We start from the raw sequence: 114,597 nt of genomic DNA on the forward strand, positions 1-114,597 counted from the left end.
TTAGCTAGGGGTGGTGGTGGGGGCCTGTAGTCCCAGCTACTCAGGCGGCTGAGGTAGAAGAATCGCTTGAACCCAGGAGGCGGAGATTGCAGTGAGCCGAGATTGCACCACTCCACTCCAGCCCAGGCGATAGAGCGAGACTCTGTCTCAAAAAAAAAAAAAAAAAAAAAAAAATGGCCGGGCATGGTGGCTCACGCCTGTAATCCCAGCACTTTGGGAGGCCGAGGCAAGCGGATCATGAGGTCAAGAGATGGAGATAATCCTGGCCAACCAACATGGTAAAACCCCATCTCTACTAAAAATACAAAAATTAGCTGGGCGTAGTGGTGCACACCTGTAGTCCAGCTACTCGGGAGGCTGAGTCAGGAGAGTCGCTTGAACCCGGGAGGCTGAGGTTGCAGTGAGCTGAGATCATGCCACTGCACTCCAGCCCAGGTGACAGAGTGAGACTCTATCTCAAAAAAGAAAATAAAATTGTAAAAAGCACTGAGATGTGCCACTAGATAATAAAAACACATTCACACCAAGACTCGTATGCAAATTTTTTAGTACCAAAACTGGAGCTTATCCAACATCCATCAGCTGGTCAGTAAATAAATAAAATATGGTACATTCATACAATAAAATACTACTCAGCAATAAAAAGTAATCAACTACTGATGTTTGCACTAACATGAAAGATGACATATTCATTTGCTTGGGCTGCCATAACAAAGTTCCACAGACTAGATGACGTAATACAAATTTTGGCCAGGTGCGGTGGCTCACGTCTGTAATCCCAGCACTTTCGGAGGCTGAGGCGGGCAGATCACTTGAGGTCAGGAGTTTGAGAGCAGCCTGGCTAACATTAGCAAAACCCTGTCTCTATGAAAATACAAAAATTAGCCGGGTGTAATGGTGGGCGCCTATAGTCCCAGCTACTGGGGAGGCTGAGGCAGGAGAATCGCTTGAACTTGAGAGGCAGAGGTTGCAGTGAGCTGAGATTGCACCACTGCACTCCAGCCTGGGCAACAGAGTGAGACTCCGTCTCAAAAAACAAACAAACAAACAAAATAAATTTATTTTCTCACATTTCTGAAGGCTAGAAATCAAGGTGTTGTCAGAGTTTATATCTTCTGAAGCCTCTCTTTTTGGCTTGCAGAAGGCCATCTTCTCCCCATGTCTTCACATGGTCTTCCCTCTGTACACGTACAAGTCCTCATCTCTTCTTATAAGGACACCTGTCATTAGATTAAGACCCACTCTAATGCCCTAATTTTAACTTAAGTACCATTTTAAAGACTGTCTCCAAATACAGTCACATTCTGAGGTCCTGGAGGTTAGGACTTTGACATATGAATTCGGAAGGGACAAAATTCAGCCCAAAACAGAAGTCATACACAAAAACTACATGTTGTATGGTTCCATCTGCATGAAGTTTCTGTTTTTAATTTTTAATTTTGTTGTTGTTGCTGTTGTTACAGGATCTTGCGATGTTGCCCAGGATTGAATGCAGTGGCACAGTCATGGCTCACTGCAGCCTCGACCGCCCAGGCTCAAGTGATCCTCCCACCTCAGCCTCCTGGGTATATCAGACTACAGGTATGCACCACCATGCCCAGCTAATTTTTTTTTTTAGAGATGGGGTCTTGCCATGCTGTCCAGGCTGGTCTTGAACTTCTGAGCTCAGGCTATCTATCCTCCTGCCTCAGCCTCCCAGAAGTGCTAGGATTACAGGAATGAGCCATCATGCCCGGCTTAATTTTTAAAATTTTTTGTATAGAGAGGGTCTCACTATGTTACCCAAACTGGTCTTGAATTCCAGGAGTTCATAGCTATCCTCCCACTTTGGCCTCCCAAAGCACAGGGATTACAGGTATGAGCCACCATGCCCAGCATGTTGCATGAAATTTTTAGAACAGACAAAATTATAGAGACAGTAGGTCAGTGGTTACTTAGGGATAAGGGGTGAGAGTAGGACTGACTGCATAAGTGGAGAATACAAGGCACAAGGAAACTTTGGGAATGATGGAAGTGTTCTAAGACTGGATTTGGGTGATGGTTACACAACTATAAACTTACTAAAATTCACCTGACCATATACTTAAAATGGGTAAATTTTATGGTATCTAAATTGCTTATCAATAAAGTTATAAAATAAAGCAGTAGGGGGCCCATGGAAGGAGTTTTACCTGGGGTTTGGGGGGGTGGTCAAGGTCAAGGTCAGTTTAGTATTTAGAACCATCTTTTTTTTTTTGAGATGGAATCTTGCTGTGTTGCCCAGGCTGGAGTGTAGTGGCGTGATCTCGGCTCACTGCAATGTATGCCTCCCAGGCTCAAGCCATTCTCCTGCCTCAGCCTCCCAAGTAGCTGGGATTACAGGCACATGCCACCACACCTGACTAATTTTTGTATTTTTAGTAGAGGTGGAGTTTCGCCATGTTGGCCAGGCTGGTCTTAAACTCTTGACCTCAAGTGATCCACCCACCTTGGCCTCCCAAAGTGCTAGAATTACAGGCGTGAGCCGCCGCACCCAGCCTAGAACCATATTTCTAGTGGTGAGTGTGGAGGACAGACTGGAAGAGGTGGAAATGGAGACAGGAAGACCAATGGGGAGGCTGAAAGATGGCCGGGCCTGTGCTCAACAAGGGGCAGTAAGGGTGGGAGTATACTTGGCACCTGCTGTTGGACAGGTGATGTGTGGGAAATACAGTTCCCAGGGATGGCCAGAGGGACACCAGCTTCCTGGAGGAGGGAATGCCTCGTGAAAGTGCCCAGCAGGCTGGGCGCAGTGGCTCACACCTGTAATCCTAGCATTTTGGGAGGCCGAGGCAGGTGGATCACCTGAGGTCAGGAGTTTGAGCCCAGCCTGGCCAACATGGCGAAACCCTGTCTCTACTGAAAATACAAAAAATTAGCTGGGTGTGGTGGTGCACGCCTATAATCCCAGTTACTCGGGAGGCTGAGGCAGGAGAATTGCTTGAACCCAGGGGGCGGAGATTGCAGTGAGCTGAGATTGCACCACTTCACTCCAGCCTGGGCTAAAGGCGAGACTCCGTCAAAGAAAGAAAAGAAAGAAAGAAAGAAAGAACCCAGCAGATGGATCCTTTGTCTGGCCTAATGGGGTTCTGAAAGGCCGAGATGTATCGACAAAGGCAGAGGACATATTTCTGGGTATGAATCAGCTCTGGGTGGGGGCAGCTCATCAGAAACCCAACCCTCCAGGATGAAAAATGAAGGCATTCCTTACTGACCTGCTATCCCCACACTTCCTAGCCTCTTCTAGCCACACCACAGTCCAGTGGCTCATTTGTGGCCTGGCCATGTCTGTGCCAGGCTCCAGCTGGAACAGGATGAGTGATGGATTAGACATGGGCCTGGCCTTCAGGAGCTCACAGCAAACTGAGTGAGAGAGCTGTGTAAGGTATGGATGCCTCTTTAATTTTTTTAGCAACTGGTGCCAAAGTATCCTGAGAAGAAATTAGGATAATCTATGAAAAACTACCCTATGGCTGCCTGGTACTTGGGTAGAGAAAGGGTGGGATTGTGTTGCATTAGACGAGGGAGGTTTACACACACACATACACACGCAAGCACACACACATATACGCTCGCACACACACATACGCACGCACACACACAACACACGCATACACACATGCATGCACACACACGCACACACACACATGTGCATGCACGCATGTGTTCCAACAAAGAGAAGGGGGAAGACTAAAATACCCTGGGCTGGGAAGCTGGCTGAAACAAAGGAATTTTGGAGAGGAAAGACCTCATATGGGAAATCTTAGGTGTAAATTGTGTGAACTGTGCAGTATACCCCTTCCCCCCACACTCCTCACATCCTTAGTACACTACCCAAATCCCCAAATGCCTGATAGGATTGGATATTTCGTGGAAATCAGAAGCTGAAACAGAATCTCGCCCAGCCAGATGAGAAGCAGCAGCACCATCTGGACTGTGTTTAATCAGCAGGAGGCTGTGAGACAAATGCCAGGAGGCTCTCAAGCTTCCATACACAAAGGAATGGAGCAGAGTCAAGGGCAATATTTCAGGCTGCAGCAGAAGCCGGAAGCGAAGGCGTGTGGCTCTAAGAGCAGGTGCGTGCTGTTGGATGATGCTGGCGCTACTGCAGTTTGACATTGCTGAAGAGGAAGGTGGAAGAAGGACCAGACCCTGAAGAGCCTTGAATGCTCCTGTCTTCTCTACTAAGAAACTGAGACTTGCCGGACATGGTGGCTCACACCTGTAATCCCAGCACTTTGGGAGGCTGAAGTGGGCAGATCATTTGAGGTCAGGAGTTCAAGACCAGCCTGACCTACACAGTGAAACCCTATCTCTACCAAAAATACAAAAAAAAAAAAAAAATTAGCCGGGCGTGGTGGCATGCACCTATAGTCCCAGCTACTCAGGAGGCTGAGGCAGGAGACTCCTTTGAACTCAGGAGGTGGAGGTTGCAGTAAGTTGAGATCGTGCCATTGTAGTCCAGTCTGGGTGACAGAGTGAGACTCCATGAAGGAAGGAGGGAAAGAGGAAGGAAGGAAGGAAGGAAGGAAGGAAGGGAGGGAGGGAGGGAGGAAGGAGAGAGACTTTATTCTAAAATCAACAGAAAACCACCAAAGGGTTTTAAGCAGGGAGTAACATCATAAGATCTGTGTTTCAGAAACATCATCCTGGCCGGGTGCAGTGGCTCACACCTGTAATCCCAGCACTTTGGGAGGCCGAGGCAGGCGGATCGTGAGATCAAGAGATTGAAACCATCTTGGCCCACATGATGAAACTCCGTCTCTACTGAAAATATAAAAATTAGCCGGGCGTGGTGATGGCCACCTGTAGTCCCAGCTACTCCGGAGGCTGAGGCAGGAGAATCGTTTGAACCCAGGAGACAGAGGTTGCAGTGAGCTGAGATCACTCCACTGCACTCCAGCCTGGCGACAGAGACTCTGTCAAGAAGGAAGGAAGGAAGGAAGGAGTAGGGAAGGAGGAAGGGAGGGAGAAAGGAAGGAAGGAAGGAAGGAAGGAGTAGGGAGGGAGGAAGGGAGGGAGAAAGGAAGGGAGGGAGGAAGGAAGGTCATCCTAGAACTTGTGTTAAAGATGAACCAGGGCCAGGGAGGGCGGATTGGAGGAGAGATGAGGCTAGAAAAGATGAGGACGAGCAGGCATTTCCTTTATTAGCAGAAAAACAACTTAAAAGAAAAGACTGATGATAGGAGGGCCTGAAATAGGGCAGGTATGAGAGCAGAGGAGTGGTGGAGGCATCACAGAGCAAGGGGAAATGAGAGAAGTTAGTTGGGTAAGTCCACTATCTGATTTTGCCTTAGGAAGAAAATACTGAAAGGTAAGATACTTCAAATTAGTCAACCCCAAACATATGGAGTGTTTACTAAAGTACTATGTGTCAAGGTTGTATGTAGGAACGTGTGAAGCCTCTTTCTGGGGTCTCTAGCAGCAGGGCTATTTGCAGCCCTCAAGCCTGCTTAGGACCTGGGCTCATTGCCTCTCTGTCCTCATTTCTAATCACTGGGTCTTTCAAGGAAGCTGGATTTCCCCATTAGCTTATCTATAATGTTCACCTGATAACAGACAATAGTCATTGCAGTGGTGCAAGGAAAAGTAGACAACACCTTCCACAAACAATATTCTGTAACTGAACAAAAGGGACTATAGAGCAGAACAATATTTAATTCACTTTCATCCACCCATCCATCTATTCACCAGGCATTCAGTTTCCGCCAATAAATATTTGCTAAGGGCCTGTCCATTCCAGTTTTAGCCAAGTAGGGTGCTGGGAACCAGGGATGAAAAGGCCTTTGAAGAATTCCCTTTCCATGTCCCCTCCTGCAGATTCCAGCCTTCAGTTCCTCCAGTCCTGCCTCCCTGACTGACAACACTCTAGATGGAGCAGACCCCACAATGCCTGGCGTGCCTTTTCCTAAGACAAATGTCCACCACGACCTCCTAGCCCTGTGGCTTAGACAGACATGCTATGAAGCACATGATCATCCTCAACCCCTTCCACCTCTCCATTTCCACGTAGTTAATTGGCCAGAGTTGTCTTCACCTTCTATCTTCAGTTCTTCTCACTCTTCATTCCTTAAATTACTGAACTCTGGCTTCTGTGCCTGTCACTCCTCTAGCCGATGGAGACCAAATTCAATGCATTCCTTTTTTTTTTTTTTTCTGTGATGGAGTCTCACTCTGTAGCCCAGGCTGGAGTGAAGTGGCATGATCTCAGCTCACTGCAGCCTCCGCCTCCTGGGTTCAAGCAATTCTCCTGCCTCAGCCTCCCAAGTAGTTAGGATTATAGGCGCCCACCACCACACTCAGCTAATATTTGTTTTTTCATTTTGTTTTGTTTAGTTGAGATGGAGTCTCGCCCTGTCACCCAGGCTAGAGTGCAATGGCACAATCTCGGCTCACTGCAACCTCCACCTCCCAGTTCAAGCAATTCTCTTGCCTCAGCCTCCCGAGTAGCTGGGATTACAGGCGCCTACCACCACGCCCAGCTAATTTTTGTATTTTTAGTAGAGACGGGGTTTCACCATGTTGGCCAGGCTGGTCTTGAACTCCTGACTTCGTGATCCACCTGCCTCGGCCTCCCAAAGTGCTGAGATTACAGGCGTGAGCCACCGCTCCCAGCCTAAGTTTTGTATTTTTAGTAGAGATGGGGTTTAACCATGTTGCCCAGGCTGATCTTGAACTCCTGACCTCAGGTGATCCAACTGCCTCGGCTTCCCAAAGTGCTGGGATTAGAGGCGTGAGCCACTGCATCCGGCCAACATGGTCTTTTAACTGTCTGTTAACTTATCTGTCTCCAACCTGGGTCATATGTCTCTTGTATACTGTTGTATCTCATATATATATAGTGAACTCTAAGAAGAAACTCAGTGAACAAGTGAGGAATGAATGAATGAGCACTTGTCTAAGAGGAACCTGTCCATGGGCTGCTTAGTATCCTGAAAAAAATTTTGATAATCTGAGATTTAAAGAAAAACAAAACAAAAACTGAAATAAGTTGAGCAAATTGGACTGGGCCATTTAGGAATTACAAAATGGGGAACTGTTGAGAAAATCTGTAGTTAGTCATGGGCCAAAACCTGGAAATGGTGGTTGAGATGAACCATAGCAACGATGGCTCTGTTGATACTAAAATTATGAGGAAACAAAAACTGTGGTTAAGCAGAGAAGAAAACAGAGCAGTCATACAGAAAGAAGCAATGAGGTCAAAAGACAATGAGGCAAAGAGAGCAGCTCACTCCCTCAAGACTGTGTCTGCAACAGCCCTTGCCCTTCTTTACCTGACATGAAAGCTAAGCCCACATGACAGCTCCTCGGCAAGTCTCCCTGACCAGCAGTGTTTGGGGGCAGAAAGCAATGTTCTATGAAAAAAAGGATCATATGCTTCTTTCTAGCCCTGAATGCCAACCCCACCTGACACACATTGTAAGAAGTCAGAGGCCGGGTGCAGTGGTTCATGCTTATAATCCCAGCACTTAGGGAGGCTGAGGTTGGCGATCACCAGGTCAGGAGTTTGAGACCAGCCTGGCCAATATGGTGAAACCCCATCTCTCCTAAAAATACAAAAATTAGCCCAGCGGGTGCCTATAATCCCAGCTACTCAGGAGGCTGAGGCAGGAGAATTGCTTGAACCTGGGAGGCGGAGGTTGCAGTGAGCCAAGATCATACCACTGCACTCCAGCCTGGGTGACAGAGGGAGACTCTGTCTCAAAAAAAAAAAAAAATTCAGAAATGATGTGCTTAAGACAAAACTGCCCATAGCCAGTTTCCAGTTATCTTCACTTTTAGCATCGCTACTCCAAGCACTCTCCCCACCCCCAAGGGAAGGGAGAAAGGAAAAAAATTATACAAAGCGTATGCAAGGTGGGGATGGGAGGTCCTTATGCTCTTTTTCTGAATGTCTGAGGCAGCAAAGGTAGAGACATGAACATCTGCTGAGCAAGCTGAGGAATAAACAGGCTAGGCTGTGAGTGTGGCTGGGAGCATGATGGGGTGGTATACATATGGAGCAGGAAAACCAGTATCACAGTGTCCTCTTGGCTCACCCACTTAGTTTTGGTAACTGAGGGATTTTGCATTGATTTTTATAGTACTGATAAGGTGTTTTAGAGCAAGTACCTGGAGGCTTATCTCACTGTCCTTGAGCTCCTACGTCACCAGCTGTCAAGAGGGTGATGTGTCCTGGCCTGGCCTGGGTAGCTATACATTCCACAAGACAGTCTATGCAAGATACACATGTTCTCATAAAACTTTACGAGAACTTTAAAAAATGCGTTTATTTTTGAGATAGGGTCTTGCTTTGTCACCCAAGCTGGAGTGCAGTGGCATGAACATAGCTCACTGCAGCCTTGACCTCCTGGGCTCAAGTGATCCTCCTGCCTCAGCCTCCTGAGTAGCTAGGACTACAGGCACAAGCCACCACACCTGGCTATTTTTTTCTTTTTCTTTTTTTGTAGAGATGGGATTGCCCTATGTTGCCTAGGCTGATCTCAAACTCCTAGACTCAAGCGATCCTCCCACCTCAGCCTCCCAAAGTGTTGGGATTATAGGCATGAGCCACCGTGCCTGGCCTAAACAACTTTTTGAAAAAGAAGAAATACAGGCTTGTGATATTTTATTAAAAGTTGTAACAAAGACAGCACTCTGGCCGGGTATGGTGGTTTACGCCTGTAATCCCAGAACTCTGGGAGGACAAGGTGGGCGGATCATTTAAGGCCAGGAGTTTGAGACAAACCTGGCCAACATGGTGAAACCCTGTCTCTACCAAAAATACAAAACTTATCCAGGCGTGGTGGTGCTCACTTGTAGTTCCAGCTACTCAGGAGGTTGAGTTATGAGAATCGCTTGAACCCAGGAGGTAGAGGTTGCAGTGACCCGAGATTGCACCACTGTACTCCAGCCTGGGCAATAGAGCAAGACTCTGTCTCAAAAAAAAAAAAAAAAAAAGACAGCACTCTGATTTCATTTTTATATATTTTGCCAAATGAAAGGAAGGATTACATGGTATATATTCCTGGTATCCAGGCCCAAAGTTTTTCCTGATTTCCTCTGATCTTTGGGCTAGGTGAGCTGCCTCCTCTGAGTTTTTCTGGCACACTGTGATTCCCTCACACTGTATTGCTGTTTGCCCTATACAGACTGTAAACTCCCAGAGATGAAGACCATGCTGTGTCCCCATTAATCACATAGAGCCTGGTATACAAGAGGCCTTTAGCAATGTTCATCAAATGAATGAATGAATGAATGAATGAATGAGTGATCTAATTACTAAATACATCTGTGTCAACAAGAAATATATTGGTGTTAAGATTACTTCTTTTTTTGTTTTGTTTTATTTTGTTTTGTGTTTGATACAGGGTCTCACTCTGTTGCCCAGGCTAGAGTGCAATAGCAGGATCTCGGCTCACAGCAACCTCCACCTGCCAGGTTCAAGTGATCCTCCCACCTCAGCCTCCCAAGTAGCTGGGATTACAAGCATGAGCCACCACACCTGGCTAATGTTTGTATTTTTTAGTAGAGACAGTGTTTCCCCATGTTGGCCAGGCTGGTCTCAAACTTCTGGCCTCAAGCGATCCTCCTGCCTTGGCTTCCCAAAGTGCTGGGATTATAGGCATAAACCACAGAGCCCGGTCTTAAGATTACTTTAATCTTCTACATCTTAATTGACCTGTTACCCCGCTTGGAATGTTACCACCAATAAACCTGTAGTATCCCTGAAGGCCAGCCAACTGGTAGGGTTCCTAAGTGGCCCCCAAGGGCTTCCTTTCCTGTGCAGAGGCCTGGCTTCCTTCCCTCCTCTGAGTCTGGGAATCCTGCCTGCACAAAGGTTGATTGCTCATCACCCTGCCCCAATATTGAGCCCTGTCTAGATTTCCCACTCCATGCCCTATCAGAATCATTAGACTCTCTGATGCGATTATTTCTGGGATGAGGCGGGGATGAAGAAGAAGACAGAGGAGGGTCAGTCTTCTACTTCTGACACTTATCTTAGGTTCTTTTTTGAGGCATGGAGGCTGAGGTCCTATGGTTCCCACTGCTGGTGGCACCTGACGCCAACATCCCCGACAGTTTTGTCTGGCCTCTCCTTTGGTTAGAAAATGCTTTGGCTGATTGATTATTCTGGCTTCTGGAGAACTGCTTTTGTTCTCAACATGAGGCACCATCCTTAAGGAATAAGGAGTGAGTGTTTTTTTTTTTTTTTTTTTTTTAAGTGATATTTAAGATGTTGTAGGTAGGAATGGTGGTTCTAGTCCTTTTTGGAGATTGCCTTTTACATTTTTTTTTTTTTTTGAAATGGAGTCTCACTCTGTTTCCCAGGGTGGAGTGCAATGGCACGATCTAGGCTCACTGCAACCTCCGTCTCCCAGGTTCAAGCGATTCTCCTGCCTCAGCTTCCCGAGTAGCTGGGATTACAGGTGCCCGCCACCACACCCAGCTAATTTTTGTATTTTTAGTAAAGATGGGGTTTCCGCATGCTGGCCAGGCTGGTCTCAAACTCCCAACCTCAGGCGATCTGCCCCGCCTCGACCTCCCAAAGTGCTGGGATTATAGGCATGAGCCACCTCACCCGGCCACCTTTTACATTTTAAATAGGGAAACATTACAGATGACTGGAATAAAAAGAGTTAATTTAACATTGCTAAATGCTCCATTTTTTTCAAAATGAAAATATGTTCATTCTTTTCTGATTATAAAAATGATACGGACTCTTGGCCGGGTGCAGTGGCTCATACCTATAATCTCAGCACTTTGGGAGGCTGAGGCGGGCAGATCACCTGAGGTGGGGAGTTCGAGACCAGCCTGACCAACATGGAGAAACCCCATCTCTACTAAAAATACAAAATTAGCTGGGTGTGGTGGCGCATGCCTGTAATCCCAGCTATTCGGGAGGCTGAAGCAGGAGAATCACCTGAACCCGGGAGGCGGAGGTGGCAGTGAGCTGAGATCGTACCATTGCACTCCAGCCTAGGCAACAAGAGTGAAACTCCATCTCAAAAAAATAAATAAATAAAAATGATACAGACTCTTGTTAAAACTTCCAAACACATATAAGAAAAAATAGATACAAAGAAGAAAACAAAAATCAGCCAAATGCTATCGTGTAAAGACAACCACAGTGTCGAGAACATGGGGTTTGGGCACACCTGGGCCGGAAACACATCTTTACCACTTACTTAATTTCTCTGAGCTCCAGTTTCTTCATCTGTACAGTAGGGATAATAATTTAAGCTAAATGACATCTATAAAATAGAGATACTAGTAGGTAAGTAATAATACTTTATCAATCGTTTCAAAGATTAAATGAAAATATTCAAGTAAAAGGCCTAGCATAGTGCCTACACATGCAGTGAATGGTAATTCATAGTGGACACTCTCTGAGGTCTCCTTGTTTCTCAATCCTATATTTTTCCCCTTAAATCTCACTGCTTTTAGTGTAATTACACCTAAGTTAGGACAGGTGCAGTGGCTAATGCCTGTAATCCCAGCACTTTGGAGACCAAGGCGGATGGATCACCTGAGGTTGGGCGTTCAAGACCAGCCTGGCCAATATGGTGAAACCCCATCTCTACTAAAAATATAAAAATTAGCCAGGTGTGGTGGCAGGTGCCTGTAATCCCAGCTACTCAGGAGGCTGAGGCAGGAGGATTGCTTGAGCCTAGGAGGCAGAGGTTGCAGCAAGCCAAGATCGTGCCACTGCACTCCAGCCTGGGTGAGAGAGCGAGACTGTCTCAAAACACCAAACAACCAAACAAACAAAAAAACTAAATCAGTAAACATTTAAGAAGCTATTAGATGCTGGTGGTGGTGATGTCATTATTATTGTTACATTAGGATGAGGCTAGTTTTAAAGTTCTACTTACTACCTACTACTTAATTATTTGTTTAAGCAAACCTTGTCTTAGAACTTACATGGAATTGTTTTCTACTCACTCGTCCCATTGACAACACAAAATCAATCTCAAATTTGGGCCCGTTTTTGGTGAAGGGATAATTGAATCTAACAGGATTGGCTGAGGATTAAATGAGCCACTCTAGGCAAAGTACTCAAAACACGGTATGTGCCCAATAAATGATAGTTATTATCATCCAAGCAATGTATACAACCTACAACACTCTTCATTTAGGATTTATGGGAGTAAAAGTACAGAGGAGTTCTCTTTTCTGGACTTTTTTCTGGTTTACTTTTGACCCTAAAATGAAGCCTTCAGGCATTATCTAGATAAAATACTAATCTCCTGGACACAGTCCTAGGCTTCTTCACTGGCATTTGCTAGCTGTAGTTCCCTTCCAAATCTAATCAAAGGTCTATACTCCCCACAACCTTCCCTTACGTCCAACACCTGACCCAAAACTTTCAATATTAACTTTTGCCTGGACTCTATGTTGTCATATCATGTGATACTCAACATATCCAATTTGTTACTTGGTTTCTACTGAAAGCAATTCTCACTTGACTGATGTGCACAGGAATCCCAAAATTCTGCAATAAAACGTGTTAGAGTTTACTGTACTTATTATTAGTTTTATACGTACAGTTGTAAACTAATAATGAGATGGCAAAACACAGTGTTTAAGATCATGGATGCTGTGGCCAGATTGCCTGGGTGATAATTCTAGCTCTGTTGCTTTGTGACCTTGGGCAAGTTATTTAACCTCTCTGTGACAGAGTCTACTTTTCTGAATAAAGGGAATAACAACATGCTTTACTTTCCAGGGTTGTTATGGAGATTAGATGGGTTAATGTTTGTAAAGCACTTGGAATGGAGCCTGTCATATAGTCAGTGGTATGTAAGTGTTTGTTATACAATAACAGTTGCCATTTATGGAGGCTTAGTTATCTCCCAGGCACAGAGCATGTTACTTTCAACCCTCTCAATCATGCAAGGTAGATAAATTATTTACAGTGATGCAGGAGGGCTGGCCGGTACTTGCTTATGAGAGCTGAATGTTAAATTTTCAGAAAGTTTGCAAGTCAGTTAAACAGAGACATTACTAAAAATTAAATTATATAAATGTACAATCAAATTATATTAAACACAAGGCAATAAATATTCAAATTTCATCACTTCCTAAGTATTTTACTACTGTCTATGCTCTTTTCATTTGTTTGTTTTTTTTTAGAGAGACAGGTCTCACTATGTTTCCCAAGCTGGACTCAAACTCCTGGGATCAAGGGATGCTCCTGTCTTTGCCTCCCAAAGTACTGAGATTACAGATGTGAGTCACTGTGCCTGGCCTATCTATGCTCTTGAGGTCATTTATGTTTATTGTGTCTGTATGGTGGAAATAATGGTGTGATACTGTGCAACTCTTCCTAACTCTGCATTCTATGGCATCAATATCTGTAGCTTGAATTTTGCCATGTGGAGCATTTATACCACAGAAGTGCAACCACTTCAGATCAGGGCTTTTTTTATTTAGCAAGTTGGTTATTACACATTTATCTGTACATTGCTGGATATTATTATCTCTTCTTTTAAGATGATAAAAGAGGTTAAATGATTTGCCTAAAGCCACACAGCTAGTAAGTGGTAAAGCTGGGATTCAGGCCCAGATTTTTGTTTGTTTGCTTTCTAGCTTTTTACAAGAAAAATTGTTTCCAAAGCCCATATGCTTTTCATTCAGTTACCCTCCAAATTGGAAAAGGAATAGTCAAACTGGGTAGACCTTAGACACAGAAACAGAAAAGCTATCTCTTTTCTTCCCCCTCCAGCTCTCCTGCCCTTAATGTACACACTCAACCCCTAGTCTACCCAATCCTGTGCACAGCTGTAGTCATTCCTTTCTAGTCCCATTATCCCAACCCAGACTTAGAGATACCTTTCATTATTTATCTTGATTTGATAATTACTGCCTTGCTTTGCACCACTTTTGCCCATTATCCCTTCTTCCCAGAATTTCCTTTCTATTGTCTAAGGTTAAGATTAAACCCAGTCTTTCTAATACCTCTACCTATTTTCTATTTTCCTAGTTTGAGAAGGCTTGCCACTGTAGTTAAGATTCCGCAAATACCTTTTCCTGTGGCAGCAGCCAGGGTGAGAGGAGCGTGGCTGTCTCCTCTCTCTGCCATGGCATGTGCTCTCCCACTGATATCTGTGTACTCTGAAAAGGGGGAGGTATCGGGAAAAAATGTCACCTTGCCTGCTGTGTTCAAGGCTCCTATTCGCCCAGACATTGTGAACTTTGTTCACACTAACTTACGGAAGAACAACAGACAACCCTATGCTGTCAGTGAATTAGCAGGGCATCAAACTAGTGCTGAATCATGGGGTACTGGCAGAGCTGTGGCTCGAATTCCCAGAGTTCCAGGTGGTGGGACTCACCGCTCTGGCAGGGTGCTTTTGGAGACATGTGTTGTGGAGGCCGAATGTCTGCACCAACCAAAACCTGGCACTGTTGGCATTGTAGAGTGAACACAACCCAAAAATGATATGCCATCTGTTCTGCCCTGGCTGCCTCAGCCCTACCAGCACTGGTCATGTCTAAAGGTCATCGTATTGAGGAAGTTCCTGAACTTCCTTTGGTAGTCAAAGATAAAGTGGAAGGTTACAAGAAGACCAAGGAAGCTGTTTTGCTCCTTAAGAAACTTAAAGCCTGGAATGATATCAAAAAGGTCTGTGCCTCTCAGTGAATGAGAGCTGGCAAAGGCAAAATGAGAAACCACCGCCGTATCCAGCGCAGGGGGCCGTGCATCATCTATAATGAGGATAATGGCATCATCAAGGCCTTCAGAAACATCCCTGGAATTACTCTGCTTAATGTAAGCAAACTGAACATTTTGAAGCTTGCTCCTGGTGGGCATGTGGGACGTTTCTGCATCTGGACTGAGAGTGCTTTCCGGAAGTTAGATGAATTGTATGGCACTTGGTGTAAAGCCGCTTCCCTCAAGAGTAATTACAATCTTCCCATGCACAAGATGATTAATACAGATCTTAGCAGAATCTGGAAAAGCCCAGAGATCCAAAGAGCCCTTCGAGCACCACGCAAGATTCATCGCAGAGTCCTAAAGAAGAACCCACTGAAAAATCTGAGAATCATGTTGAAGCTAAACCCATATGCAAAGACCATGCACCGGAATACCATTCTTCGCCAGGCCAGGAATCACAAGCTCCGGGTGGATAAGGCAGCTGCTGCAGCAGCAGCGCTAGAAGCCAAATCAGATGAGAAGGCGGTGGTTGCAGGCAAGAAGCCTGTGGTAGGTAAGAAAGGAAAGAAGGCTGCTGTTGGTGTTAAGAAGCAGAAGAAGCCTCTAGTGGGAAAAAAGGCAGCAGCTACCAAGAAACCAGCTCCTGAAAAGAAGCCTGCAGAAAAGAAACCTACTACAGAGGAAAGAAGCCTGCTGCATAAACTCTTAAATTTGATTATTTCATAAGGGTCACATCATTTTGGACAGCTTCTTTTGAAAAAATACCTGATCATACAGGCAGTGAGGAAAAAAAAAAAGATTCCTCAAATAATCAATTTCCTTAAACTTTTGATTAATGCAAACATCCATGTAGAAAACTATATATACATATCAAAAGTATATACCTCGGAAACGCCCGAAATACCAGACAACGTGGGAGATTGGCTTCGGGGCGTCTACCGCTTTGCCACAGATAGGAATGACTTCCGGAGGAACTTGATACTAAATTTGGGACTCTTTGCTGCGGGAGTTTGGCTGGCCAGGAACTTGAGTGACATTGACCTCATGGCACCTCAGCCAGGGGTGTAGCCAAGTAGACAAATGGAATCCTGTGCTGAACCGGAATCTTCCAAAAAACAGCCTACAATCTGTGACCACCACAAGATGTGCCCTGATGGCAGCTGAAGTTTGATTCAGATGGGCACTTTTCTTCCCTCTCCCTGCCTAGTTTCCTTTTGTTCCTTGAGTCCACGCAGAATTCCATTCTCTGGTCAGCCGACAGGCTTAAACTAAAGTATGGCCTCTGTTCTATAAAGTTCTGTACATAGTTCCCAAGCTTCTGCAGGGGGTGATCTTTGCTCTTGTCCTGAGAAATAACAGTGTTGTTTTAACAAACATTTGAAATAAATACCGCACACACACACACACAAAAAAGTATATACCTCAAATCATTTTCCAAACTCAACACACCATGTAACCAGCACCAAGACCAAGAACATTACCTTCATCTCAGAAGCCTCCTCATACTCCCTTCCAGTTTCTACCCTACCAAGGGTAACCACTAATCCAGCTAAGTCATTCAACCCTAATATTGGCATGTCCATTGGGTTGGGCTGGGTACTCTAAACAGTGTGGTTGATATAGGAGTTAAGAAGAAATCACTTAGGCAGATAGTAAGAGGATAGGAGTCCACGGTAAGGCTTTTCTTTTTAATGAAAAGCAGCCCCAAATCATTTTATAACAAAGACCAGCCTGTAAAGTCGAGCTGCAGATGTAGACAAGCAAGTTGGGAGCTTGCACGGGTGAATGTGGGCAGGAACTAGGGACTAGACATGTTCAAGATGGCGGCTTCATCATCCCTTCTCTGCTAGCCACGTGTACAGTAAGGAGCAGACAAGATGGTGCCAGCCAAGGGCAGTTCATTTGCATCATAAGATTAGGGTGGGGATACCAGCCTTCTCCCTGGGCTATGTAAATGTCACACCTGACCGAAACAATCTGTGAGCCCTACATAAATCAGACACCGCCTCCTCAAGCTGGACTACAAAGTCCAGCGCATCTGCCACCATGATCACTAGGAGACCCCTCTCTCTCTCTATAAAGAGAACTGTTTCTCTTTCTCTTCTGCCTATTAAACCTCTGCTCCTAAACTCTTTGTGTTAGTGTCCTAAATTTTCTTGGCGCCAGACTACCAACCCCAGGGTATATAGCCCACACAGTGTAGCCACTTCACTGTCATCTGCTCCATTTGGCATAGGGATAGTATCAAGACTCTTCCCTGGCCAATTATCTTGACTTACTTCCCACTCCTGTGGAGCACTGACAAGAGGCCTGAGTTCTGATCGCACAGCAACCACCTAATAATCCTAGAAAAATCTACTTCTCTCTAAGCCTCAACAGTCTAGTCTCTAAAATATGGACAATGGCCAGGTGCAGTGGCTCACACTTGTAATCCCAGCACTTTGGGAGGCAGAGGCAGGCAGATCACTTGAGGTCAGAAATTCAAGACCAGCCTGACCAACAAGGCAAAACCCCCTCTCTACTAAAAATACAGTTTGGTGTGGTGGTGCATGCCTGCAATCCCAGCTACTCAGGAGGTGGAGGCATGAGAATCGCATGAACCTGTGAGGCAGAGAGATTGCAGTGAGTGAAGATCGTGCCACTGTACTCCAGTCTGGGCGACAGAGCGAGACGCCATCTCAAAAAATAAAACAAAATAAATTAATAGGCCGGCCATGGTGGCATGAGCCTGTAATCCCAGCACTTTGGGAGGCGGAGGCGGGCGGACTGCCTGAGGTTGGGAGTTCAAGACCAGCCTGACCAACATGGAGAAACCTGTCTCTACTAAAAATACAAAATAAGGCACATGTATACATATGTAACAAACCTGCAGGTTGTGCACATGTACCCTAGAACTTAAAGTATAAAAAAAAAGTTACAATTTTTAGGTACAAGAATATTTGTATTTTAGATGTTGAAACATACACAAAATAAAATAAAATAAAAATAAAAATACAAAATTAGCTGGGCATGGTGGTGCAGGCCTGTAATCCCAGCTACTCGGGAAGCTGAGGCAGGAGAATCGCTTGAACCCGGGAGGCGGAGGTTGCGGTGAGCCGAGATTGCGCCATTGCACTCCAGCCTGGGCAACAGGAGCAAAATTCCATCTCAAAATAAATAAATAAATAAATAAATAAAACATGGACAATATAATGCATTTGCAGCATTGCTATGAGGACTAAATGAAATATTGCTCTCAAAGTACCTGGTACAGTGTGTCTGGTATATAATAATGTAATAGTCAATGATTATAGATTTTATTGTGTGCAGGTACTGCGTGAGGGTTTTAGGTATATTACCTCATTTATAATTGGCCAAATAGAATTATTTGATTTTCTCATCTGCTTCCAGTTTTTCATGTCTCAGTCAAGGGCATCACCACTTACCTAAAGATTTATGTTCCATATCTAGGTATTTTCCTTGATTCCTGTTTTTTCCACACTCCGCTCATCTAATTCATCAGCAGGTTTTGCCGACTAGCAGAAAACTCAAGTCACTCAGTTCTCTCAATTTCCACTACCACTACTCTATTTTTAAAAATGTATTGGCTGGGCACGGTGGCTTACTCCTGTAATCCCAGCACTTTGGGAGGCCGACGCGGGTGGATCACCTGAGGTTAGGAGTTCAATACCAGCCTGGCCAACATGGCGAAACCCTGTCTCTACTAAAAATCCAAAAAATTAGCTGGGCATGGTGGTGGGCACCAGTAATCCCAGCAACTTGGGAGGCAGAGGCCGGAGAATCACTTGAACCCAGGAGGCAGAGGTTGCAGTGAGCCGAGATTGCGCCATTGCACTCCAACCTGGGGAACAGGAGCAAAACTCCATCTCAAAAAAAAAAAAAATTACTATTTTTTGAGACAGGGTCTCACCCTGTCACCCAGGCTGTATGCAGTGGCGTTATCAAGTGCTCACTGCAGCCTGTACCTCCTGGGCTCAATCCATGCTCCCACTTCAGAGCTGGGACCACAGACCACAGGCTTGCACCACCACCATGGCTTTTTTTTTTTTTTTTTAAGTAGAGAAGGAGTTTCACTATGTTGTTGAGGCTGGTCTCGAAATCTTGGGGCTCAAGTGATCCCCTTGCCTCGGCCTCCCAAAGCGCTGGGAGGTGTGACCTACTGTGTCCGGTACTGCTACCCTACTTTATTTATTTATTTTGAGAGGGGGTCTCACTCTGTTTCCCAGGCTAGAGTGCAGTGGCATGATCTCAGCTCACTGCAACCTCTGTCTCCCAGGTTCAAGTGATTCTCCTGCCTCAGCCTCCCAAGTAGCTGGGATTATAGGCGTGTGCCACCACACCTGGCTAATTTTTGTATTTTTAGTAGAGACAGGGTTTCGCCATGTTGGCCAGGCTGGTCTCAAACTCCTGACCTCAGGTGATCTGCCTGCCTCGGCCTCCCAAAGTGCTGGGATTACAGGTGTGAGCCACTGCGCAGAGCCATTCTATTTTATTTTTAGACTGAGTCTCCCTCTGTTTCCCAAGCTGAAGTGCAGTGGCATGATCTTGGCTCACTGCAACCTCCACCTCCTGGATTCAAGACATTCTCCTGCCTCAGCCCCGCGAGTAGCTGGGACTATAGGCACGTGGCACCATGCCCAGCTAATTTTTTTTTTTTTTTTTTTTTTTTTTGAGGCGGAGTCTCGCTCTGTCGCCCGGGCTGGAGTGCAGTGGCCGGATCTCAGCTCACTGCAAGCTCCGCCTCCCGGGTTCACGCCATTCTCCTGCCTCAGCCTCCGGAGTAGCTGGACTACAGGCGCCCGCCACCTCGCCCGGCTAGTTTTTTGTATTTTTAGTAGAGACGGGGTTCACCGTGTCGCCAGGATGGTCTCGATCTCCTGACCTCGTGATCCGCCCGTCTCGGCCTCCCAAAGTGCTGGGATTACAGGCTTGAGCACCGCGGCCGGCCAATGCCCAGCTAATTTTTATATTTTTAGTAGAGACAGGAGTTCACTATGTTGGCCAGGCAGGTCTCGAACTCCTGACCTCAGGTGATTCATTCCCCTCGGCCTCCCAAAGTGCTGGGATTACAGGCGTTAGTCACCGCACCCGGTCTGCTGCCCTATTTTAAACCACCACTATCCTTCACTTAAATATCTCAGAATGTAAGCTACATGTGAACAGGATCGGTTTATTATTGTTCATAGCTGCAGCCCCAGCAGTTCAGCACTCAGAATAGTATCTGGCCTTTCTCAGGATTTTGCTGTGCTTTGAATGAATGCATGTTGCAACAAGCCTTTGAAATAGGTACTGTTATTATTCCCATTTTATAGATAAGGAAATAGGCTCCTAGTAGCTAAAGAATTACCTAAGTTTATACAACAAACTGCAAAACGAGGATTCAAACCCAGTAAGTCTGATTCACTTATGCACTACAGCTGTGGTACTGAACTGCAGCCGCTTATGCTGAAGTCAATTATTAAAGATTTTTGGGGGGTGATACTAGGAGAAATTTGAGTTGAAATTCCACAACCTGATAACTTTTCTCCAAGTTTTCCTGAGAACACAGCTCATGCACCTCTTCACATTCTCCTAGGCACAACTATTTGGTTTCTCCCAAGTATCTCTCACCCGCCTCTTCTCCTAACAATCCAGAGATAATGAACTCTTTTCCAGCAAATTCTCCTGCCTCTATCCGAAACACTCAGCCTCTCCTCATCCCCTCTGGAAAAACCTTCCCTAATTTCTCAACTCTGAGGGATTATAACAGGCAGTACTTTTCCCCAGTTGGCAGCACTACTAAAATTACTTGTTTTCAATAGTTCCCTTTTATCCAGGCTTTCCCGGGTTTCATCACCCGCAGCCAACCTCGGTAGGGAAATATTATATCCAATGACATCTGTTGAGAGACCATATTCACTAATGTTTATTACAGTATAATAATAATTGTTCTATTTTATCGTTAGTTATTTTTGTTAATCTCTTACTGTGCCTACTTTATAAATTAAACTTTAACACAAGCACGTAGGTATAGGGAAAAACTAGCCAGGAGGCCCCGCGCTTCGCTGTTTCATACTAGCTCTGCCTACTTCAGTCTGCGCCGTCTCCATAACTAGTTTGACTCGCAGAGGGCCGCCGTAGTGCGTCGCTTCCGTTGCCGGGGAAACGACCCGGGACCTGGGAGGGAGCAAAGACGTTTCCCGCCGGCGGGAGCTGTGTCTGTGGTTGAGAAAGGGGCTAGAGGCGGGTCCCAGCGCTGCCGCACCATGGCGGACCAGCTTTATCTGGAAAATATAGACGAGTTCGTCACGGACCAAAACAAGATCGTGAGCAGCTACTACTGGGGAACGCGGGCGTGCGACCGGGGTCCTGGGCCCTGCTGGGGCGGCGGGAGCCTTGACCCTCTCTCTGCGGTGGCTTCGTGGGGAGCAGGGGGAGACAGGTCCCCACGAGGGGACCTGGGCGAGCTCTGTGCCCCAGGGCGAGCGAGGACTCGTCGGGAAGGTCCTCCGGCACACACGGAAGTCCGCGTCCCTTGGGTGGGCGTGCTCTGAACAGAGCCTGGGGCTGGAGCCGCGGAGACCGGGCGCGGAGGGAGGGCCGTTGGCTGAGTATTTCTAAGGCGTCCCTACATCTATCTTTTAAGGTGGTTGGCGTTTAAAGTTTTACGTTTATAGTTGAGGAAATCGTGTCTTAACTGTGTTAAGTTACAAGTTGTGTAACCTCCAGATACTGTTTCCTCTTCCTGGAAATTTAAGCATTGATAGAGGTTTGACCCGCCTCACAGGGGTGCCGTAAAGATCAAGCGAGATGATGGATGTGAGTGCACTTTTCAAACCTTGATGATCGAGTGCATGCTGTGTGCCAAGGCACTTTAATCTTTACAGTGACCTCCCCGCAACCTACCCCAGGTCGGTGGTGGTATCCTTAGATGAGGAAATTGAATCTGAGGGGCCAAATAACTTGTTTATTTCCGGTTGGTAAAGGATAGGCAATTTTTCAACCTACGTCTGTCCTCTTACTAATGCTTTCTTCTACATCACACTGCCTTTGCCTAACCTGTACAAGTCTTCTAACTATTGGAAGCTTGACATTTGGAATTGGAAGAGACTTTGAGAGAAGAGAGTGCAGGCATCCTGGGTCTAGGAGGGATGAAGGCTTGATGCTGGTAGTTCCCAATCTGATCTCTTATAAAAATATTTACCCACTTTGTTCATTTCCTGACCCCTGCACCACCTGCGCCCTTTAATGTTTGCATGGGTGCAACTTTCTTTAGAAGTTTCTGAGACATCACACTTTAAAGTCATCTAGCTTCTGCATGAGTTTTAGGATGGCTTTGGCTGGTGGTCCCAAAAAAAAGACATCATGAGGAAAGGGCCTAAGTAAAACAAGGAATGTGAGGAAAATTAGAGCTTTTTCTGTTAGGTATGTTCAACCTGTCTTTTTAGATTATTTTTCATTAGTTCATGAAACAAACTTACTAGCATTTTTAAGATAAATAACTTGGTCCTGCTTACCCAGATAGATAGTTCTTGGCAAAGCTGCAGTGGCATTTGTTGTAATTTATAAGGCATAACCATCTAAGAATAGGAATCTTTAGGAACAGACCCTCGGGACTGATCCGCACTCTGGAGTCATCTAATAAAACATTTGAAAATTTTTTTCTTCTTACAGGTGACATACAAATGGCTGAGCTATACCCTAGGGGTTCATGTTAACCAGGCCAAACAGTAAGTCCAATTTACTACCAATTTTAATCACATTGGAGTGTTTTGTTTTGTTTTTTGTTGTGCTTTGCTTTTAACTCTACAGATAGCCTATAGATTAGAGCTAATTTTCTGGGTAAATGAAAATAATACTCTTTTTACTACCTTTTGTCTTGTTTAAAATATTGGTGGACTTGTATTAGGTTGGTGCAAAAATAATCGTGGTTCTTGCCATTACTTTTGCAGCAACCTAAATATATAAAGGTATGATGGTAAATTTATTGGATTTATTTGCAGCCTTGGGCTCTGGTTAACATCACTTTGTTAATTCAAATTTATTAAATGGCCTGCCCAGTTCTGTTTACATCTCGGATTTGTATGTTTGTTTCTTACATCTTCACTATGTTTTCACATGTTCTTCTTAGGCTCATTTCTGGATGTTATTGAAATGCTTCCATAATGAGGTCAACAGGTGTTTGACACAAGCTGTATGACAGTATAAGAGATGGGAGAACTATTTAAGTGAAACTGAAAAGAATATGTTTAGGCTGGTGCAGAACATTATTATTCTTGAATTTTGCCATATCACCTTTTCTTACTGAAACCTTGATCCAGTTTGAAACCAGAGGGGAAAAGGCAAGCTTTTGAAATAACTTTAGAATGTTTTGACCTGCATAGGTGCCAGTATCATCTATGTCCCAAAAGGGGGAATTAGTGAACAGGTTGAGGACACAAATATTGGATTAATTGCTCATTTAGTTTGTTTTATTCCTAAGGATGGTCTGAGTTTTCTCTGTTCTTTGAGTGGTACGAACTTTTTTTTTTCCGTTTTCTTTGTTTTGAGACATAGCCTTGCTCTGTCACCCAGGCTGGAGTGCAGAGGCGTGCTCTCAGCTCACTGCAACCTCTGCCTCCCAGGTTCAAGCAATTCTCCTGCCTCAGTCTCCCTGGGATTACAGGCGCCCACCACCACACCCAGATAATTTTTATATTTTTAGTAGAGATGGGATTTCACTAATGATCCGCCTGCCAAAGCCTCCCAAATTGCTGGGATTACAGGTGTGAGCCACCATGCCTGAAGGAGCCATAGGAACTTTCTTTGAGCCTTAAGAACATTCCACAAGTCTTAGAAAGTTCCTAGTCTCTAGAATGGGTTGCTTTGACTCTATCTGGGTTAGTGTTAGGCAGGTTTAGGAGTCTGATTTTGGTGGTGATGGTTAGGCTTTCAAACCTGAAAGTCTTAGCCTAGGGATAGATTGGGACTAGTTTTGACTGAGATTGCCCAAGAGCAGCTTGCCCAAACCCAAGAGGTTCAGTTAACTTTGGGAATGGATACCTATGGGTTATTGTTCGTTGTGGTTATGGATGTTTAAAGTGAAATTAGGCAACTATTACTAAGCCTACTGGGATATAAAGATGTATACTGTGAACTAGAGTTCCCTAAAGGTGAAATGAAGATGCCTGCAATTTTACTGTAGCTACCTGATTACCTCGAATTTTTGCAGCATTAATGCACTGTCTAGCTCCTGCCTATCTACCCAACTTCATCTCATACCACTTTCTACCTCACTTACTATATTCTAGCCATATTTGCCTTTCTGTTCTCCAAATATGCCAAGCTTATTCTCACTTTAGGATTCCTCTGCCTGGAATGCTCTTTCAGCTGTCCTCATCCTTCAGATTTCAGCTCAGATTTTACATGTTACCACTTGTAAGGAATCTTACTAATCCTCTATTTCAAGTATCCCCACCCCTCCCCAACTCTGTCATATCATTCTGTTAATTTCTTTAGTAATTCTCACTTTAAAAAGTTTATTGAGATAAAATTCACCAATTTAAGGTGTATAATTCAGTAGTTTTTAGTATATTCACAGAGTTGTGTAACCATCACCACAGTTTTATAACATATTCGTCACTCTAAAAAGAAACTACCCACTATCACTCACTCACCATTTCTCCCCTACCTCTACGCCCTCAGCCCTAGACAACCACTAATCTTTCTGCCTATAGATTTGCCTGTTCTGAATATGTCATATAAATGCAATCATATATAGTCTTATAATGTCTGTTTTTTTTTTCACTTAGCATGCATCACTACTTAATTTGTTCTTATGGCTAAATAATATCCCATTATATAATTTATTAGTTTCCAAGGGCTGCCGTAACAATATACTACAAATTGGGTGGCTTAAGACAACAGATATTTAATATCTTATAGTACTGGAGGCTAGAAGTAAAAATCAAGGTGTTGGCAGGGCTGTGTGCTCTCTCTGAAATCTATAGGAAAGAATCTCATTCTTTACTTTTTCTCACCTTTGGTGGTTTGCTGGCAATCATTGGCATTTCTTGGCTTGTAGCTGTGTAATTCCAATCTCTGCCTTCATTGTCATGGCATTCTCCCTGTGTATCTGTATCTTTGCATGTGTATCTTATATGAACACCAGTCATATTGAATAACGAATCCACCCTACTCCAATATGACCTCGTCTTAACTAATTACATGTGCAATAACTCTATTTCTAAATAAGGTCACATTTTAAGGTATTGGGGGTCAGGGCTTCACCATATCTTTTTGGAGATGTGATTCAGTCTCCAAATATATATGGATACAACAAATTTTGTTTATTCATCATTAATAGACATTTGGGTTATTTCCATATTTTGACTGCTATGAATGATGCTGTTATGAACATTCATGTATAAAACATTCATGTATAAGTGTTTATATGAACATATATTTTCAGTTATCTTGGGTATATGTATTAGTCCCTTCTCATGCTGCTATGAAGACATATGTGAGATTGAATTTATAAAGACGAGGTTTAATTGACGCACAGTTCTGCATGGCTGGGGAGGCCTCAGGAGACTTGGCGGAAGGCATCTTTTCACAGGTTGGCAGGAGAGAGAATGAGTGTCCAGCGAAGTGGGAAGCCCCTTGTAAAACCATCAGATCTCATGAGAAGTCACTATCATGATAAGAGCTTGGGGGAACTGCCCCCATAATTCAGTTACCTCCACCTGGTCCTGTCTTTGACACGTGGGGATTATTACAATTCAAGTTGAGATCTGGGTGGAGACACAGCCAAACCATATCAGTATCTATACCTAGGATTGGAATTGCTGGGTTATGAGATAATTCTGTGTTTAACATTTTGAGGAACTGACAAACTATTTTTCAAAATGGCTGCACTGTCTTACCGTCCTAACAGTAGATGAGTATTTCGGTTTCTCCACATTCTGGTCAACACTAACGCTTTTTTTTCCCCTTAGACTTCTCGTGGAGGAACTCTTTTTTTTTTTTTTTTGAGATGGGGTTTCACTATGTTGCCCAGGCTGGATTTGAACTCAAGGATCCTCCCGCCTCAGCCTCCCAAGTAGCTCTATGGGTGTACGTCACCACACCTGGCTAAAACTTTTTGTTATGTCTTATTTTAACCACCCTAGTGGATGTGAAGTGGTATCTCATAAATGATGTTGATTTGCATTTTCCTAATGACTAATGATGCTGAATATCTTTTCATATGCGTCTTGGCCATTTGTGTGTCTTTGGAGAAATGATATTCAAAATTTTGCCCATTTCTGTCATTGGGTATTTTTGGTTGTTTTTGAGTTTTAAGAGTTCTTTATATGTTCTGAATATAAGACCCCGATTGAAAAATGATTTGCAAAAATTTTCTACCATTCTGTGGATTGTCTTTGTACTTTCTAGATGGTGTGCTTTGAAGTGCAGACATTTTTTGTTGTTGTTGTTTGAGACAGAATGTCACTCTGTTGCCCAAGCTGGAGTGCAGTGGTGTGATCTCAGCCCACTTCTGCCTTGACTTCCCTGGGCTCAGGTGATTTTCCCACCTCAGCCTCCCAAGTAGCCAGGACTACAGGTGCATGCCACCACACTCAGCTAATTTTTTTATTTTTTGTAGAGATGGAGTCTCGCCATGTTTCACAGGCTGGTCCCAGGCTGGTCTTGAACTCCTAGGCTCAAGCCCCTGCCTTGGCCTCCCAAAGTGCTGGGATTACAGACATGAGCCACCATGCCTGGCCAATGGAAGTTTTTATTGCTGATGAAGTCCAATTTATTTATTTTTCCTTTTGTTGCTTATGCTTTTTTAAGTTTAAATTTTAAAAGGATTAATTTTTTTTTAAATCTTATTTTTTTTTTTTTAGTAGAAACGAGATCTCGCTATGTTGCCCAGGCTGGTCTCAAACTCCTGACCTCAAGTGATCCTCCCACCTTGGCCTCCCAAAATGCTGGAATTACAGATATGAGCCACTGTGCCTGGCCTAAGAAGTTGTTTTTTTTTTTTTTTTTTTTTTTTTGAGACAGAAGCCTTGCTCTGTCCCCTAGGGCTGGAGTCCAATGGTGTGATCTTGGCTCACTGCAACCTCCGCCTCCCTGGTTCAAGTTATTCTCCTGCCTCAGCCTCCCAGGTAGCTGGGACTACAGGCATGTGCCACTACGCCTGGCCAATTTTATTGTATTTTTAGTAGAGATGGGGTTTCACCATGCTGGCCAGGCTGGTCTCGAACTCCTGACCTCAAGTGATCTGCTCGCCTTGGCCTCCTAAAGTGCTGGGATTACAGACGTGAGCTATCGTGCCCAGCCAAGATTTTTTAAATTGACAAGTTAAGTTGTATGTATTTATTGTGTACAACATTATATTTTGAAGTATATGTACATTGTGGAATAGTTAAATCTAGCTAATAAATGTATTACATCACACAGTTATTTTGGTGGTAAAAACATTTAATGTCTACCATCTTTGCATTTTTCAAGAATATAATATATCATCATTAACTATAGTCACCATGCTATACAGTAGAGCTCTTGAACTTATTCCTGTCTAACTGTAATTATGTATCCTTTGAACGACATCTCCCTATTCCCTCTTCGTTAACCACCTCAACCTATGGAAAGAAAATTCTGCTTTCTACTTCTGTGAGATCAACTTTTACAGATTCCACAAATGAGTGAGATCATGTGGTATTTGTCTGTGTCTGGCTTATTTCAGTTAACATAGTCTCTTCCAGGTTCATCCATTTTGTTGCAAATGATAGGATTTTATTCATTTTTATGGCTGAATAGTATTCCATTGTGTATATACACTCTATTTCCTTTATGCATTTATCCGTTAATGGACATAGGTTGATTCCATATCTTGGCTATTGTAAATAGTGCTGCAATAAGCATGTGAGTGCAAATATCTCTGACATACTGATTTCATTTCCTTTGGATGTATATCCATAGTGGGACTGCTGGATCATACAGTAGCTCTATTTTTGATATTTTGAGGAACCTCCATACCGTTTTACACAATAGCTATATTAATTTACATTCCCACCAACAGTGTATAAACATTCTCTTTTCTCCATACCCTTGCTGTGTTTTCTTTTTGATGTGTTGCATATGCTTCTGACATAGTATCTAAGAAGGCTTTGCCTAACCCAGGGTTGTGAAGATTTACTCCTGTGCTTTTTTTCTAAGATTTTTTTCTAAGATTTCTTAGTTTTTGCACTTACATTTAATTCTGTAATCCACTTAGAGTTTTAAAAAAATCATTGTTATCGGCCGGGCGCGGTGGCTCAAGCCTGTAATCCCAGCACTTTGGGAGGCCCAGACGGGCGGATCACGAGGTCAGGAGATCGAGACCATCCTGGCTAACACGGTGAAACCCCGTCTCTACTAAAAAAAAAAATACAAAAAACTAGCCGGGCGCGGTGGTGGGCGCCTGTAGTCCCAGCCACTTGGGAGGCTGAGGCAGGAGAATGGCGTAAACCCGGGAGGCGGAGCTTGTAGTGAGCTGAGATCCAGCCACTGCACTCCAGCCCGGGCAATAGAGCGAGACTCCGTCTCAAAAAAAAAAAAAAAAAAATCATTGTTATCACTATATTTAAGTTTTCTACAGATCATGTGCTTGTTAACATCATTATTATTATTGTTTTGAGACAGCGTTTCACTCTGTTGCCCAGATGGAAATGCAGTGGCGCAATTTTGGCTCACTGCAACTTTGGCCTCCCAGGCTCAAGTGATTCTCCCTCCTCAGCCTCCCGACTAGCTGGACCTACAGGCACACGCCACCACACCTGGCTACTTTTTGTATTTTTTGTAGAGATGGGGTTTCACTGTGTTGCACAGGCTGGTCTCGAATTCCCGGGCTGAAGCCATCCTCCTGCCTTGTCCTCCAAAGTGCTGGGATTGCAGGTATGAGCCACTGCACCTGGCCATGTACTTGTTAACATTAGAAATGCTTCAGTCAGGTGGGTGTGGTGACTCAGTTGTGTTAGTCCCAACACTTGAGGAGGCTGAGGTGGGAGAATTGCTTGAGCCCAGGAGTTCAAGGCGAGCCTGGGCAACATAGTGAGACCCCCATCTTTATAAAAAGGTTTTCTAAAACATAAGTTGGGTGTGGTGGCATGCACCTGTAGTCTTAGCTACTTGGAAGGCTGAGGCAGGAGAATTGTCTGAGCCCAGGAGTTTAAGGCTGCAGTGAGCTATGATCCCACCTGGGTGACAGAGCAAGACCCTGTCTCTAAAACAGAAAGGGAGAGAGAAAAAAGGAAGGAAAGATAGAAAAAGAAATGCTTTAGTCATTATAGTAAGACTATACTAAAGCTTTCAGATTAGGTGTTAGTTCAAGCTAATTTTTAAATGAATCACTGAAATGTATAAATATTGACTATATCTTCTAGGAATCACTTGGAGTTAATTTTTTGTGTATGGTGTAAGGAAAGGTCTTGAATGTCTGGACTCAAGCAGTCCTCCTGCCTCAGCCTTCCAAAGCACTTTAATTATAAGCATGAGCCACCAAGCTCGGCCTCACTATTTTCGCAAACATTTCTCTCACATAATTTTTTTTTTTTTTTGACGGAGCCTTGCTCTGTCACCCAGGCCAGAGTGCAATGGTGGAACTTGGCCCACTGCAACCTCTGCCTTCCAGGTTCAAGCGATTCTCCTGCTTCAGCCTCCCGAATAGTGGGGAATTACAGGTACCCGCCACCATGCCTGGCTAATTTTTGTATTTTTAGTAGAGACAGGGTTTCACGATCTTGGCCAGGCTGGTCTTGAACTCCTGACCTCGTGATCCGCCCGCCTCGGCCTCCCAAAGTGCTGAGATTACAGGCTTGAGCCAGTGTGCCCGGCCTCATACTGTTTTCTTTAGCATTATTTCAGGCTATGTCATACAACAGTAAACCTGACAGACAAGCCCACCCCTGCACCCACCAATTGATTTAAACAAGATAATTTCAGTTTGTGAAAATGCTGTGAAAGAATTAAGTTAGGTTAGAGAAAGCAGTATGGGCAATACATTGTACTCATCCTGGGGAACATTATGGGTGGAACTGATCAGGAGGGAAGATTAATGAATTAAAATGGGAAGCTATAATTAATCTTATGTGTAGGAAGTGTATCTTGTAAGAAGTCATATATGTTGTTATTTTATTTATTTTTTTTTTTTGAGATGGAGTCTTGCTCTATTGCCCAGGCTGGAGTGCAATGGCACAATCTCGACTCACTGCAGCCTCCGCCTGCCGGATTCAAGCAGTTCTCCTGCCTCAGCCTCCCAAGTAGCTGGGGCTACAGGCACGTGCCACCATGCCTGGCTAACTTTTTGTATTTTTAGTAGAGATGGGGTTTCACCTTGCTGGCCAGGCTGGTCTCGAACTCCTGACCTCGTGATCTGCCTGCCTCAGCCTCCTAACATGTTGGGATTACAGGAGTGAGCCACTGTGCCCAGCCTGTTGTCATTCTTATTTAAGAATATTTTACATTTTGTTTATTAAAAAATGTTTGGCTTAGGCTGGGTGCGGTGGCTAATGCCTGTAATCCTAGCACTTTGGGAGGCTGAGGCGGGTGGATTGCCTGAGCTCAGGAGTTTGAGACCAGCCCGGGCAACATGATGAAACCCTGTCTCTACTAAAATACAAAAAAGGATCCAGCGTGTGCCTGTAGTCCCAGCTACTTAGGAGGCTGAGGCAGGAAAATCGCTTCAACCTGGAGGCGGAGATTGCAGTGAGCTGAGATCGCACCACTGCACTCCAGCCTGGTGACAGAGCGAGACTCTTATCTCCAAAAAAAAAAAAAAAGTTTGGCTTAGATCAGATAAAATATGTTTTAAAGACTCAAAAAAATAGGCAGGAATTCTTTCCTTTTTTTTTTTTTTTGAAATAGAGTTTTGCTCTTGTTGCCCAGGCTGGAGTGCAATGGCACAAGCCTGGCTCACTGCAGCCTCTGCCTCCCAGGTTCAAGCAATTCTCCTGCTTCAGCCTCCTGAGTAGCTGGGATTACAGGCATGCACCACCATGCCTGGCTAATTTTATATTTTTAATAGAGATAACGTTTCTCTGTGTTGGTTAGGCTGGTCTCGAACTCTCGACCTCAGATGATCCGCCTGCCTTGGCCTCCCAAAGTGCTGGGATTACAGGTGTGAGCCACCGTGTCCGGCCACAGGAATTCTTTTTTAAAATAAGAGTTTGCTTTGAATTTTCTGTTAATAATATAAGAGAGAAGAACTGGGGTCAATTTGGGGAGACGGGTACGTAGAGGACAATGACTGATGATATGGGCAGGACTATTAGTTGTGGATAAAAAATACTGCATTTGGCCCGCAAGCTTGAGAGCATCTTGGGCATGGTACCTACCTATCACGTCTTCCTTTAGCATGGTCCAAACTAGCATCAACAAACCAAAATGTTCATGGATCTTGTTAGCTCATTTATTCTTCTAACACAATTGTTGTAATGGAAAGAAACATTGAAGGGCAAAGAGGAGGAATCAGCAAAAATCCTGACTAGGGCACGTTTTTATACTCAAGGAGTTAACAGTCCAGAGCGGATGCCTCATATGTAAAATAAGTAGTTAGAATGCGGGGTGATACGTACTGTAATAATGGATATGGGATAAGATTTGTTAGAGCTTAGAAGGCAGAGGCTCATTGTCTAGGCATGATGGCTCACTCCTGTAATCCCAGCATTTTGGGAGGCCAAGGCAGGAGGATCGCTTGAGCCCAGGGGTTCGAGGCCAGGCTGGCAGAAGGAGGGGCATATACAAAGGAATAAAGGGAACTGTAGAATGTTTCATAAGGATGAAGATAGTGTAGGTATGATGGGGAATGGTCAGAGATACAGGGCCCAGAACAAGAAGGGTTTTACCTGTCATTGCTAGAGATTTGAAGTTGATCCTTAGGGGATGAGAAGCTACTGAAAGCTTTGTTACACTTATTATTATTATTATTATTTTGTCTTTTTTACCCTCCCTTTTTGTGGAGAACGGGGTCTCACTATATTGCCCAGGCAGGTCTCAAACTCCTGAGCTCAAGCTATCCTCCCGCCTCTGCCTCCCTGAGAGCTGGGATTACAAACGTGAGCCACCGTGCCTGGCGCTACTGAAAGATTTATAACAAGGAATTATATTTCAAGCAAGACTCTCTAGCAACTTTTTCAACATCAACAGTGACTAATAGGCATTGCAAATTTAATATGCCCCAAAACCTAACTCCTGACTTCTCCCCTCAACACCTGCTTTTCCTGCTTTTCCCCCATCTCAGTAAATTGCAGCTTGCTTCTTTGGGTTGCCTAGTGCAGTCATTTTTGACTCTTCTTTCTCTTACACCTCACCACGGTATATCAGCAAATCTTCTTGTTTCTCACTTTAAAATATACCCAGAATTCATCCACTAATTACTACCTGCACTGCTACTGCCCCAAACTGAGCCACCAATCATCTCTAGGCTGGGTTATTGCAATAGCCTCCTAACTGGTCTCCTTGCTTCCTCCCTTGCTCCCCTACAGTATATCGTCCACATAACCTTCTCAGATCCTTCCAAAAGGTGAGATCATGTTACCTCTGCTCTCAACTTTCTAATGGCTTCTTAAAATCCTGTGGTAGCCACAAAGCCCTATGTGCCTGGCACTCTGCCCTCTCTCGCCTACTACTGTCCTTATTTCACTGCAGCACACTGGCCTCCTTTCTGTTCCTTGGATCTTGCCGACTTTCCTGCGTCAGAACCTTGGCATTTGTTGGACTGTCTGCCTAGAACATTGTTTCCCAAGATATCCACCTTGCTGTCTCCCTCCCTCTGTGCAGGGCTCTGCTAATGAGGCCTTCCCTAATCACCTTATATAAAATAGCAAAGCTTCTCAGGCACCCTCTGTCCTCCTTACCTTACTTAATTTTGTTTCCATAAACTTACTGTCATCTGAGATTATATATGTTTATTGTGTGTCTCATTTCTAGAATGTAAGCTCTAAGAGCAGACTTGCTTTATTCACTATTCTGTCTCTAAGGCATAGAACATAATCACTCGGTAAAGTTTTGTTTGCTGAATGACTTGATTTGCATTTTTTAAATTTCACTTCGGCAGCATCATGGATAATGAAGGTGAAGTGGGGAGGAGAAGAGGAATTGATACTTGGAATTGAAATAGTCTAGTCAAGAGATTTGAAGGGCATGGAGTCAAGAATTACTTGGGAAGGAGAGCTGATGAGACTTGGCAACTCACTGGATAGGAAGAAGTGAAGGATAATGACTCCCAGATTTCTGGCTTGGGTGGTTTGAGCAGATGATGTTATAGTCAGGGATGGATGAAATAAACCGAGGAAAATATGTAGTAGGGTGACCAGCCATCCTGGGTTTGTCCGGGATGGTTGGTTTTGTCACTGCAAGTTCCACATCCCAAGAAACCCCTCAGACCCAGGCAGACAGCAATGGTCAGTCACTCTAATACATAGAGTGAAAAGATAGCTGAAGGCAGAACACCAACATTTAAGGAAAGGGAGGAGGTAGAGAAGTCTCTTCAGAAAGTGAAGCAGAAGCAGTGAGAGGGGTAGCAGGAGACTCAGTGGGTCGTGGTTTTATGGAAGCTGAGAGAGCAGGCTCTTCAAGAAGAGAGTGAACAGCAATGTAGGTTGAGTTTCTCTGGGGATTTTTAAATTTCTAGCTGTGCTTGGCAGAAGTATATTACAGAGAGACTGTAAATGTTTCTCAAAATAAAAGACATGTTATGTCTCTTTTTGTTGTTTTTAAACTAGATTATTGAAGAGAGCCAACTTCTGATACTTGCTGGATCATAGGGTAAAAATGAATTTAGAGATTTTACTAAAAGCATTATTTCTGCATTTAGTATTTGGCTATCTCAGGTTAATGAATTATTCTGAATACTGGGCAATGTGAGTAAGCTGTTACATTCTGCAATTCTGAATCGGCATTAAATCTGAGTAATCTTAAAATTGGAATTTCAGAGCTGGACATTTGTGATCATATACTTAGTAGTTCTTAATGTTTTGGAGTAATTCACTCTTCAGAATCCATTGAAAACCCTCACACATCTCCTCCCAAAAAAGCACATAAACATTTGCTGAAACTTTAGGGTTGGAGGGTTATAGATGGCCACCTGAATCCCAGGTTAAAAGAATCACTAATCTAATATAACCCTCCTGTTTACACCTTGGGATATTAAGAGGCCTAGACAAATTATCTTAGCCAGAGCTTAGACAGTTACCAAACTACTTCTTCATTGAGTGTTCTACTTATTATGTATCATTGCCACTGTTTTAATGCAGGTTCAGTCCCTCTTGGTCTATTATTAATCTTATTTCAGTTAATATACTGATCACTGTGCCAGCTCCATACAAGTGGACTCTACTCCCCATGTCCTGTCTAAAGTCCATCCTTTTTTTTAACTGACCATAGGCCAAGCAAAAATGCTACTGTTCAGAAAATTTGATGGACTACCAGATTTCATATATCTTTTAAGTCATTAAGAGTTGATCATGTAAGAACTCTTACTGATGACTTATTTGTGGCTTCTTTTCTTTGGAATAGGATGCTGTATGATTATGTTGAAAGGAAACGAAAAGAAAATTCAGGAGCCCAACTGCATGTTACCTATTTGGTGTCTGGCAGTCTCATTCAGAATGGACATTCCGTAAGTTCTCAGAGCCTTGTAATGAGCTTAAATGTGTTTGTGTTATGAAGAGTGCTATAACCTAGTTTAGGGGAGAGAAAATAAACAAGATTCTGTGTTATAGTAGTTTTAAAGAGCTGTTTGATGGTGATGATTATTTTGCGTTTTTAGACTAAATCTAAAACTGAGAAGTTTGGGTAATATCTTGGCTGTGATGCAGAGACTGTATCATTATTATGCAATAAGATGTTAGGAGACTGCTTCTGTTATTCCCTATATCTCTTTTTCCCTCTTGAAGGTATATGGGGAACAATGGTGCTTAATTTTCCACCTGTTCAAATTTCGAATCACAAATACAAGTGTTCAAAAATTGTAATTTCTTTAACTGAACTTCATTTTAATTTTGAACATTCATTTGGGTAGGCTTACGTCTAAGTGCCTGAAGGGTAAGGGTTTTTGGCAGGAGCATGGCTAATGCAGTGCATAGGCTGGGAACATTTTATTCTCCTTCCTCTTCTTTTTGTAGTCCCACCTGGTATCTGGTCATCTGGCAACGCAGGTGACTGCTGGATTTCATCATCCTAACTGTAAAGCTTTCTCAGATCTGCTTGATTTTTTTCTTAGCTATTTTCATGTCCCTCTCAGGGGCACAGGGATCATTCTGTTACTCCCATGCCTTGCTGGGTACCAGAAGCTCTGCTAAGATGTCTTGTTCCCTCTCCTGCACCAAACTGGGCCTTGGGAACTTTAATAATTCCCCCTCTCTGGCGTCCTCCCAAAAGTAAGACATACCTCCTCTGTTCTCACTTCCTCAGACTTCCTGTCTGAAGGTTCTTTTGGGCATAAAAAGCCCCATGGGACTTTGCCCAAAGGTCAGGTGGCCCCTTCTCAAAGATCCACACCGTTTTCCTCTTTCCTTTGATTTTCCCTCAGAATCATAAGTTCAGAGCCCTGATGTGTCAAAATATTGACTGGATTTGTTTTTTAGCAATTGAGTCTCAAGCATGTGAGATTTAAAACTGAAATGTCAGGCTGGGTACAGTGCCTCGCTCCTGTAATCCCAGCCCTTTGGGAAGCTGGGTTGGGAGAATCACTTGAGCCCAGGAGTTCGAGACCAGCCTGGGCAACCTAGTGAAACCCCATCTCTACAAAAAATACAAAAACTAGCCAGGCATGGTGGCATGCGCCTGTAGTCCCGGCTGCTCAGGAGGCTGAAGTGGGAAGGATCACTTGAGCCCATAAGGTCAAGGCTGCAGTGAGCTGTGATTGTACCACTGCACTCCAGCTTGGGTGATATAAAATAAAACTGGAATGTCAGTTTAGTAATTTACAAGGAGCAACAAAACTGCTAGAAGGATCAGATACTCTCTAGCCAACATATTCTTTTCTTGTTTGCAAGCTATTTGGCAAGCCAAATGATAACCAAGATATTTGCAAGTGTAAAATAAGATGTCATTTATATCTCTGAAGCAAAGTTAAACAGGCGTGACTCATTTACTTTCAGAGATAAACCTGCCTCCAGAGTTTTGCCACTCTAGAGCTCTTGAATGGATACTGTCAAAGATTATAGCTGATTGTCATATTTTCTTCTGTTTACAGGGTCAACTAACCTTCTGTCTCTTTCTTTAGTTATGTCAGTACCCTCAATCTAGTCATATTCAAGCCTTTACTTGGGAATCTTTATATTTCTTTAAAGCAGTGATTTTTATTCTTTTTTTGGTCACTGAGAATCTGAAAGAAAAATGCATATGTTGACATTCATAAAATTTTGAGTTCATGGATCTTCTGGAATAGGATCCATGTTTTAAGTTAATAATTTATGTTTTAAGATAATATAGATTTTTACTCAAACTGACCCATTATAACAGGGGCTCTTAATTTAGGATTCTTGGACAGTCTTCATGGTTGGTCTTCAGAGTCCAGAGTTTTCTTGGATGACACTGGAAGTGTTCAAATTGTGTTCCTCAGTGCATATTTCTGAGACCATTTTTCAAAATGATGTATAACCTATAATCAGTTAAAAACTTCTAAGCCTCGAACCCCAGCACAGAGATGGACAGATAGAAAGTCCGGCATGAGGAAGTAACCACTTGAGCTAACTCCGAACCCATACAGCCAACAGACACATGAAAAAATGCTCATCATCACTGGCCATCAGAGAAATGCAAATCAAAACCACAATGAGATACCATCTCACACCAGTTAGAATGGCAATCATTCAAAAGTCAGGAAACAACAGGTGCTGGAGAGGATGTGGAGAAATAGGAACACTTTTACACTGTTGGTGGGATTGTAAACTAGTTCAACCATTACGGAAAACAGTATGGCGATTCCTCAAGGATCTAGAACTAGATGTACCATATGACCCAGCCATCCCACTACTGGGTATATACCCAAAGGATTATAAATCATACTGCTATAAAGACACACGCACACGTATGTTTATTGTGGCACTATTCACAATAGCAAAGACTTGGAATCAACCCAAATGTCCATCTGTGACAGACTGGATTAAGAAAATGTGGCACATATACACCGTGGAATACTATGCAGCCATAAAAAAGGATGAGTTTGCATCCTTTGTAGGGACATGGATGCAGCTGGAAACCATCATTCTTAGCAAACTATCACAAGAACAGAAAACCAAACAGCGCATGTTCTCACTCATAGGTGGGAACTGAACAATGAGATCACTTGGACTCGGGAAGGGGAACATCACACATGGGGGCCTATCATGGGGAGAGGGGAGGGGGGAGGGATTGCATTGGGAGTTATACCTGATATAAATGACCAATTGATGGGTGCTGACGAGTTGATGGGTGCAGCACACCAACATGGCACAAGTATACATATGTAACAAACCTGCACGTTATGCACATGTACCCTAGAACTTAAAGTATAATTAAAAAAAAAAAAAAACAAAACACAAACTTCTAAGCCATGGCTTGCTTATAAAAAGGTTTTCTGTTTCTAAGTATAAGATGGCATTTAAATTCTGCCTATCTTTTTTTAGCGGGAGAATCCTTTTTCAAACAAAATCTTAATCAGAGTTCTATATGTAAAATTTATGAAGAGTGTGGTTGAAGTGGTTGTGAGGATTTTGGAGCCCTGGACTTGCCCTCCCAATAGCCTCACTGGGAAACTCTGTGGAGCCCTGTGGAATTAACTGACCAAATGTGGATGCTTACCTATGCTTTTTTTCCCTTAAAGGGAATCCTAAGGAAAGGCAAATTCTTAAGCATTATGTCAGGTTTTGTTCTTTTAATTCTTCTATTAATAATTTCCTTTTTAATTTTTTTTTTTTTTTTTTTTTTTTTGAGACGGAGTCTCGCTGTGTCACCCAGGCTGGAGTGCAGTGGCACCATCTCGGCTCACTGCAAGCTCCGCCTCTTGGATTCCCGCCATTCTCCTGCCTCAGCCTCCGAGTAGCTGGGACTACAGGCGCCCGCCACCACGCCCGGCTAGTTTTTTGTGTTTTTAGTAGAGACGGGGTTTCACCGTGTTAGCCAGGAGGGTCTCGATCTCCTGACCTCGTGATCCGCCCGCCTTGGCCTCCCAAAGTGCTGGGATTACAGGCTTGAGCCACCGCGCCCGGCTCCTTTTTAAGTTTTTAGTGCTTCTAGAAAGAAAAAAAGACATTACATGGCTTTGTATGGAATTTTTAATCATTTTTATTTTTATTTATTTATTTTTTGAGACAGGGTCTCACTTTGTCACCCAGGCTATAGTGCAGTGGCAGAATCTCGGTTCACTGTAGCCTCAATCTCCTGGGTTTAAGCCATCTTCCTGCCTCAACCCCCCAAGTAGCTGGGATTACAGGTGCTCGCCACCATGCCCAGCTAATTTTTGTATTTTTTGTAGGGATGGGGTTTTGTCATGTTGCCCAGGCTGGTCTCGAACTTCTAAGCTCAAGTCATCTGCCCTTCTCAGCCTTTCAGAGTGCTAGGATTACAGAAGTGAGCCACTGTGCCTGACCTGGATTTTTTTTAAATATAAATATTTTTATTTTTCCAATGATTATTATAAAAAATATAGGCCGGGCGCAGTGGCTCAAGCCTGTAATCCCAGCACTTTGGGAGGCCGAGACGGGCGGATCACAAGGTCAGGAGATCGAGACCATCCTGGCTAATAACGGTGAAACCCTGTCTCTACTTAAAAATACAAAAAACTAGCCGGGCGACGAGGCGGGCGCCTGTAGTCCCAGCTACTCGGGAGGCTGAGGCAGGAGAATGGCATAAACCCGGGAGGCGGAGCTTGCAGTGAGCTGAGATCCGGCCACTGCACTCCAGCCTGGGTGGGAGAGCAAGACTCCGTCTCAAAAAAAAAAAAAAAAAAAATGTTTAAAAATATATAGAACGTGAAAGCTTCCTTCAAATCTCATTCCAGAGATTCTTCCAGAGGATTATTTGAAAACTTCAAGGAAATGTTTGGCTGGTTCTTTTTGTAATGTGAAGAACTGTCAACCTTATCTATGCTTTATGGGTTCCCTATTAGCTTTTCATCTAATGATTTTAGCTGAGATTAGTTTTAATCATTGCCTAAATCATTAATTCACTAAAGGTTACAAAATGGTGATGTTTTGCCTTGAACTCCTGGGCCCAAGCGATCCCCTTGCCTCAGCCTCCTGAGTAGCTAGGACTGCAGACATGTACCACCATGCCTGGCTAATTTTTTATTTTTATTTTTGTTAGAGGCGAGGTCTCACTATGTTGCCCAGGCTGGGTTTTGTTGTTGTTGTTGTTGTTTTTGAGATGGAGTCTTGCTCTGTCGCCCAGACTGGAGTGCAGTGGCATGATCTCGGCTCACTGCAAGCTCTGCCTCCCGGGTTCACGCCATTCTCCTGCCTCAGCCTCCTGAGTAGCTGGGACTACAGGTGCCCGCCACCACGCCCGGCTAATTTTTTTGTATTTTAATAGAAATGAGGTTTCACTGTGTTAGCCAGGATGGTCTCGATCCCTGACCTCATGATCCACCCGCCTCGGCCTCCCAAAGTGTTGCGATTACAGGTGTGAGCCACCGCACCTGGCCGACTGGTCTTAAACTTCTGGGCTCAAATGATCCTCATGCTGCCTCCCTAACTGCTGGGATTACAGCCATGAACCACGACACCTGGCCTTTCTGTTGTTTTAGCCGTAATTTTTCTATGAAGAATTTTCTCTCATCAGCTAGCCTGTTTTCCCTGTTCTGCTAAGAACAGGGGGTTTACCCCCTCCTAGGCTCTGGGTTTGTGGATGCTCCCTAACTCCCATGTCCACTTTAATAGGAACCCATTGAATCAGAGCTCTACTCTGGTCTGCATTGTTTTAGCACCAGCTGGCATTTCCATCTTTGTTTTTAGGTACTTTCAGTATCCCCCGAGGCAGTATATAGCCACACTGACCTGTCTGGTCTATTCAGATCTTCTCATGAGGTGCGAATTACTGTTTTTAGGGCTCTTTACTGCAAAATTGCATAGGTTTTGAGTGATTCATTCCTAATGGTCTGTACTTTTTATAATCTCTGTAATTTTTAGTGTGCAGTTTTATAGAACATGACTTTTTTGTTCCCTTGAATAAACCAGTGAAAATGACATTTTTAGGACTGCCTGTTTGAAGAGAAAACACATTATGAGAACATTAATAATCCCAGCTCAAACTTACGGTTACACTTTTTAAAATACTTATTTGATGTTTAGATCGCTCTTTTTTTTATGTTGTGAATTTTGGTGGTTCTGAACATTAACAAAAATATCTATTTGCTTTACACAAATATACAAGGTTTCAAAAAGCAAAACCAGTATTATTACCAACAATTTGATTACTGAAAATAAGATTTCTTTGCAGTTCTTTGTCTGTAGGACATGTCCTGCTAAGGATGCACAGTCATCCTGTATTTTAGAATCACTTGAAATAATTCCTCACTCTACTGAAGCCACCAGTTCAATATCTAGTTAAATTCAATTTTTTTTTTTTTCCATTTTGCTTTCAATTCATAGGTTCCCTCCTTTCCCTTACAGGTAACTGTTACGTTGGGTTTGCCCTCTCCTTCTTTTTTTTTTTGTCAGATGGAATTTTGCTCTGTCGCCCAGGCGTTGGAGTGCAGGGGCGCGATCTCGGCTCACTGCACCCTCCGCCTCCCGGGTTTAAGCAATTCTCCTCCTCAGTCTTCCAAGTAGCTGGGGATTACAGGCACCCACCACCGTGCTCAGCTAATATTTTTTTGTATTTTAGTAGAGACGGGGCTTCGCCATCTTGGCCAGGCTGATCTTGAACTCCTGACCTTGAGATCCACCCACCTCGAACTCCCAAAGTGCTGGGATTACAGGCGTGAGCCATTGCGCCTGGCCTGTTGCATGTATTTTTAATATAAGAAAATATATATTAATTTTGCCTCTCTTTCTTAGATAAACGTTTTCATACGTGCAACCTATTTTGCACTCTGGTTTTTTTTACATAACAGTAGATTCAGAGCATCACTCCACAGCAGTTATAGAAATATTCCTCATTATTATAGCCACATAGTGCCACATTGATAGATATACCTTAGCTTATTCAGCAATCCTTTATTGGTAGTTGTTATTTACGATCTTTGGCTATTACGGATATTAATAGTGCTGTAGTGAATAGCTTAGTGTCTATGTGTTTTGTATATTTTTGCTAGTGTGTTTGAGGGTTACATTCCTAGAGTAGGATTGCTCGGTCAAAGGGTGAGTGCATGTGTACTTTTGTTGGATATTGCCAAATATCAGTCTGTTTCTTGTTCCCACCAACAATGTATGAAAGTGCCTGTTTCCGTACAGCATATGTTATCATATGTTTTAGGGATATTTATATTTCTTTTTCTGTGGACTGTCTGTTCCTACCACTGGCCAATTTTTTTTTTTCCTTTTTTGAGACGGAGTCTTACTCTGTCACCAGGCTGGAGTGCAGTGGCACAATCTCAGCTCACTGAAACCTCCACCTCCCGGATTCAAGCGACTTTCCTGCCTCAGCCTCCCGAGTAGCTGGGACTACAGGCACGCACCACCATGCCTAGCTAATTTTTGTATTTTTAGTAGAAACGGGGTTTCACCATGTTGGCCAGGAAGATCTCCATCTCTTGACCTCATGATCTGCCTGCCTCAGCCTCCCAAAGTACTGGGATTACAAGCATGAGCCACTGCGTCTGGCCTCTCTTGCCCATTTTCTAAAGGGCTGTTAGTCTTTGTTTTCTTTTTTTTTTAGAAGTTGTGTATTAACCCTTTGTGATGTAAGTTGCAGATTTTTTTTCCACTTTGTTTGTTTTTGTACTTAAAGTTTTTTTTTTCATTTAAAAGTTTTGTTTTTTTTTAAAATAGATTATTTCAGTTATTTCTGGATTTCAAATTATACTTAGGAAATGTTCCCTCTTTCTTAGGGTATAGCCGGTTATAGAATTCACACATGTTTTCATGTGTATGTATGTGTTCTTTTTTTTTGAGACCAAGTGTCACTCTTGTCACTGAGGCTGGAGTGCAGTGGCACAATCTCAGCTCACTGCAACCTCCGCCTCCCAGGTTCAAGTGATTCTCCTGCCTCACCCTCCTGAGTAGCTGGGATTACAGGCGCCTGCCACCACACCCAGCTAATTTTTGTATTTTTAGTAGAGACAGGGTCTCATTATGTTGGCCAGGGTAGTCTTAAACTCCTGACCTCAGGTGATCCACCCACTTCAGCCTCCCAAAGTGCTGGGATTACAGGCATGAGCCACCGCACCTGGCCTCATTTTTTACATTTAAATCTCTGATCCATTTAGAATTTATTTAGGTATATGGTATGAGGAACAGATCCATTTTTATGTGGCTTCATGTGATTATACAGTAATTCTTTTTTTTTTTTTTTTTTTTTGAGACGGAGTCTCGGTCTGTCGCCCAGGCTGGAGTGCAGTGGCCGAATCTCAGCTCACTGCAAGCTCCGCCTCCTGGGTTTACGCCATTCTCCTGGCTCAGCCTCCCGAGTAGCTGGGACTACAGGTGCCCACCAACTCGCCCGGCTAGTTTTTTGTATTTTGTAGTAGAGATGGGGTTTCACCGTATTAGCCACGATGGTCTCGATCTCCTGACCTCATGATCTGCCCGTCTCAGCCTCCCAAAGTGCTGGGATTACAGGCTTGAGGCACCGCGCCCGGCCAATTATACAGTAATTCTTTTTAAATCACTCACTAAAAAGCCTTTGCTCACAGTGATTTGAGATGCTTTATTTTTTTAATTGTAGTACTGAAATCTGTACTAGATCACTTTTCTTAACTTTATTGAGAAGTTTTAAGATAAGCAAATTATTTTTTTCCTGAAAGTAAGCAAATTAAAAGTGAGTCTGACTTTATTAAATTATAACATGTATTTTAAGGAGTGCCTGGTGTTTTCCTAATTTCACATCCAAGCACAATTGAATTATTGGGGCAAGGAAACTAAAATTGGGGATTCTTACATTAAGCACTAATAAAGTGTTGTTTTCTTACAGTGCCACAAGGTTGCAGTAGTGAGAGAAGATAAATTGGAAGGTAAGTGTTTTAGTGACTTAGCAAGTTTTCCTCTTATGGCATCAATGTAGGTGCAATAAAAAATCTGCCTCTAACATCTGCATATATTTAGCTATTTAACCGAATAGCCCAATAGTCATTTTATTAGTAGTTTTTGAAGCATGTTAAAATATGATACTACATCTGCCTAACTTCCCATTTTTAGGGCCAATAGCTGCTGACATTTATAAAGCACTTTTATCACAGAATTTCAAAACTCGTGACACATGCAGAAACTGTTATGAATACCATATGAGCTACCTCATCAACTGTAAAAAGACAGTGGCAATTTTTTTAGGAAGCAAGTTAAAGAATGCTTTTCTGGAAGTCAGAAAGACTTCTAAATTAAATTTGTCTCACTCTTTCAAGACTATTAGTGCTACCATTCGATTGTTTAAAAACCCAATTCAAAGGAATTTAATAACAGTCAGGGTCCTCCTGATCTTGGACCTATATCTCAAGACAAAACCTGTACTGTTGTACTTTGTATATAAAGGCTTCTTGGCCTGCAGGCCCCATTTCACAGATTGGGACTGAGGAGGGTGGAGGGCAGCCATGTCAGGGACACAAAAAATGTGTGTATTTTAAAAAGAAAGAGCGCCTGCCTGTGAGGGTAGGATGGGGGTATTTTACCAAATTTAACTCTGAAGTATTCAGAGTGGTGGATTTGTCTACTTTTTACTTTCTGAATTCCCACAGTGGTAAGCAAAGCAAAATTTCTTTATTGTATAGATAGGTAATGATTATCTACTATGTACCAAGCTCTATACTAGGAACTGGGGACATGGAACAAGTTAGCTGCAATCCTTTCCTTCACGGAACCTAACATTTGTTCTTGTGGTGTTCTTTTGTGTTTCTCCTCCGTAGGCTTATCTAGTTTGTAGTGTTTTTATTATAGAGTTGCTTTCTCTAAACTAAAATTGAAATATATAAATGATATTCTCAGATAGAAATTACTTAGTCCTCTTTAATTATATGCTATAGTGTAAGGCTCTTTTCTGACCGAAAGAAAAAGATCATCATAGTCATCATCAATCATTAATATTTACTGAGTGTCCACTGCATGACTGATACCCTCACAGGTGCTCTACTTAGAAATGACTCACCACCACCTACCTTGTCATAATGTCCCCACTGCAGACAGAAGGGTTGATGTTTTACTGTATATGTGGCCTCTTAGAGTTTTTTGGACCACCGCAGATTACAAATGCTTTAATGCAGAAGGGTTTCTTGTTAAAGTCCCCTGTGCTATGAAGTTTGTGTATTAACAGACTGCTTTTCCTGTTGACTTGTAGCAGTGAAATCCAAGCTAGCTGTGACTGCCAGCATCCATGTGTACAGCATCCAGAAAGCCATGCTAAAGGACAGTGGGCCTCTGTTCAATACTGACTATGACATCCTTAAAAGCAACTTGCAGAACTGCAGCAAGTAAGCTTCTTGATGTTCCTTGTGGGCTTCTTTACGAATTGATTTTGTAAGATGTTTACACAGTGGCTGCCTCTTGAGAGTGAATGCCAAGTCTAGTAAAACCCCATTTATCTTGCAATAAGACACATGCCTGGTTTTATTAGTACATCATAAGATGAAAAATAGCAGCCACAACCCATATTGAAAACCCCAGTGGACTCCCCATAAATCTATTTCTCATGTATTTATCCTGTCACTGCCACCAGAAATGTTTGTCGTGCCCTTTCTAACTCCCTTACCCAGTCTCTGCTTGTCTAAATCCTACCCATCCTTCAACTAGTTCAAATGTTGTCCTTAAAAAAATAATTCCTAATATGATACCCCTCTACTTTTCATCCAAAAGCAACTTTTTCTTGAGCTTCCATACCAGGAGCAGGTTTTTAAAATCTTTTGTATCCTTAACAGCACAAGGAGATAATGGGCTATAATGCATGTACATTTTGGAAATTGGTGGTCACAGGCTTGAGTTGTGGCTTTGCTGCTTAGTAGCCCGGTGGCATTGGACAAATTACTTAAACTCTTTGAGCTTTGGTTTCTTTGCCTTTAAATTCGATGTAATAATGTCTACCTCGTGGGGTTGTATTGAGAATTCAAATCAGTTCCCCAGATATATATTGAACACCTACTGCTGTGACAGGTACTGAACAAAATCATTAGAATTCATTCAGCAAATATCTCATGATACCTATGACATACCATACAGTATAGAGTGAATGTGCCCACGTACCTTTTCATGTAACTGATGGGAGACAGGAGTTATGATACAGTGTAAGAGTGCTGTAATAGGAGGGATATTGGGGGAAGATGTTGGCAGGGGCACTTATCTCCCACTTTTGGGTGGATAGAGTCAGGGGACAAGACAGTTATGACTTATGACACTGAAGGTTATGACATCTCACTTGAGGCCTGAAGGCCCAGTAGAAATAGGCAAGCAAAGGAGAAATGAGAGACTAAGGACAGAGCTAAGAGAGAAAACATGCTTGTGCAGAACCACGATCGTTTTCTGTGGCTGCAACTTAGAGTGAAAGGTAGGAAATGATTAGATAGAAGACTAAAGAGGCCAAGCAGGAATTACATTATGCTTTGACTAGTAGGATAAAAATTTAGACTCTATTCTGAGAGCACTGGGGAGCCACTGAAAATATTTAAGTAGATAGTGTGAAATTATCAAAATTGCATTTTAGAAAGATTGCTCTGGCTGCAGTATTGAAGATAGATCAGAAGAGAATAATCTGGAGTCAAGGCCATCAGGGAGGAGAAATGTGGCAGTGATCCAGGTGGATGTGACAGTTTTCTGATATAAAGTTGTGCTGTTGGGGATGGAGAGGTGTGAAGGTTAATGAGTCATGACCATCAAAAAACCTTGACGTGGCTGGGCGCGGTGGCTAATGCCTGTAATCCCAGCACTTTGGGAGGCCGAGGCTGGTGGATCACAAGGTCAGATCGAGACCATCCTGGCTAACACGGTGAACCCTATCTCTTCTAAAAATACAAAAAATTAGCCGGGCGTGGTGGCAGGCACCTGTAGTCCCAGCTACCCGGGAGGCTGAGGCAGGAGAGTGGCATGAACCTGGGAGGCGGAGCTTGCAGTGAGCCGAGATCGCTCCACTGCACTCCAGCCTGGGCGACAGAGCAAGACTCCGTCTCAAAAAAAATAAAAATGAAAAACAACCTCAATGTATGGTAGTGGTCAGGGACAAGGTGTGTGGGGGTAGGGGATGGGGGAAGACAGCCTTTCTTGGTATTAAAAGTTTGATACCCATGCTTCTGGCTGGGGCAGCTGAGTACTGAGAAGGGGAATATAACAGGAGGAGCAGGCTTTAGGAGAGATAGAAAAATGACAAATTGGGTTTTAGAGATGTTGAGTTTGAGAAGCCTGTGAGAAATCCAAGTGAGGATGTCCATCGCAAAAGATAGGTGAATCTAGAGCTAAGGAGAGAAATCTGGGTTAAAGAGAGATTTTGGAATCAGAAAGAATAGTAACTGGGCCATAGTAGTAGATAGTTATGCAGAGAGAATGTATAGAATGAAAGAAGGGCAGAAAGTAAAACTCTAGGCCAAATTACTAGCTGTGTGACCTTGGGCAAATTTTTTAACTTCTCGGTGCCTCAATTTTCTTGTCAGTAAAGCTGATAATAGTACTGGCCAAATAGGGCTGTAGAGGATTAAATGGACTATTACGTGTTAAGCACTTAGAATAGCACTTGGCACATAGTAAGCACTATTTAATGATAGCTGCTTTTCAAGGGAAGAACTGAAAAAGGGAGGCTCAAGAGGGAGCTATCAGAGATAGGAGTATATGGGGTTTCAGCCCCTAAGGAAAGAGATTCAAGTAGGAGGAACCAGTCAACAATGTTAAACGTTGCTGAGAAGCCAAGTAAGTTAGAAAGTGAAAATTATCCACGGAATTTAGTGATAGCCTTGGTAAGAGCATTTTCAGTGGAGTGACCAGATTCTGGTGAGCTAAGTAAATGGGAACACAGGAAGTGAGACAGCAAATATAGACAGCTCTTTCCAGGAGATTTGACTGCAAAGCAGAAAAGAGGGTGGTAGCTAAGGAGGGATTGAGACGGGAAGGATATATACATTTCTAAAGTTGAGAATGACTTGAACTTGGATTGTTAGGAGGGTGCTATAGAGAAGAAAAGGCTGAAAATCCTGGGGAGGTGGGATGACTGATAAAGATGGGTCCTCAAGGAGAGAGAGAGACAGAATTGCCATAGTTTCTGTAAGTTCCATGAGAATAGGGATCGTGTCTCAGTTGTTAACTATATACCCAAAATAGTGCCTGGCACACTAGTAAGTAGTTATTGAGTGAATTAGTGATAGACATTAGTTCTTTTTTTTCTTTAGCTCAAAACCTTGAGCATAATAGGCATACAAATATTTATTAAATAAACAAATATATAGCCAAAGAGTAATAATTTACAAGTCTCTTGTCTTTTAGGGAAGGATTTCAAGAAAATATTAACACCCTGATAAGTTTATTTGAAATATATTACTAGATTTCAAAAAATTTTTAAATCTAGTTGGGTATTCCAGGCTCTAAACATCAGTTCCTTTGTTGTATCTAGCAAGTAAGCAAACAAGAATAAAAGTGACGCAAAAATTCAAAATGAAATCTGCCAAGGCCCACTAAAATAAACATGGCAAGTAGAAATGTGGTAATAGGAAGCACTTCAGTGAAACTTTACTTAATTACTTAAAGTATCCTCAGTAGAAAAGTGAATTTATCTCCAACAAATGAGTTTGTATTTGGTCCTGAGAATTATAGGCCAACTGAGATCTGACTCATGATTTCGTGTGTTTTAAGTGCTGTGACATGAAGAAAGTTGAAATTTTAGGATTGACCAGAGAGATCTCTTGTCATCAGACATACTCCCAGCCTAACTTGGTCTCTTTCTCATTGCCAGTTCCTGGTCCTGACCCTAAGGTGTGGAATTCAGACCAGAAGGAGAAAGAGTTGTTTCAACGCCAACTTCAGACGTTGACAGTGAAATAAAACATTACCCTTTTCCTTGTATATGGAAGTACTGCAAGGCCAGAGAGGAAGAGCAGTGGGTGAAAGCAAATGATTTCCATCTGTTCTTAACTCTGATGCACAAAAGATGTGTGTAAATACAGAGTTTTCTGATGAAGACCATAATAAATCAGTGGAAGATTTTTGGAGCTTTTGACTCTAGCTTTGGGGCTGCCCAGTTTAAAGTTACTTCTGAGATGAAATGATGTATCAGGGATTTTCTTTTTTTTTTTCATTAGACCAGGTATTCTAGCAGTTAATCTTGAAGTTGTACCTGGTTGATCTTTAAGATAATTGCTATCACCACATAGTTTAGAAATCTCCCACCCCAAGTTGAAGGTAATACACTAAAGAAGGGAGAGAAACCAGAAGGCTCACTTTCATTCACTTAGTCATTCTTTCAACATGTTGTTTCTAGCACTTTTCTGAGCCAGGTCTTGAGCTGGGTGCCTGAAATAAAAAATAAGACTTCAAGGAGGTCTTACGTATGCTCAATAAGCAAGACTGCGAAAAATAAAATATTTTTCTTTGTTAGAAAAAGCTGGGGAACTTTGCTTTTTCTAACAAAGAAAATAATCCTGTGAGAAGGCTAAATCAATTACCCATTCACAATGTGGAATGTTATGTTATGGATTTGTGTGAAACAGCACTTCTATAATGATTAGAGAAGAGATGTATGTTCCCTTTAATATGCCATGCAAGCTGTTCCACCAATTTTCTTCTCTTGGCCTTGGGCGTACTTACTTGTCTGGTGCTGTTAGTATTATTAGAAATTATTAACAAATGGCTGTAAAGGACTATAGGTTATAGGAGCCAGTGGCTCTGCTCCCAGCTTCTCCTATTTTTCTTTTTTTTGTTTTTTGTTTTGAGACAGAGTCTCACTCTGTCACCCAGGCTGGAGTGCAGTGGTGTGATCTTGGCTCACTGTAACCTCTGCCTCCCGGGTTCAAGCAATTCTCCTGCCTCAGCCTCCTGAGTAGCTGGGATTACAGACATGTGCCACCATGCCCAGCTAACTTTTGTATTTTCGGTAGAGACAAGGTTTCACCGTGTGCCAGGCTGGTCTTGAACTCCTGACCTCATGATCCACCTGCCTCGGCCTCCCAAAATGTTGGGATTACAGGCGTGAGCCACCACACCCAGCCTTTTCCTTGTTTTAAAGCATGATTTGTTTATTTATTTTGAGACAGCGTCTCACTCTGTTCCCTAGGCTGGAGTTGAGTGATGAACTTATAGCTCAGTGCAACCTGGACCTCCTGAATTCAGGTGATCCTCCTACCTTGGCCTCCCGAGTAATCAGGGCTATAGGCATGTGCCACCACACCCAGCTAATTTTTGTGTTTTTTGTAGAGACAAAGTTTCACCATGTTGCCCAGGCTGGTCTTAAATTCCTAGACTTAAGCGATGCGCCCACCTCAGGTTCCCAAACCGCTGGGATTACAAGCGTGAGCCAGCGCACCCAACCCTACAGCATGATTTACTCTGGCCAAGAGAGTTGCCAGGAAATTTGTTAATATTTAAAGCTTAGTTTTGATTCAGTTAATATTTATTGCAAATCTAGCCCTATCAGAGGAAGGTCTTTAAAAACAAGGGCTATTTCATTTCCCAAGGATAATGAAATTACTGCGTCTTTTATTATTGTTGGTTGCATTCTTACTCTTTTGAATTAGAATACTTTTTTCAAAAAAAGCAAGAATATTCAATTAGTGGTGGTAGAAGGCACCTAATTCCAACCCTGTCTATTACTAACTAGATGTATGACCTAGTACAAGTGACTCACTTCTCTCTAATATTTGTTTCTTTATGTAATAGAGTTTCATACAACATTTTTCTAAAGTCGATTTTAAACAATATTAGAGTTAAGTATTGTGTGGAAGAAGCAAGAATTTGAAAATAAGGTTTTATATTGACATTAGTTTTTTTTTCTTTCTCTTTTTTTTGTTGAACCACCCAAGAATGCATATGCTGACATTAACTGAATATAACATTTCTGTCCCCAGATTTAGTGCTATACAATGTGCAGCTGCAGTCCCTAGATCTCCTGCTGAATCCTCTTCATCTTCCAAAAAGTTTGAGCAGTCACATCTTCACATGTCAAGTGAGACACAAGCCAACAATGAGCTGACCACCAATGGTCATGGCCCACCTGCATCCAAGCAGGTTTCCCAGCAGCCCAAAGGAATTATGGGAATGTTTGCCTCCAAAGCTGCTGCTAAAACCCAAGAAACCAGCAAGGAAGCTAAAATAGAGGCTAAGGAAGTAACAAATGTAAGTCTTCTTTGAAGATACCCTTCATTGCAGCTCAGAGTGGGTAACTAGAAAAGCATTAATGGTCCCAGTGGTAGTAGTTTATTTATATAAGGTTCTGATATTCAGTTCTGATTTTTCTACTTTAGTTTGAACCCTTTAATACTTGATACTGTTATCTGAAAGAGTTCTTTTGCTTTTGATAATGATTCTCACCAAGCCTTGGATTTCCTTTGCGAACGAGATTGTTGTGAGACCCAGATGAAAACATGTGAAAACACTTCTAGAATTGTTAACATTCAAAAAAATGTTTATTTGCAATATGTCATTCTGAGGAACATCTTATGTTCTGGGCTTTGAAATATATACCTTCCTTCCTAGTGTATTTCCCATTCTTATTATACTTTATGTGAGTATTTTTGTTTTGTTTTTGCTTTATTTGCTTCCCTTAGATTTTTATTGTTCAGTCATCTGAACTAACTTAAGGGCATTGACTTAAGAAAAGTATCATTCCGATACTATTTTAAAAATCCAGAAAAGTATAATTATTGTTCTTACTATTATTATTATCACTGTCATTTTCAAGTGTCAAGTGTATTTAATTTAGATCACTGTCATTTTCAAGTGTCTGTCTTGGGAAAGAAGGATGGAGGAAAACAATAATGTTTATTGAATTTCAGCTGTGTACCAATAGGTTGGTCTTTGTTCAGATCCTCTTATCAGTTCTGTGAGGGAGGTATTAACTATTTCCCTTTCGCATATGGTAAAACTGAAACCTAGACTTAAGTAATTTGCCTGGAGCTCATATTGCTACTAAATAGTGGGAGCCAGGAATTCAGATCTACTTCTGATGATTAAAAATGTAATGTTTTAGGTTTTCCCGCTTTGTGTACATACTGCCTCTGATCTTTTTTAATTCTGTCAAATTAAATAGTTTTTAAATGTGCTCAAGAAAAGTTTAGACATATCCATGGGTAATTAATTTTATAAGATCTATAAGAAACTAAGCTTTAGAGATTAACACCAGTTACTATCTGGTGTGGATTATTGTTCTAGATTTGTTCTTATATCTAACGCCTCCGCATTTTGGCACCATTATATAGAGACTATACTATCGCAACAGTGTGCTATCGAAGAGATTGTTTGAGACTGCTACTTCATGAACAGCCTAAATGCTAGCAAAAAATCATATGTGTTTTCTGTGCTTGTAGGCATCTTCAGCAGGCAACAAGGCACCAGGGAAAGGGAATATGTTGAGCAACTTTTTTGGAAAAGCTGCTATGAGTAAGCATGTTCTTACCTTACTTTGACTAATGAATGAATGTTAATGTAATGACATATTATACTGGAAGTGAAAGTTACTTTGTTTAGTTTTTGCCTATCCAGCAGACTACCTGCATCTTAACATAAATTTACAGTGTACTGCCCAATATATTGATGAAAGTAACTCAGCTGGAACTTTACGGGTGAGTTAGGCTCAGTTGAGATCTCTTCGAGAGCAATTTATTATTCCTGGTTTAACTTCCCGCCTTGAAAAGATAATGAACTATTTCCTTCATAGGGCCCTTGAAAATGGGTGATTAAAATAAAAGGGAGGCTACCTGGCTACGCAGTATAGTGTTCAGGTTAATAACATGGATGCTAGAGTCAGTTTGCCTGGTGTGACCTTTATTTCTTCTATCTCTCAAGGGTCCACAAAAGCAAATATTTTGCCTTTCTTAGGTTATTTTTTGCAGATTACTTACAGTAATGAATTAGACTTCCAGTGTGAATTAGAAGGGCCTGAGTTGTAATGGACATTTAAAAATCTTTTTTTGAGAAAGCAAAAATCTTCTTTATTTTTAAAAAGATACTTAAGTAAGAATTCTTCCGTATGGAAAGAACCAGTAGTCACATATTTTCATACTTCTCATATCAAGTGTACATCCCCTGAGAGTATGTGGTAGAATACCAGGAAAAATGCAGGAGCCACAGGATAATTATGGCACACTTTCTTGGAGCATCAGTTTTACAAAGATTTTTCAAGGAGGCATTTTGTTACATGCCTGTGCAAGCAAAATTAGTCAGAATTCTGCCTTTCCATGATGGCTAAATTTTTTTTTCATATTCTGCTTATGTAAGCGTGACAGTTTTTGTGTTTGCTATAAAAGCTGTCAGAGAACATTTTTGTGTTCTTGCAGCTCAGAATGGGTAACTAGAAAAGTGAATGGAAAATGTGATACTTAAAGGTTTCTGGGAAGCATTGTTGTATTACTGCAGGCACAGTTGGTGCACAGGAAATGCTTCCTACTTCTATTAAAACAGGTCCCCGAACCACAGGCCACTGATGGGTAGCAGTCCGGGGCCTGTTGGGGACCAGTTTGCACAGGAGGTGAGCAGCAAATGAGCAAGCATTATTATGCCTGAACTCCACCTCCTGTCAGATCAGTGCTGGCATTAGATTCTTATAGGATTGCGAACCCTTTTGTGAACTGCACATGTGAGGGATCTAGGTTGCGGGCTCCTTGTGAGAATCTAATGCCTGATGATCTGAGGTGAAACAGTTTCATCCTGAAACCACCCCTACCCTGCTGCCCACCACCACCCCTGCCTGTGGAAAAATTGTCTACCATGAAACTGGTCCCTGGTGCCAAAAAGGTTGAGGACTGCTGTGTTAAAGCATCATGCTGTCACTGACCTGCCTAGCTGGTATGGGCCACTGTACCCAATCAGATCATGGTTTCTTGGCAACTTTGATGAGACCCATCTTTTTGTTGGTTGCTTTTTTTTTTTAATGCATTTGTAACCGTAAAAACCCAGTGAATTTTAAAATTCTTATTTTTAAAATACATAAAATATGTGATTGTGAATTGTTTAAAAAAGTCAAACTATACAGAAGTGTGCTTATTTAAGTCATGTGTTTAGTTAGCAAATAGATCAAGCACCTGCTATATGCTTGGCATTGTTATACACTGGTGATACAATAGAGAAAAAGACAAGGTCCCTGCCTCAAGTCCTTATACTCTACTGAGAGAGATGAACAAATAAATATGGAAAAAAAGCCAGGCATGGTGGTACATGCCTATAATCCCAGCTACTCGGGAGACCGAGGCAGGAGATTTGCTTGAGCCCATGAATTCAAATCCAGTCCAGCCAAAAATATAGCAAGACCCCATTCCTTAAAAAAAAAAAAAAAAGGAAAGAAAACATTCAAATAGTGGATGATTGTAATTGCTAGGTAGGAGTAATAAGGTGTTATAATGGCACATAATTCAGTGAGGGGGAAAACCTGGATAAAATAAAATACTATTAAATATTAATGTAAAAAAAAGAATTGCTTACAAAGTTAATTTATTTAACAGACATTTCTTCAAGGCTGAATGTTCAGAGTAAAATTAGGATTTTTTTATTGTATTTGACACATGACAAGATCATTACAATGAAAATGAAGCTTGAGAATTGGATGAAGAGAGTTCATTGTGGGGACTTGAACCGTGTAAACTTAATACTGGACAGTAACAAGTTGTTGGCAAGGATATGGAGAAATTGAACCCTCGTGCTCTGCTGTGGGGAATGTAAAATGATGTGTACTCACTTTGGAAAATGATGTGGCAGTACTTCTAAAAGTTAAACATAGAGCAGCAGTTCCTCTCCTAGATATCTACTCAAGGGAATTAAAACTGTATGTCCACACAAAAACTTGGACATAGATGTTCATAGCAGCATTCTTCATAATAGCCAAAAATTGAAACAGTCCAAAAGTCTGTCATCTGATGAATAGATAAACAAAGGTGGTATATCCAGACAATGAAATGTTATTCAGCTATAAAAAGTAATGAAGTATAATTAATAGCCTACCAACCAAAAAAAGTCCAGGACCAGATGGATTCACAGCTGAATTCTACCAGAGGTACAAGGAGGAGCTGGTACCATTCCTTCTGAAACTATTCCAATCAATAGAAAAAGAGGGAATCCTCCCTAACTCATTTTATGAGGCCAACATCATCTTGATACCAAGGCCTAGCAGAGACACAACAAAAAAAGAAAATTTTAGACCAATATCCCTGATGAACATCGATGCAAAAATCCTCAATAAAATACTGGCAAACCGGATTCAGCAGCACATCAAAAAGCTTATCCACCATGATCAAGTGGGCTTCATCCCTGGGATGCAAGGCTGGTTCAACATTCGCAAATCAATAAACGTAATCCAGCATATAAACAGAACCAAAGACAAGAACCACATGATTATCTCAATAGATGCAGAAAAGGCTTTTGACAAAATCAACAGCCCTTCATGCTAAAAATGCTCAATAAATTTGGTATTGATGGAACGTACCTCAAAATAATAAGAGCTATTTATGACATACCCACAGCTAATATCATACTGAATGGGCAAAAACTGGAAAAATTTCCTTTGAAAACTGGCACAAGACAGGGATGCCCTCTCTCACCACTCCTATTCAACGTAGTGTTGGAAGTTCTGGCTAGGGCAATCAGGCAAGAGAAAGAAATCAAGGGTATTCAGTTAGGAAAAGAAGAAGTCAAATTGTCCCTGTTTGCAGATGACATGATTGTATATTTAGAAAACCCCATTGTCTCAGCCCAAAATCTCCTTAAGTTGATAAGCAACTTCAGCAAAGTCTCAGGATACAAAATTAATGTGCAAAAATCACAAGCATTCTTATACACCAGTAACAGACAAACAGAGAGCCAAATCATGAATGAACTTCCATTCACAATTGCTTCAAAGAGAATCAAATACCTAGGAATCCAACTTACAAGGGATGGAAAGGACCTCTTCAAGGAGAACTACAAACCACTGCTCAGTGAAATCAAAGAGGACACAAACAAATGGAAGAACATACCATGCTCATGGATAGGAAGAATCAATATCCTGACAATGGCCATACTGCCCAGGGTTATTTATAGATTCAATGCCATCCCCGTCAAGCTACCAATGAGTTTCTTCACAGAATTGGAAAAAACTGCTTTAAAGTTCATATGGAACCAAAAAAGAGCCCGCATTGCCAAGACAATCCTAAGTCAAAAGGACAAAGCTGGAGGCGTCACGCTACCTGACTTCAAACTATACTACAAGGCTACAGTAACCAAAACAGCATGATACTGGTACCAAAACAGAGATATAGACCAATGGAACAGAACAGAGTCCTCAGAAATAATACCACACATCTACAGCCATCTGATCTTTGACAAACCTGAGAGAAACAAGAAATGGGGGAAGGATTCCCTATTTAATAAATGGTGCTGGGAAAATTGGCTAGCCATAAGTAGAAAGCTGAAACTGGATCCTTTCCTTACTCCTTATACGCAGATTAATTCAAGATGGATTAGAGACTTAAATGTTAGACCTAATACCATAAAAACCCTAGAAGAAAACCTAGGTAGTACCATTCAGGACATAGGCATGAGCAAGGACTTCATGTCTAAAACACCAAAAGCAACGGCAGCAAAAGCCAAAATTGACAAATGGGATCTAATTAAACTAAAGAGCTTCTGCACAGCAAAAGAAACTACCATCAGAGTGAACAGGCAACCTACAGAATGGGAGAAAATTTTTGCAATCTACTCATCTGACAAAGGGCTAATATCCAGAACCTACAAAGAACTCAAACAAATTTACAAGAAAAAATAACCCCATCAAAAAGTGGGCAAAGGATATGAACAGACATTTCTCAAAAGAAGACATTCATACAGCCAACAGACACATGAAAAAATGCTCATCATCACTGGCCATCAGAGAAATGCAAATCAAAACCACAATGAGATACCATCTCACACCAGTTAGAATGGCAATCATTCAAAAGTCAGGAAACAACAGGTGCTGGAGAGGATGTGGAGAATAGGAACACTTTAACACTGTTGGTGGGATTGTAAACTAGTTCAACCATTATGGAAAACAGTATGGCAATTCCTCAAGGATCTAGAACTAGATGTACCATATGACCCAGCCATCCCACTACTGGGTATATACCAAAGGATTATAAATCATGCTGCTATAAAGACACATGCACACGTATGTTTATTGCGGCACCATTCACAATAGCAAAGACTTGGAATCAACCCAAATGTCCATCTGTGACAGACTGGATTAAGAAAATGTGGCACATATACACCATGGAATACTATGCAGCCATAAAAAGGATGAGTTTGTGTCCTTTGTAGGGACATGGATGCAGCTGGAAACCATTATTCTTAGCAAACTATCACAAGAACAGAAAACCAAACAGCGCATGTTCTCACTCATAGGTGGGAACTGAACAATGAGATCACTTGGACTCGGGAAGGGAAACATCACACATGGGGGCCTATCATGGGGAGAGGGGAGGGGGGAGGGATTGCATTGGGAGTTATACCTGATGTAAATGACGAATTGATGGGTGCTGATGAGTTGATGGGTGCAGCACACCAACATGGCACAAGTATACATATGTAACAAACCTGCACGTTATGCACATGTACCCTAGAACTTAAAGTATAAAAAAAAAAAAAAGTAATGAAGTACAGATTGATATGTGATATACATGGATGAACCTTGAAATATTAAGTGAAATAAGCCAGATAGAAAAGATCATATATGATTTCATTTGTATGAAACATCCAGAATAGGCAAGTCTATAGAGACAGAAAGTAGGGGCCGGGCGTGGTGGCTCATGCCTGTAATCCCAGCACTTTGGGAGGCTGAGGCGGGCAGATCATGAGGTCAGGAGATCGAGACCATCCTGGTTAACACGGTGAAAATCCATCTCTACTAAAAAAATACAAAAAATTAGCCAGGCGTGGTGGCAGGCACCTGTAGTCTCAGCTACTCGGGAGGCTAAGGCAGGAGGATGGCGTGAACCCGGGAGACGGAGCTTGCAGTGAGCCAAGATCGCTGCACTGCACTCCAGCCTGGGCGACAGAGTGAGACTCTGTCTTAAAAAAAAAAAAAGGGAAAAGAAAGAGAAAGAGGAAGGAGAGGAGAGGAGAGGAAGTTTGGTTGTCAGGGACTGCACTGGGGTCGAGGAGGAATGCTAATGGGTTCAGGGTTTCTTTTTGGGGTGATGAAAATACTCTAAAATTGGACAGTTATGGTGGATATACAACTAAAACCCACTGCATGTAAAATGATGAGTTTTATGGTATGTGAATTATATCTCAATTTTTAAAAGTAATGCTTTGTATGTAATAAAATTCAGCATTGGTTACAAAATTTAAAGGTCATAATTGGTTATCTTTATTTGCTTGAAAAGGTTTCATGTTTTCTTGAGTATAAGAAGGAAATGCTTTTAATCAGCTAGAAAATAGGTGACTTGATCGTTCAGGTAACAAAATGTCATTAAATTTTCCTTAATAATCGCCTTAAATTGTTGCATTGAACTACCTCTTTACCAGTTAATTGGCTATTGGTAGCTGCATATATGTTTAAGTTGGAGTTCTCAAAATTCTGTGAAACCAAGACAGAGAGAAGAAACTCTGGATGCTGAATCTAATGTTTGATCAGTGGCATTTTAATTGAGATCAGTTTTCTGTAATTGGTAAACTCAATGCAATAGCCTCTCTTTCCTTAATCCATAAGGTAGGTAGGAAGTATTCGGAGGTTTTTTCTCCTAATGATGCCATTTTTAAAACAATTGCTATTAAAACAATATAATTTATGTGATAGATTGCAAAATTTGCATAAATTTTAAAGCTACACATGTGACTCCAGTGAACTGTATTTTTTGGATTGGCTGTTGACCCCTAGAGCCCTGGAGATGCATGTTTACTCTCTTACACAATTTGGGATATTTGAGAGGCACTGATACTTGAGAATAACAGTTGAAAATGCAAGAGTATGCCATCATTGGAAAGGTGGATTCCACCATTCGCATTTTCCATTCAAGTCTTCAGGAAAAAGAAAAGTGTAAATAGATTGCATTTTACACTTTGGTCCATCACCTACACCTTCAAATAATACACATTATTTATAAATTATTATACTAAGCTATGCATAATAGCCAAGACTATGATACCAGTTTTTTTCTACACTGTAGAAGGTTTAAGCTATTATAACAACATATAACCAAAACTACTTATTGAAGTGCCTCCAGCTATTGACAGCTTTCTAATAGTATTTTGTGACTTTACTTGTGAAAAGCTATCACTAAGTACAGTGTGAAGGCTAGATGACATGCTTCTATAGTTCCTCAGATGGCTAGGCCTTTTTGCATTTCTTAGTTCTCCCTGTTGCACAGTAGTCGTTCTTCAGCTCGGTGTAGGGAAAGGGTTAAGGACTTTGAGGAGTTAAACTGACTTCCGTTCAAATCCCAACGCTTACCTTTTCTGTCAGTGTTACCTTGGATAAATCATTTAACCAATACTGATCTCTTTTAATCCTTATAATAATCTTGTAAATATTATCTCAGGTGTAGAAAAGACTGACTTTTAGATAAAATAACTTGCCCAGAGTGAAGCGGGATTTGAATCAAACTTCCTTGAATCCAAAATGTCTTTAAATTTTATCATTAAGGTAGTAGTGAGATATTAAGGGTATCCAGGCATTAAAAGATAGAATATATAGAAAGTAAAGGTCTTGGCTACAAATCGTTGTCACCATTTGTAAACTGTGTATTGTTGGGAAACATCTTGTAATCCTTCTGATTATTGATTTTCCTCATCTGAAAATGAAAAGGATGATACCTCATAAAGTTGTATGTGTTTTTTCTAAGCCTTGCTTTTACTATCATTTAGCCTGGGGGCTGTGATACAATGAGGGATTAGCAGGAGGCAGAAATGAAAAGTTACAGTTAGAGTGGTAGTTGGAAAGGAGGAATGTTTTCTAAATAGTCCATGAGCTCCTTTTTGACCCTGCTCCTAACATATTACCTGGCACATGGTAGACTGTCAAAAGAATGATGTATTAATATTGCATGATGGGGTCATATGTCGTCTGCTATACTCTATTTATAGATAAACTTAAAGTCAATTTGGACTCAGAACAAGCAGTGAAAGAAGAAAAAATAGTGGAGCAGCCTACAGTATCTGTCACTGAACCAAAGCTGGCAACTCCTGCAGGCCTGAAAAAATCCAGCAAAAAAGCAGAGCCTGTTAAGGTGCTGCAGAAGGAAAAAAAAAGGTAGGAAAATGTTGTTGCTTGTTGGGGAAGAGTCTCTACTAGGGGTGAAAAGGTCTCTTTGGGCTTGACAGCAGGCAGTTTTCAGTTAAGTACTAAATCCCACTTAATGCCTTAGGGATACAACTATACAACCGAAATGGAAAGAGAAGCCCACTAGCTTATCTAGTGGAGTAGAACTGTGGAATCAGCCAGTTTGGATGATTTAAGGACTAAAGTCATTTTTTTGGCCTTATTGATCTAAATTGATTGTTAGTTTTTGTTTCAAATTTGTGGACATGGCATAAGTGTGTCTAATTGTGTGTGTGTGTGTGTTTCACTTCAATTTGCCAAATGAAGGGTTACTGTTTCCAGTCAAATTTAAGAGAAAAAGTTCTTTGTTTTCTTTTTGTATCAATGAGTTTATTTTTCAAGTGGTAAAATGTAATTAGAAAAGAAAATAAAAAGCACATAAGCTATTAAAACTAGATCCAGGAATTGGAGACACTACCTCATAGTTGGTAGAATTAATCTGTTGAAAGAAATTCTAAAGGACACTGTCAACCCTGATAGGCCTAGAAAGACAACTTTTGTGGCAAGGTTGGGATTACTCTCGTTGAAAACATCAACAAAATGGTGAAATTTTAGAGGGTTAAAGCTCTGTCCAGTGGGCCTCACCTCCTAGGAACATATGACCTGAATGGATAAAAATGTCCCCAGCCATGGGTACATCACTCACTGTTGATGCTTATTGCCAGGAATGCATTCAATATTTCACTACTAAATGTGATGTTAAATGTAGATTTTTAATAGATTCCCTTAACCAGATTGAGGAAGTTGTTTTCTGTTCCAAGGTTGCTAAGAGGTTTTATTATGAGTGGTTATTGAATTTTGACAGATGCTTTTTTGAATGTATTGGATGCTCAGATGGTGTTTTTATTAATGTGGTGGAATTAGGCCAACCTTGTGTTCTTGGGATAGACTCCACTTAGTTATGATGTATTATCCCTTTTTATATATTGCTGGATTAAATTTGTTAATATTACACTAAGCATTTGTTGCCTGTGTTTATGAGGGCTGTGGTCAGTTACTTTCTTTTCTGGTAATGTCTTTATCAAGTTGCTGTGTCAAGATTGTGCTGACTTCATAAGATTAGTCATGCACTGCATAACAATGTTTGGGTCAACAATGGGCCACATATATGACAGTGGTCCCATAAGATTATAATGGAGCTGAAAAATTCCTATCGCCTAATGACATCATAGCTGTCATGACATGGTAGTACAATACTTTCCTCACGTGTTTGTGATGATGCTGGTATAAACATACCTACTGTGCTGCCAGTCATGTGAAAGTATAGCATATATATTAATAGTTATGTATACATAATACTTGATAATAAAAATGACTGGGCTACTATAATTACTGCACTATACTTTTTATCATTTTAGAGGACAGTAGTCTTTCTACTTATAAAAAAAGTTGACTGTAAAATAGCCTCAGGCAGTTGTTAGGAGATATTCCAAAGGAAGGCATTGTTATCATTAGAGATGACAGCTTCATATGTGTTACTGCCCCTGAAGAAGACCTTCCAGTGGGACAAGATGTGGAGGTGGAAGACAATGATTCTGACCCTGTGTAGGCTGAGGCTAACGTGTGTTTGGGTCTTAGCTTTCAACAAAAAAAGTTTAAAAAGTAAATACAAAATTTTTAAAACAGAGAAAAGCCTATAGAATAGGGATATAAAGAAAATATTTTTGTACAGCTGTACAATTTTTTGTGTTTTAAGCTGTTATTACAAAAGAGCCAAAACGTTATAAAATTGAAAATAAAGTTACAGTAAGCTGTTTATTATTGAAGAAAGAAAAACATTTTAAAATAAATGTAGTATTCCCTGAGTATCTAGTGTTGATAAAGTCTACAGTAGTGTATAGTAACATCCTGTGACCTTCACATTCACTCACTACTCACTCACTGACTCAGCCAGAGCAACTTTCAGTGCTGAAAGCCCCATTCATGGCAAGTGCCCTATGCATGTGTACCATTTTAAATCTTTTTTATACAGTATTTTTACTATCTTTTCTCTTTTTAGATGTTTAAATACACAAATACCGTTGTGTTACAGTTGCCTACAGTATTGAGTACAGTAATAATGATGTACAGGTTTGTAGCCTAGGAGCAGTAGACTAGACCATCTAGGTTTGTGTGAGTACACTCTACAACATTCACACAGTGAAATCACCTAGCAATGCATTGCTCAAAATGTGTCCGTCATTAAGTGATCCATGACCGCAGTTGGGAGAAGTTTCCTCTGTTTTCTGAAGGAGTTTATATATACGTACATATTTTTCAAATGTTTAATAAAATTTACCAGTGAATCCAGGGCTGGATTTTATTTGTGGCAAAGATTTTTATTGTGAATTTGATTTAACTAGAGCTGTTCAAATTCTCTAGTTCTTTTGGATCAGTTTTGACTGAGTTGTGCTTTTAAAACTCAAAGTTTGATCTAAATTGCTGAGTTTATTGGCATAAACCTGTTCATTATATAACCTTATTCTTCGAGTTTGCAGAACCTGTACTCCATACAGATTTCTTCACTGTTTCATTCCTGATTGGTAATTTATATTTTTCTGTTTTCAAAATGGGTTTTATAAAAAGCTTATTAATTTTATTAATCTCTTTCCCACAAATAACAACGTTGGCTTTGTTAATTTTCTTTTTTTTATCTCATTGATTTCTGTTCTTATCTTTATTGTTTCCTTTTACTTTGGGTTTAATTGTTCTTTTTCTAGTTCAAGGTAGAAAGGAAAGTTGGTATTTAAAGTTATATAAGACATAAGGTACTTGATGGCAAAGATTATGTCTTGTATATATTTGTGTCTCTAACATTTAGTAGGCCTTTGATAAATTAGTTGTTGGTTGCATGAGGAGTGTGATGGAGTATCCATTCATCCTGAGGAGCTAAATAATGTCACGGCAGAGTCTAGGTTTTTTTTTTTATTATTATTATGTCATTAGAATCACCTTAAAAGGATATCTCTGCCTTTGCTCATATTGTTCTTTCTCTTTAAAATATGTTTCCCCTTTCTACATGATGAACTTCTACTTAGCTTTTAAGTTTTCCAAATATGAATTATATTCCATAACATTTTATTTGTCCAGTTAAATCTACCACATTGCCTTATAGCCAGTGGTGCTTGCCAGAGCTTCTTGAAAACAGTATTTTCTTCTGTATCATTGTATTCTCAGTGGCCAGGAAAGAGCCTTGTATGTATGTAGTAGCTGCTTATTTAATGCTTGTTGGATAATTGAAAGTCCTATCAGGGAATTAAGGAATTTGGAGAGATTTTTGATAACCTGGTTGTAGCTTCCAGCAGTTTCTAGAAAACTCTAGAAATTTTTTATTCAAGTCACCTCATAAAGTGACCTAGTTATGGTCAGTTAGCAGAGTATCCTTAACAAGAGTCCTTGTTGGACTATTTGGCTGTCCTTTTCTACCCTCTGGAGTTAAGACCACGAGTTATAAAGCAAAACCCATAAGAGTATGTGAATACTTACATTTTTGTTATGTGTAACAAGCTTAATTTATTTCTGGATGACAACAGGGGGAAGCGAGTAGCGTTATCTGATGATGAGACAAAGGAAACTGAAAACATGAAGAAAAAAAGGAGAAGAATCAAACTTCCTGAATCTGATAGCAGTGAAGATGAAGGTGGGCATTACCAGTCATTTTTGGTTAGGGAGATCAATTCTACTTTTAATGTTCAAGGAGCTAAAAAAGTAATGGATTAAGGATCACAATAAGAGTAGTAATTCTAGCATTGAGAGACACCATAGCACCTCTTTCTGTTTGAAATTTGCGTTAGCCTTTGGACTAGAACCATGATCTTTTGTCAATTTGTCAAAATAACACAGGGAAAGAGGATAAGAATTATTATTGTACACACTATCTAAGACTTTTCTTTTCTTTTCTTTTTTTTTTTTCTTTTAAGGGGAGGATATTCCTTTGGCTACCTTCATGTGAGTCTTTTAAGAATTGTGACATTCTAGGCAGCCAGGATATTATTGGTGGTGGTCCACACAGGTAAAACTAGGGTTAACTGGAACAACCTGCAGTGTCATTGTTGGAAGGGAATGACACTGTGGACCCTTCTAGTTTTAGGCTGTGGGCAGTGTAAGATAAGCAAACCTCATAAGGGCAAGAGTCTTACCAGGAACATTAATATGCTTTTTAAAAAATATCAAGTATTTTGAAGAGCCAAGATCTTGCCCCAAATTGTATAAAGTATATAGAAAACGAAGGAGGGTAAAAAGAAAGTTAAATGGGTTGAACTGATATGCTGGTGGATGACTGTACCTTGAAAAGCCCACTTTGAGACACAGTGGTGAAAAGTCTGAACTGCTCTAATCAATTGTCCATGAATTCATGGCATAATGGGTATAAAACATTTTAGGTAATGAGGGGAAATCTAGTCTAAAGTATTTCAGCATCACATGAAGATATAGAGACAAACACAAACAGATACTAAAAGGGAGAGTAAAGAATAATAATGAATGCAAAAAAGGAACCTGCTGTGCTATCAATGGACAAAATGAAACTTGTAAGATTCTACTTTTTCTAGAAACTAAGAGGAATTGAAAATGCTAAGAGAGGCTTCTGAAAAAAGGATATCAGTTCAACTATACAAGTGAGTGAAAAAAAAAAAATTATATATATGGATGACAGTAATGCAAAAAAATGAACAGACCCAAGAAATAATAGCAGAAAGTTGAGTCTGTGATAGAGATGTAGCATCTTTTACACTTCTGTGGATTTAGATTCTACCATTCATGCTATGTGTTTAGAATTACAGCCGTTGATATGCTGTGAGAGGTACAATGTCCTTCCGTGGTTTATAGTGGCCCTTCAGAATGGGTAGGATAAGACACATGAGCATCCCAGAGAGGCAAATGCTATATTTTCATTCCATTGTCGTTTATCAAAATGCTTTGGCCAAGGCTGCAGAAAGGAACAACTCCATGTAGACACATGGGAAAATAATTAGGAAGTAAATGTAGGAATAGGTGCTAATTGGAACAGTCTTCCCTATTTCCAATAAGTAAAAGACCTTGGGAAGATTTTGGAAAGGTCTTTGAAGCCATCGACCTAATGTACATTAAAAAGGTAAATTAGATACTCTACTATTAGTGAAGGAGTCAGTTCTAAGTTAAGGAATTACTATGGTTGGTTGAGCACTCATTATATCATTCTGAAATATTCCCTGTAGTTCTGATCTGTAGCCTACAAAAATAATACTGTTGGGTGATTAGAAATATAAGTGGGGTTATTTAGTTTTGAAAGGTATGTGAACAAATGCGATAGAGGTGCACAGCCTATAATAACAGATGATATAGAGCAGAAGCTCTTAGATTTTTTTCCTTTGGCAAAGATAATTTTTGGCATCTGACTAAATTTATAAACCTCTGCCATTTTATTCTTAAATTTCATCTTTGTCTCAAAGCCAGTGGGATTTTATTTTAAACCCTTACACAGTCTCTAACTTATTATTGCTTTATTTCTGTTACACTGAGTATGTCATATAGTTCAATATGCTGTCTTCAGCCAGAAGTTAGAAAAGAAACAGCAGGAGTAGAGAAAATACAAGAACTTTGGAGTCAGGCAGACCTGGGTTTAAATTTTACCTTGACCATTTATTGTGTGACTTTAAGCAGGTTAGTTAACTTGTTTAATTCCTTGTTTTTGCATCTCTAAAATGGAGATTTTTATCACAAATGGTACAGGCTTTTTATGAACATGAAATAAGATGATGTGTCAGAAGTGCCAAGACAGTGCTTGGTACATGGTTTTCTTTTGTTTTGTCTTTTCTTTTCTTCTTTTTTTTGAGACAGTGTCTACCTCTGTTGCCCAGGCTGGAGTGCCGTGGCGTGATCTCCGCTCGTTGCAAGCTCTGCCTCCCGGGTTCAACCTGTTCTCTGCCTCAGCCTCCCAAGTAGCTGGGATTACAGGCGCCCACCACCACGCCCAGCTAATTTGTGTATTTTTAGTAGAGATGGGGTGTCACCATGTTGGCCACGCTGGTCTTGAACTCCTGACCCTTTGATCCACCCGCCTTGGCCTCCCAAAGTGCTGGGATTACAGGCGTGAGCCACTGCACCTGGCCTGTTTTTTCTTTTACCTGTGTCTGGAAACAAGTTCAGTTAGTTTTCTTATTACTCACTCTACTCTTCCTGCTGAGGTGCCCATACTTGCAAGTACCTTCAGTTTTTTCAGAGAATTCCCTTCCACTTCTGTTTGTAACTCTCTACCCAAGGGACTGTTCCTTTCTCTTTTACCCCGCAGGGCATATGCACCTTGAGTAGTTCTACATACTCTCTTTGTAAAGCAAAAAACAAAAGGCCAGACCCAGAAAGAAATAACATTAAGAATAACATCTACATTGCTAGGAAGAAATGTAGTTTTAACTCATAAATATTTTAAGTCTTTGCTAATATTTTCAGTCCTTGCAAGGTGCTTATGGAGAATGTTAAGCAAATGATCCCCATTTTTAGGTAAAGATAGGTATTTTTTAAAAATACTGAGTCCTAGGAAGCTGTGAATGGTTTCCGGGAATTCTAATTACCTGTCCCTGCCAGAGAACTCTTTGACATACTGGATCTCTGAAATTAGTTTCATTGCAGTTTTTATTCTGTCCCAACAAAGGTTGCTTTCCTGGAATAAGTGATACTTCATTGCTTACCTTTCACTTGAAGAGTTGCAGATTGGCTACAAATCTGTTTAAAATACACCAGAGCATAGAACATTCTTTATGTCTATGTCAGTAAAAATGTATTGAGTGGGGATGTTTGGCTTGGTAAAGACTAAGGCAGACAGACATATTCTGCATGAATGGCGGCAAGTTTAAACAAAGTAGTAGATATTTACAATTTTAAAAGTCAGATAAAAATAGAAGTTTTATAATAGATAATAATCTCTACTCTCTGATTCATCTAATTTGACTGATGCCTCTTTTGTCAACTTTCTCCCATCTGCCTTCCATCTTCCAGGGATTTGTTGAAATTTCTTAATCATTAAGGGCTCTTGACTCCTCTTCTATTCTCTTCTCTGTTTGGGGGAGTCATAATGTTTTGCTTGTTTATTATCACAGTGTTTCTCTCAGGGAGTGTGTGGAAGGGAGAGAGAGATATATGTTGTCTTCCTTGACCTGGGTTCCTCATTCCAAATTTAGTTCAGAAAGTGGTGGTTTTCCTTTATGTAAATAAATACACACACACACACACACACACACAGTTACTCTGTGTTTATGCCAGGGAAATCGTGGTGTCTCTGCCTTTTTGGAGCTTAGAGTCTAGATTGGGGATCTAGATAAACATTTGCATACAGTGCTGTGAAGGGTTCTTAGAGGGTGTCACTAGGATTGTTTTCTTTGATTAAGTCAACTGGTTTCAGAAGTGGAAATAAGAATGCCTAAGTTTATTACTGTGAGTCTCAAAATTCCTTTGGCTTCCTCATTGCCTAAACTTTCCTCCTCGCATTATAACACATCTACCATTATAGCCCAGCTTTCTTCATAGCTGTTCCTTCAGAACAATGGAGACTTGCTTCTGGGGTTTGACTTTTCTCTTGCCTGAGTTCCCATCATGTTCTAGCCTCCCAGAGCTGTGCTGATAGCTGGACTGCTTTCCTTTTATGTTTCTCTCTCTTGTTTCCCACAGCTTATAAAGTTTTTGGGGCCCATTTTATACTTAAAGTGTGTAATTTATTGTTCATTCTGGCTCTTGTTCTGTTTCACCTCTTTAGGTCATTTGGCCTTGAACTCTCTTCACTGTCATAATTTTTAACACTGACCTATTCAGTTGGGAGAATTTCAGATCCAAGACTTGTGTTAAAAATTTGAATACAGCCAGGAGATTCAGGGAGCAGGTGAGGCTAAGTCGCTACCCAGTCCCCTGACCAGCACTTTCTTTGTGGTGATTGAGTAATAGGTCAGTTGAGGATTTTTGCTTCCCCTCTCATGGGCCGTTTACTAAGACCACCAATTCTGCAATTGTTGAGAAATCATGGGATCCCTCTGGTGGTGCTCATTTCTTGGGTGATGCCACTTCCACAGCAGTATTTTTTCCCTAAAAGTATGCTTTCCTGTTAACCTTAGTGTAGCACAACAAGCCTTATCAATGGAGCAGTCACTAGAAATATGCAAAATATTAATCAGGTCCTAGTTGTTAGAGCTTAAATAATGATAATCATTTAAAAGATGACTTCACCCACCTCCAAGTTTATACTCTTAACATCAGCTGGAGATTTTCAGTCTAACAAACATCTCAGGTGATGAAAAGCCTTAGGTCACAGTGAAAGACTCTGGCATAGAACATTCGTTATAACCTGAGGGATTGTCTCCACATAGATCTTGAGAGATAATGTCTTGTCCTCAATGGTAAAGTGGCATGGTATAGTTGGAATAGCAAGGCTGTAGAATTGGATTGACTTAGGCTTAAAACCTTCTGTCTCAGTTATAAGCTGTGTGACCTTGGCAAGTTTCGGAACCCCTCTGAACCTCTATTTACTGTAATGTGCAAATAAGAAAATCTGTCTCAGAGTTGTTGTAAAAATAAAGTGAAATACATGGCATATGGAAGGCGATGAGTGGATATTTACAAACCAACTTCATAACCTGACTTAGCTATAAAAGAAAACATTTAGCTAAGATACTTCTGGCTGTAATAATTCTTGATTCTCTGATTTTATTTGTATAAAATTAATAAAATATATATTTTAAAGATAACTATATAACTGCAAAGTTCTTGGTTACCATGAATTACTGCTTGCTAATTACCCTTTGCTGGACATGTCCATTTAGAGAACCAGTGGAGAAGGCATTATACCAGATAGTGCTTGTAGTTCTCTGATCTGAGTCTGTTTCATTATTTCAGTCTTCCCAGACTCTCCTGGGGCTTATGAAGCTGAGTCACCATCCCCACCTCCTCCTCCGTCTCCACCTCTTGAACCAGTGCCAAAGACTGAGCCTGAACCTCCTGTCAAGGTAAAATTATACTGGGATTCTTGCATATCCATGTATCCTTTATGTCTTAAGGACCTACCACCACTTTGCTAAATCAGTTCCCTTGCTGTATACTTCACAAATGCCAGTAGATGGCTCTTGTCTCATTCTGCTCTCCTACAGGTTGTACAGAATGGGTATTCCTCCATTCTCACCTGAAGGGAGATTTCGCTAGCGGGTATAGTCTCAAGAACGTTGCAGAGGTGGAACCTGGGAGCTGTTCTGTATTCATGACCTTCGGCATCTCTGCTGTGCTGTACACCTCCTGTTAGAGTGGTGCAAAAAGAGATCCCTCTGCATCAGAGCAACATGTGAAAGACAGGGGAACAAACAACTTAAACACATTTGCTGCCCTTCAGAAGCAATTCTGGAAAAGGGCTGGATGGGAAAACTGTCAGCCAAAGGGGAAATACAGCTTGGAACGCTCTTCAGCTGCATCTTTTTTACATCTATTAGTGTAGATAATGAAGAGTTGAAAAAATAGTTGCTGACAGTTTTTTTTTTCCTTTGTGGCTGTTAGTTTTTCTTAATTCATTGTGTCAAGACCATCATTTAAATCTTACACTGATTTCCTCATTAGCTGAAGCGAAAATGGGATGAAAGAGACCAGTGGAGATAAAAGGAAGTTGGTATTAGTAATACCTATTTGAGACTAAATTAGATAGGTGTAATGTTGAAGTGTCAAGGCCGGCCAGGCATGTTGGCTCACACCTGTAATCCCAGCACTTTGGAAGGCTGAGGTGGGCAGAACGCCTGAGTCCGGGAGTTTGAGACCTGGGCAACACAGGGAGACCTTGTCTCTACTTTAAAAATATCTGGGCATGGTGGCACATGCTTTTTAGTTTCAGCTACTTGGGAGGCTGAGGCGGGATGATCATTTGAGCCCAGGAGTTGGACTACTGCCGTGAGTTATGATTGCACTTCTGCACTCCAGCCTGGGCAACAGAGCAAGACCTTGTCTCTAAAAAACAAACCAAAAAAAAAAAAAAACAAGAAATGTGAAGGCTGACATAGCAAGTATCTACAGCAAGGGCATATGCCACAGAAACCCCTGTTGTGGTTTAGGGGCCTTCCCTGTGTGCTCCCATAATATCTGCCTCAGCCCTCCATGGAAGCCCTCACCACACTGTATTGCAGTGGTCTGCTTTCCTTATCTGTCTCCTCCACTAAGGTCCTTATCCTACTTGTTAACCATGTCGCCTGCACTACCCAGCAAAAACTTATTGACCGAATGAACAGAACACAGTTCTTTCTTCAGCATGCTACTTTCCTTCTTATGAACAATGAAATATCAAGCCTGTGTATATAGTGAGCGTAACTTGTCTATGTGATGGGGTTGGTTCTCTAAAACTAATGTAGAGTTTCTCTTTCAACTTTTTATCATAATGGAGTATTGGAGAATGATTAGTATAGATTTAAAAGCTTTTGTTATTTTTCTGTATAATTGATCAGCTTAACATTGTATCCTCTGATCTCTTAGAGCTCAAGTGGAGAAAACAAAAGAAAACGAAAACGCGTACTAAAATCTAAAACTTACGTGGATGAGGAAGGCTGCATAGGTAAGGCAAATATTTGGCTCCAAATCCGGAGAGAGTCTCTTATTACCGTAGAGGCACCGTAATCCCTTTTAGAACAGGTACATCTCAAACTTTAATTTACATATGAATCATCCCCAAGTGCTACCGATGCTGTTTGTCTATGGCATACACTTTGTGTAGCAGAGTGTAAGTCAGAACACCTAGGTTCTTGTTTAGGTCATACACTATAAAAATAAGCACTGAGATGTTGGCTAAAAGTTATGTTGTCTCTGGTGAAGAGTTTCTTATCTGTGGAATAACCATTTTGCCTAAATGTGTGGTTGTTACGAAGATTCAGGTGGCATAAATGTGTCTAAAAACAAGATGGAAACCACAGTATGGGCTTAGGATGTTATCATAGACACTGAGAAGCATTTTTTTTTTTCCTAGAATATTTGTTTTTATAAATTTGAACAGTGGAAAAGAAGCTACAGATGATTAGGCTGTATCAAGAGTCATTTTTGGTATTTGGTTCCATTTGTTCTTCAGAAGGGAATGACTCATCCAGATTGCTTCCTTTATGTTTCCTATTTGTAAGCCATGTTAGGTAAAAGCATGTGCTTGTTATGAAGGCCTAGGGAGGAATTAGAGTTCAGGCTTTGAGTCATTGGCTGGTTCTTCAGCCATGTTTTAGCTTCTTCTGCCCTTTCCATAATCAAACCAGACTTCTGTGGAGCTTTTAAGATTTAGCAATTGAGGTTTGATGGGATGCTCATATCCTGGTACTATATTTTTGTGTCTGAAAAGAGTTGTGGGTTTAGGCTTTTACCTTTATTAGTTGGATAGCCCGTGGTTGTCATTTTTGCCTTTTGTGGCACCTGCCACAGCTTGGATCTTCAGAGAAGGTTATTTTTCCTGTTCTTGATTTTTTTTTTTTCTTCTAGTTCAAACTTGTTTTTAAAAGATTGGCTCTGAAGAATCAACCTTTCCTGGTTCTTAAAACTAGTGAGGACATTTTGTCATCTGTGTTCCCTGTCCCACTGTTCCCAACCTCCCAGTCCTCTGAAAAGGCCTCTGCCATTTTAATTGTAGCATGCAATTGGGGAGTAAAATTCTTTACATGTGGAAATTCTGTCTTTTCAGTGCCAATTTCTTGTGAACCTGTGAATTCTGGACTTTGAATGGTTTTTTTTTTTTTTTTTTTTTTTTTTTTTGGCTTTCAGTCTTTTAATAGTTGCCATTTTCAAGCCTCTTGGTTTGGCCATGGGTGATAATGTATGTATTTACTGTTGACTTTCTTAATTCAACAGTATATTTTTTAAATTTAGGAGGACAAAAGCATTGGTGCCAGTTTTTTCCTCCTCTTTCTGCCCCAAAGAAAAAAGTCAAATGTCTTTGTGAGAGTTCATTGGGAATTTGTGGGTAATTATTTATTGCTTTGTTTAAAACATAGTACTCGAGTTTTGGCCAGGTGTGTGATGTGGACTTTTTTGCACTCCTGTCTCCAGACAGGACTGTTAAGAGCCTTGGATGCAACAGTGAAAACTGTGCTCACATTGCACTTTTTTTTTTTTTTTAAGGTTTTTGTCCAAGCTCAACCTAATGAATCTTGGCTTTGGTTACCAACAAAGGAGTTCTGCTTTCCTCTCTCTGCTCAGACTGTTCCAAATGTACCAGCATAGGGGGTTTGCCCTGTTCTGTGCTGAATCAGATTTGTTCTGTGGGTTTAGAAAACTCATCTTTCCCTCTTTGTGAGTTTGCAGCAGAAACTGGGGAGTTGGGTCCCTGAGATAAGTGTGGAGTAGACTCCTGGACAAGGGGATGGGTTTCTAAGAGCAAAGCAGTTAAGTGGAAAAGAAATCTGATGTTACCCACAAAAACCAGGTTTGTTTGCTTTTTTTTTTAATGGCAACCCACTAAAGTGGCATGTTGTTCAGCTAAAACAAAGGCCCCATATTTTTAATGGAGGCGTCCTTTTTCCTGGGGTTTGAGGTAGCTACAGCTTTGAATATAGAAATATTCCTTTTAGCTCTTACAGTATACTGAATATGCTGCTAAAGAAATTTTGTTGGTGCTGCCCTGTTTTTTAACACCCCCAAGCAATGTGTTACACAAAATTGGCAATGAGACAGCCATTGATTTTGTTAATAAGTAATGAAATAATGAGCTAATTGATGCTGAAGTGTAATGTTGTAGATACACTGCCATTTGAATACAGAATATAGCTTATGAAGGAGCAAAGTCTTATACCACCAACTAGTAGAAAGTCATTTCCTTTCTGTATCTGTAGATGGCTCTTCAGACTTTTCTAATTTAAGATATTGAATAAATAACAGCTCGTAATTTTGTCCCATTAATTCAGTTACATAATGCTTTTGAAGATGCATGTGAGACGGAGGTGGTGTTCTGGGGTCTAATTGCTGAACGAATAGGTATGCCGTGGGAATTCTCTAATTATCTTAGAGCAACATTTCTCAAACTTTGCCGACTATGTGCATTACTTGGAGATCTTGCTAAAATTGAAATTCTGCATCAGTAGGCCAGGAGTGGGAACTGAGAGTCCATTCCTAATAAGCTCATGGGAGATTCTGTTGCCTCGGGTGTGTGGAGCACAATTTGAGTAGTAAGGCCTTTGAGAATACTTAGTATAATACTATCTAAAGTTTATCAGTATTGTTTAGCCTCTAAGTGAAAATCAAAGTGAATTCTGGGCTCTTACAAAATTAAAGACAAACTCTGGGAACTCTCTGGGAAGGGATTGTTGATTATGCAGCCTTAATGGGATTAGCTGGATAAGAAAGAAGGAGTGCTCCAGTGGCAATTGCACTTCAACATTTAAAACAGGGAAGGAAAGAACATTAATTCCCAGAGTGTGGTCCCCAGATCGGCAGCATCAGCATTTTCTGGGAGGATGTTAGAGAAGCAAATTCTCAGTTCCACCCCAGATCTGCTGAATCTGAAACTTAGGAAACAGAGTCTGGCAATCTATGTTTTAACCAGCCTTCCAGGTGGTTCTGATGCACAGTAAAGTTTGAGATGATATCTTAAGTAGCAGATTAGGTATTAGGACACAGAATCATTTGATTCCAAAGCTTATGCCTCTAGAACAATTTGATATATTTTATTAGAAAGAATTATCAATAAGAGCTTGAGACTGTCATTGTTCTTTAATGAAAAAAAAAAAAACTTTAATCATTTGAGCATTTAATATGCATGTTAGGTTACACTTTTCAGCTAAGAACGAGCTCTTTTCCTTCAGTGTTTCTCTATCACTTGCTGCAACCAGGAAGGCTGAGAAAGAATTTAGGTAGTATTGGTTATGCAACTGCCACAGCTCTCTCAAATTACAGAAAGGTGGCGTGCTGTTTCTTGTGGTTGGTGTATGTGTTGCAGTAGTGTGGATCCTCCTTGGTTATGTGACGACATGGCTGGAAGCCACTATCTCTGCCTGTGCCCTTTGGGGCTTGATCATAATGAGTGCTTACTGGTATAGTTCTTTTCCAAGTTTACCTTGGGAAAGGTTCAGTGAGTTTTAATAGCAGGGGAAAGGCAATTTATGCCTTTGGCTGATGGGGAGTAGGAAAACTGGTAACTTTGTTTCTCATTTTATCATTGTCATTCCTTAAAACTAACAGGTGTATCATCTGATAGCATTTGCTTGAGATAGTTAACTTTAGTGATACAGACTACTACTAAATCTTGGGTTAATTTGCAGCCATTAAGAACTAAGAACCGAACAGTTGAGTAACTAATCTTCAATTCTCTGTACCTAGGATGTGCAGAGAGTGGGTAGCATCAGGATAGAGCTAGACAGGAGGGTCCACGGTGAGCTTGGCTAGACAGAATGGAGGCAGGCAGATAGGCCAGTGGTTTAAGACCAATAACGGGAATAGGCAGGCATTGTAGGTCAGTGAGATGAGACTTAAGAAGCCAGTCAAAGCATGGAGTTAGAAGTAAGTGTTTGAGATATAGACAATTCAGATATAGAGTTCAGGAAGTTAGCTAACATAGGCCAGGACCCAAATAAAGGATTTAGGCAATTCACTGATAAAGGGCCATTTAAAGGCATGGGATATAGCAGTGAGGGAGAAAAGTGAATGTTAATTCTTTTTTTTTTTTTTTTTTTGAGACGGAGTCTTGCTCTGTCGCCCGGGCTGGAGTGCAGTGGCCGGATCTCGGCTCACTGCAAGCTCTGCCTCCCGGGTTTACGCCATTCTCCTGCCTCAGCCTCCGGAGTAGCTGGGACTACAGGCGCCCGCCACCTCGCCCGCTAGTTTTTTTTTGTATTTTTAGTAGAGACGGGGTTTCACCGTGTTAGCCAGGATGGTCTCGATCTCCTGACCTCGTGATCCACCCGTCTCGGCCTCCCAAAGTGCTGGGATTACAGGCTTGAGCCACCGCGCCCGGCCGTGAATGTTAATTCTAAGCATCAAATAGAGGCAGTGTGAGCTCAGGATTCCACATACTTGCTACCTTAGGCTAGATCTGATCTCCCAGTGGGAGAAAGATTCAGTCCTAAGTAAGCATATTTGCCTTGATCAGAGAGTCTGAAATGATTGGGGTTAGCAAGACATCCCATTTTCTTGATAGAGTAAATGATTCAACCCGCCCATGTTCCATTTTTTTCTCATCCTACCAGTGACTGAAAAAGTCTACGAGAGTGAATCCTGCACAGATAGTGAAGAGGAGCTTAAGATGAAGACATCCTCAATACACAGACCCCCTGCCATGACTGTGAAAAAAGAACCCAAAGAGGAACGAAAGGGCCCCAAGAAAGGGACTGCTGCTCTGGGCAAAGCCAACAGACAGGTGTCCATTACTGGCTTCTTCCAGAGGAAATAAACTGCCATCTCTGGTAGATCAGAGACTTGAAGTGGTCAAGGGAGAAGACCAAGAAATGTGCTCCTCACTTACTATGTAAGTTCATCTAGATCTCCACCTCACTTGTATCAAAAGACTGTTCTTTCATCCTGTGAGGTTTATACTATTTCTGGTTTTTAACCAAAAGGAAATCATCTGGAAGCAGGAGGCAAAAAGCTGTTACCTTCTAATGACATTTAAAAAGCACAATCTTTGACCTGTCCAGGAGAAGGATTTACTCCAAAATTATACTGGAACAGTTTTCAGAATTCTCACTGAAGCCGTTTAGTGGCTAATCCACTGTTCCCCACTCGCCCTATGCCCTGGTCCGCATATGGCACAGGAATTATTCCTTCTTGTTCCTTTGTATTCTGAGAATTCATGTGGGTGTTTCTTATCCTTACATGCTGCTGGATGTGTTTACCCCTCTTGTCTTCCTCCAGTACCACACTTCTGTCCCCTAACCTCCTGAGGCTGTTCTCTGTAAGTCTTTTAAGTCTTGGTTGGACTAAAAGCTCAAGTGAAAATCTCCCTGTAATCCTCTTCCTCCATTATGCAGTATACGGGCACCTGGCTACAGACCAGGACATGGCTTGTGTTCTGTTCCTTTCACAAAAGCTCTCTGGGACCTTCACTTGCAATTAGTGGTTAGGGAAAAGCCTCAGGCAGAACACAAATAGAAATTTAATGATGTGTTCAACTCCACCAGAAATTACCTCGAGTCAGCATTGACGATATTGGAGGAGCTGCCGTGCTGCCGACACGGGGTGCTTATGATGCTCTTTGTGGTTTGTTGATCCCCCTCCCCCACTCTCAGTACCTAGAGAGTGAAACCTGTACAATGAGATAAAGACTAAAAAGAGAAATCGCTTCCTATATACAGTGTAGTGCATTTACATAAAATTTCTTCTTCTTAAGAAAACAGAATATTCAAAAACAGCACTTTTCCAGGAAGTTAGTGAGGAAGATAAGGCACACATTTATACATGGATGTTGCTCCTTTGTATTTTTAGCTCCCCTATTTGCTTAAAAGTACAGGCTCCCCAAGAGGGGATGGAGAGGGAGAGACTGAATTGTTAGTAGTCTAAACAGCAAAGAAAACATTTTTATTAGTTACTTATGGAAAATCGTCTATTACAATGATAACCTTCAAGCGACTTCCATTATGGCTGGACAGGCGGTGAGCTCAGTGGATTGCAGCGGTGTGCTGGTGATTTTGCACAGTGAGCTCTGCGGAAGGGGTTCACGCTCAGCTGCTGATGTGTCTCACACGTAGCAGACAAGGGGTGTCTGACCGACTTCTTCCGCCTCAGGCTGGTGTATGTCGTAAATGATGCAATCAGCTGTCTCCTCTTTAAGGTTGGGATTGTGCTGACCTTGGGATTAACATGAGCTTCTTTAGCAACCAAGTATGAACTTGATTAAGACCAGAAGTGTGGGAGATGAGTCCTGGCATTATGTCTAAGGCTGAAGCAGTGGCTTTGTATAGCAAGCTGTATGGCAAGGTTGACATACTCCAAAACCCTTTCTTTTTAAAATGAAAAAGGATGGAGAGAAGGATGGAAAGCCTGGACTTAAACCATTAGAAAAAACTTCTGGAGAGAAATCCCTTTTAAACAGTTATTTTTGTCATTGCCTCTGGTCATTTGTCTAAATAGGAATGGAAAATTAAAGGCAACAATCCAATCTTTTTTCTAAAAATTATGCTGGGGTCTCGACTAAAACAATTTGAATTGGAAAATTCTGATGCTGGTTGGAGTTCCAACTTTCAAGGGATAATACAAATCCTATGATCTCTATGCCCAATATGCTGCCTCAACTTGAGCTCCTGCAAGGCTTAGTAAGTATTGAGTGGTGGGGTTTTTTTTTTTTTCTTTTTACATAATACCATGTTAACCACATGAGTTAAATAAATTGAGAAGTTTTAAGACAGGGCTTCAAACTGAGTATCTGATGAGTCTCTTATTTGATAGATGGTAACAGTGTTGCAATTATTTAAACTCTGAATGAGAAGAAGGCTGGTTTTCAGTTGATACTGTTAAAACTGCATACCTATAGTCTGAGATGAACAAGTTATTTGCTGCTTTCATCGTTTTTTCAGCCCTGGGGAAATCTTAGTTTCAGCAAACCTCATTGTTTAGTTCATGTATAAGAAAATCTAGCACATTGTATTAGTTTGGCTTCATCACTTGCTAGCTGTATGACCTTGGGCAAGTTTCACAGCCTCAAGTTCTTTATCAAAATAAAACTAAAATGAATTACCAAGGGTTGTCAAGACTAACGTCAAGTGTATGTAGCATGAATTCGGTACATGATGGTAGTCACATACGTACTCTACAAATGGTGGCTTCCTTTCTGATGTCGTAAGTGATATAATCAGCTAGCAACTTACTGAAATGTTATCAGTTATACGGCCCAGGTGGTGAATTCTTCAGTCATTCTGGCTGTACATGTGGTAAAAAGGGGAAGATAGTTGTCCTATTTCATAAAAGGTTTAAAGAGAGTAGATATTTTCCTATTGAAGGAATTACAGATGGCTATATTTACTGTTCATTTATTGTGTATCTACTATGTGTCAAGCCCATGACCTGGGGACTAGAGGATATAATAGAAACAGTAGAATTTGGCACTCGATCCTCACAATGTAGTGGAAGGGAAAGCCACTAAAATGAAATGACAGTGCCGTATGTGAGTCCAAGGTACAGGTCCTCCAAGAGTTCCTAGGAGGATAGGTATCAAGGCAGTCTTCCTGGAGGAGAGGAAAGCAAGCAGTTCTTTGAATGATGAGCAGGATTTCACCAGGCAAAGAGGAATGGAAACTATTTTCTAGGCAGAGGAGCATGGCTTTTGGGAGAGGTGGCCTGTAGAACTTGAGAATAGGGAGGAAAGTGTATTCAGAAATGAGGTTGGGGTCTTGCTAAGCAGTTTGGATTTGATTTGTAGATAATGGGGGCCAACTGAAGAAATTTAAGAAGAGTGACAGAAGTTGGTTCTCAGTTAAGAGTGACAGCCAATATTTACTTTGATTTTGTATCCATGATAGTATTTCTACCCTTGCATGTGCACATTGTGTCTTAAAATTCTAGCGGATTAAAGAAAACTATCTTGGTTAAAACAGGGCTGCTTAATTCTGGCAGTCAGCATAGACAATTGCAGTGTTTCCCTTGTCTTCCCCTGTCAATGTAGATTTCTGTAGCAGAATCAGTTTTTTAAAGTGATTTCAAAAGCTGGTGTTTCTTCATTGACACTCTCAGTGATGAACCTCCACTCACCTCCCTGGAAAAAACTGGGAATTTGGGGGCAGAGGGGGCTGGTAAACGAGTGAAACAGTTGTCTATTCCTTTTCTATCTTTGTTTCTTTAAGAAGACATTAGTTATTATACAGGAGAGAGCTGAAGAGAAGGGCCATATAAGGAAAGTAAATAGTTTCTCCAGGACATGAGTAGAATGAGTGCCTAATAATGTATTTGCCAGAAACGTACTCTGTGTCAAGACTCGTTTTGGTAAACTTGTCTCCTTTCATTGGTTCCAGGATCTCAGTATGCTGTAATGCAGCTTTTACCACCATGAAACATTCTGGGACTGCCTCGTTTTGCTGTGAGAAGGCAGTATTGCTTTCTGAGTTATTGCCCTGGCAGCTCTGTAAATTAGCCCATGCTGTCACCATGCCCTCTCTGAAGGGCACATTGTACCCAAATGACTGCATTTAGGATTGACTCTTACCACTCCCTGCTGCATGACACTTCTCTCCACTTGTATCTGTGTCCAGTTTTTTGTGTTCTTAAGTGCAGACCACCCACAGATTGCCACCCAGGCTCTTTAGCCAGAGAAACTTGGTAAGGCTTCTGATCCAATATTTTTCCATTGGATCAGAATCCACCTTAACTCTACAATTCCCCTTCTACTTCAAACCCTTAATGTTTTCTGAACACCCACTCCCCTTAATTTTTCTCATTTTCTCTTTCCAGATTCCATGTTTCTTGAGGTTTCACCTTGGCTCCCTGTACCTTCATTTTTAATAATCAAAGTTCTTCATGGCTAGTTCTTCAGCTTCATTCTTTTGGTGTTTTAGGCTTTCTCAAGGCTTTTCATGGCATGTATTTTACCAGACTGCTCTTGAAGAATGGAAAAACTACTTTGTTTAGTGTCTGTTTGGGATCAGTCAGATCCAAAGCATAAAGCAGTTATTGGAAGCTGGTTATGTTTAGTCCTGGATAAAATATTTCGGGGATTGTAAGAGCCCAGAAGTTACCATTTTGGAGTGACAAGACAAACATACTAAACAGCATTTAGCATTTGAGACAATGCTTAGATGAGTGATAGACATGGAACTTAATAATTTAGGAACAATTTAGGATAATCATTATGGGCAAAATGTTATATTCCTATGCAAAGAACAATAAAAGATTTAAAGAAACAGGCTGAGGTAGGCTCACTATTTTACTGGATGTTATTCAACTATTTGAACTTCAGTTGCCATTTATGTATTCATGGTGTAAGTAAACCATGATTTAGTGAATCTTTAATTAATGGAGTTATTTCTGTTGTGCTTTAAGCATGAGAGTATTGACGAGAAAGCAAGCAGTTACCAGGAATTACTTCAAAGGGCAGTTTATACAATATAAAGTCTGTGTAGGCTCCACTCAGTTTTGTACACACTCAACAATTTTGACCTACTAGGGAGGCCGGATGCCATGATGGAAACAACACAGACTTGAGAGACAGAGGGCGCTGGATGCAAACCCTGTCTGAGGCGCTGACCTTAAGCAAAGTATGCATCCTCTCTGAACTTCTTTCCTCATCTTTCAAAATGAGCTACCCACCTACCTTAAAGGGTTGTTTTAGGGCGTTAATGAAATAATGCATGGGCAGTCCCCAGTATTTTGACACGTACTAAACTAATACAAAGCAGAGTAACTCACATTTACCTCTTTTAATCCTCAGCCCTGTGAGATAGGTAGTTTTATTTGCGTTTTGCACATGAGAAAACGGCGGCAAAGAGGTTAAGTAACCTGCCCAAGGTCAGAGCCATGATATAAATCATGACAATTTGGCTTTATTGCCCTCAGTCTTAACTGCTGTGCTATATTGCCTCTTGGCTATATATTAGTTCACACTTCCATACCACCAAGTGACGATTGATTTTTTTTTTTGTTTTTGTTTTTTAAGACAGAGTCTCGCTCTGTCACCCAGGCTGGAGTGCAGTGGCACAATGTCAGCTCACTGCAACCTCCTCTTCCCAGGTTCAAGTGATTCTCTGCAACCTCCGCTTCCCAGGTTCAAGCAATTCTCCTGCCTCAGCCTCCCCAGTAGCTGGGACTACAGGCGCACGCCACCACACCTGGCTAATTTTTGTATGTTTAGTAGAGATGGGGTTTCACCATGTTGGCCAGGCTGGTCTCGAACTCCTGACCCCAGCTGATCTGCCTGCCTCGGCCTCCTGATGTTCATTTTTATAAGTGAAAGTGCAGCTGGTTGTTCAGATCCCAGATTGTCAAATTTGAAGGCAATCTTAATGCTTATCTAAATCAACCTCTCATCTGAAGTCTGCATCTTCTCTATAGCATCCCTGCCAAGTGGTCTTGAATCTATAAACAAAGATTCAATTATGTTCAGTATACCATACTTAACTAAATTACAAAGTTAGATAAGTAGGCTAATAAATGTTAAGAAGAATTTAAAGAGAAGCTGGACTAAAATTAAGTTTTCCAATTACTTTTAGATCACCAAGAAACTTCCAAATAGAGCATACTGCCATAAGCAGTCCATTTAATTGGTTTCAGTTTAAGTTGAGAACGTTGTTTTCCTTGAAACAGTTTGTCTGATTCTTGGCCTTGCCTCTGACTTAACATTTGTAAGAAAATCAAGAGGATATTTGGCATTTGTGCCCTATTTAAGCCATGCTGCAGGTTCATAGGTTGAAAGTGTTCCTGGGGTGCTTGCAAGTGAGTTAGGTCAGGGTGGTGGTCTCCATTTTGAATGTCAAAACCTTGTTTTCCTAGGAGACTTGGTTTCAAGCTTACCTGGTATGTGAAGATTACATAAACATAGCATAATGATGGTACAGTGCAGTGGTCCCCAACCTGTTTGGCACCAGGGACTAGTTTCATGGAAGACAATTTTTCCATGGCCAGATAGGGGAGATGGTTTCGGGATGAAACTGTTCCACCTCAGATGATCAGGCATTAGTTAGATTTGCATGCGGAGCACACAACCTAGATCCTTGCATGTGCAGTTCACACTAGGGTTTGCGCTCCTGTGAGCATCTAATGCTGCAGTTGATCTGACAGGAGGCAGAGCTCAGGCAGTAATGCTCTTTGCCCACCTGCTGCTCACCTCCTGCTGTGCAGCTAGGTTTCTAGCAGGCCACAGACCAGTACCAGTCCACAGCCGGAGGTTGGGGACCCCTGGTGTACTTTCTAAAGTTCTGTCCTGGAATGGGATATACAGAAGGCAGAACCATTTTCCTGCAAACCATAAAATCTGATTGGAGTGTTTTCCCTTGTCCCTCTTAGTTGTATTGTATATGTATTTATATGATGCTTTACTTTATCTTACTTCATCCTTATGATAACCTGCAAGGTCTTTCTCTCCCACATTTTGCAGAAAACAAGCCCAGGGAGTTGAGCTAATATGGCCAGCATCATACAGTGAGAAAGTGAACCAGGGCTGGAACCTAGGTCTTGAGACTTTGCGTCTTCAGACTCTGCATCATGTGACTTTCCCGCAGTATAGCAACCCCTAAGAAGAATATATGGGTCCACTTATAAATGTGGCTTGAGTCATTCAATGCTTACTTATTTGCCCAACAACTATGGTGGCTACTGTGGATTCAAGAAAAGTACATGACAAGTTCTCTGACTTCCTGGGACTGACCGTCTGTTGGGAAGGCAAAAAAAATGTACATATTTGTACATTTTGCAGATTTTTGACTAAAAGTTTACTATGTGCTCAGCACTGGTGCATTAAATACTGGGGATACAAAGATGAATTTCTTGCCCTTGAAACATTTACTATCTGGTGAGGAGAGAGACAGACAAATATGCTATAATTATATTATAATAATATTTATAAGAGTGCTTACCATGGACCCAAATTTTTGCTAGATATTTAATACACTTTCTCTAATCCTCACAATACTTTATTTACACATGAAGACAGGAAGGCTCAGAGAGTTTAAATGATTTGCCTAATAAGTGGCAAAGGTGAGACATGTCTCTGTTTAATAATTTATAATGAAAAGTTAGAGAAACTAGTATATTTGAACGCTTGTGATTAGCAAACCTGCATGGAAGTCAACTTCCCTTCGGGTGGATCAAAAGGAGCAAAATGAATTAGACCTTTACAATTGTCATTCTCGGGTAGGTGTGATCTTGCCAGTGATTCTGAGTCTTTTGGCTACGATCTTCAGCTCGTATCTCCACGTAAGGAAACACACACCAGTGGACTATATGTTAGGCTAGAGATGAAGGCTTTCTCCCCTCTGCTTGGTGTTCTAGCTGGCCTGGGGAGAGGGCCACTGTTTGAACTCTAGTCTTTCTGACTTGAAGTCTATATTCTGACTACCGTACCATGTCCTTCCGCCTGTGTAAAGGAGGTGTGTGTTCATAGGTCAGTGTGGACCCAAGAAAGGGTTGCCTATGACTGCCTGAGGGATTAAGGGAAGATTCACAGAGGAGGAGGTGCTTAAACAGGTCTTGAGAAAAATAGGAGTTTGCCAGATGGAAAGTGAGAAGGGCATTCCAGGCAGAAGGAACAGGACATACAAAGGCATGGACACACGAGAAAGCACAGACTGTTTAGAGAGTTGTAAGTGGTTTAGTGAGAGGCAGACTGGTTGGCCATGAGGCCATATAAGTAAGCAGAGGCCAGCTCACAGAGGTCTTTGCTAAGTAGTTTAGACCTTGCACTATAGGCAGTAGGAAGCCACTGAATTTTAACATGTCAGATTTGTACATTAGAAAAATCAGCTTTAGTAGCCTGAATAATTACTGGTATAAAGTAGATCATAAGTAAGGGCCAAATAGAACCTGCATCTCAAGTTAGAACAAGCAGAGGAAAATAATTTGAAGTTAGATCTAGTTTTGTTTTAGGCAGAGGACTTCTTTGATCCCCTTGGAAACTCAGGAGAGGAGAATATTAGGAGTGACTTCAAACGTGGAATGATTAGCCTTTTGCTAGGTCATCTCATGCTTGGAAATTCTCTGGCTCTTGCCTGAGCCATGGTCCTAGTTAAACCATGGAGATGGGATTGGTTCCACGGTTTCACCAAGGATTCATGTAGGCCATTCTCTGACGCACATACACTGTTTCAGACCTGGAACTGACGGCATCTCCCTGGAATTCTTTTGATCAAAAATGACCCATAGTCCTAGACTAATGAACTAAATTCATCCCAAATCTTACTATACACCTATTCTATGCCAGATGCTTTCATATACTTTATATCATTTGATCCTTAACAACTTTGTGAGATGTAGGTATCAGCCCAATTTGATGAATTAGGAAATTCAATGGTAGAGAGGCTGTCCAGCTAGTACATGGTAGAGCTGGGATTTGAGAGGCACACAGAGTATCCTATTGTCATCCATTCTTAGTGTAAGTTTTTTTTCCAGTGGTGTGAAGTGTAGTAAACATTTTTGCATATCATAAGTGACATTCATATTAGACATTGAATGACCATTATACTTAGGAATGTACCAATGATTTAGTTCTTTTCTAGCAGTAAGTTTTGCTGTGAACTCCAAAGGTCACCCCTAAAATACAGGAACAGCTATCCTGAAGCTCCTGCATGAAACGCCCCACTCTTAGAATTGTGCATAGTTCATAATATGTGTTATGTGTCTTCCCAGCCTGTACACTTTAGAAGCAGCAAAGCAGCAAGAGACAGTTGCTTTCTGGCCACATGCGGTGGCTCATGCCTGTAATCCCAGCACTTTGGGAGACTGAGGCAGGTGGATCACTTGAGTCCAAGAGTTCGAGACCAGCCTGGCCAACGTGGTGAAACCCCGTCTTTATTTATTTGAGAGAGAGAGAGAGACTTATGTTTTGGAAAGTGAGATTATATATATATTTTGGAAAGTGTACTCCTGCTGCAGTTGAAGAGCAGACTGCCTCACTTTTTGGTGTTGTAGAAAGTCCTTGGACTTTAGAGTCAGGCAAACTGGAGTTCATGCCCTTTTACCATCAGTGTGACTCCCAGAAAAAGCCACCGAATTTCTCTGAGCCTCAGTCTGCTCATCTGTAAGATGAAGCTTGTATCTACCTCAAGGTTATAGTGAGGATTAGAGATAACAAATGTAAAGTGCCCAGTTTATAGTGGTTGGACTTTTATTGTTTCAGAGTAATGCTTTGGGCTTTAATCTTACCTGTGTGAGAAAAATGAGTTGTCATACTTTGTTAATTTTTTTGCCAACAAATCTTTATTGGAGTGCCTACTTCGTGTTGTAGACAACACATTAGACTGTCAAAACTGAGGTTCTAACAAAGTGAGGAGGGAGGGCTAATGGACCCAGTGTTTCCTTGCGGTTCTGCTCACCTGTCAAATTCCTGACTCCCCTTTGCCCCACCAGCACCCATACCTTTCAGGTGGGCTGCGTGTCACTCTATGTGCTACACAACACATCCTTGTTTCAACCATATTTCTACTTGAAGTTGTTTAGAGGAAAGCGAATGGTCTGAGTGTGCATTCTATTTCCTCAAGTACAGACATCAGAGAATGCTGTTTATTAATGAGAAAATAAACAGATATTTAGCAGCAAAGAAGCCTCTCCCACTGATGTATGGGGTGCTTGGGCTATAGTCATGCCTGCAGTTTGAGCCCATCTGTTTTCTCTGTTCACCTCCTGAGCACTGTCCCCTTGTGGTTTGCATCATTCCCTAAGCCCAGCCAACTCCAACCCTCTTCAGTCCACTCATTCAATAGCTGTCTTATTTAAACACACACACTCTGTCTCTCTCTTTGGGTGCCAGATGTGAAGTTTCAAGGCAGCAGAGGCCTGGCTGGCTAGTGCCATGACACCTGCTTTAGCAGGCAAGCCAGTCAGCTGCTGCTTCTGATGATGTTGGCTCTTCTTCATGGACAGCATGAGGGTTTCACCCCACCAAGTGCACACACAGGCAGCTGAGGGAGCCTCATAAATTATGGTTTTGTTTGTTTACTTCGGTCAGACAGCGTGGTGTAATGGAAAGAGCCCTGCACTTGGACGCAGAAAGCACGGGTTTGAGTGCTTGGTGGTTATGTGCTTTCTGTCTACAGGGCACCTCTTCATAGCACTTATCACTATCTCTGCCAATTGTGTATCTGTTTATCTGCTTATTGGCTATCTCCTCCACCACAGTATAAGTTCTAGGAAGTTAGGGACTGTCTTAGTCTATCATTCTATCTCCAGTACCTAGGACAGTACCTAGAACATAGTAAGCTCTTAGAAAATACTTATTGAATGAATTAATGAATTATAAAACTGCCTCTTCTACTCACTGGCCATGTGATCATGGGAAAGTCATTCTCTTCTCTGGGTTTTATCTTCTCTTTCAGTTTTATCAACTCAAATGAAAGCATTAGGTCTCTATCCCTGATGCTGTAAGAGTTTAAGAATTCATTCATTTAACAAATTACCTTGTGTCTCCATAGGGGGTATTGCCAAGCCCTAAAACTACACAGTCATGAACAAGGCAGAAACAGAATGTGCCCTCAAAGAGTTTTGAAAGAGAAAGACAACCAAATAAATGATTGCATGAACAATTATGTAATGACCATTGTGATAAGCCTTATGAAAGGATCTGTACAGGGCACTAGGAGAAAAACCACATATGAGGGCCATGTTGGAGCTTGTCAGAGATTTCTTGGTGAAAGTGATATTTAAGTCAGACTTTACAGATAAGTAGGTGACCAGGCAAAGATGGTACAGTTTTTCAGGGAGAGGGAAGAGCGTTTGTGAAAGTCCAGGGTGGGCATGTGGCTGTAGCATGGTGACCAACAGGGAGGTCATGCCAGGATCAGGCTAGAGAGGGAGGCTGGGCCAGATGGTTCAGAACCTTGTGAGCTATGGTAAGGATTTTGTCATATCTAAAGACAAAGAGAAGTCACTGAAAACAATTCCTATCATTACAAAGGCTTTACTAGTACATACAGAGGGGAAAGCTGAACTCAGCATTACATGGCTGTCAGAGGTAGGTAGAGCACATAGTACCTCCATTTTGTAGCTGAGGAAATAGGCCCCAGGGATGATAGGTAACTTACCAAGACCACTAAGCAAGTCAGTGGTAGAACTTGATCTCTAAAATTTTAGTCTACTTCTCTCAATACTATATCACATTACAAAGTTGAGAGGGTTTTCTTTCCCTTCACATACTCTAGACGGCCACATTTTAGACCTAAATGCCTTGTAATAACAGCTCTCATCTGCAAATTGAATGTCTCATAAGCAATTTTTAAGCAACTCTGTTAGCAACAAATCCCTCCAGAGCATTATGCTTGCATTTTGGGTAACTACAACCATATCTTTGATGCCCATTTTAGATTATTGTTAGGATAGAGTGTTAGGAATAGAATTACTGTGTCAAAGGATATCAATTTTAAGAAACTTTTCATGCATATTGCCAACTTGCCTTCCCAGAGGTTGCTTATCATCATCAGTATATGACAGTGGCTTTCTCAGTGCTTCAGGTAATAGAGACCAACTCTAATTTAAGCAAAACTGAATAGAGCTTACTTTCTAATCGTACATATTTTGTTCACTTAGAGACAGGAAACTCAAGCAGGCTTTGGCAATTTGAATTGAGGAAGAAGATGAAGCTATAGAGATAGTGCCCAAAGGAGGCAGAAAAGTCCCCAAGGCATTGTTCATTGTGAAGAGGCAGACAACTTAGACATTAAAGACAGGAAAGTGAAGGTAAACTGTATTGTATTCTGCTAAAGGAAGAATCTTCAGCATTGGGACATTTCTGCTAAAAGTAACTCCAACTTTGAAAAGCCCTTCCTCTGGCTTGCTAGAAAACTAATTGGAGATCCTAACTTGGAGTTTGTTGCTATGCTTGCCCTTGCCCCACCGGAGGTTGTCATGGACCCAGCTTTGGCAGCACAATATGTCATGATTTACAGGTTGTTCAGATGCTCTCCTGAATAAGAATGACAATCTGTGAGAAAATGAAGCTGGAGCCCAGCATCAGAAGTCTAGTTTTATAAGCATCTGTGCTGTGCTGTCAGTAGTGTGGTGTGTTTGCCATTTTATTATGTAGCTAAGCAGAACATGTGCTTTATCTTTGGGATGCTGAAGGAGATGAATGGACTTCAAAAATACCTTCAATTTTTGGACCTGCATATTTAGCTGTTTTGGTTGTTTCCTTCTGGAGTTTCATATATATTAGGGTGGTGCAGAAATTATTGCAGTTTTTGCAATACGTTGGCAAAAACTACAGTTACTTTTGCACCATCCTAATATTTCACATCATAATATTCAGTGGTGAGGATCTTGTTTTACTGCCATTCCCATTCCTTTTCATTTAGAAACAGAATAAAGTTGTATTTCAAATACCTAAGAGAGAGATACACATACATACACACACACATACGTCGTGTGGTCCACAACCTAAGTAGAAATAAAATACTTGACAAAACTAGCACAAAGGATGGGAGGAGGGAGTATGGAAGTATAGTATATTCTTCTTCTTATGTTATACTTGAGGTGGTATATTATTTTTAAATTAATAACTTTAAATAATTTAACTGTTTTAAGTTAAATATACATATTGTAAACCTGAGAGCACTGAAAACAATGATGTAACTCAAAAGTATAGTTAATAAGCCAATAATGGAGATGAAATGGAATACTAAAATTACCAGTGAATGTTAGAAAAGAAGGAAAAAAGGACAAAGAATAGATGGGACAAATAGAAAGCAATAAAAAGACATTAGACTCAACCATATCAACATTAAATGTAAATGGAATGAACACTTCAATTAAAAGGCAGAAACTATCAGGCTAGATTTTTTTTTCTGTAAATAGATACATATATGCTGTGTGCTAGTCTGTTCTTGCATTGCTGTAAAGAAATACCTAAGACTGAGTAATTTTACAAGGAAAGAGGTTTAATTGTCTCATGGTTCTGCAGGCTGTACAAGCATGGCGCCAGCATCAGCTTAGCTTCTGGGGAGGCCTCAGGGAGCTTTTACTCATGGCAGAAGGTAAAGCAGGAACACGCATGTCACATGACCAGAGCAAGAGAAAGAAGGGGAGGGGAGATGCCACACACTTTTGCTCAACCAGATCTCATGAGGACTTACTTTTGGGAGGACATCACCAAACCATGAGTGATCCCCCCAGATGACTCAAATACCTCCCACCAGCCCTGACCTCCAAGATGAGGGATCACATTTCAACATGAGGTTTTGAGGGGACAACATCCAAACTATATCATGCTGTTTACAAGAAAGCATGTTAAAGATGCAGATAGGTTAAAAGTACTAGGACAGAAAAAGATAGACCATGCATACATAAATCATAAGAAACCTGGAGTGGCTATATTAATATCACATGAAGTAGACTTCAGAACAAGGAGTATTACCAGATGTAAAGAGACATAATAAGAGAATCAAGAAGATATAATACTCGTAAATGTGCACACACTTAGTAACATGAAATAAAACTGACAGAACTAAAAACGAGTAGATAAATCCGTAATTTAGGGGAATGTAGAATGATGAGGCAGGACTTCTGGAATGACAGAGTAAGAAGCTCAGAAAATCCTCTTTAAAAAGAAATTGCCAAGAACAAAATTGATTAAAGGCTGACAACAAATTGAGAAGCATTTATTCATGAAAAACTACTGACCCTCGGGTTAAAATAGTGGGAGTCTGTGGTGTTTTAATCTGGGGCTGCTTGCAACCCACCTCCTCTCCTCTGCTCCCCACCGGCTTGGTCACCATAGTAATTGTGCTACAAGGAAAGATACCACGAAAACCTGCAGCTTTGCTGTGGGAAGGGGCTCACTTTGAAGCAGAATTTGAAAAACTGCACACCAGGGTATTGAAAGAAATAATAGCAGTCTCAGTGACAGACTAACAAACAAAAAACTAGCAAGACCAACAATTCAGCTAGCCTGAAGTTGAGGTCCTGGTGGGAGCAAGCAAGGGACCAGGGAGATAATGGGAATGAGAGCCATAGTGACCCTCAATAAGCTGCCACATATCCCTAGCAAAGCACATGGGCAGGAGAGACCAAAGAGTGCCTTAGCTATCCACATACACCTGGTAGAACTTGAGGCCATGAACACAGAGGAAATGTGAGAGTGCCCAACAGAAAGGAAATGCTATGAAATATGCAGAGAAACAGGAACATGTAACATACTGGCCGGAAATAAAATGATATGCAAGACTTGGAAAACTTTATCAATCAACTTGACCTAATTGATATTTACAGAACACAATACTCAACTACAGAATGCCTGTTCTTTTCAAGCATGCATAGAAGACAAATCCTGCGGATTTTTACAAAATTCAACACCTATATTTGACCAAAAAAAAAAAAAAAAAAAAAAAAACCACTTTTCAAAAAGTAGGAATAGAAGAAAACATCCTCAACCTGCTAAATGGAATATATAAAACACTAAATACCATATATCATACTTTGTGATGAAATATTGAAGCTTTCTAAGTTTGGAAACAAGGTAGAGATGTCTGGTATCAGTTCATGCAGTATTATTATATGACTGGAGGTTTCAGCAAAAGCAATAAGACAAGAAAAGTAAGTCATACAGATTGAAAGGAAGGCATAAAACTATTTTCAAAGAACAAACAATCTACAAAACAAAAATCTAGGGCTAATGTGTGAATTTAGTAAAGTGACAGGATACGAGGTCAATAGACAATATAGATTCAGTTCTTCTGTATACCAGCAATAAGTAATTGTAAAATTAAAATAACATTTAAAATGCCATTTATAATAGTGTCAAGAACATAAAATAGGGATAAATTTAATGAAATATGTTCAAGATCTCTACACGTAAAAACTAAAACAGTGATGACAAAAACTAGGTTATTTGAAGTTTTTCTTCTCTCTTGATGGTAGGTGCTTATAGCTATAAAATTTCCTCTTAGTACTGCTTTTGCTGTATCCCATAGGTTTTGTGTGTTGTGTTTTCATTATCATTTGTTTCAAGAAATTTTTCGGCCAGGCTAGGTGACTCACGCCTGTAATCCCAGCACTTAGGGAGGCCGAGGCAGATGGATCACGAGGTCAGAAGTTTGAGACCAGCCTGTCCAAAATGGTGAAACCCCGTCTCTACTAAAAATGCAAAAATTAGCTGGGCATGGTGGCGTGCGCCTGTAATGCCAGCTACTCAGAAGGCTGAGTCAGGAGAATCGCTTGAACCCGGGAGGCAGAGGTTGCAGTGAGCCAAGATTGCACCATTGCACTGCAGTCTGGGTGATAGAATTAGACTCTGTCTCAAAAAAAAAAAAAGAAATTTTTCAATTCTTCATTTCTTCATTGACCCACTGGTCATTCAGGAGCATGTAGTTTAATTTCCATGTGTTTGTATAGCTTCCAAAATTCCTCTTGTTATTGATTTCTAGTTTTATTCCATTGTGGTCAAAGAAGATGTTTGATAATATTTCAGGATTTTTTTTTAAGGTTATAAGACTTGTTTTGTGACCCAACATATGGTCTGTCCTTGAAAATGAACCATGTGTTGAGGAGAAGAATATGTATTCTGGAGCCACTGGATGAAATGTTCTCTAAATAACTATTAGGTCAATTTATTCTGTAGTTCAGGTTAAGTCTGAGGTTTCTTTGTTGATTTTCTATGTAGGAAATCTGTCCAGTGCTAAAAGTAGGGTGTTGAAGTCTCCAGCTATTATTGCATTGGGGTCTATCTCTCTCTCTTTAGCCCTAATAATATTTTCTTTATATATCTGGGTGCTCCAGCTTTGGGGGCATATATATTTACAATTGTTATATCCTCTTGAGGATTGATGCCTTTACCATTATATAATGACCTTCCTTGTCTCTTCTTACAATTTTTGTCTTGAAGTCTATTTTGTCCAGTATAAGTATAGCTACTCCTCTTTTTTAAATTTCCATTTGCATGGAATATTTTTTTCCATCCCTTTATTTTCGGTCTTTGTGGGTCTTTTTTTTTTTTTTTTTTGAGATGGAGTCTTGCTCTGTTGTCCAGGCTGGAGTGCAGTGGTGCAATCTCCACTCACTGCAAGCTCCGCCTCCCGGGTTCACACCATTCTTCTGCCTCAGCCTCCCGTGTAGCTGGGACTACAGGTGCCTGCCACCGCGCCCGGCTAATTTTTGTATTTTTAGTAGAGACGGGGTTTCACCGTGTTAGCCAGGATGGTCTCGATCTCCTGACCTCGTGATCTGCCCGTCTCGGCCTCCTAAAGTGCTGGGATTACAGGCGTGAGCCACCGCGCCCAGCCCTGTGTGTCTTTATAGATGAAGTATGTTTCTTACAGGCAATAGATTGTTGTGTCTTTTTTTTTTAATCCATTCAGCCACTCTGTGTCTTTTGATTGGAGAACTTAGTCTATTTACATTCAATGTTATTATTGATAAGTAAGGATTTACTTCTGCCACTTTGTTGTTTTCTGGTTGTCTTTTCCTTCCTGTCTTCCTTTTAGTGAAGGTAAGTTTCTCTGGTGTTATGACTTAATTTCTTGCTTTTTATTATTTGTATATCTGTTGTATATTTTTTGATTTGAGGTTATTATGAGTCTTACAAGTACTATCTTATGACTCATTATTTTAAACTGGTGACAACTTAACACTGATTGCATAAAGAAACAAACAAAAAGAAAACTAATAACTCTACACTTTTTGTCTCCCCACTTGTTAACTTTTTGTTGTTTTTATTTATACCTTATTGTACTGTATGTCTTGAAAAGTAGCTATTATTTTTGATTGGTTCATCTTTTCTTCTTTCTGCTTAAGGTAAAAGTAGATTATACACCACACTTACAGTGTTAAAATAGTCTGTTTTTCTGTGTACTTACTGTTACCAGTGAGTTGTATCTTCAGATGATTTTTTATTGCTCACTAACATCCTTTTCTTTCAGATTGAAGAACTTCCTTTAGCATTTCTTGTAAGACAGATCTGGTGTTGACGAAATCCTTCAGCTTTGAAAGTCTTTATTTCTCCTTCATGTTTGAAGGATGTTTTCACCAGATATACTATACTAGGGTAAAAGTTTTTTTCCCTTGGGACTTTAAATATGTCATGCCACCCCCTCCTGCCTTGTAAGGTTTGTTAGATGCCTCAAGGTAGTCTTCAAGTTAAATCTATTTGGTGTTCTATCATCTTGTACTTGGGTATTTGTATTAGTTCATTTTCATGCTGCTGATAAAGACATACCTGAAACTGGGAACAAAAAGAGGTTGAATTGGACTTAGAGTTCCACATGGCCGGGGAGGCCTCAGAATCATGGCAGGAGGTGAAAGATACTTCTTACATGGCAGCAGCAAGAGAAAAATGAGGAAGCAAAAGCGGAAACCCCTGATAAACCCATCAGATCTTGTGAGACTTATTATCACAAAAATAGCACAAGAAAGACCGGCCTACATGATTCAATTACCTCCTTCTGGGTCCCTCTCACAACAAGTGGGAATTCTGGGAGATAAAATTCAAGTTGAGATTTGGGTGGGGACACAACCAAACTATCATTCTGCTCCTGGCCCCTCCAAATCTCATGTCCTCACATTTCAGAACCAATCATGCCTTCCCAACAGTCCCCCAAAGTCTTAACTCATCTTAGCATTAACCCAAAAGTTCACAGTCCAAAGTCTCATCTGAGACAAGCTGAGTTCCTTCCACCTATGAGCCTATAAAATCAAAAGCAAGCTAGTTACTTCCTTGATACAGTGTGGGTACAGGTATTGGGTAAATACAGCCATTACAAATGGGAGAAATTGGCAAAAACAAAGGGGTTACAGGACCCATGCAAGTTCGAAATCCAGCGGGGCAGTCAAATTTTAAAGCTCCAAAATGATCTCCTTTGACTCCAGGTCTCATATCCAGCTCACCCTGATGCAAAAGGTGGGTTCCCATGGTCTTGGGCAGCTCTGCCCCTGTGGCTTTGCAGGGTACAGCCTCTCTCCTGGCTGCTTTCAAGGGCTGGCATTGAGTGTCTGTGGCTTTTCCAGGTGCACGGTGCAAGCTGCCAGTGGATCTACCATTCTGGGGTCTAGAGGATGGTGGCCCTCTTCTCACAGCTCCACTAGGCAGTGCCCCAGTAGGGACTCTATGTGGGGGCTCCAACCTCACATTTCCCTTCCACACTGCCCTAGCAGAGGTTTTCCATGAGGGCCCCACCCCTGCAGCAAGCTTTTGCCTGGGCTTCCAGGTATTTCCTTACATCTTCTGAAATCTAGGTGGAGGTTCCCAAACCCCAATTCTCGACTCCTGTGCACCCGCAGGCGCAACAGCACGGGGACTCTGGGCCTGACCTATGAAACCACTTTTTCCTCCTGGGCCTCCGGGCCTGTGATGGGAGGGGCTGCCATGAAGGTCTCTGACATGGCCTAGAGACATTTTCCCCATGGCCTTCGGGATTAACACTAGCTCCTTGCTACTTTTGCAAATCTCTGCAGCCAGCTTGAATTTCTCCCCAGTAAATGAATTTTCCTTTTCTATCACATTGTCAGGCTGCAAATTTTCCAAATTTTTATGCTGTTTCCCTTTTAAAACGGAATGCTTTTAACAGCACCCAAGTCACCTCTTGAATGCTTTGCTGCTTAGAAATTTCTTCTGCCAGATACCCTAAATAATCTCTCTTAAGTTCAAAGCTCCACAGATCTCTAGGGCAGGGACAAAATGCCGCCAGTGTCTTTGCCAAAACATAACAAGAGTCACCTTTGCTCCAGTTCCCAACAAGTTCCTTATCTCCATCTGAGACTACCTCAGCCTGAATGTTATTGTTCATATCACTATCAGCATTTTCATCAAAGCCATTCAACAAGTCTTAGGAAGTTCCAAACTTTCCCACATTTTTCTGTCTTCTTCTGATCCCTCCAAACTGTTGAACCTCTGCCTGTTACCAAGTTCCAAAGTCACTTCCACAGTTTTGGGAATCTTTTCAGCAATGCCCCACTCTGCTGGTACCAATGTACTGTATTAGTCCATTTTTACACTAATTTACTGTATTAGTAAATGACAAAGACATACCTGAGACTGGGAAGAAAAAGAGGTTTAACTGGACTTACAGTTCCACATGGTTGGGGAGGCCTCAGAATCATGGTAGGAGGCAAAAGGCACTTCTTACATGGCAGCAGCAAGAGAAAAATGATGAGGAAGCAAAACTGGAAACCCCTGATAAACCCATCAGATTTCATGAGACTTACTATCACGAGAATAGCACGGGAAAGACTGGCCCCCATGATTCAATTACCTCCTCTTGGGTCCCTCCCACAACAGGTGGGAATTCTGGAAGATACAATTCAAGTTGAGATTTGGGTGGGAATATAGCCAAACCATATCAGTATTGGTATCTTTCTCTAGGTTTTGGAAGTTCTCTATTATTATCCCTTTGAGTAAACTTTCTACTATTATACTTTCTCTTTCTCTACCTCCTCTTTAAGGTCAGTAACTCTTAGATTTGCCCTTTTGAGGCTGTTGTCTAGATCTTGTAGGCATGCCTCGTTCTTTTTTATTCTTTTTTCTTTTGTCTCCTGATATGATTTGGATTTGTGTCCCTGCCCAAATCTCATGTTGAATTGTACTCCCCAGTGTTGGAAGAGGGGTCTGGTAGATGATGGTATCATGGTGGTGGATTTCCCCCTTGCTGTTCTCATGATAATGAGTGAGTTCTCATGAGACCTGGTTGTTTTAAACTGTGTAGCACTTCCCCCTGTGCACTCTTCCTCCTTCTCTGGCCAGGTAAGGTGTGCCTGCTTCCTCTTCACCTTCCGCCATGATTGTAAGTTTCCTGAGGCCTCCCCAGCCATGCTTTCTGTAAAACCTATTGAACGGAGTCAGTTACACCTTTTTCTTTATAAATTACATAGTCTCAGGTAGTTCTTTATAGCAATGCAAAAACAGACTAATACGTCTCCTCTGACTGTATTTTTTCAAGTAGCCTGTCTTCAGGCTCACTAATTCTTCTGCTTGGTCAATTCTGCTCTTAAGGGACTCTGATGTATTCTTCAGTATGTCAATTGCATTTTTCAACTCCAGAATTTCTGCTTGATTCTTTTCAATATTTCAACTCCTTTGTTAAATTTATCTGATAGAATTATGTATTCCTTCTCTGTGTTATCTTAAATTTCTTTGACTTTCCTCAAAACAGCTTTGAATTTTCTGTCTGAAAGGTTATATGTCTCTGTTTCTCCAGGATTGGTCCCTGGCACTTTATTTAGTTCATTTGGTAATGTCATATTTTCCTGGATGGTCTTGATGCTTGTGGATGTTTGTCAGTGTCTAGGCATTGAAGAGTTAAGCATTTATTGTAGTCATCACAGTCTGGCTTTGTTTGTACCTGTCTTTGGGAAGGCTTTTCAGGTATTTGAAGGGACTTGAATGTTATAATCTGAGCTGTACTGCATTAGGGGGAACCCCAAGTCCAGTAACACTATGATTTAGACTCATAGAGGTACCTCTTTGGTGGTCTTAGATAAGACCTGAAAGAACTCTCTGGATTACCAGATGAAGACTCTTGCTCTCTTCCATTACTTTCTCCCAAACAATCTTTCACTCTCTGTGCTGAGCCACCTGGAGCTGGAGGTGGGGTGACACAAGCACCCCTGTGGCCACCCACTGGGACTGGGCTGGGTTAGGCCTGAAGCCAGCACAGCTCTGGATCTTGCCCAAGACCCCCTGTTACCTCTACCTGGCTTTCACCTATGTTCACTTAAGGCCCTAGAGTTCTACAATCAGCAGGTAGTGAAGCCAGCCAGGCTTGTGTCCTTTTCCTCAGGGCAGCAAGTTCCCTTAGGCCCCAGGTGGGTCCAGAGATGCTATCTGGGAGCCAGGGACTTATAAATCTACCCTGTGCTCTATTCTGTGGCTAAGCTGAATTCATACTATGAGACGTCCTTTCTACTCTTCCCTTCCCTTTCCACAGGCAGAGGAGCCTCTCCCAGTGACCACCCCCACCACAGGCCCATGGGGAGTACTGGCAGTCTCACTGATGTTCACTTTCCACCCAAGGGCTCTTCCATCTGCTTAGGGTGAATGCTGCCAGGCCTGGGACTCACCCTTCAGAACAGTGGGCTCCTCTCTGGCCCAGGGCAGGTCCAGAAATACGGTCTAAGAGCCAAGGCCTGGAATTGGGGATCCCAAGAGCCCACTTGGTACTGTACCCCACTGTGCACAAGCTGGTTACTTAAGTGTAAGATAAAGTCCCCTTTACTCTTCCCTCTTCTTTTCTCAAGGAGGAGTCTCTCACCATGGCCACCACAGCTGGGAACGTGCTGGGTCTCACCTGAAGCCAGCATGTCTCAGAGTCTCGCCAAGGCCCGTGGCATACAACCTGGTTATTGCTGCTTATTATTTAGGGACTAAGGGCTCTTTAGTCAGCAGGTGATGAATCCTGCCTGGCCTGGCCCCTTCTCTTCAAGGGAGTAGGTTTTCTTCTGGACTAGGGTGTGTCTAGAAATATCTGGGAGCTAGGGCCTGGAATGGGGGCCTCAAAACTCTTCCCACTGCCCTATCCTGTCGTGCCTGAGCTGGTATCCAACATGCAAATCAAAATTCTTTTTACCCTTCCCTCTCCTCAAGCAGAAAGAAGGAGTCACTTTCATTGCTGAGAACTGTGCTGCTTACAGTTGGAGGAGGAGTGGCACAAGCACTCCATTAGCCACCCCAGCTGGTGTCTCACTAGGTCACATGCCCCCCAGGTCCACAAGCTCCAAGCCCAGCACAACAGTAAGACTTCCCTAGGAGTTGCAGTCCTTGAGGCACAGACTGCCTTTCACGTTTACTTAGGACCCCAGAACACTTTAGCCCACCATGCTGAGGCTTGCCTAAACTCAAGTTCTGACTGCTGGGATAGGCGATTCCTGTCTGGCTATGGCTGGTCTAAGTGCTCCTTCCATGGACACACATCTGCTGAGTTCAGCCCAGTTTTGCTGAGTTCAAAGTCCCACAGTTGCTGCACTCTCCCTCCCCGAACCACACAGATTCTCTCTCTGCGCCAAGGGCACTGCAAGGGGATGGGGGAGGAGGGGCACTGGCAATTCAAGACTATCATGTTTACCCTCTTCAGGGCCTCTTTCAGTGATAGGAAGTTAAAACCAGGTACTGTGATTGCTTACCTGATTTTTGGTTCCTATAAAGGTGCTTTTCTTATGTAAATAGTTGTTAAAATTTGGTGTTCTGTGGGGAGGATGATCACTGGAAGCTTCTCTTCAGCTGTCTTTCTCTGTCTTTGATGAGGGAAATTAAAGAAACTAAATTAATGGAGTAATATAACACATTTGTAGACTGGACCAATGCAATATTGTTAACTTGTCAGTTCTCTCCAAATGGATCAATGGGTTCAAAGCAATGCCAATCAAATTCCCAGTAGGATTTTTTGCAGAAATGATAAGTTGAAGTTCTAAAATTTGCATGGAAATGGAAAAGATGTACAAAGCAGTCTTGTAATAAGACAGAGGTGAAGAACTTACATTTGATTTCTAGACTTACAGTAGTGCCACAGTAATCAAGACAGTGTGGTGTTGACATAAAGATAGAAAAAATAGATCAATGGGACAGAATAGTTAGTCCATAAATAGTGGTCGATTTTCATCCAAGGAGGAAAAGCAGTTTGATGTGTAAAGAAAAGTCTGTTCAACAAGCAATGCTGGAACAACTGGCTATTAAAATGTTTTTTAAAAGAAAATATATAGAAGAACATTTTCATCATCTTTGAATAGTCAAACTTTTTTTAGGACCCAGAAAGCAATAACCATAAAAGAAACGTCAATAAAATGGAATTCATAAAAATTTAAAGCTTCTGATAAGAAAAAGACACCATTAAGAAATGAGCAGGAAAACCACAGAATGAGAATAAGTTATCACCATGCATATATCTCTGTCTCTCTATGTCTATATATTTTTGACAAAAGTCTTTTATCCAGAATATGTAAAAAAAAAAAAACTTCTATAGCTCAATATTAAGAAGACCCAATTAAAATCTAATTTTTAAAAAAATGGGCAAAAAATAAGAACCAGCACTGAATAAAGGAAGATATACCAATGGCTAATAAGCACATGAAAATGTGTTTTAATACTATTATTCAGCAAAATGTAAATGAAAATGACATTGAGATATCACTACATGCCCATTAGAATGGCTAAAATCAAAGGGTGGCAACAGCTTAAGTGGTAAGATTGTAGAGCGTAAGCAAAAGTCTCATACGTTGCTGGTAGGAGTGACATAACCACTTTGAAAATTGGTCTGGAACTTTCTCATAAAGTTACCATGCATCTGCCAAATGACCCAGCAATTCCACTCTAAATATTTACCCAAGAAAATGAAAACATACATCCATACAAAGATTTGTACACTAATATCCATAGCAGCTTTATTCTAAAACTGGAAACAACCCAAATATCTATCAACAGGTAAAGGGATGAATAAATTGTGGTATATTCATATAATGGAGTACAGCTCAGCAATAAAAAGTATAAATTCTACCAAACACTTAAAGAAGATTTAATACCAATTCTTCACAAACTCTTCCAAAAATTAGAAGAGGAGAGAACATTTCTCAACTTACTCTATGAGGTCAGTATTACTCTGACACCAAAACCAGACAAAGACATCATAAGAAAACTACAGACTAATATTCCTAATGAATATAGATGCAGAAATCCTCAAAAAAAAATTGCCAAGCTGAATCCAGTAACATATAAAAAAGATTTTGCACCATGAGCAAGAGGGATTTATCCTAGGAATTTAAGGTTGGTTTAATATCTGAAAAATCAACTAATATAGTAAACCTTATCAATGGAATAAAGGACAAAAACCATATAATCATCTCAGTAGAATCAGAGCTGCACATGGTGGCTCACGCCTGTAATCCCAACACTTTGAGAAGCCCAGGCGGGCAGATCCCCTTGAGGCCAGGAGTTTGATACCAGCCTGGCCAACATGCTGAAACTCTGTCTCTACTAAAAATACAAAATCAGCCAGATATGGTAGCACATGCCTATAATCCCAGCTACTTGGGAGGCTGAGGCAGGAGAATTGCTTGATCCCAGGATGCAGAGGTTGCAGTGAGCTGAGATCACACCACTGAACTCCAGCCTGGGCAACAGAGTGAGACTCCATCTCAAAAAAAAAATAAAAATAAAAATTAGCTGGACATGGGGCTGCACGCCTATTGTCCCAGCTGCCTGGGAGGATGAGGCGTGAAAATCACTTGAACCAAGGAAGTGGAGGTTGCAGTGAGCCAAGACTGTGCCACTGCACCCCAGCCTGGGCAATAGAGCGAGACTCTCAAAAAAAAAAAAAAAAAAAAAAAGTGAAATTAATAGAGCCAGAAGGAGCATTTGACAAAATCTAGCACCCTTTTGTAATTTTTTTTTTTTTTTTTTGAGACAGAGTCTTGCTCTGTCACCCAGGCTGGATGGAGTGCAGTGGCGAGATGTCAACTCACTGCAACCTCTGCCTCCCGGGTTCAAGCAAGTCTCCTGCTTCAGCCTCCCGAGTAGCTGCAATTACAGGCATGCACCACTACACCTGGCTAATTTTTGTATTTTTAGTGGAGGGGGTTTTGCCATGTTGGTCAGGCTGGTCTCAAACTCTTGACCTCAGGTGATCTGCCCGCCTTGGCCTCCCAAAGTACTGGGATTACAGGCATGAGCCACCATGCCTGGCCCCTTTCATAATTTTTTAAAAACACTTAAAAAACTAGAAATAGAAGGAAACTTCCTCCACCTCATAAAGGGTATCAACAAAAACCCACAGCTAACATCATACTTAATGGTGAAAGACTGAAAACTTTCCCATGGGATCAAAAACAAGACAAGGAAGTCTGCTCTCACCACTTATATTCAGCATTGTGCTGGAGGCTCTAGCCAGGGCATTTGGGCAGGAAAAAGAAAAGGGATTCATTTTAGAAAGGAAGAAGTACTATTTCTATATTCAGATGACATGATCTTCTATATAGAAAATCCTAAAGAATCCACTAAAAAACCTATTAAACCCAATATGTAAGTTCAACAAGGCTTTAGGATACAAGCCTAATGTACAAACATCAGTTATATTTCTACAAGCTAGAAATAATCTGAAAATGAAATTAGTAAACAATTGCATTTACAATGGTATCAAAAAGTTTAAAAGTACTCAGGAATACATATAATGAAGTTCAAAGCTTATATAAATGCTGAAATCTACAAAGCATTGTTTAAAGGGTGTGGTGGTTCACACCACTAATCCCAGCTTCCTGGGATGGCTTTCCCATCTTGTTTGTCAGGAAATGTCTTCTCATCTTCTAAAAAGCCATTTGAAGGTTCATGCCTGTAATCCCAGCACTTTGGGAGGCCAAGGCGGGTAGATCACCTGAGGTCAGGAGTTTGAGACCAGCCTGGCCAACATGGTGAGATCCCACCTCTACTGAAAATACAAAACTTAGCCGGGCTTGGTGGTGGGAATCCCAGCTATTCGGGAGGCTGAGGCAGGAGAATCGCTTGAACCCAGGAGGTGAAGGTTGCAGTGAGCTGAGATTGTACTCCAGCCTGGGCAACAAGAGTGAAACTGTCAAAAAAAAAAAAAAAAAGGAAGGAGGGAAGGAAGGAAAGGAAGGAGAAAGAAGACCTAAATAAATGGAAACACTTCATATGCTCATGAATCAAAAGACTTAGTATTCTTAAGATGGCAATACTCCCTAAATTGATCTACAGATTTAGTGCAATCTCTATCAAAATCCCAGCTGGATTTCTTTTTTTTTTTTTTTTCCCAGAAATTGACAAGCTGACCCTAAAATTCATATGCAAATGCAAGGGACCAAGAACAGTCAAGACAATCTTGAAAAAGAAGAACAAAAGTGGAGAAATTCTTCTTGATTTCAAAACTTACTACAAACCACAGTAATCAAGACAGGCTGGTTATAGCATAACAGTAGGTATCTAGATCAGTGAAACAATTGATAGTCCAGAATTAAAACTTACATTTATGGGCAATTGATGTTTAAAAGTGCTAATAAATAAATAAATAAATAAATAAATAAACAAAATCAATAGGGCACCCCGAGCATCAATGGAGGAAAGAATATTCTTTTCAACAAATGATACTGGGACAACTGGATATCCACATGCAAAGGAATAAAGTTAGGCCCCTTTCTTACACCATACATAGAAATTAATGGGCTAGGTGAGGGAGGAATGGAGAGTTGTCTAATAGGCATAGAGTTTCCGTTTTGCAAGATTAAAAGTTCTAGAGATTGGTTACACAGCAATGCAAATGATCTTAACACTACTGAACTGTATACTTAACAATTAAGATGGTAAATTTTATGTCATGAATATTTTACTGCAATTTAAAAATTTAGCTAAAAATGGACCGTAGTCCTGAATGTAAAAGCTAAAACTATAAAACTCTTAGAAGAAAACAGGGGTCAATCTTTGTGACCGTGGGTTAGGAAAACCTTTTTTAGACACAACACCAAAGCATAAGCAACAAAAGATAAATTGGACTTCAAAGGATACTCTCAAAAAATGAAAAAACAACCCAAAGAAAGGACGAAAATATTTGCAAATCATTTTTCTGACAAGTGAATTATATCCAGAATCTATAAAGAACATTTACAACTCAATAGCGAAAAGACAACCCAACTGAAAAATTGGCAAAGGGTCTGAAAAGACATTTCTTCAAAGAATGTATACAAATGACAACAAACATCAAAACATCAACATCGTTAGTCATTAGGGAAAACATTAGTCATTAGGGAAATGTAAATCAAAATCACAATGAGAAATCACTACACCTACTAGAATTGCTGTAAATAAAAAGAGACAATAACAAGTGTTGATGTGGCTGTGGATAAATTGGAATCTTCATCCACTGCTGGTGGGAATATAAAATGGTGCAGGCACTTTGGGGCACTTTGACAGTTCCTCAAAATGTTAAATAGAGTTACCCTATGACCCAGAAATTTTGTTGCTGTATATGTACTGAAAAGCCATAAAACATACATTCATACAAAATCTTGTACATAAATGTTTAAATGTTCATAGCAGCATCATTCATAATAGCCAAAACATAGAAACAAGCCGTATGTCTATAAGGTGATGAATGGATAAATACAATATGATATATCATTAGAATGGAATACTGTCCAACCCAAAAGGAATGAAATATTGATACATAGCATCACATGGATGAACCTTGAGACATTATGCTAAGTGAAAGAAGGCAGACACAAACGACTACATGTCACGTAGCAAGGGGACCCAGAATAGACGGGAAAGGTATAGCATACAATCAGTATTTGCTGGATGAATAAATGTATTAAGTAAAATACCCAGTACAGGGCCAACTGGATTTAGAAGGTGAAGGAAAAATAAGGCTAAGGTACTACTGAGCTTTCTTAAGCTGGGTGAGTAAGGGTGGGTGGGAACATTAAAGAGGCCTGGAGTAGCTAGGAGGGAGAATGAGGTTAGGGGGTATAATGGGAGAAAATGGAAGATATATAGAGTTTTCCTTTCTGTTGTGTTGTTTTTTTATACTGGTGCTGGACATGCAGTTCCACTCACTAGACATTTTGGAACATTACGTGGAAATGCCCAGCCAGCGGTTAGAGAGGTAGGGTAGGATCTGAAGATCTCAAGCCTCCGAAGCACAGATTTAAGAGTCACTGACTTAGAGGTGGTAGTTTCAAGTGACATGATGGTTAAGTTCACCAAGAGAAAAAGTTTAGAATAAAAGGAGCTGAGCCTTCTGCCCTTTCTATTTTTTAGAATAGGGTTTCTGAGAGCCTGGATATTCAAATGATAAGAGGGGTGTGTGGTGTGGGGACAAGACTTGAGTCAGAGGATCCAGGGTCTCTGCTTTAGCACCATCTTGCTGTGTGATCTTGGGAAGCCGACCTTACTGTTAGTGCCTCAGTTTCCTCACCTGTAACCAGGGACAATAATGCCAGCCCTCTCTCCCTCCCAAAATTATTACATGGACCAAAAGGGAGAATGCACAAGAAAGTGCTTTGTAAACCACTCAAAAGACTCATCAAATGTAAGGGATTATTATTATTGGAGTGGGAGATGCAGGAGGCCGATAAAATGGATTTGGTTGCAGTAAGCACAGGGGCTACTTTCTGTTTCTTTTAAAAAAAGAAAAACTAGCAGCCACAAGTACTGCCAGGTGCACGGCGTAGTTTTTCCAACTCTGAGAAGCAAGTAACAGAGAGGGGCCAGCTGGCTCATCCCAGAAGGCCTGTCTTCACCAATTCAATCTGAAATCACCACCCAGGGAATTGCTGCAGGCACAGGCCCAGGACAGCAGGCCCTGTCCTAGCGGGATAGGACCCAGGGAGTACAGGGCCACCTGAGGCCGTCCACATGGCCAGAGACCTGGGCCCTTTGCCCCTGCGGCTTGGAACGTCCATCAGGCCCTGCCCAACCAGATGTTCTCCTCCGAGCCCCAGGTGGCCCATGAAGGGTGCTGCCTGGCCCCCAAGCCACGTTCAGGAGCATCACCTCAGGGTTAGGCAGAGAAGAGACCACTGCTTTATGGCAAAATTGGCCAGGCCAAGTTTCTATGGCTCCCCAGGTGGCCAGCCTCATTAGTGTTGAGGGCCACATTGAGCCTGCCAGAACCGCAGGACAAAGTCCAGTGCAGGAGGCTTGGGGAACTGCTTCCAGTTCTTTCCAGGCCCAGAGACACGTCCCCCAAATGCTTGGCTGGATATGAGCCCCTGCAATCTGTGTGCCAGCCCGGGGGCAGTCCCCTCAATTGCACCTTTAAGGTGGCCACACTTTCCCCAAATCTTCCTGGCCAAGGCTAGAGAGAATCTTAGAGACCTTGTAGTCCGGCTCCTCCTTCATTTTCGATTAAGGAACCTGAGGCCCAGAGTGGGTAGGAACTTGCTAAAGGTTAGAGTCGGGGAGCTTCTCTGAGGCAGCACAATGGAGCTGGGAGCAGAAATCAGGTCTCTGGCCTCCCAGCTGTCCAACCCTCCCCTTCCCTCCCTCTTAGCTCCTGGCTGTTATTTTCCAGTCTCTTCCCCTTGGGGCTGCTGCCCTCTCCCCGCCCTCAGAGCTTCCTGGCCAGCCCTACTGCTCTGAGGTCCCCACCTGAGGCTACGATTCTGCTCCCTGACTCTGCTTGGTGCCCACTGGCCAGCTCCAAGAGCATCCCCTGCCCTGAGCTGCCACAGAGAAGCTCCCAGGGAGCAAGCAGAGAACAGAGGCCGGGAGCTGAGGCTCGGCTGGGAGCCACAACTGCAGGCCCAGCTCTGCCACTGTGGGTCTGAGAGGGACTGAGAGAATGCTACTTTTTGAAAAACAACTCTTCTACCCAGGCCCTGTACTGGAGCTTCTCCTGTCCCTCCTGACGCTTCCTCCCGGAGGATTTGTTTGTCCCTTCAATGCTCATCCTTCAGTCAGCACAACCTTACTGAGGATTTAGATGCCAATCCATGCCCTGTCAGGGTGCCGGGGCACAGACACCCCTTACCAATGCAGCCTTGCCATCAGGAGCTCCCAGGCTGGTGGAGGAGATGTCAGAATGGGCATCTGCCACCAGCGTAATGGGCACGTGACAGAGGGAGAAACAAGAGGACTCCAGGGGCCCAGAGGATGCACCCTCTCCCTGCAGCTGGGGCGGGTTAAGGGAAGGCCTCAGCAAGCTCAAATGGCTTTTTTTTTTTTTTTTTTTTGAGTTTCACTCCTGTCGCCCAGGCTGGAGTGCATGGCGCGATCTCGGCTCACTGCAACCTCTGCCTCCCAGGCTCAAGCAATTCTCCTGCCTCAGCCTCCTGAGTAGCTGGGATTACAGTTGCCCACCACCACACCCAGCTAATTTGGTATTTTTAGTAGAGACAGAGTTTCGCCATGTTGGTTGGGCTGGTCTCAAATGTCTGACCTCAGGTGATCCGCCCACCTCGGCCTCCCAAAGTGCTGGGATTACAAGCATGAGCCACCGCGCCTGGCCACCAAATGGCTTTTTAAAAGATGAGAAGACATTTCCTAGACAGACAAGGTGGGAAAGTCATCCCAGGAAGCTCATGCTAAGATGAGTGGTAACAGGGATGATGGGCTCAGGGAACAGTGCTAAATTTGGTGTGACTTAAACCACAGCCTGTGCGGGAGTGGCAGAGGTGAGGGAGCGGAGTCGGCAGAGGCCATACGAGAAGGGTGCTGCAGGCAGGTGAATGTTTGGACTTGATCTTGTTCATGACAGGGAAACCATTTAAGAGTTTTGAGCAGGGAGATAGGCTCCCATGTGCCTTTTAGAAACCCCCTCCTAGCTTATAAATGCCAGGGGACAGAGGACTCTCCCATTTCTCTTGTGTCCTGGGCCTCCTGGAGAGGTGCCAGGGCAGGTCCTACGAGTGCATGTTCTTTGTGGAGTGCCAGGCCTGGTATTTCTTTTCCTTGCTGGGGGTGAGGCTTCCCATCCAGCAACAGGAAGGATGAAACCCAATCCAGTCTCAGGGTTTTTCACCCAAGGATGAATCAGAATCCACCATGGAATTTTCTAAATGAGAAACACTTGGGCCCCATCCCAAGTTTACTAGATCATGCATCCATTCCAGAAATGTTTCTCGAGCACATAGCACATGTGGACACTGTTCTAGGTAGTAGGGGCACAGCAGTGGGCAAAGCCCCTGCCTTCATGGAGCTTACAGTTGGAATCTCTGGGGTGGGCCCCAACATCTGTGTTTAGAAAAGCTCCAGTGGTGACCCCAAAGCCCAGGATTATGGACTGAATTGTGTTCCCCCAAATTCACACATTTCATTCCTAACCCCCAGTACCTGAGGGTGTGACTGTATTTGGAGATGGGGTCTTTAAAGAGGTAATTAAGGTAAAATGAGGTGTTGGGATGGGCCCTAATCCACTATGACTGGTGTCCTTATAAGAAGAGATTAGGACACAGACAGGCACAGAGTGAAGACCATGTGAGGACACAGGGGGAAGACGGCAAACTACAAGCCAAGGAGGAGGCCTCAGAAGAAACCAGCGCTACCAACACCTTGATCTCAGACTTCCAGCCTCCAGAACTGTGAGGAGACATATGCCTCTTGTTTAAGTCACCAGTCTTTATTCTTGGCAGCCTTAGCAAATGAATACACCCAGCCTCACCCAGGAACTACAGCTTCAAAAACCCAAGAGGATACAGAACATAAATAGGAAGCACCTCTGGGCAGTGTGGGCTGTGTAACCCAGAGCTTAGAGATCTCTCTATAGGTTTGTGCCTGACAGAAGCCAGTTCCATTTACAAAGGCACCACTATCCTGGAAGTGTGGGTGTTTCAGAGCAGCCTCCTGGTGGGGCCCTGCCTCAAACCCTGGCAAGCCTGCTAGGTGCTCCTCCTCACAAAGGGCCACATCCACAGAAATGACGAGAAAGGGCCCTGAGGTTCTTGCCTTCCACAAGGAGGCTCCAGTGGGAACAGACCTTGGGAACCAAGGACCTGTGCTGCTTAGAGAAACCCAGGAAGGGCAAGGAGCTGGCCTGAGGTCACACAGCCTGAAGGACAGCATCTGAGCTGGCCTCTCACCCCCTGCTCTGGTCCCAGCTGTTTGCGTCTCCAGCCCTGGCACCTTGCCCAAATCTGCTGCCACCCGCTTCGCTTTCCCACCCTCTCCCCTCCACCTCTCTGGCTCTGACTAAGGCCAGGAGCATGATTTCAGAATGATGAAACCCAGCTCCTGAGGTCACGCCGGCCTCGTCGTAGTGGCTGTAATTTTGCACGGCCTCATCCCCCTCAGTAGGCTGGGGAAGCTGCCAGGCCTTTGGCACATGTCTGGAGGGGAATGTGAAGATGAGACAGAAGAGATCACTTCAAGCCAGGTCAAGAGGAATTTTTGGTTACGTACCATCTCCTGTCCCAGCCCTGGTCTGGGAGATACAGACTGATAATGCAGCCTTACGTTCACGTCATGCCTTTGGCCATCATCCCACTTAATCCCCTTTATACACACAGTTTCCAAGCCAGCACCACCAAACTGCCTGCACGTCTGTCCCCACGCTGTGCTGATTCACATCTTTGGGGTTTTGCTTCTGCTGCTACCTCTGCGTGGGCTACTCTTCCCTCCTCTTCCCCCACCCTCCTTATCTGCTTTGCTAACTCCTGCTCATCCTTTAGGGCCTAGCTGTGCTGTCACCTTTCCCAGGAAACCTTCCCTGACCATGCCCTCAGCAGGTAGGCCTGTATATTTCTCTCTGTACTTGCATAATCATCTATCTTTACGTCCTTGCATTGCATGTGAATTATCTGCTCACATAACCATTTCCCCATCCAGAATGGGAGCTTCTTAAACTTCTTGCGTGGGATGGAGTTGGGACTAGATCTGGTTCATCTTGGTGTCCCAGCCCCCAGTTCAGAACTGAACATAGAATGAGTCGGTAAGTGTTGATTGAATGTCAGCCCACCCCCGACCCAACACACACAAAGATAGATAAGGCAGGGAGTGTTTGCCTCCATTTACAGACAGGTCCAAGAGGAGTTTTTTGACCTGTTTAATGTCCCAGGGTGAGTTAGTATCAGGACAGGGATTAGCATCCAGCTCTTTGGGAGCTTAGACTAGTTCTCTTATGCACGAAGGACAGCATTCATAGAGCAGCAAGCCAAAGGGACCCACTCAACACCTGTGAAAAGAAGAGGGGGGCAGGGAAGAAAAGAAACAAAGGGATCACTGAACCTGAGCCAAACTGGGCATATTCATTGTTAATTGCTTTGTAACAAATCACCACATGGGTGCTCATGCCTGTAATCCCAGCACTTTAAGAGGCCAAGGCAGGCAGATCACCTGAGGTCAAGGAGTTCGAGACCAGTCTAGCCAACATGTTGTAACCTTGTCTCTACTAAAAATACAAAAATTAGTTGGGCGTGGTGGCGCACACCTGTAACCCCAGCTACTTGGGAGGCCGAGGCAGGAGAATCACTTGAACCCAGGAGGCGGAGGTTGCAGTGAGCTGAGGTCACGCCACTGCACTCCAGCCTGGGCAACAAGAGCAAAACTCCATCTAAAAAAAAAAAAAAGAAAAGCACCACACTTACTGGCTTAAAACAACACATATCTCTTGTCTTACAGCCCTGAGGTCAGAAGTTCAAAGTGGGCCTCACTGGGCTAAAATCAAGGCATTAACAGGTCTGCCTTCCTTTCTGGAGGCTGGAGGGAAAACTCCATATCCTTGCCTTTTCTAGCTTCTAGAAGCTTCCTGCATTCCTTGACTCATGGTCCCCTTCCCTTCTCAAAGCCAGTGGCCGGTTGGGTAGTTCTCACATGCATCCCTCTATACTTCCTCTTCTGTCTCCCTTCTCAGTTTATAAGGATCCTTGTGATTATATTGGTCTCACCGTGATAATTCGGGATAATCTCATCTCAAGGTTCAGCTGATCTGCAACTGTAATTCCCTTTACCATGTGAGCTAACATCCTCAGGTTCCAGGGACTAGGAAGTTGCCATCTTTTTTTTTTTTTTTTTTTTTGAGATGGAGTCTCCCTCTGTCACCCAGGCTGGAGTGCAGTGGCGTGATCTTGGCTCACGTCAACCTCTGCCTCCCAGGTTCAAGTGATTCTCCTGCCTCAGCATCCTGAGTAGCTGAGACTACAGGTGCCCACCACCATGCTCAGCTAATTTTTTATATTTTTAGTAGAGATGAAGTTTCGCCATGTTGGCCAGGCTGGTTTTGAACTCCTGACCTCAGGTGATCTGCCTGCCTCGGTCTCCCAAAGTGCTGGGATTACAGGTGTGAGCCACAGCGCCCGGCCATTTGAGAGTCCTTATTCTGTCTACCACGCTGGTGGGCAAGGAGGTAATGGAATAGATCTATTGAGGGTGGGGTGACCAGACTTCCAGTGTGCTTAGAACTGTCTTGGCTTCAAGCTGTCATCCTGAGAGTGATTGTACATGCTTTTGCTCTCAAAAACATTCTGGCTTAAAGAATAAATTATATGATTACCCTAGTCACAGACTATCAGAGCAGGAAGGTCAAGCCTTCCATTTTGCAGATGAGGAAACTGAGGCAGAAAGGGGCAAGAACATGCCCAGTGTCGCACAGCTAGTAGCAGAGTTGAGACTAGAACCCAGATCTTTTGTCAGGAGAGGACAGGTTGGTGCCCAATTCAGACTGAGATATTTCTTGCATCAAGAAGACTTCCCAGAGGAAGTGGTAGGCATAGTCATCAGTGATGATAATAAGAAAGATGATAATGATGAATTTATTACACACTTACTGTGGGCCAGGCATTGTTAATTGATACCGAATGCTTTGGATGTATTATTTCATTTGGTCTTCACATAGGGAACCAATTAATAGTGGTTAAGTGACCAACCAGTAAGCACTGAAGCTAAGTTTCAAACTCAAATCTTTCTTATTACAAAGCGAATTATTTCCTCTGTACTTAGAGGGTTGTTTGGCTTAGGGGCCTAAGAGGATTAGAAGCTTTACTTTGGAGAAGCCCAGCTTTAGGGTAGAGATGGAGAATGATGGCGGGGTTGGGGGTGTATTGAGCCTCTGAGTCTATGAGAGAATGGGGATGAGGATGCAGTGGCTCAACAACTTGTGTTTAATTTCCACTGAAGACTGAGATTATGGTCACAGCAGGAGTAATTATCTATTTATTTTTAAAGGTTTATTGTTTTCCATATCTGTTCAATGTAGAATATTTGGAAAATAACAGAAGGAAAGAGAAAATAATAACGATCATGATAATTCCATACTCATAAAGAACCCCTGATAACATTTTGACAAATTTCCTTTCAGGGATTTTTTTTTCTTTTTTTCTTTTTATCCTCTTTTTCTTTTCTTTTCTTTCTTTTTTTTTTTTTTTTTTTTTTTTTTTGAGAGCGGAGTCTCGCTGTGTCGCCCAGGCTGGAGTGCAGTGGCGCGATCCCGGCTCACTGCAAGCTCCGCCTCCCGGGTTCCCGCCATTCTCCCGCCTCAACCTCCGAGTAGCTGGGACTACAGGCGCCCGCCACCGCGCCCGGCTAGTTTTTTGTATTTTTAGTAGAGACGGGGTTTCACCGTGTTAGCCAGGAGGGTCTCGATCTCCTGACCTCGTGATCCACCCGCCTCGGCCTCCCAAAGTGCTGGATTACAGGCTTGAGCCACCGTGCCCGGCCTCTTTTTTTTTTTTTTTTAACTTCCCATTCACCCAATGTTACAGAGATTTTTTTTTAAATAAAATATTTCGACATGTGAACAAGTATAAGAATAATATGATCAACACCCATGTACCCACTCTCCAGCTTAAGAAATAAGATATTCTATATATTATTGAAGTCTGGCATACCTGTCACCAAATATATTTCCTTCCTCCCTGCCAAGAGGTCTTTCTAGGTTTTTCTCTATGCATATTGCTTTTTCTTAGTTGACGTTCCTGTGATTTTACAGTTTGATACCAGAAGAGCTCAGGAGGGACATCAGCAGGTCCCCAACCCTGCCACAGTCAGTAGTTCGAAAATACTGCCTTATAAAAAAACAGCTTTGGACTGGCTCCTCCTTCCCACATTTGGTGCTGGGTGGCCCAGCGATGTCACTCTACCCTTGGGAGTTCCTGCCCCAGGTGTGTAGCTGTGGGCCTGGTTTGGTGTGGCCCCTTGCCCTGCCTCTTCCCACCCGCCTGACCTCTGTGCTCTCTGCGCTCCCCCTCTTCCTCAGCCTCTCCTTTCCTTGTAGTTCAGCTTCTCTGCCTTGTCGCGTCAATCCCCATCTCCTCTCTGCTTCAGCTCCTCTTCTATGGGCAAGCAGCGGCCCAGGTGGAGAGAGCAACTCTACTTCCTGCCACAGGCCCTGCTTTCCAAGGATTCTAAAACTCCCCCCACCTTTCCCACCAATGCCCGGAATTCCTTCATTTCCATTTTATTCATAAAGTCATGGATTACAGGACTGGAATCACACTTAGAGACTACGCAGCCCTTCCCCACCCCCATTTTCCAGCTGAAGAAATCGGCTGGGAGAGGACAACCCATCTGCCCCATGTCATCTGTCATCCAGAGAGGACAACAGAGCAAAACCGGAAGCCAAGGCTCCTGCCTCTTATTCCAGTGCTCCTGAGACCCCTCCCATGGCGGAGCACCCACCAGGGCTGGATCCCCCCACCCCCGCCCCTGGAAGCCTGCTTCGAGAAGACTGGGGTGTTGTGTAAGAGCCTGTGGTGTTGGTCACGGCCGCTGTTTCATCTGGAGCATGGGAGCTCCAGGGCATGGTGGGGTGGGAGAAAGCCTTGCAGCTGCTTCATTCAGGGGAAGAGCGTCAGAGCTGGCGAGGTCCTAGAGATCAACCGAAGCCCACTCCTTCCAGACAGGAGGAAACAGCTGCTTGTATGGTGAGGAGGGAGACCAGTCTGGTTGATGCTTTTGAGGTCATCCTGCAAAAGGTTCTTGAATGCCAGATGAATAATTTGATCTTCATCAAAGGGCTGCGGATTGAGGCCCAGCTCCATCATGAACTAGTTGCGCGACCCTAGGCAGGTCACTGAACCTCCCTGAGCCACCATAGCTTCATCTGTAACACTGGATAACAATAGCATTTCATGTGCAGATGAAATGAGTCAGTGTAGGGAGAGTACCCAGCCCAGAGGCTGACACACACATTTACCCACACACATTTCGTGCAGATAAGGTAGATGGCAGCTGTGTGACTCCCATAGATGCCCTGGGCTCATGCTGGGCTCTGTTGCTAACAGCTTGAGCTGCACCTAGTTCCTTAGACCTTGCTAAGCCTCCCACCTCGACTTCATGAAGAGTCAAAGGTGAGGGGATTTATTCTCTCTAACCTGTCAAATATGGAACACATAGGCTTTTCTTATTTTTTATTATTTATATATTTATTTTTTTGAGACAGGGTCTCACTCTGTCACCCAGGCTTGAGTGCTGTGGCATGATCATGGCTCACTGCAGCCTTTATCTCCGGGGCTCAAGTGATCCTCCCACCTTGGCCTCCCAAGCAACTGGGACTACAGGAACGTGCCACCATGCCTGGCAATTTTTAAAAAATTTTTTGTAGAGACAGGGTCTCACTATGTTGCCCAGACCAGTCTTGACCTTTTGTCCTCAAGCCATCCTCCTGCCTCGGCCTCCCAAAATTTTGGTATTACAGGTGCGAGCCACTGCACCTGGCCAAGCTCATAGTCTTTTTGAAGAGATAGCTGCATACACATTGGAGATACAGTTCTTGCTGGTGAGGGGTCAGCTGTGCCAGGACAGGGCTTGGGGCACTGGGAGCTCTGAGATGTGCAGCTGAGCCAGCTCTGGTCGCACCACAGGATCCTCAGGAGTTAAAGCTCAAGATTCTGTTCTGGATGCCCGTGCCCAGCACAGGGCCAGTCAGGGACTGATTGTGAGGCAGTGCTCCCTGACAACCCTCTTTCAGCAGCCTCACAGGCAGCCAGGGGTGCTGGGAAGACCAAAGGCCTCAGACTCAGCTTGTCCTGGGTTCCAGCCCACCTTCCCCAACTGTGATGTTGGACAAGCCTCTCAGCCACCTCCCTGAGCTCTGTTTCCTCATCATAGAGTGAGGGTGGAGGATAGCACCACCAGGCGATGGGGCTGATCTACTGATGCTGGCATTATGTATAAAACACATTGCTCGGGGCTGGCACCAAAATATGGTGGCAATTATGTGTATGTGAATCTCATCATCTCAGACTGTGAGCCCTGGGAGGGTTGTGCTGGGGTCTTGCCATTAACCTGGAAAGCAGGGGCCTGCCTGTCCAGACAAGGTGTGTGATGGATGTGGAGACCTCCACCCCTAAATGGAGTCAGGCACCCAAGGGAGACTCTCCTGTATCCATTGACCGCATGACAGAATAATCTTTTTAACCTGAGGGAGGGCAGAGGCAAGGATTTGCCATTTGGTGTTTTCGTGCAGATAAGGTCATAAATGACGAATCACTTGTAACTGGAGGCCGAGTCTCCATGTGTTTTCCAGTTTGTGATCTCATTGTATTCTCACAGCCCCCGCCTCCTGCCAACACCATGTCATGTGGGAGGATATGGAGAAACTGGGATTGGTCTCCCCAGTTTCTAGATGGGAAAATTGAGCTTTGGAGAGACTGAGTGACTTATTTAGGTCACCTTGCAGTTCACGCCATGGCTGGGGCTTCTCCCTTCTGGCCCAAGGGTTTTTGCAGGAGTCCAGTGGCATGTTTGGGTTATTCCGGCTACAAGGAACAGAGAGCCCCTGAGGTACTGTGGGGCTGGTGAGGGAGCACAGGACTCCTCCAGTGTCACGGCCTTTTGATGACAGTGTCTACACTGCAGCCTTGCTGGCCCGGTGGCTCCTCAGTGCCCTCCAGAGCAGCAGCAGCCCTAGCTCCTTCCCCAGCCTCACACCGGGTCTGCTTCTCTTTCCTTCACGCTTGCTGGGTCTCCCACTTAAACCCAGAAGAGAAAGGATCTGTTTGCTAGACCAGCATTTTGGATGCAAGGGACACAGGCTCTCTCAGGGCACCTTGGGAGTAGTTCTGGCGGACATGTGTGGCCTGGAACTGGGGAGGGCTCAGACACCAAGGCAGCCCTCTGTGTGCTTTGTCCCTTCCACTCCCATTGGCCCAGTGCTCTGAGCCGGCCCCAGGATAGATCCCTGGAGGGAGCACAGTGAGCTCATCACCTCACTGGCAGACCCTTCCCAGGGGCCTCCTCAGGCTCTGGGGGCCTGTAAGCTGGGACTCTCCCCACCTGTGGCTGGTCAGTGGCCTGCGCTGGGCAAAGACCTGCCCAGCCCTGCCTCTGTGAAAGGGAATGGGGAGCCGTTTCATGAGAACAAAATATTGGGGAAGGCATGGCTGCCAACATGCTTTGTGCCCTCAGGTTAGGTTTTGCCTCTACTTACCCTCAGTGTTCCAGAGCTGGGCTGCCTCACAGAGCACATACCTCTCTTAGGTCCAGCCCAGAGATGTGGCTCTTGCTCAGGTGTGGCTAGGGTGGAAGGGTCATCTAACTCAAAATGACAATCATATGTTCAGAGTGGCCATTTTCATCAGATGGGGCTGTGCACGGAGCGGGCCTTCTAAGGCAGGGAGAGTTCTCTGTGGCCGATGGATCTCCAGAGTCTGTGAGCAGAGTGAAACAGCTGGCTACTTTCTGGACCTGTGGTCAGGGCCCTGTGAGCCCACAAGGTGTGTGATGGATGTGGAGACTTAGGCAAGCATTGCATCATGGTGTTCTGGAAAGTTCTGGGCGGCAAGCAGGGAGTTGTAGATGCGGGGATGTGCCCCTGGGGGTATGGGGGAATGGTTGGAGCAGATGTGCAGGCTCCACCTTGAATGAACCCACTGCAGAGAATTCACCGTGATGCCAGAAAAAGAGGAGAAAGGAACACAGGTCCTCACTGAGGGTGAGCATGGGGTGCCTACAGAAAGATCTCAGATGGGCACTTCCCAGGACTCAGCTGGTTGTGAGGGACCAGCACAGACAGGGGCCCTTGAGGGAGGTCAGGTGGCTTCGCATCTACTGACCACTATGCCCCTCCCCTCCATAGACCCCAATGGAGCCTGTGTGAGCGTGGGGAGGAAGACAACAGCTCTTGCTTTATTTTCCCACTCCAGGAATGGGCATTTGTGTGTGGTCTGATGAATTCATGAGGAGGGCTAGGGAGGACTACTAGAAGCTACCCAATAGGGAGCAGCAGGGCTTCCCCATGAGCTCTGCGAGGGCAGGGGTCTACCTATGTCATGTGTCCGGGTATGCCACTGAGCCCAACCAAAAGCAGGGCACTGCAGCGGAATCACCCGTTTCCGGTCCCAGGGCCTCCAGCGCCCTCTCAGCTCTCCTTCATGGTGGCGTCTGGGACAGGAGGCTTCCAGGAGCACGTGACTGGCCTCCTACAGGCCTGTCCCCACTGACTCAGAGGCAAAGAGGCAACATGGGGAGGCTCTGGCCCCAACTTTGCTGATGACAGTTGCGTGAGCGTTGGGTTCCTCAGCTGTAAGCTGGGAAACTGTGTTCCATTCTGTGAATTTATGTGAATGCACAGCAGAGCTCTGTACACACAAGCGGG

At 42.3% G+C, this 114,597-nt stretch overlaps 1 protein-coding gene and 1 pseudogene across 4 annotated transcripts; both read left to right on the forward strand.

Annotated features, from left to right (window-relative positions):
- The first annotated feature begins 14,045 nt into the window (after positions 1–14,045).
- Positions 14,046–15,405, forward strand: LOC117079870 (annotated as a pseudogene). Its single transcript, XR_004435638.1, has one exon. The product of XR_004435638.1 is annotated as a 60S ribosomal protein L4-like (transcript).
- A 5,375-nt stretch (positions 15,406–20,780) lies between these two features.
- On the forward strand, positions 20,781–76,760 carry POLD3 (DNA polymerase delta 3, accessory subunit). Of its 3 annotated transcripts, none has more exons than XM_033204078.1 (12): positions 20,781–20,964; positions 22,313–22,368; positions 34,163–34,265; positions 42,701–42,740; positions 44,054–44,186; positions 49,746–50,013; positions 51,204–51,276; positions 58,924–59,089; positions 62,671–62,777; positions 67,994–68,103; positions 69,602–69,680; positions 74,278–76,760. In XM_033204078.1, the coding sequence occupies exons 1-12, from the start codon at positions 20,905–20,907 to the stop codon at positions 74,478–74,480; spliced, it is 1,398 nt and encodes a 465-aa protein (XP_033059969.1). In that variant the 5' UTR covers positions 20,781–20,904; the 3' UTR covers positions 74,481–76,760. The 3 variants fall into 3 exon arrangements, with proteins under 3 accessions (XP_033059969.1, XP_033059971.1, XP_033059970.1); XM_033204080.1 differs by having other exon boundaries at positions 20,828–21,284; XM_033204079.1 differs by lacking the exon at positions 20,781–20,964 and adding an exon at positions 21,343–21,614.
- The last annotated feature ends 37,837 nt before the right edge of the window (positions 76,761–114,597 follow it).

This window comes from Trachypithecus francoisi, unplaced genomic scaffold, assembly GCF_009764315.1.
Source record: "Trachypithecus francoisi isolate TF-2019V2 unplaced genomic scaffold, Tfra_2.0 Lachesis_group8, whole genome shotgun sequence".
Classification (NCBI taxonomy): Eukaryota; Metazoa; Chordata; class Mammalia; order Primates; family Cercopithecidae; genus Trachypithecus; species Trachypithecus francoisi.

Excerpts from the sequence above, each read along its gene's own strand:
- POLD3 (XM_033204078.1), top strand. The coding sequence starts at position 20,905 with ATGGCGGACCAGCTTTATCTGGAAAATATAGACGAGTTCGTCACGGAC. Across the intron at positions 59,090-62,670 it reads CTGCAGAAGGAAAAAAAAAG|GGGGAAGCGAGTAGCGTTAT; the intron begins GTAGGAAAATGT and ends GGATGACAACAG. Across the intron at positions 69,681-74,277 it reads GGATGAGGAAGGCTGCATAG|TGACTGAAAAAGTCTACGAG; the intron begins GTAAGGCAAATA and ends TCATCCTACCAG.